Source organism: Oreochromis niloticus, linkage group LG3 (genome assembly GCF_001858045.2).
Source record: "Oreochromis niloticus isolate F11D_XX linkage group LG3, O_niloticus_UMD_NMBU, whole genome shotgun sequence".
NCBI classification, from domain to species: domain Eukaryota; kingdom Metazoa; phylum Chordata; class Actinopteri; order Cichliformes; family Cichlidae; genus Oreochromis; species Oreochromis niloticus.
In genome coordinates this window covers 38,047,164-38,148,702 of record NC_031967.2, presented here as the reverse complement: position 1 = coordinate 38,148,702, position 101,539 = coordinate 38,047,164, and the positions used below count along the sequence as shown (strand labels likewise).

Below are 101,539 nucleotides of genomic sequence, written 5' to 3'. Positions count from 1 at the left end.
GCACCAAAGCTAAGTCTACAAATTGGACATGTTGTCCTGCTCAAAGATGGACAAGAAAACTGGATTGACTGGCCACTAGGGCTACTCACAAACAGCTTTCCCAGCCAAGACTAAGAAAGATTAAAGCAGTCCGCAGTGGCGAATGTGGAGTGTACCTGAGACCCATCAGTGAAGTCGTACTGGTTATACAAAGTCTGAAAGACTCTTAATATTGTTTGGACCAGGGAAGCGCCATGTAAGAGCACAAGCAGGGATTTTTCTCACAGCGTTCGACAAGGAAGTTCCATTTCTCCATGTCTCTGACATTCCTCTTATTCTTGAAAAGGCTTATTCTGTAAGTGTGGTGAAATTGATTGATTGTTCTCACTTATCAGTACCCTGTTCAGTGACGGGATGAATTTCTTTAGCGTTTAGAGTTTGTTACATTAGTAGGGCTAGTGTAAGCTAACTGTTGGTGCTTTGTTAGGCTGCTAACATGAAACATACCATGATATGGTGGTAGCATTTCTTGACATGCTATGCGTGTGAATTGTCGATGTTGAAATTGTTTAGTGACTGTTTACTCATGGCAACAATATTGAATACACAGTATTCTGTTTCTGTTATTAGAGTTTTACAACAAAGGATCAGTAAAGCTCTGAAGAATGTGACATAGTCTCCCGAGTGTTCACTGAAGCCATTTAATGTTTAGCTCTCAGCATAAGAGACGTTCAGCTGAGGGCAGAAGAACTCTAAACCTGAGCTTGAGGCCACTTAGAATCAAACTCGTCCATGATTTTTAGCAAACACACCCATGGTATAAAATTTAAACCCTTGTGTTTCCTCATTCTCAAGTTATTACAAACTTGCATTTCCACGGAAAAGACGAAACCTGAAGGTGTGACTCAGACTTCCTAAGCGTGTTTAGTAGAATAAAGCTCACATTCATTAAGATCACAGTAACAACTTTCAGAAATGTAATCTCTATTTAGATATTTGATTTACATTTTTGTTCATTTTTTATCACTTTAGCAAATGACATCATCACTAGTGTCATTTACAGTGTTTTCAGAACAACAAATTATCAACAGCCAGTCAGATGAAGCAGAGGTAGTGTTGTGTTCATTTTCTTATGTTTAGGGTTTGGGATCATGACCCTTTATTTTTATTTTCCTTTTGATGGCATGAATTGTTAAATATAAAAACATCATTGCAAAGCAAGGATCAAAGACTTAAAGCCAGAGCAATTTTGCTACTAATGAATGACATTAGCAGGTTTACAATGTGGTAACATTTGCCTCAAGTTGGAGTCAGAGTATTTAAGGACCGTGAAACATGTGACAGTGCGCATCATGTGCATAGTTTGGATCATGAGGACATTTTCCTCTTCAGATGTCTCAGACTGAGAGAGAGAGTGATATTATACCCCTTATGTCAAAAATATTCATGAGCTTTTTGAGTGTTAGTTTCTATGAATTATTCATGAGCTCAGTAAGTAATTAAATTATGATAATTAAATTATGATAATTAAATTATGATATTAATAAAAATATGATATTCATAAAAATTATGATTTTCATAAAATATGCTAGTTCATTGCTTTTCTTCCCCCAAAAAATAAGAACTAATTGCTTATTTTAGAAAAGTTTTTATATCAAATAGCATTCTTTTATTTTTTTAATCCATTAAAAACTTTTTCCTTTTTCCCCTAAAGAAACGCCATCTGGTGGGGGGTCAGCGCATGACAGCGCATGAGTGCACAGGGCGCGCACGAGCGCGCCTGTGTGTCTAGGCGCGCTCGTGCGCGCGCCTGACTCGGGACCGTGCTTCTGTGGGGGGCTCCGTGTTTATGGGTGAAAATGTGTTAAACCAGTATAAATGTGCTTAGTTAAACTTGTGCTTTTGTAACGTTCAGAATGGCCAGACATACAGGGTGCATGCCTTGTGGGAAAAGTTTATTTCAATTTATATGCATTTGTTTAATCCGAACAAAGAAATTTAAAATCAAAGTCCGAGTCGCAAAAAACTCTCGCGACCATAAACGCCCCGCGGCTCCCAGCGGCTTACAGCAAAAAACAAAAAAACCTCTGCGGTTTCTCTCCAAAATACGCAAAACAAAAAACCCCTAGAAATAACCTGTAGGGAACCCCCGTATACCCAAAACCTTATACTCGATAACAGGGGCAAATCCTGAAACCAAATCCTTAGTCTTTTATTCTCAAACCCCGCTCCGTGTCTAAGTTCTTACTCGCGATCCTTAGGCACATAACCGGCAAATCCTCCTGAAAAACAAAACAAAACAAAAAAAAACCTCCGCGGTTTCTCTCCAAAAATACGCAAAACAAAAAACCCCTAGAAATAACCTGTAGTCAACCTCCTATCCCCAAGCCTTATATTCGATAACAGGGCAAAATCCTGAAACCAAATCCTTAGTCTTTTATTCTCAAATCCCGCTCAGAGTCTAAGTTCTCCCTTCGCTCCGAGCCGCACCGGCCCGCAACCAGAGCATTCTCTTTTTCCTTCTTGTTCGTTCCCCTGCTCACCCTCGAATGCTGCCTACCTCGTTTGAAATTTGCGCCGGAGATCCACTCCGCCTCCCAGGTGCCGCCACTCAGACCGAATACCCATTAATACCCCCTTCGCCAGACCGCTTAAAACAATTAGCGGTACTCAGACCGAATACCCATTAATACCCCCTTCGCCAGACCGCTTAAAACAATTAGCGGTACTCAGACCGAATACCCATTAATACCCCCTTCGCCAGACCGCTTAAAACAATTAGCGGTACTCAGACCGAATACCCATTAATACCCCTTCGCCAGACCGCTTAAAACAATTAGCGGTACTCAGACCGAATACCCATTAATACCCCTTCGCCAGACCGTTTAAACAATTAGCGGTACTTTTACCTGTGTGCATATCAATCATACCTGGTAAACCTTACTGCCCCGCTGACAATTACATAACAAACGGGTGGATCCGTTCACACCCCGCTCACCCAATCGGATACAGGGCCGATTTATCTTCTCAGCGATAGGTCTATTCTCTCACCTGCATCAGGATAAATAATCTCACATTTCAAGTTGAATTTAACAGTTTTTCCCTCTCAGAAAAACAAGTTTTCTCCTTTTTTCACAAAACAACATGGCCACCAGACCTACCAACCTCACTGTGGTCTCTCAGACCCCCGTAACCAGCTACAGAGCCTCTGCCAAGCCAGTGCAGCTCAAACGGCTGCATCTCTGTAGGGTCCAGCCTGCATCTGCTATCCCTTTGGAGGAGAGATTCCCTCTCAACACCGGGGGATTTTGGGGCTATGCTTTCAGCCTCCCGGAGAGCCAAATCTATTTCTACCAGCTAAAAGCAGGTGAAAGTTTTGGCCCGCTGACACCACGGATTGCTTTTAGCTCGTCTGACTGGGCTGTTTTGACCCTCATCGCGACCCCTGAAATCCAGAAGAGCCTGCAGGATACGAGCTCCCAGCAACCGCGAACAAGGGACCAAGAAACGCAGACGCCTCGTGTTTTCAAAGGGGTCCATGAGTTTCCACCATTCACCCAACAACACCGGCCTTTAAACGCGGTGAGAAAAACCGTGACATATGCGCAGTGGGAGACTAAGAGCACACCGTTTTGCAGGTGGGTCTGTAAGGCCAGTCGTCAGACAGCAGAAAATGCCGGCAAGGATGAGTTCGTGCTGGAGCTTACGAACACCCACTCAGGCGTTTTCAACACATTGCTTCGGATTCCCATTCAAGACTGGCTAAAGATGGTGGGGGAAAAGAACGGTAGAATTTTAGAGCTTTTTAAGCTAAGTACACGCACCTCTGAGTTGGTGCTGGTTGGAAATAACCCCCCGCAGTCAAAATAACCCTGCCCCCTCATCCGGTCCCCTTACCCCGCCTCCTCCTACCCAGTGCTTTTTAAAAGCCGTAACGACCCTCTCCTCCACATCTTCTGTAAAAACAGCCATGAGTCACCACAGCTCTGGAACTCACTCTGCTCTAACCCCAGCATCCTTTCGGCCAGCAGCTGCTTCTACTCCAGTCGGGAACCCCGTGATGGATCTTGCTACTCCACCCCAGAGTCCCCACCGGGGGTCATCATCTCCGGCCATTATGCGTGCAGATTCGCCGCTCCTGCCTCCATCACCTCAAGGTTGGAACTCGCCCCGCCACCCTGCTCTCGGCTGGCAATCACCCGAACAGACCCCGGTAAACAACCCAGTCTCCGGTGTCTCGCTCTGGGCTTTGGGGACCCTGTGTGCCGGGCTCTTTTCAGAGAGCCTGAAGACAATGCACCCCACCCTGGGGTGAGCAGTGGACAATCTTCATCCCTGGACATTGACGAGGCCGCTACTCTACTCCCCACAGCCGTTTTTGAACTTATAAAACTAACTCTCAAGTACCTTGTCATGTCGCTACTCCAGAAACACCGACAAGACGTGTGTCAAGGATGCGCAGTCTCCCACCCCTCACAGAGACGCCATTCTTGTCTTTTCCCGTTGGAAAAATATTACTTTTTCAAGTACTATGATGAACTCTGCAAAAGAGTATGGAACGGACATTTCACCAAGACATTATTACAAATTTTACGGTTAGAAGGCTTTTCACCACCACCCGAGCAAGTCAGAGGTGTGGCCCAGGCGTATCTCTTTGAACTCAGAGACGCCCGCGATATAGAGGGCACTCTGCAAGAAATCGATGCCAGTGTCACTGAAGTTACTCATACAATAATTGATCAAGTGTTAGATGACAATTACTCACTGTGGCTGTCCTAGTATTTGTTTTTCTTTCTTTCCTATTATTTTTCTTCCTGTTAAGTTTTTGTTTGTTTGTTTTTACTAGTTTCAGATGTAATGTTTTTTTTTTGTTTGTTTTTTCATTACATCAAATAAATTGTTTTTGGAAAAACGTTGTATCAAATAAAACTTTCTTGGAAAATCATTGCAAGAATCAAACTCGTTATTTTTGTTTTTACTAGAATCAAAGTGCAATGTTTTAATGACAACAAATAAAATATTTTCATAAAGTTGTTACATGAGATAAGTAACTGCTCGATCATGAAATAAAACCATAGTTAAGCATAACTTCAAAGAACACACATGGCAGAGCAGATTCTATTGAAACGGGCATATTACGACCCATCTCACCCCGGTAGTTTCTGTGGAGTGCAAAAATTGATTAAAAGCGTGCAGGATGAAACTGGTACAAAGATTAACGCGCAAACAGCCCAAAACTTCCTCGCCGGGCAGGATGCGTACACCTTACACCGAGCCGCACGCCTGCGCTTTCCGAGAAACCGTGTGTTTGTCCCCAGACCTCTATATCAATTTCAGGCAGACTTGTGCGACATGAAATCGTTATCAGAGCATAACGATGGCTATCAATATTTACTTACAGTTATAGATGTTTTCTCTAAAAAAGCCTATGCAAGAGTGTTGAAAAACAAAACAGGAGTTCAGGTCACTAAGGCTTTTGAGGCTGTCTTAAAAGACAGCCAAATTCCTCAAAAGCTACAGACAGATAGTGGTAAGGAATTTTTTAATTCCAGTTTTCAATCTTTAATGAAAAAGCATGGTATAAATCATTTTGCTACAGGGAGCGATCTAAAAGCCTCAGTCTGTGAAAGGTTTAATAGAACTCTTAAAAGTAAAATGTATAGATATTTCACTGCTCAAAATACCCGTAGATATATCGATGTGTTACAAGATTTATTACAAAGCTATAACACTAGTTATCATCGTTCCATAAAAATGGCCCCGAATCAAGTAAAATCAGACAATGTAGCATTAGTATTTCAAAACCTATATGGCACTTCGTCTCGTTGTAGAAAAAAGCCCATGAAATTTAAAAAGGGAGATCTTGTCAGGCTCTCTAAAGTTAGAGGTGTCTTTGATAAACGTTATGAGCAAACATTCACAAGCGAGGTATTTACGATTGATCAATGCATACCTAGAGACCCTCCTGTTTATAAAATCAAAGATTACGATGGGGAAGAAATTATAGGTAGTTTTTATGAGCATGAGTTGCAGAAAATCGCTCTTTGCAAGGATAAGCTTTATCACATAGACAAAATTCTCTCAAAACGTAAACAGAGGGGACAGCTTTATTTCCTGGTGAAATGGAGGAATTGGCCTGAAAAGTTTAATAGCTGGATTAAAGCCAGTGAGCTTAAAAACCTGACATAATGAACTCCGTACATCACTCTCACCCCGGCTAGCCTTTGTAACGGTTCAGCATGACTCTCAGGGCGCAGGGTTTCTACGTCACACTACCATCAAACGCAAGTCTGAATGTTTTTAAAAATAACACAAGTAGCTCCTTTCGTGTGGATTTGGCTCACCATCTCAATCTCGATGGGGCCTGGGAGGTGGCTCTCACTGAAATTTCATATCCCTATACATGGCTTAATATCCCGAATGATAAGGCTTATTTTGAATGGAGGAGGAAGGGCGATGCTGAGCAGCGGCCTGATGAGGTGGTTAAGACAAAAATACGCGCGGGGTTTTACGAGGATGCAAACACGCTGAGAGCAGAAATCGAAGCATGCCTTAGACGTATCGACTCGGATATATATCTAAAATACCACCCCATTGTTAAAAAGTTTGAATTCACCGCTGGGGGCATATATCATCTCAGGTTTTTTCCTCCTCTGGCATATATGCTTGGTGTACCGGCAGGTCTCTGGCAACGGTTTGAGCGCAAATTTGCCCCGTATCCTGCAGATATAAAAGCGGGATGTTATCATCTATTCTGTTATTCAGATATAGCAGCCTTGCAGCTGGTAGGTGATAGCTATTCGCCCCTGCTGCGTACTGTCAGAATAGAGGGTAATTACGGAGATATCGTTAACCTTTGCTTTAACAAACCAGACTACATTCCTGTTGCTCGGAAACACATAGAAAATATCCATATTGAAATCAAAACTGATCAGAACGAGCCTGTAAACTTTACCTACGGTAAAACGATAGTAAAGCTACATTTCCGCCCTGTCAAGGATCTCATCTAATAACAAAAATATGGATAATAATAGATTTATAAAGTATTACGAATCACAGGCTGGTAACGGACTGCCAGGCTTTTCAGGGGCGCCCGTAATTTACGGACGAGGAATAGCATCTATTTTCTCAAAATTGTTTAGATTTGTAACCCCATTCTTAAAGCGTGGGGTCAGCCTCGTTAAACCTCATTTGAAAACAGCTGTCAAAGGGATTGCTACAGATGTTGTGACCTCCTCGCTGTCTAACTTGAGTCGCTCAAACACACGAGAAGAGCAAGAGGGCGCTGGGTTAAGTTTAATTGCGCGCAGACCCCTAAACGGCCTCCGGGTCGCAGGCTGACCGAGTTTAAAAAGCGGAGGAAAACTGTCAAAAAGAAACAGAGCGCTAAAACCACCAAACGGGCAACACGCAGGGCGAAGCAGGATATTTTCTAAAAAACTAAGAAACAAGCAACAATGTCTTTACTCCACGAGCGATCAAGCGAATGCACCTTGAGTGAACTGGATCTGTTCACAGCCCCCCTGACCCAATTTTCAATCGAGGACAAATGTTATTCAGAAATATTACCAGTAACAGCGCTACTGATCGGGGACCTGTGGAATTTTACGTGCCTGGAAACGGGCTGCATTACCTGGATTTAAATGACACATTGCTGAGTTTAAGATTGAAGATAACAAACGCGGATGGGTCTGATATTGATCCAGATGCTAATGTTGCAATTATAAATTACCCTTTAAATACCATTTTCTCGCAATGTGACGTGACATTGGGCGATAGACTGATTTCACAAGCCAGCTCAACCCACCCCTACAGGGCTATAATAGAAACATATTTAAATTACTCAGAAGAAAGTTTGAAGACTCAGTTTAGCGCTGGGTTGTTTTACAAAGATACAGCGGGCTCACACGACTCGTATATTGTAACAATGGGCCTAACAGGGGATTAGTTCGGCGTGCAGCTTACAGTCAGCGGTCGCGAGAGTTCCACGTCATGGGACCGTTACATTCTGATATTTTTTCTGCGAACGATTATTGCTCAATAATGTGGATCTGAGGGTTAAGCTCATGAGAGCCAACGATGCTTTCAGCCTCATGGCCCTCAGAATGCTAATTACCACCTGAATATTCTAGGAGCTTCATTGTATGTGCGGAAAGTTACTGTGTCCCCAGCTGTACGTTAGGCCATGCTTCCGCTCTCATGCAAGCCAATGCACTTTATCCCATCTCCCGGATTAACGTAAAAACATTTTCAATACCTGAGAATTCACGGATATCACATCATGAGAATCTGTTTCTGGGTTCGCTCCCCCGTTATTTAGTCATCGGAATGGTCGATCATCAAGCATTTACAGGCCGTTATGATTTATGTCCTTTCAACTTTCAACATAACGATCTGGAGTTCTTGGCTTTATGTCATGAGAGTAAGCAGATTCCAGCCAAAGCGTTTCAACCCAATTTTGCTGAGAATCACTCCGTAAGAGAGTTTTACAGCCTTACACCGCTACCGGAAGAAACCTAAAGGATCTCTCCTTATGCATTGACAGACAGGAGTTTGAACAAGGATATACACTGTTTGTTTTCAATTTGAATCCATCAGATGACAGTCAGGCCTTATCACCTGTGATAAATGGAAATTTGAGACTAGAAATGCGCTTCAGAGTACCACTGCCTCATACAACACACTGATCGTTTATGCATGTTATGATTCCATTCTCGAGATCAACTCCAAAAGACAAGTGTTGGTCGATTATTACTGAGAGGCTCCACTCTTTGTATTGAATTATGAACAACCATCAATTGGAGAGTATAATGAGATTGCTAGTTGGGGACCGTTTCTTTGGAGTATATGCAGAAGATGAGTTATTATCATTACTCAAACGTTCATTTAAAAAACCTGCATATTTATATAAATACAGATCCACGGGATAAACCTGGAACTCATTGGCTTGCAATATCATTAGAGGAAAACGGAGGGGCCAACTTTTTTGACTCATTTGGTTTTCCCCCAGATTATGCTTTTTATCCTAAAAGCATTATAACGTTTCTGAAAAAGCATGCTAAACGAGTATCTTTCCATCAAAGACAGCTACAAGCAACACTATCCACGTATGTGGACAGCACTGTATATTTTTCTTGGCTCAGAAATCGCGTGGAAAGAGTTATGATGATGTAGTTTCTTTATATAGCTCTAATCAAAACAAAAATGATAGCATGGTGTCATGTTTTGTAAAACGATTTATCAGATGTGTATTAATATGTAAAGCTGGCAATTTTAATCAAACTTCATGTTCTTTGAAAGCTTTTAACGATTGTCATTTGTGCTCGAAATAATTTCAATAAACTGAGAATGTTTCTGTGAAAAAAGTGGTGTATTGTGCTTATTGTTAAATAACAACATGAGAGAAAATTAACTTTTAAAAACACAATCTTTTATTTATGGTTTGGATTACATCAGAAACTTAACCATGTGGGTGATAAGGCAATTCTCTTTCTTTTCTTCTTTTTCTTCACAATAACATCTTCATCAGAGATCTGTGGTATTCTCCTGTTTCTCTCGACTCTTTTATTGCTGCTATTTCCCTTCTAGCCGATAAGTTTGTAATAGTGGATAGGGGTATTTTTAGATCTGCCAAAGTTGTGCAAGCAACTCCAGCCTGTTGGTTTTACACTTGCCCGAGAGCTGCTAAAATTTCATCAATCGAGCATATGACTTCCGGTATTGGCTTCTGTCTATGCATCAATTCCCCGTCCTCGTCCATCCTCCGGCCTTTTGATGCTATATTCTATGCATTAGATATTCAGTGTTTCTCTTTGACGAGGGTTTATGTGATTAAACTCCTGTAAACTTTATTCACACTACCCATCTGCTCCCCCTCCTGGCTTCCTCTTCTTGTGGTAATCATGTGATCTCTCATCTCCACTACTTCACGCTCTGCAGGGAGTCTTAGGTTATTCTCTGCTTTCATCTGATTTTTGTCTTTCAAGTACAAGTACTTTTGTAAAAGCATGTTATACTTTTTTATCTTCTCATCGAGGGTAACCCTGAGTTTCCAATACACGTCTCATTTCACTATCGAGCTCATCTGCAGCCTTGTCTCTGATGGTTGGTCGATAAGCATTTGCGTGTGTTTCCTGTAAGCGTTGATCTGGTCAGGTGAGATCAAATACATTTTCTGCATTGTTATTTACGGATCGCGCTTATAGCTAAATCAGCTACCATGGGTAAAACTGTTGTGAGGAGCGGCCAGAAACCCCTTTTTGAGTCAGTAATTTTTCTTCTTCCTGACACCATCCCGTCTGCACGCCATTCTCTGATCTTCTCCTTATATCGTTTCAGCTTATATGCTGGCATTGTGTGATTGGAATATTTCCTTTTAAGAGATTCATACAAATCTCACAAATAGCCTGAATTAAATCAGGTGAGCATTCTTGTAAAATAACCTTACGAATTTTAGGTGAGCTTCTGGTTAGTGTTTTCAGCAAAGCAAAGTTTCTTCTCAATCTTACAGACATTGTTTCTGTTATTTTTCTTGGGTAAGAAAACACACAGCTGTTCTGAGGGCAGTACCCTGTTCTCAGTCTAGTTGCTCTGGACAGGTGGGGTTAAATCTATCAATAAATATCCGTGTGGCTCTCTCGTGGCTTCTTCAAAACTCTCCAAAAAGAAATGCACACGTCCTGGGATATTTGTCTAGCTAGTGTATTAACTTGTAATTTATCACGAGGGTTTTTAAATAACACCATATAAGTACTGTTCAGACTGATCGTCCTGCTGTGTTTGCCTTGTAAAAACACATTTTGTGTCAAAAACATTATGCTCATATTTTTATGATGCCTGTATTGCGTGAAAATTCGGACTACTTCTGGATGATTAGCTGCTTGAAAAATAACATCATCCAGTACAATGAGATGACTTTGGTGTGTGGGAAACAAGCTCTCATCTTCAAAAGATTCAGGCAGACCTTCAATGAATTTAATGCTTTTATTTTTCTCTTGAAGCTCAGAATACAGAGGCTGAAAGGATGTATAAACCCACACAACATTGTCAATAAGCTTGTTCAAAACATGTACACAGTTTTCCAATACAGATTTGACAAAAAACGTTTTTCCCGAACCACTTGGCCCAACAACCATACAGGAAAATGGCACATGAAGTCTGGGATCAAACTCGATTAAAGTAGGTTGAAACATTTAAAAAACAAACAAACAAACAAACAAACAAAAAAAAACAAAAAACAAAAAACAAAACAAAAAACAAAAGAATAATCAATAACCAAAGGGCAAAGTCAGACCTCCTGGCAGCAATCTACGCTTGTCATAAACAACCCGGAATTTTTTGGGGAATGATGAATTTTTCAGTGCAAACCCAGTTTTATTACGAAGGATAGTGTGCTGTGGTGCCTCAAGTGTAGACCCTCCTTCACTGTTATCAATGTAATTGTCAACCAGGTTTTTCACAGATTCAAAGTTGACCCTTTCGCAGACATCGTGTGTTTGTGTGATCCCTTTTGCTTTCAAGACAACTTTACCTTTTTTGGTCATATAGCCATAGCTTTTGGGTCCAGCTGCAACAAACTCTGTAATGAAATCATCCTGCTCTAGTTCATTGGTGAGGTCACCCAAATATCTACCTAATTCTAGTTCAGATTGATTTTGTTTGGTGAGATAAACAACACTGTCAGTATCGTAGTAAATTGCTCTCTCCTGCAACTGATCCAAATAACTGTAGAGTTTCATAAGCCCATATGAAGTAGTGAAGGCCGCAATGAAGATGTTATCTGTGGAGTTTGGCAATGGGGTACATAGATCGCCATAACACCATTGAATAAGCGCTACATCGTCACTGACAAAGAGAAATAGGTCACTTTGTATTTTGGAGAAAACATCAGATTAAAGAATTCCTCGGGGTCACTCACCAGTTTGCTCTGTGTGAGATTATTTTTCTGGCCAAATTTTCCCCAAAAAGAGTTTAAACACAGTTTGGCCATTTGTCTTTTAGCTGGGTTTAGTTTTATGTTTTCAGGGTCTAAAGTGATGCCTTGCTTAGCCTGGTAGTCTTTAATGTAAAGCTGTTTATCCTCCTCAGTTACAACATCTGATGGGTAGCCTGAAGCTTCTTGTTTTTGCGCAGGAAATGATGTACATAGTCTGTGAATATTGTGTTACTCTGTTTCTCAAAGTGCCACACCTCGGTGATTCTACTTATTTGATACCCCTTTTCTAATGCAAGATTAAATTCTACAGTGGTCCAAACCCCTTTGAGGGCTCTCTCCTCGTTGCTATGGTTACACGCCCCCTGTTGGTTGTTCATTTCGGCACAGGTGCGGCAGAGGGTAAAGAGAAGCTTTCCTGACTTAGTTTTATAGGGTAAAACTGGAAAATAGAGTGCTCTGGGGGGTATACAACCGCTTTGATAAACCCAAAGTAGTTTTTAGGGTGCTGAAAATTTCGAAAGATTATTTGAGGATGTCCTAAGGGGTAACTACAGGTGCTATTTACAAACGGATACAGCGAGGTAACATCCACATAACCGATTCTCTCCCCAGGGCCTGCACTGCAGCGCAGCTGTGCAGGGCTTGTACGCCCTCCAAAGAGGGCATCGCGGGGGTTCAAAGGTTCTGGCGGTTCGTAATGTTTGAGGAAGTTGATTACACTCACATCAGTACGTTTCAATTCGGTCCACTCATGCTCCCAGATTGTAACAAGACACACGTTATGTTCAGTTCTCAATTTAACCAGTTTTTCTTCAGTGCGGCTGTTTAGCTCTGCAAAAGTTAGGTCTAACAAGGGATTAATGTCAGCCTGATTTGAAAAACACTTAACACACCCATGAAAGTAACAACCCAAAAATTCCCAGACATATGGTTTATTATTAATTAGGGCATATCCATCTAAATAATAACTACCCAGCTTTTTTTCTCCTTGATTTAGCGCATGTCTGATAAAAACACCTTGCGTGTACGAGAGATATTCTAGCCATTGAATTGAGGCAGAGGAAAATGATTTGACCTGATTACGGTAATTTAAGGGACATGGTATTGCTTAAGAATTGGCTGGCATGAAGTTTGTTAAAAAAGTTTTCAGGCAGGCACTTGCAAGCGTGTTCCGGCTGAAAGGATCTACTCCTGTTTCTTCAATAAACCCGTTTCTAAACAATTTGCAGCCCTCAGCTAGAATCTCAACATCGTTTTCGCAGTATGACAGGGCCTCTTTCATGAAATTGAAGGTACCGGAGCTGACTGAATCATACCATTTGTAAAAATCATCCCTGCCTTTTGTTGTCATTCTCTCTATGCTGTAAGCTGAGGGTGGAGGGTAGGGGCCTACATATTTTAGAGTTTCTCTGGAACTGAAAGAGTGAGGAAAGAAACCCTTTACGCTGTCTGAAAATCCCATTGCTTTTGGGATACCTGACAGCGGCATAGGGAGAAAACAGCTTGAATCCATGTATCGTTGATTATAGTCTGGGTCTGTAAAGCTGATGAGTTTGGATCCTTGCATAATTAAATGTGGTTTTAAGCCTTGTTTAGCCATTCGGGATAAAATAAGGTACCCGTCAAAACCTTTTGCATTATGGGCGATAAAAATACAGCCCTTAAAGAGTGGACGTCTAAAATGAGCGAGAAACTTTTCTGCACAGTCCTCACCAACACAGTTCCAGGATTTACCGTCTAAAGTTCTCGTACAAACCAGAAAGGGAGTGTGCTCACCGGTTTGATTTACAAACGTTTCAAAATCGTAAAAAATCAACTTGTTGTTGTGTTTTGTCTCGCGTTCTAAAACCTGCATGTAGCACTGATGCGTTTGCTGATCAGTGGAGATTTCCTGGTGACAGATTGGGCATTTCCTGTTTTGACATTTGTGAGGTTTTTCGTTTACTGCTAAATAATAAAGTCTGGAACACTTGACACATTTTTTATAGAGCTGACAGTTGCTGGCGGATCTTTCACGCCTGTCAACGAGTTTTTTATGGCTCTTGAAACAATAGGGAGACCGACAGGTGCGATTACAATCATGACACACAATAGGAGAGATGGAATATTGGCTACAATCAGATTGCATACAGACTGAACAGCGAGCAGGACAAAAGTGTGATAACACATGGTTGTACCCTATATAACAATGATTACAGAGATAGGATGTACCCATAAACCCTTTTAGATTTTTGATAGCATAGTAATGATTCTCAAATAAAAATAAACAAAGGGTTTTTTCTGTATTGGGTGTACTAGTTTGAAATTTACAAAGGCTGCGATCGTTTTCGTTGCGGTAAAATACTATAATTTTACATCCGAGTAACCTTTCAAATGTAATAATCTGATTAAAGCCGACAGGCGTTTGATCATTTAAACCAGCTTTTTGCTGAATTTCTCTACCGAAAACCTCTGCTTGTTGATCGTTAAAATCAGGGTGCAGAAGGTGGGCAAGACTTATAGCAAAACATAACTTATTTGCGGGGTTATGAACAATATATAAAAAGCGCCTTTTCTTTCTGACAATTTCATTGTCGAGTATGTGTTTAAGCATCCTCTTTCCACTACCGGCTGGGGGTCTAACGATCTGAGCTACAAGCTCGAGCGAGCCCTCGCACATTACTGACCAGTTTGACTGTACCGCCCTGAGAAATAAATTTTCAAATTCACTCAAATCACGATTGTCCCTTAAAATGACTGAAACATTATTCTGCAACTGAGGTCCTATCAACTCTAATTGTATAAGATCATCTGGACGTGCATGGGAGAAAATCCTGTCTGAAATTTCACGGGCCCCGCCCATTACACCTTGATAATAGTGTGCATAATCAGGTATATCGTTTGGAGGAGGGAAATTCAAAATTTCTCTAATTTGAACGTTATTAAATTTATTTCTGACAACTATAGATGGTTGTGGTGAATTGCTGGCGCAGCTCTGGTCTGGATTACCCCCTTGTTGAAAGGGGTGATCGGGCGCATTATTCATGGGGTTAACAGAGACAATCTCAGACGATTGTTGTTGATTAGACTCATTGAAACCGTTTAACACCGGTGGGGGTGGACTGTGGTTAACAGACTCACCGCGTGGTGTAGAACTGAGCGAATGCTGGCTATCATTAAAAATATTTTGATTTAACCTATTTATTTGACTCAATAAATCTGGAGGTATTTGAACCTCGTGCTGTATTTGTGCTAAGGCTTCTAAAGCGCTATTAAGAGCGGCGAAAGGGTCAGAAGAGGCAATGTTTTGCTGAGAATGAGCCTCAACATGCTCGACTCCTAAATTCTCAGTGTTATTCTGGTGGGCACTTTCACTACGGGCTAGTTGTGCAAGAGCTAAATCAATCAGTTCTAGAGGATCGTTATTATTATTGATCACCTCAGGGTGTTCATGATTCTGCGGAGGTGTATTCTGTGAATGACGGGCGTTTTCATTTAACCGGGCTAACTCTATTTCTAAAGCAAGAAAGGGGTCTGGAATACCTTGTTCCTGGTTGTCCATTTTATTGTTTAACAAAGAATATATTTTAAAAAATAAAATAAAATAAAAATAAAAACAATTAAATTAAATAAAAACTTATTATAAGATGAGCTGAACTAATTCAGCGATCAGCGAAACTGATCGGAGAGCAATGGAAGCAAGTCTGTCTCGCCGTACACGTATCTGCCTTGTCCTCCTTGTGCTGGCAGGCCTGCGGGTCCTCCTAACGGTCCTCCTACTCCTGTTTCTGAGATGCCCTAAGAATTTAAGGGTAAGATACATATCAGTTAGTGATGTTTAATAGAAAAGGTGATAGTTTTTTTATAAAATGAAAAAAAGCGAGAGTGACTGACCTGGATTGGATCTCCGAGGCAAGGGCTGTGGATGTCTTGGCCCCGATGCAGGAGGAGAAGCTCCGAAGCCGGGACTGGGAGCGTGTGCCGCGAACAGTTGTTCCCTCTCCCGGGCGGTTAAATTCAGGTTTTTCCCCGAGGGACGCTGGGGGCTGAAGCTCCGAAGCCGGGACTGGGAGCGTGTGCCGCGAGCAGTTGTTCCCTCTTCCGGGCGGTTAAATTCAGGTTTTTCCCCGAGGGACGCTGGGGGCTGAAGCTCCGAAGCCGGGACTGGGAGCGTGTGCCGCGAACAGTTGTTCCCTCTCCCGGGCGGTTAAATTCAGGTTTTTCCCCGAGGGACGCTGGGGGGCTGAAGCTGGGCAAGCCCTTGCAGAAAGCAAGGCCTGTCTCTCGCGGGTTGAGAGACGGATGTTCTTGCCTGTAGCTCGCTCTAAAACCGGTGGTGGTGAAGAACTGGGCGAAGAACTAGGTGAACTCGAAAAAACATAGTTGTCCAAATCCGATATGTCTGAAAAAGTTTGATAAGTTAAAAAAAGAGGGTTACTGTTTTTGTTTTTCTTGTACAATTAACTGTTAAGAGGGAGAAGAAGAATGAGGCAGACCTACCGATTTGATCGAGATTATCCAAAAGAGAAGAATCAAACAGGCTTATTTCAGAGTCTAAGAAGAAATAACACGGAGTATTTAAACAACAGGAAATACAGTAAAATATAAGCATTAATCAAACAGGGTTATTTGAGAGTGTAAAAAGGAATAACTAGGAGTATTTAAACAGAAGGAAATACAGTAAAATATAAGCATTATATGAACAGGAGTAAGAAAAAAAAAGAGGTACCTGAATAGGACATGATCGCTGCTAGTGTACTCAAGCACTTTTCAACTCCGAGTGATAAACTGGAGCTTATATATATATATTTTTTTAAAGTGTATTACAGGTGTTAGACTAGCTATTTTGTGGATGGCTTTGAAAAGCTTATTGAGAGAAAAATGGTTAAAAAAAAGGAAAGCAAGAGTAACACTTACCGATTGATATGCACACAGGTAAAAGTGCCGTTAATTGTCGAAGTGGTCTGGCAAAGGGGGTATTAATGTGGATTCGGTCTGAATGGAGGCAGCTGTTTAAGTGGTGTGGAGACCGGGGTAATATTGTGGATTCAGTCTGAGTGGAGGTAGTTGTCCACGCGTCCGAAGTCAGACGGCTTGTGAGAGAGGACGCCAGTCTTAACCTGAGCGGGGGGATCGTGAAAATCAAAGCTGAGCGCGATTGGGTGAGTGGGGTGCGAATGGAGCCGCCCCTTTGTTATGTGATTGGCAGCGGGGCAGTAAGGTTTACCTGGGAGGCGGAGTGGATCTCCGGCGCAAATTTCAAACGAAGACCCAGAATCATTAAGCAGTAGATGGTGGAGCGAACAAGAAGGAAAAAGACACTGCTCTGGTTGCGGGCCGGTGCGGCTCGGAGCGAAGGGAGAACTTAGACTCTGAGCGGGATTTGAGAAAAAAAGACTAAGGATTTGGTTTCAGGATTTGCCCTGTTATCGAATATAAGGTTTTGGGTATACGGGGGTTCCCTACAGGTTATTTCTAGGGGTTTTTTGTTTTGCGTATTTTGGACAGAAACCGCGGAGGTTTTTGAGGAGTTTCTCCCTGCTTATTTTCCTAAGGATCGCGAGTAAGAACTTAGACACGGAACTAGTGATAGGGCTGTTTTTTGAGAAAAAAAGACTAAGGCTTTTGTTTCAGGATTTGCCCTGTTATCGAGTATAAGGCTTGGGGATAGGAGGTTGACTACAGGTTATTTCTAGGGGTTTTGCAGAAAAAACGCGGAGGGTTTTTTGTTTTGTTTTGTTTTTCAGGAGGTTTTTTTTGTTGTTTGTTTTTTGCTGTAAGCCGCTGGGAGCCGCGGTGCGTTTATGATCGCGAGAGTTTTTTGCGACTCGGACTTTGATTTTAAATTTCTTTGTTCGGATTAAACAAATGCATATAAATTGAAATAAACTTTTCCCACAAGGCATGCACCCTGTATGTCTGGCCATACTGAACGTTACACAAGCACAAGTTTAACTAAGCACATTTATACTGGTTTAACACATTTTCACCCATAAACACGGAGCCCCCACAGAAGCACGGTCCCGAGTCAGGCGCGCGCACGAGCGCGCCTAGACACACAGGCGCGCTCGTGCGCGCCCTGTGCACTCATGCGCTGTCATGCGCTGACCCACCACCAGATGGCGTTTCTTTAGGGAAAAAAGGAAAAAGTTTTTAATGGATTAAAAAAATAAAAGAATGCTATTTGATATAAAAACTTTTCTAAAATAAGCAATTAGTTCTTATTTTTGGGGGAAGAAAAGCAATGAACTAGCATATTTTGGATGAATATCATATTTTTATGAAAATCATAATTTTTATGAATATCATAATTTAATTATTATCATAATTTAATTATTATCATAATTTAATTACTTCCTGAGCTCATGAATAATTCATAGAACCTAACACTCAAAAAGCTCATGAATATTTTGACAGAAGGGGTCTATTATCACTCTCTCTGGATTCTTAAAGCCATTTAACTTTTCATAACATCTCTCTTTCCTCACCAAAACTGAATCAGTCTAGACTGATCAGCATGAGCTGTTATGTGCTGGATATTTTTTTAAATGCTTAAAGGGCAAATGCATTTTGGCACAAAGTGATTTATGAGCACCTCAAACCCAGGACCAAGAAAACAAGTTGAACGCTTGCTTTTGATCGCAGTGACTCACCTTGGTGGCATGATTCTAGGTGGGGAGGTATGCTATTAGTAAACCTGAATGTAACATAACTTCACAAACTGCATTCCAGTCATATGCAAATGGAAATATGACAAAGGTAAACTTTAGCTCCACCTGACAGTTTCTATTAATGACATGCTCAAGCGTTTACTCCCACAAATCCTGCTTTCACACAGAAAAGCCTAATGAAATATTACATGCTGACCAATTTTAAACGCTGTTTGCTTTGGTCTCTAAGAAGTTATTTTTTTAAATGTGTAAAATTATGTTCAGCATTGCTCACCATGTTAACAAGAGGCGAGCCTTGAAATAATAAGATGCAAGCTGTCAAAATTTAGAAATGGACTTTCAGATTAAGTCTTTGTAAACAAACTCACAGAGGGAAGGAGTTTGGACAAAAAATTTAATTTCTGATATTTTATCACCTGGAAAATTAATAAGAGTTGATAATAATATCTTTGACCTTAGTGGAATCAGGTATGTGATCTGATTAGTTGACTTAGTCGACTGCCAACGTAAACAGAGGGCGGGGCTTCACCGCCAAAGGCCCATTGGAGACCTGATACTACCTGAAGGAAGAAGAAACAACAGGAGTATGCAGTCTATCTTTTACTACACTTCTATGACTCCTTCTTTGTATATCTGAGAATGTAGCTCTGTCCTCAGGATCTCTTCACTGTGCTGGAGCGGAGGCATCAGCAGCACCTTGATCTCTGTGTGGCTCTAAGTCCAGGGTTGATTCTCCCGATAAGCTGTCCAGAGCAATTGTAAGTCAGACAGTATGCACTGTTACACATATTTTCTGTGACGTTTTCACTTGCAGTGTCTATTTGGACCTTTTCCTTCTGCTGTTAAGGCCGCTATCTTGGGTCTGAAATGGCTTTGTGATTTATGTTGACCATTAATTGTGCTCCATCTGTGATTGCTTGTTTCTCCAGCATTTTTGGTACTTTTACTCTATCTTATGATACTTTCTGTTTCTTCCCCATTAAATGTTTGTCTTTGCACTTCATACCATTTGTTTTCCAACTTAAACATCAGTCTGTGAAGTGTGTGACTGAAATCATGTCCAGTTGCAATAATAATGTGATGTATACTTTAATCAGTAATTTTCAAATTATGTAAAGTATATGATTCTGCATAATTGGTACTTTTACTGTAGGGACCTTTTTTAAAAAATTTTAATCAAGCATCTCAAACAACGAGAGGCAGCCTGGATTTATGCCCTTAGGGCCACCAATGACTCCAGTCTTAAAGAGGACTCAGACATCCCGTGTTTTTTATAGCCTGTACCTTTGTCCTAAATTGGGGTAACTAGTTCTTTAACTGACTAGAGTTCACCTACCTTGTTGTGTTGTATCTGATATTTGTCTTTCACGACACAAATGTTTGTCATCATAATATTGAAATGAATCATCCAAAAGTTAGCACTAGATTTTTCTGCGCACCACTTTTCTCTGTTCATAAGTCTCCTGATAATCCCCTAATAACCAATCCTTGAACAATATTCAATATCCTTGAACATTTTCCATCTGTGTCAAGTTAAACTGGTTGTGAAAGGGAGATAGGAGATAAGTTTTTACTATTCGAACATATCTCTTAACATCCCATCAGAAGGCTATACTTACTGGTTGATCCCCTCAAATGCCCTATGAAAGAGAACTTATGACGTTAATTTTTGCTTGCTTTATATCTCTGCACACTCGACAGGAATAAACTTGGAATGTGTTGGAGTATTTTTAATGTCTTTAGCTCAATAAATATAGCCCCTTCATTAATTTTCCAAACACACCGTGAGTACTCTAACTTAAATCAACTAACTTACATAGTTTATGCTATGTTTTTATTTTAGTTTTTGGGGTTTTGTTTTGTTTTTTATTTCTTGAGTACTTTGTTGTCAATGTTGATGCTAACCCATTTGATTACTTAAGCAGGGAACTGCTTAAGTAAAGCAACTAAATAGTTGTTCTAGTTTCCTAACAGGATAATGAACAGGATCAGATGTTGCAAACAGTGAATAAAATCAGACAGTCTCCTCTCACAGGGAGAAGATGATCTGCAGGATCCTGCTGCTCATCATCCTCACCTCATGTGTCTCTGGTTAGTTTACAGCTTCACTTTATGAACTCCAAAAAAAGCTCAACAACAGATTTGTTCCAGTTCTCAGTGTGTCTGCTCCTCTCTTTCCCTCTCTGTCTCCTCAACAGCATCACTTGCAGTGAATGTGACACAGACCTATCAGGCAGAGGAGAATGGGATTGTCAACCTGGAGTGGACGTTCATAATGGCAGCTAATAACCCCTCCAATTTGTTTTCCATTATCTGTGAAAAGGAAGAAAATGATAAAGCCTCAGTCTTGTATCATGTTCGTCATGGTGTTGAGGTGTCAGATATTCAGGATGAAAGGTTTTCAGGACGAGTCCAGAGTGACAAAGACGCCTTCAGAGAAGGACGAATCAGACTTCAACTGTCCAGACTCAGGACTGATGACTCGGGTCTGTACCTGTGTGAAGTGAGCACGGGTTATCGCTTTCAGGTTGAGAGCTGTCGACTCAATGTCACTGGTAGGTAAACAAAGGAGAATTCAATTAGAGAAACTAATTTAGTTGTGGCACTGTTTGGAAAAGTTTAAAATGTCTGTAAAAGAAGCTGCTCATGAATTCGAAGACTTTGTTTACATTTTTAATAATATAATTAGTCATCTGTCTGAACAAAATTCAAAGCTCAGCAAAAAGTGTTGTTTCTTTATGATGCTTTCAAGACAAGAACTGCTAACAGCTGCCATTGATGATAACAATATTCCTTTTGCAGCAGGAGCTGTTCATTCCCTACACAAAAGATCATTTTGGAGTCCTCAATCAGACAGATGGGAAAGGACCACCCTCTACCCTTTACTAGGAATGGCACCTGTACTGGTAATACTCTTCTCTGCCTTCAGACGCCATAAAAGACTCAGAAGGCATTGCATTTTTATGTAGGTGTTTAAAACGTTTTGTGGAGTGCATACTTTTCTCTGCACAACCAGCCAGACCTGTTTTGTCTTCTCCTACTATCTTTATGTACTGACACAAACTAAAATACCTTGAGAGGAGTGTTGTGATTCGGTAATAGATAAATAAAACTGAACTACACTGAGTTAAAACCAGGACTAAGAGGACTCTGTTGGAGCCATTTCTATCAGCCTCAGTTGTCAGAGCGTTAGTCTGAAACTCAAGTGAGAAAACCTGAAGACAATCCACCCGAGACTGTGTGAATGTTTGAAGTGTCAGGAAGTGTGAGTTTAAATTTTGTCATTGTGTCAGTATCATATTTAACACTTTGAATTTCAGTATAACTTGACAATAACTTAAATATGAGCAACTCTTTTCCTTCCTTAAAAATATTGGGTGAGTGTGTGAGCTGAGAAGAGCTGTCAGCAGGTCACACAGTAACCGTAACTGGATCACATGACCCAGTTTCTTTTTCTTTTTTGTCCTGTATTCCATTTAATGATATTTATTAAAGTCAGTATTGTGTATATTGTAAGATTCAGACTAATTAAAGACACTTCTGTGCTTTTTGAGTCTCATTAATTATTGCATTTTGACAGCCATTTCGATATCGTGTATCAACGATCGTGGAGAAGAGAAAAACTCCATAAAAAAAAAAGAAATATTGCAAATCTATCTTCTCACTTTTAAAAAGAAATATGTTGATTCCCTGTATGTGACTCCTCTGCAGGCTCAGGGGAGTAATAACTTTATCCATGGTCCATCCAAATTTTTTAATGCTCTGCACTACGGCATACCCTCATTTGTGTGTTAAAAACCTACAGTTTGGATTTGATAAACAGGCTCAGTGTCAGCTTTGCAACAGAAAGGTGTGGACACAACAGATATTTTGGTATTTGTAGAATGTTGGCTTTTGTAGGAATTTGTCTTTCACGACACAAAAGTTTATCATAAGAATATATTTAATGAATCATAAAAAAAATATTCATTTAGGCTTGCAAAACACGAGTTAATGCCCAATTTAATGTGTGTTATTTTGGTCGTGGGATGTGTAATTGTGTTAAAATTTACCACTCCTTTCCTTGGAATGAGAGGAGGAAATGTCATCAGAGTATACAAAGGTGATGGGTGAGTGATCCACCACAGTCCCTGTGACGCAGTGGTGAAACTGTCCTGTAACTCTTCACTCAGTCCTCAGTCTACTTGTTAAGAGCTTAGTCCCTTTCTGATCCAAGTGCTAATACAAGCATTTTAGTGATGTCAAGCAGAACTGAATTGTGTTTCAGGTTACTGCTGTCAGGCAATTGAAGAAGCAACAATATTTTATTGTATTTACAAGTTATCAGTGGTCTCCTCAGACGCTGATTCTGTTAATCTGGACGTAGCGTTTTCAGAGGGAGAAACATTTCGTCACTCATCCAAGTGGCTTCTTCAGTGTCAGCTGACTGCAGGTTTCCCCAATCTTATAAACAGTACATTTGCATAATGACTGAAACCAGCCCACTGGGGAACAATGGGCTGGGAGGTCAGTTCTTTTCGCCATCTTACAATGCTGTGATTGCAGCCATTCCCCAACTCTCTGTGAATGGTACTCATGGCCATTGATCAGTGGTCTTTGATCAATGAGCTTTGATCAGTAATTTTTGATCAATGGTCATGAGAATTTGCATATTAATGATCAAGGAACTGACCTCACAACCCATTGTTCCTTCAGTGGTACGCGCTACATAGCTAGCCTAAACAAACTACCATGCGTAAATCTTGCGTTTTGTTGACCTGGACATTTACAGTGTTGGGCCAGAGACCTTCTTCTTCTTGTAGTATTAATTTGTCACATTATTGTTGTGTTATAACAGTAAAACTGAGTATTTTTCAGTTTAAATGAGCGGCCACCGACAGCTGGGGTTGTTGTGGAGAAGCAGGGATTGGTGATTTGGGCTGTAATGCAGGGTTAGGAGAGGTGTGCTCACATGTTGGTGCCATACTCTACGCCAGGGGTAGGCAACCTTTTTGATGGCGAGTGCCATTTAAAATTTCCTCAGAAGTCAGTGTGCCATATGATTGCATTAGCAATAAATTTAATAACGCTCTATATGAACAGTTACACATTATATAGAACCACTTTATAGAAGTATATTTGTTTGCAGATGTTGGCAGCTATCAGCGAATAGTTATCAGCTATTTTGAAACAAAAAAAGACACTTTTTATTCATAACAATAACTCCATAACAGCAAATGAACTGTACAACAGAAAATACAAATGCTATTTATGGTCTCCTCACAACAATGATAAGAAAAATAAACTGGGCCAATATGGCATGTTTGTTAATACAGAGACACACATGTTAATGTGATCTCTGGTCTCCCACTCAGAGACACATGTCTCCGAGTGTCCAGCATTCAGACGGCTACCTGAGGACACTCATGTGAGAGAAAATCTGCTCACACAGATATGTAGAGCCAAATACTGTCAATAAGGCCTCTGCAATGTTCTGAAGACAGTTAAACTTGTCAGGTAGTGATGTCCAGCAGGTGACAATGCAGCTCCATGAACACGCACAGCTGTGGATTCCAGCTGCTTCAATGTTGCATTAACTGGCATTAACTCAGCCAGTTAATGCGAGACAAATCTAGCTGCTCATTAAAGATTTCTGGTTTGATCAGAAAATAAAACATTGGTCCATACACCTGAAAGTCCCAAAAATGCATTGTGTCTCGAGTCTATGGATACATTTTGACTAAAGACCGGCCCACCAGGTATTAAAGCCATAAAGCCTTTGAATGAAAACAAACGCTGTTGTGACAGTGATGTACACTGTCGTTGGTAAATGTATGATTTCTATTCATTTTACATCAGATAGAAACTTTGGTTGTAAGCTTCAGATAATTATTTAATAACAGCCAGACATTTTAAATGAGAATAAGAAAGTATTTCTTTGTGCCCCCCTTTCCCTGTTAATGCCCTACCTGCCCCCCTGGCAACACTTTGCTAGACCCGCCCCTGCACAGTTACCAGCTGTCAGCTACATAGAAAAGGATCCTGGTGTTATTTGTCTCTCAGAAACAGTTCATAACTTCCCTTCAACTCATTCATGTCACCTAAAAGGTAAACCTGTTTCTCCATCACCTGTTCAGCTCTGATGAGTCAGTAAGGACATCTCCTGGTTTCATCTTCATGTTTCCCTCTCACCACATATCCAAACCGATATCATGACCAGCAGCTTTTACAGCTGTGGCTCCAGCAAACATCAGCTGATACTAGAAATTAATATTAAATAAATTCTAACAACAGCTGACCAAGCTTAAACGTGCAGCTGTTGTTTAGTGCGACATCCGGCAGTTTCCTCTTTCTGGCGCAAAGTGGGCGATAAACAAACAAGAGAGAAAAGCTGATCAGCTGATCATTGATCAGTTTCATGATTGAAGTAGCAACAGGAGAGAGAGGGGGAGAGAATGAGAGGAGAAGAAGATGCAGCTGTGCAGCAAAGACACAATAACTCCAGCTTTGTGTCTTTTTCCATCCTGGCTGAAGTCCGGGACAAACTGTGTTCCTTCTCAGCTCAACACGAAACGCGTAATAATTTCTCTGAATGTGGGACGATTCCGTTTGTGCGGGACGGTTGGAAACTCTACTAACTAACCTTATGAATAAAATAAAGTTCACTATCAATAAAATCACAGCACCCCCCCAGCTGTATATAAACTCCGTCATGCTAGCTAGCACGCAGTACGAGTTATTGTAACTGACTGTAAAAAGTCAGCACAACGAAAATAAACTCCACCTAAACTTGGTTTATATCTGACCCAGATAGACTGCAGGTCATAACTTCTTACCTGAAGTTCAGTTCACCTGACGCTCCGACCGGCGGCTGCCTCGGGTCTCTCCTCCTCCTGCCTCCCCTTCCCTCATCCACCTGCTGGCCTCCACCACTTGTTAATTTTACTGAATCTGTGGAAGCTCCGCCATGGCCACCACCAAAAAACTGAGTTATTTTTACACACCGACCAGCGTCTGGCCAATCCACCACCAAAAAATAAATAAATAAATAATCGGGCCACCGAGCAAATGCCCTTATGCCCGATGGCCAGTCCAGCTATGGTCGTGTGTGCTATCAGTTAACCCTTCGCGTGCCACCGTTGGCATGCGTGCCTAGGGTTGCCGACCCCTGCTCTACGCGCTTCTGGCAGCTGTAAATAAACACTGATTAGTGCATCCAATAGGACAGCAACTATCAGGCATTTTGGCTAAGTTAAACTCAAAGACGTTCAAAGGATGGCGGGAGGGCAAAGGAATGTAGTACTGTTTTTGCTTGCTAAATGGGTCTGTCCCAGTAGCTGAAGTGTCATGTAAAACTATAGATATATAGATTATATCTATAGTTTTACAGGCAACATTACAAAACATCAATTTGTACAATAATAAATTATTTAGCTTAATGAAGTACATTGATTATACTCAAACCTATCTACCTCAGCAGTATAGCTCCCAAATAGGCTCCTTAAAAAACATACCACCATTCTGCTCAAATCGGCTTTACCTAAAAGTGCGTGATTAGCATACAAAATCAAATGGGTTTCATATTTCATCAGTTTAGTGCAACCATTAGATTTGTTCAGTTTACATGAATACTAATATTAATTTATTAATTTTGAATTGATAGATTGATTTAAAAGGGGGAGGAGTTTTGATGTAGTTCCTTTTTTCTTTTTTTTTCATTGGCTGTTCTAAGAAGTGCTTTTTATTTCAGGAAACAATACACCAATCTAATCGACAGATGACCATGTTCACTCTGTTGAGTGTTTAAGCATATAATGATATGCACTGGTGAGTTTTTGAACTATCAGTTAATAATTTGTCATAACAGGTATTTTAGTACTGATTAGTCTACACAATTTAACCTGACAAGTCACCTTTGTTTTTCCAGAGTAACGTTAGCCCCGCCTTTGTTTATAGTTTGGTTTGGTTTATTCACTCTGTCACTCATACTCTGTTGTGTGTCTCTACAAACCACTCTTTACAAACAGAACTCAGGCAGTTTTTGCATCCTTTTTATTTCCTTGAAATTTGCAGCTTGGTGGAAGCTAAATTCTTTAACTGCTCTTTACAGAGATCTTTAATGTCCTAAATGTGCTCAGTTTTATAAGACTCCATGACTGTTGTCTGTGGAAAATGACAATGAATACCATTTTAGTTGTCATCATTGTGCTTGTGACTTACAGTGTGAGGCAGTTTTAATGCTAAGCTGGTAGCCATTTTGACCAACAATAACAAGCCCATTTTTGGCAACAGATTTGTTTGGTCTAAATGTAAAGTAAACTAAACACAGATCTTTTCAACTAAACCCTTTGAAGCACTTGGCGACAGTGGAAAAGAAAAACTCCCTTTTAACAGGAAGGAACCTCCTGCAGAACCAGGCTCAGGGAGGGGCGGCCATCTGTCACAACTGGTTGGTTGACATCCATAACCAGTTAAAACCAGTTGAAAACCAGTTCAGTGAAACATTGTAGGTGGGTATCATGAGCCCTGATAGCCCGGTCAGCTGATAGATGGCAAGGTCTGCCAGCTGTTATACTACCAGCAACAGACATCTCTTAAAAAATCAGAGTCTTTTGCATATAGACCATCTTGAGAAAACTAGATATTTGAAGGGTTTGTTTGTTTGTTTGTTATTGTCCTTTGATAGACCCTGGACATGTGCCTGTTGGACAATTGTCCCAATATAACACAAGAACAAATGTGATAAAACAGAAAACTGTTATCTGTCTACTCATGTCAACAAATGCAGTGAACATGATGGGAGATTACATGTAGCTGTTAACACCATGCTGCAGTATTTTTCGTCAGAAATGTCACCACCATTGTTTGTGTTGTTGATCACAAAGATCGATTGTTTTATTTTATGAAAGCAGAGACAGAAGCTGACAGGAGACAAACTCAGCAGAATCAAAGTGTTTTCAGTGCTGAGAGTAAAACAGTCATTTCAACTCCAATTAAATATTATTTAACTAGAATAATGTTATGATTAAGAGTTGGCATGAACAACTCTGAATTATAATGAGTGTTGGTTTATATCTACACATTCAGTGTTTTATATATTTTAAATAATTATCAAACTCCTGCCCTTGCTGTTTTACACCTTGTGAACTAATAGTAGCAAACATGTTAGATTACACTTGGTAGATCTCTCAAAGATCTTCTGGCTCATTGATAAAATGATTTGGACACACGCATACACAGAAGAATCATAACTTCTTTCATATAAATAAGGATTTGTTTACAATATATACACATACACATTAACTTTAGGAAAAGTACATTCTAACTATGGCGATCCATAGTCAAATTATTAGGAGTTCATTGTAACACTTTGAATTCTTTTAACTTCTTGAGTTCAGGCACATTTTAAACAGTAATTGTTGATAACAGCTGATGGGAGAACAACAAGTGATTTCAATCGCTCTGCATACTTAATGGCCAAATAATAAAGATTCCTCAGACAATATCTGACAGAGACAAATGATAGAACCAAAAGAGGAAAGAAATGTTATTAATGATATGTGTGATACGAGCTTTAAATGTTTCCATCAGTGTTTGCGATGATGGCTGCAGACTGCAGACAGTGTTTCTCAGTTCAGACTGAGGTTGATGCTTCCACAAAGCTTCCACTGCAGACCCAGCTGTTAACATGACAATCTTTGGGGTTCAGGGAAGTCATGTCCACACTCAGATGAAGATGGTGGATGTGGCTTCTAATGAAGCAGCAAGATGAGTGGCATCTGAATTATTCAAGTTGACCACTGCTTCACTGCAGTCGCTGCCTAGGTGGTGACTGTTTAGATTTAGGTTATGTTTTCGTTTTATGATTTTATAACAGAGTTTGATCAGTAAAGCTGCTGCTGGCAGTATCAGTAAAGGATACAGGTTGAGCCATCCTCGACTCTCTGGTTGTGTGTTCACTGTTGGACTTTGACGTTTGGGGTCATCCGAACCTAACAAAAAGCACATAAAATAAATGTCTTTAATATAGATAGTTAGTCTACATACCAACCAAAGTATATTATCCCAAAGTTCAGGCCAAAAATTGATAATCATTCCACTAATAAACTTACCAGTGATGCTGAGTCGACATCTGGCAGAGCCAAAGCCATAATCTGTGTTCAGTTCACACAGGTACAGACCCGAGTCATCAGTCCTGAGTCTAAACAGTTGAAGTCTGATTCGTCCTTCTCTGAGGCTGTCTTTGTCACTCTCAACACGTCCTGAAAACTTTTCATCCTGAGACTCTGACACCTCAACACCTTCACGAACACGATACAGGACTGAATCTGTATGCTCAGTTATCAATTCACAGAGGATGTTGAGAGTTTTGGGGGATCTGTCAGGTTGGGTTGTGAACGTCCATTCCAGTGTGATGTTGTGGTTCTCCTCTGCCTGATAGGAGGTCTGTGTCACATTGACTACAAATGATCCTGTTGAGGAGACAGAGAGGGAAAGAGAGGAGCAGACACACTGAGAACTGGAACAAATCTGTTGTTGAGCTTTATTTGGAGTTCATAAAGTGAAGCTGTAAACTAACCAGAGACACATGAGGTGAGGATGACAAGCAGCAGGGTCCTGCAGATCATCTTCTCCCTGTGAGAGGAGACAGAGCAAGAGGGAAAATCTACAGTCTGACTTCGTTTACTTGTTGCAACATCTCATCCACTTCATGATCCTGATTATTACACCGACTGTCCGAAACCACACGACGACATCCACTGAAAGACAACTCAAAGAAGTTTATCACCTTTCTTTTGTTACCACCTTTGTTACAATTTTTTAATGAGGTCATACTTTTATACTACAATCAATGAACATACTGGGCCCACTACATACTACACTAGTTGTTATGCAATGAAAAAACCCATGTCATTGAGCACAGTTTAAGTGGAATTTCTAGGTGGCAAGAAGTTTCACTAACCAACTTATTGCAACAATGGGATCCTATTACAGAAGCTCTAATTCAGTGAGCTCTTTAGAACGAACCATTGTTTTACAAAGGTTTTTAAAGAATGACTGCATGGCTAGATGCTTGATTTCATATACATACGGCTAAAGGGTTGAAAAAAGTATGAATGGCCTCTTTCAGTCCCAAAACGATATGAGGGTTACTTCCCAAACCTGCCCCATATAAGCTCATCCAGTCCAAAGTTAGTGTCCTCCTTAGTAAGGGTTATGTGACTGCTGCAGAAACACTGAACTTTTGTTCACCAAATAAGTGATTTGGATTTTAGTTGGAATAACTCGAGCTATATCAGCATGTGGGTGTTCAACTTTTTTCATTGCTAAACCAGATTTAATTTAACATATAGTTATAGAAGGGTAAGATAAGGGTTTAGGTGAGGATCCACAGTGGCCTGGAGCCCCCAAAAACCCATCCATAATGCTAATGCTGCTGACTAACACCCCTGCCTTCATTCATCCAGTCACATGTGAAATTTTCAGGGTGACAGATTGAAAAACATATGAGTCACAAAGTCACTCTGTTTTGGATAAGCTACCGTGAATGGTGTTTAATATTTTGTCAACACAACAGCATCAAATTTTATTTTAAAAAAACCCATTAGGATGTGACCTTGATGCGTGAGTTTTATGTTTTTTTCTGTTTTATTTCAACAAATTGCCATTAGTCATCTTTATTTTGACTTTGAACTGATCATTCTATTATAACTATTGACAGCTACACATTTAATAACAATGGAAAGTTTACTTAAAACAATGGGCATTAATTATTTAGAATTAAAATGTTTAAATATAGTCTTTTGCTGAACACCTGACTGCAGTGCACCAGGTAAGTTGTTAACACTTTAACACTGAGCATATTTTGGAAATATAATACACATACAGTAAATACTTCGTCTTTCCTGGAAGTATGTCTGTTCTTTTTTTCACAAAGGGAAGGTGAGTTAAATCCGTCAGCCTCTTTGCACACGTTTCTGCAGGTAAGTCGTATTGTTGAACACAATGGATTTGCTGGAGATTCAATATTTAGACTGAAAAATGAAGAAAAAAAGATTTTCTGTCGCTCAGGAACAAATATTTTCCAGCTGTATTTTAGTAAAAATTGAAGGCTTAGTGGCAGATAACATTACACAGCGTCTCTCTTTCCTCTGTTGAAGGTTTGATGTGAAAATAACTAAGAGAATAAAAACATCCCATCGGGGGGTCACATCAAAAATGACCAGCAGATTTTGTCCATATCACCAGCAATTTTGCTAACGCACACCCGTGGTCTTACTAGGTTTTAAATGTATGTTAACCAGAAGAGGTAACCAAAAGAACAAAGACAAGCACATGTAAACGTGTGGCACCCAGTTACTGCGATGGAAAATGGGGGTGGGGGGTATAAAAGACAGGGCATAGTTGGCACATAAAGTATGTACATCATCCCTCCCCCAACAGTACATCAGTACAATATACCCTCCACCACCACCATACACACACACAAGTGCACAAATATCAGAATCAAAAACTTGAGCTCATCATTTGTTGAATATTTTCAAGAATAATAGTTATTAGCATTGAGTGCGGATGTGTCCAGAGTGATAGATTAGCTACTTTTGATAGTTACAGCAGAGGACAAGTGGTGACAAGTCTTTGGACACAACTACAACTTGTTGTTGGTTAGGTGATGCGGGCATACATAGGGGTATACACGTTTTGTTATCACTGGAGCATTCATGAAACAGTCCACAAGGCTCAGTGACTATTTAAGGCTAAATGCACTGAAGGCTGGGAACTGTTTTGTTTTGTCAAAATAAAACAGTTTGTTTTGGGAATTAAACACAAGTCAGCCTCCATTAATGAAAATACTTGCTCTCCCTGTGCTCAGTTTTAGCTAAAAACATGCTGGTGGTTGCTAATCAAGCTCTTAACACGACATGAGCCTCCACCCTCCATAGCAGGGTATATTTACCCGCAGCAAAAATGCACTTAGAAAGCGAACTAAAAAAGGCTCCTTCAAGGTTGATGCAAAGGCTAGTGTAAAGTTTTATAAGAGCTATGCCTCTGTGGCTGTGTACAAGTGTGTGTAATTTGATGATCTTTAAAGCCAAAATGAAGAGCCATCTTTAAAATTACTCTGTATATTCACAGGAACCAAAATGATAAAGGTCTGAGGTTGAGCAGAATAATTTCTTACTCATTGTACTTTGTAAAAACCACACAGAAAAAAGTCTCAGTGCTGAGCTGATTATATAAACATATAACCCAGATATGTGAAAAAGAACTGAAGGAGAACTGTGGAAGGAGAAACAGTAAATCTACCCAGTTGTCATGCTGTTGAGTTTACACAGTTTTTTTTCTTCTTCTGGTTGATTCCTGTCAGGCCAGTTTTCCAATCTGGCCACGATCTCTCTCAACATAATTATGTTTATAGATCCTCTCATCATCATCTGGGTATATATGTATACATAAATATGTAAATCTGTTCTTTTTGTAAGGGTACTGACAATCCAAGTGTTTTTTTCAGATATGTTCAGTTTGACCCTTAGATTTAAAATCAATGTCACAATGTTTTAATTCAAAGCAAATTAGTTATATGTCATGTGTATCATTAACGTTATTTCTTTCAATTTTTTCCTCACTGTTCTTCCTTTGTTCATTACACACAACATTGTCTAAAAAGGATGAAATCTAATGAAATAATAACATTAACATTATCATTCCTAAAATGACAATTATTTTGTACTTAAAACATTCCAGCTTTTCTTTATCATCTTCAACTTTCCAAAGAGGAAATTTTAAGATTGACTTCCAGAAGCTTCCAACCTTAATTAAAAGAATCTTCTAACTAAACAAACAATTTTTCTTCAATTAAATAGTTTGAAACTTACCAAATGTTCATCACCACCGTGCTTCAGTCTGCAGCTCACTTTCTTCTGTGCAATACTGAGCAGCCTCTGTTGATTTTTATGTTTTGGCTGCAGGTGCCGACACGCCTTCATGGTTTGTACTGCATTGGTTGAACAGAAAATGTGTTAGATTAGAGTCCAGCTCCTCATGACTTACTTTTAGCACTTAGCCCTGTGTTATTTTAAGTTTAAAACCTAAACATAGTTTGCTGAATTCCATACCCCTAATTATGCATTTTATCACTCTTATTATCAAATCAAATCTATGAACAGGAAATTTAGAAAGACTTGGACACATGTAGTCATTTGCTGTGTTTATTTTGTCATTCTGTGATTTATTTTTATTTTTACCAGATTTAAGTTTTACATCAGGTCATTTGATTGGACAGTAGTTGCTGTAAAGAACAAGTGTTATGTAACCCACAGTTAGCAGTTTCCTGTTTGTACTGTTTGAGTGTTCACTGATCTGTGTAAAAGAAGGATACTCATGTTACTCTGAGTATGTTTAAGGTACAGAGACAAGTAAATTAGCAGATTCTTTTTAATTGTCTTTCACCTTGTCTTCTGATTCTCTGAGATGTACCTCAATTTGCGCATAAAATGCAAGAGTTATAGTTAAGTTATAATACTGTTTATCAGTTTAAAATGGCACATGAAGAGTATTGTGATCTAGCTCACCTGTAGCTGCAGTTTTCTGTTAATGAAGGTATTAATTGGTGCATATGCACTGATTAGTTAACATTTTCCTTAATCTGTCATGATTTGTTGATAATAATAATTTAAATTTTATTTGCCTGTTTCTTTCCCGCAAGCTTAGCCCATTAGAGTCTAGGGAGTTTAGAGGATCTATTCACATTTCACTCTCTATTTTAAAGTGTGTCTCTTGATCTTGGCATCCAGTAGTGCAGTAGCATTGAGTCCCCTACCAGCCAGTAAAGACAAAGTGCTGGTCCCAAGCCCAGATAAATTGGTAGAGTTGAATCAAGAAGGGCATTCAGTGTAAAATGTTTGCCAGTTCAAACATGCAGATAATAAAAAATGACTCTGTACTGAATCGGTCAGAGCCCAGGTTAATAAAGACTGCCCCTGGTGCTGTTGGACCAACATGGTGCTGAAAAAAATGACTTTTATTCATTGGCTAGCCAGAAAGATCAAGCTGGAAAGTAACAAAGGGATTAAGGATAGAGACAGAAATGTACTAACAATGGACAGAGTGTGCGAAGCAGATCAACATAATACTTTGAGAAGCTGATGAATAAAAAATAAGTTAGGCTAAGAGAGGCGATGATCAGTAAGCAGCTGTGTGGCTTCATTCTGAGAAAAAAACACTACACATGGGAAGTTTGGTTTGAGAGGGTTGATAGAGAATAGGCTAAGATGATTCGGGTTTGGTGACAAAGTTAGAGAGGCAAGGCTGAAATGGTTTGGATATGTTGAGAGGAGGGATAGTAAATAGATTGGACAAAGGATTTTGAATATGGAGCTGCCATGAAAGAGGAAAACAGGACAACCACAGAGAAGTTCATTGATGTAGTGACGGAGAATATGTAGAAGGTTGTGCACGGAAACATATTCGATTATTTTAATCATTTTGCTATATATAAAATACATTTTCTCCAAACTGTGCATGTAAAATTTTGATCTAAATTTACATTTTACATTTCACAAATGTCTTTGGCTTTTGTCTCTATATGTCATGTTCCTGCATGTTCCTACTATAAAGGCCACTTCTTTGTACATCATCCAGATTCAGGATATTGTGTCATTGAGAGTCATTAAACTCTGTTTAGGTGTATTACTGCAGGTAATGTACTGCGTTTCAGTCCCCTGTACATCTATGACCGCACACCAACCCACCCAACCAATGTCATTGGCAAGTATGCCAATGACACCACCTTGGTTGGGCTCATCTCTGATGGCGATAGGACAGCATACAGGGCAGAGGTAGAGAACTTGTCCCACTGGTGATGCTCAGAAAATAACCTGAAGCTGAACTTCCTTAAAAAAAAACAAAAAAAAAACTCATAAAGGACTTCAGGAGGCACAAACATGTCCACTCCCCCCTCATTATAAATGGAAAAAAGATGTATTCTGTCTCCACCTTCAGGTTTCTGGGCACCCACATCTCTGCTGATCTCACCTGAACCCACAACACCAACACCCTAATAAAGAAGACCCAACTGCGGCTGCACTTCTTCCGCGTCCTAAGGAAGAATAACCTGGACCAGAAGCTGCTGCTGGTCTTCTACCACAGACCTCAGTGGAGAGTGTGCTGGGTGTTTGGTAAGCAGGGGCCACAACGGAAAACAAGAAGGCCGTGCACAGGGTAATTAACACCGCCAAAATAAAAAATCGTTGGGTGCCCTTTGCCACCCCTGGAGGCCAGATCCTCCCGTGTAAGGAAACAAGGGCCATCACAGGTGGTCCTTTGCAACCTGCTCACCTCTTGCTTGACCTCTTGCCCTTTGACAAGTCGGCGCCTCAGATCAATCAGGTCCCACATCTCCAGACTCACAAACAGCTTCTTCCCCTGGGCCATTCGGACTGTCAATAAACACCCCACACAAACATACTCACACCCCACCCCTGCCCACTTCACTAATCTGAGCTATGATCTGAGTAACCCCCCATCACTATGGCCACTCACACATGGGCTCTATTCAGAGCGAGTCTTTTCTTTGCACTACTTCCAAGCACTTTGCAATTATTTTGTTCTCTAATGTGTGCCTATTTCTTATTTTTGTATATATTTCCCTTATTTTGTATATATCCCGCTTATATATTTAATATATTTGCTATTTATTCCTGCTGTCTACTATTTATATTTTATTCCTGCACAGTTGGTGTGGAGCACCCACAATTTCGTTGTACATGTACAATAACAATGAAGGGCTATTCTATTCTACTAATGCTACTGAAAGGTAACCAGAATGCCAGCCAGATATTTACTCTACTGTTAACACATTCAGCCACAAGATAGTGTCATTGGATTGTATTTGCCTTGGTAAGCGCTATAACAGCAGAAGAGTTAGGAGCTAAGTGATTTAACACAGAAATAAATACATTAGTTTCAGTATTGTTGTATACACCTACACAATATGCAAATATTAATTGATTGATGATAATTCTTTTTTACATATAACATACAAAGTATGTGAAACCTGTAACATGCAGTTCACTCCTTTCCTGTGTGAATTCCTGGCCCGACTAAATAAATGACCAGACCAGATTGAAATTCCACCTCACAGAATAAGTTTTTATTCTTAAATCAATTTAATTTGAAATATTTTGCCTCATTAGATAGTGTAGCAGTAAAGAGTAGACACAAAAGCAGGGAGATAAAATCGGGGAAGACACACAAAAAGGGGCCTTGGAGTCAAACCTGGGCCACTGCATTCAGCCATTCGGCATATGGTCACATACTCACCACGTGAGCTAAACTGATACTTTGTTTTTTAACTAGCAAACTCTAATTCTACATGCAGGAGCTAGCAAACATAGAGACATACGTAAATCAGGATACCATAACATTTTATAGCATAATATGAGCCATTATATTGTGACACACCATTCTAATCTGTGTCTGTATTGTTGTGTTCTGCCTGGTGTTGCACTGTCTTTGTTTTGTTTTTTTGCAGTTTTTGCACGATGCACTTTATGTAGTCCTGTGTTGATTGTCTGTTATATGTCATATGTAGCACCATGGTCATGTTATCTCGTTTCATTGTGTACTGTTCCACTGCACATGGTTGGAAAGCCACTTGACTTGACTAATCTGACATTGTATTCTGTACTGTCACATTCTATTTGGTGCTCATTCTGGTTGTTAAGTGATGATGTATAAACCCTGCTTCTGGGTCCAAAATACACTGCATTTATTAAGGCTGTTGTCTTTTTAACATGTTTTAATGCTTTGTATCTTGTGTTGTTTAATCTGAACAAGCCCCTAAAAATAGTCAGTTTCCTCACTTTCTGGGTTTTTATTATTCATCTGCAGCATATTTTAAAACTCAGTTTTTAAAACCTTACGATGCAACTACAGCCTATTGGCTCACAGTTTGTCAGACAGCAAGTATTTTATACAGTCAGAAAAGAATCGCTTTGAGGCTAAAAATTTGAAGCTGAGGATCAGGAATTTTTCATGGCGAGTAATCCAAACCATGCAGCAGTATAAACCATGCTGGGGATGAATCATCTCAGGTGTTCTAATGACTGAAGTGTGGTCCATTTTCAGCATTTTTGTACTGCCATGCGATTGTATTTGTCACTGCCCATCATGAGCCCTCATGTTAAATTTTACTGAGGGGAAAAAAGTTAGCATCCATCCTACAGCTTCACTACGCTAATGTGTTTATATTATCGTAATGATAGCTCTGTGGCTAGCCACCACGTAGCACACCATTATGTGCTAGCTAGCTTAACTTCAGTAACCCTGAAAACGTCACTGGTACTTAGTTTTTGGTCTTCATTTATGTCTGAAGTGATAGCACAGCTGTACTTTTTAGTTTTTCAGAAATCCCTCAGAATGAATATGGTATATCATTTTTAGATGGAAACTAGCGAGCTAACTCCCTGCTAACTTCCGTTACACTTCATAAATCCTTTTTTTTATGGATGCCTGGATATTAAACTTGATTGTTTTTTTTGTTTTTTTTTTCTTCTTCTTTTTTCTTTTTTTTTGTTTTTTTTCTTTTCTCTTTCTTCTTTTTTTCCTCTTTTTTTCTTTTTTTTTCTTCTTGTTTTTTTTTTCTTTTTCTTACTAGCCCGGATAGATTTGAAAACGGCGTTTTCGTCTGAAAATGCCCCGAGTCCACACTATCGTTTTCAGTCGTTTTTACAGATTTGTGTGTCCACATTGAAACGGCCGAAAACACTTACCTTTCAGTACTGCGCATGTGTGAAACGCAAGATGATTCGACCTCCCTCATTTCTGTCTGCTGTTTATTTACTTTCCTGCTCTTTGAAACGTCACAGCAAAATGTCGAGGAAAAGCACAGAGTTTTTTAAATGGACTAACAATGAGATGGAGTTGTTGCTGCATGTACAAACTGATATTAATCTTTAATAGGGCTGTCAAAATTGAGAGCAAACAAAACAACTGCTGTATAATGCCCTCCACTATCTTAGTTTAATTGGTCACTTGACTGCATCACATGACTAAAATGTGTCGTCGTTTTCAAAAAGTCTGTTTTCGCTGCCCACACTGCGACGCGAAAGCACAGTTTTCAAATGTATGCGTTATGAAGAGCGTTTTCAAATGCTGCGTTTTCCTTGAGAGAAAACGCCGTCTCAGTGTGGACAGGAGGCCAAAACAGAGAAAAAACAATGCGTTTTCAAACGAAAACGCATTACTGTGGGCGTAGCCTCAGACAAGGGACTCGACGACATTAGTCCCAGAGTGCTGAAGGCCTGTGCTAGCCAGCTGTGTGGAGTACTCCATCATCTATACAACCTGAGCCTGCATCTCCAGAGAGTCCCAGTGCTATGAAAAACATCATGCCTGGTTCAGTGCCTAAGAAGAATCATCCAGCGGCACTGAATGACTACAGGCCTGTGACTTCTCATATTATGAAGGTTATGGAGAGCCTTATCCTGGAACACCTGAGACCCCTGGTGGGCAAGTCACAAGACCCTCTGCAGTTTGCATACCAGCCCCACTTGGGGGTGGACGATGCAGTGATACATCTACTGAAGAGAGCGTATTCTTCTCTCGACAGACCTAACACCACATTTCGGGTTTATGTTTTTCGACTTCTCTAGCTCCTTTAACGGGGTGGCTGTAGCTCAGAAGGTAGAGCAGGTCAGCTGCTGATCAGAAGGTTGGTGGTTCGATCCCTGGCTCCCCCAGTTTGCATGCCAAATATCCTTGGGCAAGATACTAACCCTGACTTGCTCTCCGATGCATCCATCGGAGTATGAATGTGTATGAATGATAGTTAGAAAGCACTCAACGTATAGATAATAGTGCTTGTGTGAATGTGTGTGAATGGGTGTGTATGGGGTGAATGCGGCGTGTTGTATAGAGTGCTTTGAGTACTCCAGGGGAGTAGAAAACCAGAACCAGTCCATTTAACATGATCTAGCCCAGGCTGCTCAGAGAGAAGTTGGAGGACATGCAGGTGGAGGCGCCACTGTTCCAGTGGATCAGCGACTGCCTGACGGTCAGACCGCAGTTTGTGAGACTGCAGAGCTGTGTGTCAGAGAGTCTGAACAGCAACATAGGAACACCCCAGGTAACTGTTCTGTCCCCTTTCCTCGTCACCATCTATACGACTTCAAGTACATCACAGAAACCTGTCTCCTCCAGAAATTCTCTGACGAAACAGCCATTATTGGAAGTGTGGAGATGGGATGGGAAGAGGAGTACAGAGGACTGATTGATTGCTTCATGAGGTGGTGGTGTGACGTCAATCACCTGCAGCTGAATGTGGCCAAAACAAACGAGCTCGTGGTGTACTTTGGCAGGAACAGATCCTGACCCTCCCCTGTCTGCATTGGTGGGACTGATGTCAAAATAGTCACATCCTACAAGTATCTGGGAGTTCAACTGGATCACAAGCTGGAGTGGTCTGCCAACATGGACGCTGCCTACAAAAAGGGTCCGAGCCAACTTTTCTTTCTACAAAGGCTCAGATCCTTCAATGTATGAAGCAGGCTGCTCTATATGTTTTATAACTCTGTTGTTGCAAGCACCATCTTCTTTGCTGTGGCATGCTTTTATGGTCACTGAAACTCAAGACAGTATTGTTCTACTTAAGAAGGCTCCCTGTGTTTTCCTGTTGGAAGCTGGTCATATGTTGATGTATAGTGTAGTCCATTTTGAAGCTACCACTGGCTAGTGTTACTCACTCTTGATGCTGGAAGGGGTAGACAGGTGTTGAGGCAAAGCTCTTAGGGCCGATCACAGTGGTGACAGCATCTCTGTGGGCTCTCTGCTCAGCACTGTAGAATTTTTTTTTTTTTTTTTTTTTTTTAACCTGTCCCGTTTGGCTCTTTTGCCATCAGAATTATTGTCTAAAGGCGAAGAAAGATGCCCAACGGATTTACTTTACCAAATTGACCATCCCAGCCTTGCCGTAATGGTCCATTTGATTCACCTTTTATTGTTTATTTTATTTTCACTTGCTGAATATGGGACAGACTTGACTGGGGGAAAGAAAGGGGAGAAAGAAAGAGGGCAAGAAAAACAGCTGAGAAGAGGGACGGGGAAAAAGGGCAAAAAACCAAAAACCAACAGAATAAGCAGACAAAAAATACATATATCGATCACCTGGATCACCTGTTGAGAAAGAAAAAAAGAAAGCAAGCAGAAGAAAACGAGAGTAATAAACAACATCACAATGATATATGGGAATATGACAGTAAATACTAAATATTAAACATTATTGTGCAGCACGTAAGATCGACAGCGCACAGTGTGCTTTGAGGTAGGAGCCAAAAAGGGTGTAGTTTGTGTGTGTGATCACCTGTGTGTACACCTGTGAGCATGGACGCGCTTGTTTTTTTTTTTAAAAAGGTTCCTTCATGTAATGATCTGCTAGAGGGTGTGGTGGGCCACTGCCCCGTCCTCCAGGGCATGACGCAGGTATGGAGGAGATCAAAACTCCAGACATCCAGAGGCCCCCAGAACACAAGAGACCAAGGAAGACCAACAGAGGGGCAGCTGCGTCACTATCCCAGAAAGAGCTGAGGAGAGTCCCAGATGAGGAGTCACTCAGCAGCTGCGGAGCAGAAGTCAGGGGGGGTTGCAGTGACGTGCCCGTGAGCTCCGCCGGCAGCCAGCTATGCCTGAGTGACCGAGCCCTGGGCCGAGAGGCCGAGGGCACCCCACCTCCGAAGTGGCCCGAGCGAGCCCCAGGCTCCAGGTCCCGATAAGCAGCCGCCAAGGAGTGAGCCAGTGTGTACCTGGGCGCCCATCCCCGGACACAAAGAACCACCAACGCACCGATGTCTGAGGGCGTCCGCCACCGGCAGGGGAAGTGGTGGGGGGAGATGGGCCTCCAAACCTTGGAGGGCCTGAGGTGTCCCCAGAGAGGTGGCGTCTGATACCCAACCTGACATATAGACACAGACATACAGGCACACACAGATACAAACATCCATTCCCACCCTCATGCTCTCATAAGCAATTACTCCACACTCAACCAACACGGAGACAGACATAAAGAGAAGCTGTACACACAATCACTCTCCCCAAGCGTACTTTAAGAACCGGGTCTAGGTACCCTTGCCCCTGGAAGGGGAAACAGCACCCAGACCCAGGTGGTGTTACCCTTTTCCCTGCGGTGGGGAGAAGCAGACCGCCCCAACTCCGCAGCAGCAGGGAGGCCCCACATTCCAGACCCCAGTCGGACGGCCAACTCCTCCTCCTAGCCCCCCCGCTCCAGCAGGCCGCAGAGAACGGGGGTGTGTGAAGACTCCAAATCTCCCTCCACCCGCTCATATGTAGTGTTGATGTATGTGTGTTCTAAGGTGCATTTAAAACCCAGGAGGGCATGGAGCCACCTGCCAGAGCAGCAGGTAAGCGCATAGCCCCTCCTGCTAGCCCTCAATGTCTACGTGTAGTTAAAATTGAGAGGTGGGCAACAACGCCAGGGGTGAGGTGTACACCCTGATGGTAATTTGGATTCTGTGTGGCGTGCCCACCCCCAAGATCCTATATGTATGTGTAATGAGAGTGTGAGTAATGTGAATGTCTAAGTTGTGGGATAAAATTGAGGCAGAGGCAGCCAGAAGGGGACAGAGGGGGGGGATGCCTCCTCTCCACCCTGGTGACACACCCCTACCCCAAGGCCTTGCATGTGTGGGTGATTGTGGTGGAGCGGGAAGAGGGAGGCAGCTGGAGATGGGGAGGGAAGGAAGGGAGGGGCAAGTGACCCCTCCCTGGGGCCAGCTCCCCCGCTGACCCCAGTAGGCACCCCCATACTCTGCAACCCGCCAGGGAAAGGGGGGCCCAGGCCCATCCGGACCGGGGCCCAGTGCAGCAGCGCCGCCCGGCCCCACAGAGCCCGGGACAGTCCACCTGACCCCACCACAGAGAAAACTGCACCCACCCCATCATCCACTCATCTTCCAGACTACACAAGACAATAGACGCCCATTCTGAGATCTTCCTCCACCTCTCCTGTATCTCCCCCTCCTGCAGAGAGAGTTCCTGAAGAGAGGAAAGCTCCTACAAGATGTGACAACCTCCCCCACCAGTTGAAGAGCCCCCCAGGTGGCTCGATGCACAGGCGGCACCCTGCGCCAGGACTGGGCCCCATACACCCACCCACCCACAACCCCGGCAACACACCAACCAGGACCCAAGCCCCTGAGGCTTGGCCAGGGCCCCAGCCTAGAGACGGAGTGCCCCCAGAACCTCACGCCCATCCCGGACCCACCCAGGGGCAGCCAGGCTACCAGGTCAGTAACCCACGTCCGTCAGCACAGACCCTCCCCTAGCCCTGCTGCACGCAGCCACGAGGAAACCGTCACCTAAGAGCCAACAGAGCCCCTAATTGGCCATGACCGCTACCCCGGGTTGAGCCCCCCAAGGAAGATGCTCCCGGGGAACCCCCCGATGCCCTAAGCCTGTCCCTACCCCCACACCAATCACAACAGCGAAGGTGGGGCCAAACTAAGACCCCCCACCCCCACTAGGTGATGGAGCTGATCAAAGGAGCCCAGAGCAATTGATCTGATGTGGTGGCAGAGGCTGTATCAAGACTAATGTAATCTAATAGATAATTTCTATATTGGTTAGAATTAAGATTATTTTTATTTTTCCAGTTCATGAGGACTGTTTTCTTGGCTATGCATAGGGCATAGCATAGGGCATATTCTTTTCCGGAGTGACATTATCTAAGCTGCCCAACAAACAGGGGAAGTTGGAATGTTACATTTCAGACACTTTGATAAGTCTTCACATATCTCGCGCCAAAACTTCTGAACTGGTGGACAGAACCAAAGAGCGTGGATATAATTGTCCGGTGAATTGGTTTGGCAGTGTGAGCAGTTGTTGGTAGACGTAAAGCCCATCTTGAACATCCGATGACCTGTATAGTGCACTCTATGTAGTATTTTATTAAATTATTAAACTTGATTGTTACACCTGGTAGAGCAGCCACACTGATAATTCTATTACAGATAAAAGATTTTAGACAGTGTTTAGCTTTCAGTGATGCCAAAGTGTTTGTTTGACTTTGGGAACTGAAAAGGAGTTTAGACCTGGAAACAGCTAATCAGACATTAGACTTAAGATGAGGCGGATTGAACTGTCAAGTGTACAGAAAAAAAAAGGAGTTTATCTTTTGCTAAATTTGCAAGTCTCCGTTAATTTATGTGTCAGGCTGTCACACTATTCTTTAATCCTGCACAGGATCTCTTCACTATGCTGGAGAGAAGGCCTCAACAGCATCTTGACCTTTGTGTGACTTGGTTGATTCTTTCAATATCCTTGCCAAAGCAAGGTTGAAGTAAGAGGTACTCACTCTCTCACAGGGATAGTCCTTTTTTTCACTATCACTATTTGGATCTTGCACCTCAGCTATTTCTGTCACCGTGTATCTAAATTGTTCTGTAAATTTTGTTGACCATGGACTGTCAGCTGTGATTATTCTTTTCCCCAAGGGTTGTTTCTTCACACTTATTTCTTTGAGCTCTTTCTCTCTCTGTCTGTGTGTGTTTAGCTGGACTGGGTAGTACCACCAGGGTCAGCAACATACCATAATGAAGTGGATGGGCAACCAACTTTTGACTCAACTGAGGTATACTATATCAGTAGAGTTCAGCTGAGGGGGCACACTGACTTTGTTGGGTGGGCCTAGACACCTGAGGCCCATAGATATCACCAACACTGAGAACCTAATCTCATCTAAATGTGGCTGGAAGGGTACAGTATTAGTACTTTGATTGAAAATATTTTACTATGTACATCATACTATTTCTTTTCTAGTTTTATTCAAATTTAAATCTTCACATGTATCATGCTGTATTACTATTATGACTAAAACCAACAGAGTAATAAAAAAATCATGTTTATCTTCAAATTAAGGTGATAAGAGACAATGATTTTTATTTATTTATTTTAAATGAAAAACCTCATACAAAGAGAGGGATACTCGATTTATGCCCTTATGGCAACCAGTTACCCTGGTCTTAGTGAGGACTTTATCAAAATACTAGTGTGAATGAGGAGAAGAATTATATAGGGTATCTCTGAATACACTGGATGAGTACTGATCATTTATGTCCATATGTTCATTTTATATAATGAAGATATGTTAGTGTGTCCTTATCAAAAAGTAAGAACATGCTGACGTGAAAAAAGAAATGCTGTTCATAGTCCATCTTTCAACTTTAACTCTTTATTGCCATTGCACAGTCACACTTTCCACAATAGTACAATTAAATTGTAGTAATGTCTCACATTGGTACTAAAGAAATGCCTTATATACATTATACACAATAAAATATATACAATATGGTAGAGTTAAGAAAATATATGTGACTATCTTTGAGTTTTCCAGACACTGAATTTGATTCTCTGCACACAGAGTTTCTCTTTTCATAGGTCCTTATGAATTCTCCTACCCACCATTACTTGACTTAATCACATTTTCAATCCAGGTCAAGAAAAAATGTTTTTTTTTTACTATTCAAACATACACTTTAACAGCCTATAGAAGGCTATGTACTTCCTGGGTCAAGCTGATAAAGCCTAATGAAATGTATTGTTTCACCTTTGCTCCTAGAGGTTAAATAATATTATGCTGTTTCTGCGGCATAACTTAAGAGCACAGGCTGCAGACTGCATGCAGACTGTCCTGTCATCAACAGAAAGTGTCAGTCATATTTTTCTCTCTTCAGTTTGTAAGGCCTTTAAAACAACACGTTTTAACCTGTAAGTATGCTGTTCTATTTCCATGACCCTTTTGTTGAGTTTTTTTTTTTCATTATTATTATTATTATTATCATCAGGCACCTAGAGCCTTAATAGTATATGATTAGTAAATGGTGCTTTACAACATTTGATGAACTTTACAATAACATGATGAACTTGTATCAGTGTTTGTTAATGCTCTTCTCATCTCATTCTTCACAGGTCCAGTACAGTCTGATTCAAAGTGTGGATTTCTACAGCAGAGTCCCTAATCTCAACGAATCTCATGTCTGTTCCCAAAGTTTCACTTTATGTCACGTTTTGAATCCAGTCTGAACTTTGACTTATGACTATATGACTACACAAGCCTGACCTGGGAACTGGAATACATCATGAGACATGACTTGCTAACTCTTTGTCTCTCTCTTTTATTTTTGTATTTTTTCACTAACAACTAAATACCCCTCTTTTGGCCAGATGGTGGTGCTACAGGTTTACAATGCAAAAGGCTCTGAACCATGCAATTGGATTGCAAACATATTACAACCATCAGTTCACTGGATCAAACATTTAGCCTTTTTTAAAATTCTTTCCTCAGTTTTCCTTTTAAATATCATAGATCACACTTCTATAAAAATACTATATATACTCTATTCCCCTACTACTGCATAATCTAGAAGTTAAGAAGGTGGCACTAGGACTTTTGGTGTAATTTCAAACACATTTGAAACATTTATCACATTCAAATTTATAATGTTGTGCATTTTGAGATATGTATGGATGACAGTTATGCTATTATAGTTCAGTCACTTTGCTATACTGCTACTTTATGAGCTCAGGTTCAGTTTTCTGAGTCAGCACAGATATAGATATGAGAGTTGCGTAACCTAACTCTAAACCCAGGGTATACAGGTTCAGTGAATGTGGTGTTGAAGGTGTGGAGGTGGACCAGTGTGCCAGAGATTATGTTATAGAAGGACACGGTGCCCATAGGACAGTCCACATACACTGCTACTTTGTGACAGGCAGAGGAGGAGACAGGGATGGCTCTTGATTTGTAATTGTGAGTTGCAAAGTATTCGCCCTCATCACAGTACAAACACCAGGACTGATCAGTTTTGCCAAACCTGCTGTCATCACCGTTTCCTTTCCGTTTGATTCCTTTGTAAGCCACTGCAATATGAACCTCTCCACTCCACTCAACCTCCCAGTAACAGCGACCCGTCAGAGTGTTGGTACACAGCAGCTGAGGCCAATGATCAAATCTGTCATCATTATCAACATACTGCTGGTCCTCTTCTACATGCACCACCTTCCTGTTGTTGGCAGACAGTTTGAGTTTTCTGTGTATTGTGTTTGGATCCAGGTTTAGTTCACAGAAATCTAATGGAAAAAATATGAGGAGAAGATATGCAATAAGTTTTTAGAACACTAATCATTCAGTCATTCAAACTACAAGAGTTACTGTGCTATATAGGCTGAAGACATTTTGGAATTAAAGGAATGCAATCATGAATAGAGAGCAAGAAAATTTAGACATCTACAGTACCGAACTGCAGCATGCAGTGATTGTTTAACTACAAGCCTGAAATCTTCACATCTCAGGGTCTACTACAAAAATTACTTACCACCTCACAGGATGGTTCGTCATGGGATTGTGTTGTTTGTCTTATACTTGATGATGAATATCACCTTTAGCAATCAATGAAGTCAAGTTCACATCCAAGAATCCACTTTTTAATGTCACATCTGAAGTTTGCTGTTATTCCCCTTAGGGTGGTCTTGAAAACTCTACTACTTAAGAACTTCCACTCTATAGAATTGTGGTTTCATAGAGTATCCACTGAAAACTGAATTCCCAGATAATGAGGCCATATAGAGCTATGGCCATGTGTCAACAGTAGATTTTTATGAGTGTCCGTCAATGTTGAAGTTACGACTGTTACATTACTGGTTTCCAAAACGGGTTGTAGACATCGAATGTCACTTCTCCAAGGTGAAGATTCCCAAAGTAACATGTGAGATAAGACACTTTAACTAATCTCCTGTAAAGTAACTAACCTCTTGAAAAGGAGCAGGATGTTAACTCTGGACTGAACATCCCTATCTTGTTAGTATCCTCTACGCTGTTTTTGCCCCAAGTGGATCCTCAGATGGGTTTAATTGGGATGGACATTTCTCTCAAGCTAGTGTTCTGTTATTGGACTAATGGGCTATTAATAGTTTGACCACAACAAACAGCTCTGGTGAAGAGAAGGGCTGAGCTGTCAGATGATCACCACCTGATGGTGAGTTTGATCAAATGGTTGGATACCAAACAGGCTTGGCACAGTGAAGAGGTCTAAGCACCGCTGTCTAAGAGAACCTCAACTTCCATTTGGAACTCTACATTAGACTTTACCCGGGCTGTCCTTTTCATGGAGTCTATTCATGAAAATAGAATCCATGAAATCCATGGCAAAAGATTTGTAGATTGGTTTATAGATTATGTCTGCATTTAGTGGATGACATGGTCATGTTGGCTTCATTATGTGGTTACTTCCAATTTGTAGAGGATCAGTTTGCAGTCAAGTGTGACGATAAGTGGAGTGAGGATGTGTGAACCTCCAAGTCTGAGGCCGTGGCTCTAAGATGCAAATCATTTAGACACTTTCAGTGCCAAATGAAAAGTTTAAGTATCTCTGGAACTTGTTGGGAAGATTGGAGGACACTCTTAGCCAGTTCTCTGTGTATCTTCTTCAGTGATGTAGACACTCTACTGGCCCTGGTTTTCACGTCAGTCCATGAAGAACAATATCCAGCTGGTAAAGTGACTTTTTATGTTTGTACAGTAGTGACATTTTACCTATGTAAAGCTTTCTTGGAACTGATTGCTTGTATACCTTTGCTGTGGCTGTATTTTTTAAAAACTGATCATTTCAAATATACATATATAAAGAGGATATATAAAGTGTACTACAGTTATACTACACAATACAACTGGGTTTAAATGCAAGCTGTCAGTGATTTATTGCCTGGATTTAAAAACACACTTACATTTTCTTAAACCTGGTTTCAGCCATTGTACTCCACAAGGCTCCATCCTGAAATTAAAAAAAGGGACGGTGTCAGAGTAGCCCATTCTTATCCAGCAAACAAAGAAAATAGTTCCTGTTTCCATCCCTCACTTGCACAAAGTGTCATTCTTTTGTTTTATTCTGTACCTGTTTTGTTATAAGCATATAAAACAAAATGTACATTTATTAATTACATTTACATTGTCTTGCCTTTACAACTTTGCATTGTATTGCCTACTAATAACACTATGGTGTAGGCTTACAGTATGATAGAGGTAATGTTTGTAGCCCTACCTCGACTTCTTCTTACCTGAGGGTTTCCAGTTTCCACTGCGGATCCTGCAGTCGAGTCAACAGCAGCTTCATTCCCGAGTCTCCTAGATGATTGTAGCTCAGGTCCAGCTGTCTCAGATGGGAGGGGTTAGAGCTCAGAGCTGAATTGAGGAAAGCACAGCCTTTCTCTGTGATCAGACAGCCTGAAAGCCTGCAAATATAATACAACACATGGCACACAGTCTGAGTGAACTACATTTAATTTATTTGTTTGTCATTTAAAACAAAGATTATTTCAATTAATGAAATGTCAAAATCTTAAACAAAGAGTAAGTTGATCTAACCTGAGGATTTGAAGTGTGCAGTTTGGACTTTCAAGGCCAGCACACAACAACTCCACTCCTGAGTCCTGAATGTTGTTGTTACTCATGTCCAGCTCTCTCAGTCTAGAGGATTGGGATCTGAGAACTGATGATAGAGCTTCACAGCTTTTCTTTGTGAGGTTACATCCACTGAGCCTGAAAATATATCAGTGGAAAACTTAGAAAACATCTGTGATGTTACCAAATTCCTGGAAGAGCACAGATGTGAAGCATGCCCCAACCTGTTTCACACTGGTTACACACTTACAGAACTTTCTTGGAGGCTTTGACCACTGGCAGCAGCCTCAAAAAAGCCTCCTCTGAAGCTGAGTATTCCTTCAGATCAAACTCATCCAACTCTTCTTCTGATGACAGCAGGACGAAGACCAGAGCTGACCACTGAGCAGGAGAAAGATGAACTATGGACAGGCTTCCTGAACTCAGATGGCGTTGGATCTCCTTCACTAGAGAGTCATCATTCAGTTCATTCAGACAGTGGAACAGATTGATGGTTTTTTCAGGAGAGAGATTCTCATTCAGTTTATTTTTCATGTACTGAACTGTTTCATGATTGGTCTGTGAGCTGCTTCTTTTCAGTGTCAGGAGGCCTTGTAGGAGCGTCTGATTGGTCTGCAGTGAAAGACCAAGGAGGAAGCGAAGAAACAAGTCCAAGTGTCCATTTGGACTTTGTAAGGCCTTGTCCACAGCACTCTGATAGAACTGTCTTACTGAAGACTCGTCAGTCTGCGCTGAGGCTGTTTCTTCTTCTTCCAGCAGGTTGATACCAGAGTTGGTGAATGTCAGATGGAAATGAAGAGCTGCCAGAAACTCTTGAATGCTCAAATGGACAAAACAGAACATCTTATCTTGATAGAGCCCCTTTTCTTCTTTAAAGATCTGCGTGAACACTCCTGAGTACATTGAAGCCATTTGGACATTAATGCCACACTCTGTCAGGTCTGATTCATAGAAGATCAGGTTGCCCTTCTGCAGCTGCTCAAAAGCCAGTTTCCCCAGTGCTTCAATCATCTTTTTGTTCTCTGGGCTCCAGAGAGGATCTGTCTCAACTCTCCCATCGTATTTAATGTTCTTCACTTTGGTCTGAACAACTAGGAAGTGGATGTACATTTCAGTAAGGGCCTTTGGCAGTTCTGGTTTTCTGGTTTTTAACACACTCTCCAGAACTGTGGCGGTGATCCAACAGAAGACTGGGATGTGACACATGATGTGAAGGCTTCTTGATGTGATGATGTGGGAGATTATGCTGTTGGCTTGCTTCTCATCTGTGAACTTCTTCCTGAAGTATTCTTCTTTCTTTGGGTTAGTGAACCCTCTGACCTCTGTTACCATGTCCACACATTCAGTAGGTATCTGATTTGCTGCTGCAGGTCGTGTGGTTATCCAGATGTGAGCAGAAGGAAGGAGATTCCCCCTGATAAGGTTTGTCAACAGCACATCCACTGATGTGGACTCTGTAACATCAGTCAAGTTGTCAGTGACATGGAAGTTCAGAGGAAGTCGACACTCATCCAGACCATCGAAAATAAACACAACTTTGAACTTTTCAAAGCTGCAGATTCCTGCTTCTTTGGTTTCAGTAAAGAAGTGATGAACAAGTCCCACTAAGCTGAACTTTATATCCTTCAGGAGATTCAGCTCTCTGAATGTGAATGGAAACATGAACTGGGTGCCCTGGTTGATTTTACCTTCAGCCCAATCAAGAGTGTACTTCTGTGTTAGGAATGTTTTCCCGATGCCAGCCACTCCCTTCGTTAGCACTATTCTGATCGGTTTATCTCTTTCCTCAGGTGAGGGTTTAAAGATGTCTTCACATCTGATTGTTGTTTCTGGTTTTCTGGAAAAAGTTTCAATCTGTCTGACTTCATGGTCATTATTGACCTCTCCAGTTCCTCCCTCTATGATGTAGAGATCTGTGTAGATCTGATTCAGAATGGCTGGGTTTCCTGGTTTAGCAATCCCCTCAAACACACACTGGAACTTCTTTTTCAGGCTCGATTTAAATTTTAATTGACAATCTGGACCAGGGTATTCTTAAGGAAAGCACAATAAACAAAAGTATTAGAATTTCAATAAAATAATAATAATAACTAAAAATTAATAGTTTTCGAAAAGAAATTCTCTTACTGCTCAGCAGACGGGCAGCCAGCTGTTCCTGTTTCATTTTCTGCAAGAAGTTAACTGTGATCTTCAGAAATGCCTCTCTACTGCTTCTCCTCTGCTCCTTATCCCCACTGTCCAACATCTCCTCATCCCCTGTCTGACTCTCTGATGATTGTGTGTAATCTGGATTCAGTTCATTCTGTGCTTTCTTTAGCTCATTTTTCACAAAAATTATTATTTTGTCCTCCAGCAGCTGTTATAAAATGAACAGAAAAGTGCAAAAATAATAGAAAATCAATGTTGCAAGACAAACACATAATCAAATGGTCTAAAAAGCACAGAGAGATAAATTAAGGGAAATGAAGGGATTTTCTTATTTGCTGTGTATTTGCAGACCTTAAATATGGAATTCAATTCAGTTTGATGTTGCTGGGCAGGCAGAGAATTGGAAACATCTGAGCTGTCCTGTTCGTCTCTGTGTGGGCAGCATAAACGAGCATCACCAAGCATTTATTTTAAACACAAATACTTTACAAACAGTAGTCAATTATATATTTTGTTCTGTTGTGATATTCCTTCCATCCATCCATCCATCCATCCATCCATCCATCCATCCATCCATCCATCCATCCATCTTCAGCTTATCTCGGGCCGGGTCACGGGGGCAGCAGCCCAAGCAGAGAAGCCCAGATCTTCCTCTCCCCTCCATCTGTCGATCTCCCGCTCCCTTCTCCCATCACTCATGAACAAGACCCCAAGATACTTAAACTCTTCCACTTGGGGCAAGAACTCGTCCCTGACCTGGAGTTGGCATTCCACCCTTTTCTGGCTGAGGACCATGGCCTCAGACTTGCAGGTGCTGATTCTCATTCCCGAGGCTTCATACTTGGTTGTTCCAAAATCTGTTCCAAAGCGAGCTGGAGGCCATAACCCGATAAAGCCAAATGAGATATCTCTGCTTATCTCTGCGAAAAGCAGAGATAAGATTCTAACACCACTCAAGTGAAAGCCTTCTGTCACTTGATGCCTACTATGCCTAGAAATTCTGTCCATAAAAATTACGAAAAGACTAGGTGACAAAGGGCAGCCCTGGCAGAGCCCATCACCCACCAGGAATAAGTCTCACTTATTGCAGGCTATGTGGACCAAGCTCTTGCAACAGTTGTAGGCCTCCTTTTTTAGTTTGGTGGCTCCCCTCACCTCTGGTGTCCACCATTTGGTTTGGGGGTTACCACCATGACAGGCATCAATCACCTAGTGGCCACAGCTCAGTGCAGTTTCTTCGGCAATGGAGATGCTGAACATGGTCCATTCGGACTCAATGTCCCCAGTCTTCCTCAGAATGCTGTTGAAGTTCTGCTGGACTTGTTCGTTGAAGATCTCGTGGACCAGGGCCTCTGCTAGGCATTCCCAGCACACCCTCACTATACGTTTAGGCGCGCAGGGTCTGTCCAGCGTCCCCCCCACCACCACCACCACCACCACCTGATCCAACTCACCACCAGGTGGTGATCAGTTGACAGTTCAGCCCCTCTCTTTACCCGAGTGTCCAGAACATATGGCCTTAGGTCTGGTGATATGACTACAAAATCGATCATCGACCTGTGGCCTAGAGTGCCCTGGTGCCACATGCACTTATGGACATTCTTATGTTCCAACATGGTGTTCGTTATGGCCAAACTGTAGTTTGCACAGAAGTCCAACAACAAAACACCGCTCAGGTTCAGATCCGGGAGGCCATTCCTCCCAATTATGCCCCCCCAGGTCTTGCTGTCTTTGCCCACATGAGCACTGATGTGTCCCAGTAGGGTCCCCAGCATCCTCCAGTACCCCACCCAGGGACTCCAAGAAGCCTGAGCACTCTGAACCGCCACTCGGCGCATAAACGGAGATGATGGTCAGGATACGTTCCCCGACCTGGAGGCACAGGGAACAAACTCTCTCGTCCACTGGGAAAAACCCCAACATACAGGCAGCAAGCCGAGGGGATACCAGGATACCCACCCCAGCCCGACACCAGGGGCAAACACTAAACCAAAATATCATAAATAAGCAACTGCATTAATTTTTCACAGGAAACTAAAAACATAAAGATACTTAAGAAAAGTCCATTAACGTTAACTTTTAGATCATAGTGATAAATTTTTCTCACATTTTTTTCATACCTGTATAAAAAATCTATTTGGGGGTTACAACATGGTTTTAGAGTTTATGTGAACATTCGCATTGCATTAGTATATAAGCAGACAGAACATTTAAAAAAGGGGAGACCAGAGGAGAATCCAGTAGCTGTTCAATTGTAATGGACAATTGTAAGGTACACTTAAAATTGATCTGTATCTTACTTTCTAACAGCAGAGGGCTTTTGTCGTTTAAAGTTAATGGGGTCATTCATAGACCAGTCACTTGTCATGGACACACAGCTGGATTCACCTTCTATGTGAGGTACAGATGTAGGTTCAGGGCCAGATTTCTGATGGATTCTGTTGGAAACAGAGAGAAAGACCATCAGAAACGGAAACAAAGCTCATAGCTTTCACCTATGAAAATGGCAGGACAAACTAATAACATAAAGGAATATAGCAATCATATAAATGAAACTCTTCACACTTAATGATTGTTTTTCTTTTCTGTTAATACTATACACTAATAATGCTAAATATGATGGTAATGTATAAGAAAAACGTAAGTTTCAAACCCACAACACTATATTAATGTTTCTTTAAATATTATTAAATAAAAGAGTCTTAATAATTTGTAGGTATTTTTGTGTTACTATGGTACACTCCTCTGCTTTCCTTACTGGCCTTGAAGTGGCAGTCCATATTTTGATGTTGTTCACCTTAACTGCTACTTTTCTACGGCCAACAATGTGTAGCCAGGAGTGTAGTCCTCATGCCCTTCTACCTGGTACTTTTACATGTTGCCTCAAGATTTTGAATGAGAATATATAGTAATAATAAACCTTTTTATAAAATCTTGAGTCAGTCTTCAGTTCCTGCTCTGTCTTAAATGATTGGTAATAACACAAAAGTCTATAATGTATAAATAAAACACTGACAGCAGTGCTGAACAGCATATTGTAGGATTAAGATTGACGATTAGTATCAATAAGAACTGTGATGTGAGCTGAATGTGATACCTTTTCATGTTGGTAAAACCAGTGGCTACCTGATCAAAGAGAGAAGGCAAAAATCATTTTTAATATTACAGCTGCAGTATCTCACCTTTAATGTTTCAGTGTACTGTCAAAAATAGATGTGAGAAATCACAGAGGGAATGATGGGCCTTTTCTTGACATATCAACATGCCAGCAGACAACAAATTTAATTATGATGAAGATGAAATATTAGAGGTTTTCATTAAAGTTCAAACCAAGTCAAAGGTCTACTTACTCAACATCTTTCCATAAATGCTGTAGAAAATGTTGGTACTCAGTGATCAAAAATTTGAGTGACATATAGATGTGTATGTGAAGAGACATGTTGATTCTCTTACAATCTACTAGATATTAGTGATATGTTGTACAACTTAAAAACACTTTGGATTTAAGCAAGAAAATTACCATGATTATTCTGCATCAGCCATTTTATTAGAGAGAGAAGACCAACAATATCTATAACCAATTTTATTATTCTATTCAATTTACATTGCACATAAAGAAAGGAGTATATGGGTCCAGTAGCCATTTAAAATGTATAAAATGCAGGACTTACAGTAGGGATTCCCCTAGCCTAAATCTGATTCTTCCATATAAATTAGTGTCCATGTTCTTTCTAGTGCTCTTACATAGTGCAGCACTCTAATATAATTTGTTTGTGGTTCTAGGTTTATGTTACTCAAACCACAGGTTCACCAGTAATGTGAGGTACTTCAAGTACATTTAAAATGACATATATTTAGCTAAAGCCACCAACCCCACTGAAAATAGTTCCATCATTCAGAGATTCTTGAACACACATGTAAACAATTTCTTTAGTAAAAATAATTTATAGTTACCCGATGTTCACCACTGTATCCTTCACCCTGCAGCTCACTTCCTTTTTTGCATAAACACCAAACCAAAGAAAGAAGTGAGCTTCCTTGTTTGTCCAGTCTGACTGGTTGAACAGTGATAGGCGTATCAGGTTACAGGTGAGTTCTGGTAGTGTTGTTTTTATGTTTTAAACCTGAGCACAGTGAGCTGAATTTCATCCTCTCCCCACCTGCTTTATATTAGAATGTAACTCATTTGCCACAAACAGAAACAAGAAGAGGCGAAGCAGAAAAAAATGCTGACAGACATCAATTTCAAATTTTCTAGACCAGACACCCATTGATAATAATAATTATTAATAATTATTATTAAGAATAATAATAATAATTATTAATATTAATAATAATAATTATTATTATTAATATTGCTAGCTCCTTCAAATACTTCGACACAATTTGCAGCTTTTTAACTGATACCGGTGTGTGCAAAAGATTATACAATAATGAAACTGTTTCACACAGTCAAATGTGACATGAGAATAGTCCAAAAGAAACTAGTTTTAAGAAACGATACCAAAGTTGGTGTGTTTCTGAGAGACAATCAGAGTAGACAAGGGCCAGAGACCTATATTGTGAAGCCAGATTTTAGCTTATCCAAGTAACTTCAGCGTAAACCCTGGGTTAACTTAATGAATTGATAACTAGCTTTGTGTTACCATTTAACCTGATCACCACTATTAGGGTAAATGAATCTAGATAAGGGGAAGATATCCTGAGTATGCTAACTAACTTCATAGTATAGGGCCCTGATCAAATCAATGAGTCAGTTCAATGAAATGGAGACTCATCTACCTATCCTTTAACATCATTTCTCAACAAAGTCATGTGACTGATCCCAGCAGGCTTTGAACAGCACCAATATAAACACCCAGGTAAAGACCCCTCCCCTTTTTTGTTAGCTTGCGTCTTTTCTGCAACCTATGAAGAAGCTGTTTGTTTTTACTTCCTAAAGGAATTGTTGCATTATTTGTGTATTCATTTCTTTCAAGTGCTTAGTTTTTTTGTATCTGCTGTTGGCCGAGCCCGTAAGTAAGTACTGTCAAAAATGTCCATAAATTAAAGTGAGCATGTGATTGATTACTATTTGCAGACATATTGTTTTTTAGCAGTCTTTCTTTAATTACCCCCCCTTGATACATTTATGCTCACTCAATTCTGTTTGTTTGCACTGATTAACTAATTGCTAGCAATTGAATGCAACAGTTGGGCATGATTTGCTTTTTTCCTGTGCACATGAAATGCAATGGAAAATAAAGTTCTTCAACACTGATTGTTAAGACAGCAGTTCCTGTTGTGCAGCTGGGGGGATTGTTTAGCCTAAATCAGGTGTGGCTAATTAAATTTCCCAGTGAGCCGCATGAGAAACTGGCACTGTTGTGGAGGGCTGTGTATTGTGTATAATTGTTTTGTTTGATTTTATTTTTGTTGCTTGAAATTCTGTGAAACACTTTGAATGGTACCAGTTAAATGTAGATTGCATTGCTATTAGATACCCGATTAGCCAGTGTATATGCTATAGTAGTAATACTGAAGGTGTAACAAGACAAACTGAAGGGCTTTAGTTTGACGGCTTGCACTAAAGTGGCTATAGGAAGTTGTATAAGGATGATTTTATTCTGCTAGCTGTACTGACTGAACTTTGTGTTCATGACTCTTCACCTCTGTCTTTTCACAGGCAGAAGATGACCTGCTGGACCGTGCTTCTCTTCTTTCTGGCTTTTTTAATCTGTGGTTGGTTTATGCCTTCATTTGAAATTAAAACACACTGAACATTACAGGATTATCATTGAAAATAAATTATAGATTGTGATTTTGTGATTGATTTGGCATTGTTTTATATTGCATTATCTGTGAAATAACTCATAAATAATTCCAGCAACAATTCCATAACAATATGCATGAACAATTGCAGTAATGCTCAGTGGGTTTGATCGAATTTCTGTCTCCTCAACAGATTACAGCTTGGTAAGATGTCAATTAAACAGCACTGGTAGGTTGAGTAGAAGCTTCCCTTATTTATTTTAGACAGATGGCCACCATAGTTGCATGGCCAGTTGTTGAGCTAGATTTGTAATTTTGTCCTAAAAGTGTCAACATGTTTGTCCTTACAGAAGCAGCTGAACAACCTGAAAAGCCAGCTGAGAGTTCACAGACAGACAGTTGGGATGCAAAGAGCCCTTATGGTGTGATAATAGTTGGAACCATCTTACTGGCCATCTGTGCTTTGTTTTATGCACCTTTATTTAAGAGGGAATGGAGAAATAAGCTGTTACAGAACTGCGCAGAGCCAGAACCTGTGCCTAATGATAGAGGACGTGATTTTTATCAGCTGGACGCGTATGAGCTTCAAGGCTTGGTGCAACAGCCACTAATCTTACAATTCCCCGTCTTTCACTTTAAAGTGTCAATGGAGACCTTTTTTTTTTGTATTTGTTTTTTGTTAGGTTATGCCTCACAATAATTTAAATTTTATCCATCAATTGGATTCTTTGGACAATACTTCTGGCCTTTTAAATGCACAGCCTTCCTGAATGTACACTTCCAATATGTGGATTTTAAATAAACTTTTTAATACTGCTGGTAAATACAGAAGTGTATTACAAAAATTCAGCACAAGTGGACAAGTGTCAAAAAACTCCACATACGCGAATTAAATGGCTCTCGCAGAGTCTCACCACAAATATGTGTATTTTACCAGGTTTTAACAGAAACCTGGTAAACAACCCGGTCTGTAATGTGTGTTTCTAAAGTCGCAGGGCTGGTGATACAGGGATGCATTTTCAGACCACATGAACAAAAATGGGAACTCAACCATGAATCTGTGTGGAACAGGAACTCTGTAAAGCATGGGTAGAGCATGTCATCTAACAATGGGAAGGTTGGTGGTTCAATCCCTGGCTGCAGTGTGCAAGAGATGTAACTCAAAGTTGCTCTCTGATGCATTAGAGCTTGACTGTTAATCTATGCTTACGGGAAAAAAAGTGCTTTTGTGAATTAGGCAAGTTGGATAAAACTCTTTGAGTACTGAGAAAAGCACTATATAAGAACCAGTCCATTGTTGTGGAAGTTTTCCATTAAAATAAAGCCTGCAGATGAGTGGAGAGTGGTAGCTAACATTCTTTAATCAAAACACACAGAACAGAAAACCAAGCTTGGTGGAGAGCCTGCATGACCATGGGGCAGGTCAGCAGAGTCTCACTGAGCCTAGTGTGGCTCTCAGTTAAATACCTTCTCCAGGAACAAAAGGCAGTACACAGCTGTTTCACACCTTAAGGTTCACACTCCCTTGCTACCTCCCAGAGTCCTCGAAGAGACAAAAGATTCCTTCCTGTGGAGTGGTCTGCTTCCCCCAACTTCCTAAGTAGACCCCCACCATTTGTCTTACAGTATGGGTGTCAGACATGTTAAAATCCAATGGCACCAAGGCATTACAATAATGTGATTAGTACATAAATAAAAGAAATTCCTTTACAATCCCACCCTTTGATTCTTAAATCAAGAATCACATTAATACCAGAATTTCTTTCCCGACATTCTGTATATCACATCAACATTATTGTACACTTAAAGGAGTTTCACACTGTGTATCCTCACTTCACTGTTCTCTCACCACCCTTTGTTCATCTTTAATCCTCCCCACAATCTAAGCTCTCACATGCAAATGGCTACAACAATGATAGAGAGGAAAGGTCTTCTCCAGAGTGTCAAAGTACTTTGCATGGCAAAGTGAAACAGCATTGGATGGTCATTCCCAGTCCCAGTCATGGCTCCTGGTGTCTGTGCCATTTACAGAGTCATAATTCCAACACTGATCTCCCTCTGCGCTGTCACTTTTGGAGCTTGGCACGCTCTCTCCATCCCTTGATTTCTGTTCCAACGCAGCTGTAGATTTAAGGCAGAGCACGTCGTACACCTTAGTTGTCTTCCTCAACGTCAACGGCGAAACTCTTTCATTTTATTTTAAGATTTTGCTGTTCAAAATCTCCTCGTGACAATCCTTTGGAAGCCCAGTGGTGCAGCCCACTGTCGTTTGTCTGCTGTCCTGCAGATGGTCCCTGCTTCTCACTGGTCCTGTTGAAGCGTTCTCTCCCAGTCGTGGTCTGGATCTGCACTTCAGTCTCTTCTTCCATATCTCTCATGTCACGGTCTCTGCAATTTAAAAATGAAAGCTTCCCTGGAAAACCCTCTTTTGCCCTATGTCAGCTTAGCACAATTAGACATGCACAATGAAGTTGTACATTGTCTCTTAAAAATTCACAGGGCTTCTCCCCTGGAGTAGCTTCACTCCAGGCCCTGTCATAAGAAAAATTAGCCAGTGGTGTGTCCTGCTGTAAATCATGTGATTAGATCCCAAGATTAACCCTCTTTTGTGGAAAAAATAGATGTTAGCGCAGCGCATCTGTATGCACACTTTCTCACAGTGACCTCTGCACTGTAAACAATACAAGGTCATGAATAACACACCGCTGGTAAATTCACAAAGACACAGAAAGTGGCAAATAAAAGGTTAAGTCAGCATGGCCCAAAAGCCCATGCAACCTGTTGCTGTCACCTTTCTGCTCCTGTAAAAGAAACATACATACATACATCCACCCTTTTGTCACTGTCTGGGTGGAGGTGCAATCTTGCATACTGGTGTCAAGTCAGTAAAAGCTTTCGTCAGTCCAGTCAGTCCCCATTTTTATTTGCTGACAGTAGAACCTCGTGACGCAATAAGTTTCTACTGCCAGCAATGACGTCATTTCAAAAAAAGAAAAATAATTCAGACTGGATTACCTCGCTGAATCCTTTTTGACAGGGACTTGTTTTCTGATTGTCCCAAATAAGTGGCTTTCTCCCGAGCCCATTCTAATTTTTGGAGAAACTCACTTGCGATTGTTCAACATGTTGTGTAGCGCTTTCGATCCCGATATTGCAGGCCTGCTTCAAAAGAGAAAATTGCCAAACAAATATCTCAGTGCACTGTTAAAAATCAAAAAATATGAAGGCCTCTTTTTAGAAGTTGTCTAAGCATACTCTCTTAGAATTATAGATCAAAACAAAACTAACTGGCAGTTTCAAAGTGGTACCAAAGGAAAATGCAAAATCCCCAAAACTTCATCCACCAGTCACACACCTCACACAACAATATTCTATTAGATAATGAGTTTTGTTTTCCCCCATGTACCCAGATGTGTGTCATGATAAGACCTCCCCCACACATCAGAAACAAGAAACTCATTAATCTATTAGTCTCCACTCATCTGACCCCCATGCAGCATTCTGTTCACCCCTGCAATAATTCAATCATCCTTCCCCAAAATAATACTAGTTCACTAGTCTATGTATCACTTCTTAACCCACTAAGTGAACCGGACAAGATGATGGTAACAGAAACGCCTGCTTAAAATGCTATTTGGTCTTCATGAGCTTCATTGCATGTGTGTTTGTGTTAGTAGGATTAATGCATTTTTCTGTTTGTGTAATTTTTGTGTACCTCTCCTCTTTGCGGTGCTCCAGACACTTTTCAATTCTCCACGCAAGGCAGTCATTTTTCTTCCCAGTTTCCTAAACCCAAATTTAAGAACCAGTCCATTGTTGTGGAAGTTTTCCATTAAAATAAAGCCTGCAGATGAGCGGTGAGCGGTAGCCAACATTCTTTAATCAAAACACACAGAACAGAAAACCAAGCTTGGTGGAGAGCCTGCATGACCACGGGGCAGGTCAGCAGAGTCTCACTGAGCCTAGCATGGCTCTCAGTTAAATACCTTCTCCAGGAACAAAAGGCAGTACACAGCTGTTTCACACCTTAAGGTTCACACTCCCTTGCTACCTCCCAGAGTCCTCGAAGAGACAAAAGATTCCTTCCTGTGGAGTGGTCTGCTTCCCCCAACTTCCTAAGTAGACCCCCACCATTTGTCTTACAGTATGAGTGTCAGACATGTTAAAATCCAATGGCACCAAGGCATTACAATAATGTGATTAGTACATAAGTGAAAGAAATTCCATTACACCATTTACCAAACACCTTGCTTTTAGAGCAATGACCTATCAAAACATTAGGCACATGGCTTAACTTGCCCCAATCTTGGGGTAAAATGGACCCTACAAGAGTAAATAAAATTACACATTCAGGCTTGATAATTTCAAACTTTATTGAGCCTTCAGTTCAATAAAGCTAAAAATACATACTTTTAACTAAAACCAGACATTTGTTTCCTGTTTATACTATGGAAACATTTTCAGTAAATATTAAATTGTGATTTTAGTGTGTTAGCTACAGATGAACAGGAGGACTCAGAACACAACTCCCCCCAAAAGGCCATGGGTAGTGTAGTAGGCTGTCATACTGAAAAAAATAACACGTGTTGTACAGCTCTCTCCATGTTCTTTCGTATGATATTTCATACTATATCAAATGACATTATGGTTAAAGTTTTTTTTTTTTTCATGGTAGACTGCTAACAAGGGTCCAGGTCAAATGTTCAGGCGTCCTAGGTACTCATGTCCCCAGAAGCATATTATATTGTGAAGTTTGAAGACGATTCATAAAACATTGTGGGTAACATAAGCTTTTTACAAATTTTCACATTTGGCATGATCTTTATGTTGACCTCATTTTCACTAAAATTAAAACCCCTCAAACTGTTATTGGTATCTACCATCACAAAATGATGTGATATAATCAGGGGTGCACATAAGTGGTCCGCAGGTGCGCATTCGCTGTCAAAATAAAAGACGCGCACCAGATAAGAAGTTGCAACGCGCGTTTGCTTACATAAGACTTTCTGGAGGAGGACAGACATTTGTTTAGAACTCTTAAAGATGTCGAAGAAGCAAGCTCCTTTAAGCAATTACTTTGGTGTTCCTCCACCTCCAAAGAAATGTCAGAAGGAGTCCAAACCGCAAAAGAAACGCGTATTCTCGGAAAAGTGGTTGCAGGAGGTGAGCTGGCTTCAAACAAATGATGAACGCACAGAGATGTGGTGAAGAATATGCCGTGAAAATCCCACTCTAGCGGACAAAAACAGTGCCTTTTATATGTACGCAAACAAGCGTTGCAACTTCTTATCTGGTGCGCGTCTTTTATTTTGACAGCAAATGCGCATCTGCGGACCACTTATGTGGTCTGGATATAATATAATACTGACTGCGGAAGCTAGACTGCTGACAAACAGACAAACAGAACCAACTACGTATTTCCTCCCTTGGGAAGACTAATATATGTATGGAGCTCAGGCTCATTACCATTAAAAATGTGATGAGCATTTGCTAGTCTGGCATAACTTGGTCTTGGGATTTCTCCTGTCTTATGGTACTGTGCCACAGACCAACTCGACCTCTAATCTGACACTTGCATTGCTGCTCTGCTTAGATCATCTAGGAATGCAGAGCCTTTATTTGTCTTTTGTACTGTCTGGCCATCTTTAGCTTTTCTGTAGAATACTGGAAATGAACACTTAAACGCACACGTTTCTAGGCACATAGTCTACATAAACTCTTTGGGGTTATATTTCAGCCACTGACTCAAATTGCCTTAAGAGCACTGTCACATTTTACCCTAAAACCTCATTTTGACCTCATTGGTTCAGACAATGACTCAGATCCACTATTATGTTAAGATTGTGATCTAGTTTTGTAGCTTAACCTGACTTAAGTTAACATGTAAAATGAGGTAAACTATTTCTTTAACAATGATGACTTGGAATGACAAAAATGATTGCTGATCAATCTTTCCATGTGTTTGACTCTAAGAAAGGTTGATGAGTATTGTGAGCTATTCCTCATTTGTGTTTGTGTGGTCACATGATTACATTTGTTTGTGGTTACCTAGATACAGGAAGTGGTTTAATTGCTGGCATGACTCCCCTACATGATTTCTCCATTTTATTGTTCAAGATGGAAGATCAAACTTATTTTCCACCTTGTCAAATGCAGGACTAAGATCCAGTAATAAAAGTACAGCAGAGTCACTATTAACAATATATAAAAGGTCATTAAAAACTCTTAGTCTCTTATTTTAGTAAATATAGATGTTACTCTTTTTATAATTCACATTTCAGCTGTAACACTAATAAGGTAGAAAACGGTGAGAATCCAGAGACTTCTGTGATTTATGTCCAACCTTTTTCAAAAGGTGAGAAGGACCTGCTCAGTGCCCATCACTGAGCTGCTGGATTTGCTGGATTTCGCTTCAGACAGCAGCGGGAAGCAGAAGCACATGCATGTTCCTCATTCCACTTTCTTGAGCTTGCACTTTGCTTCCATTCTTTGTTTCCACTTAATCCTTGAGACTGAAGTGTTACTGCAGTTTTTCTAAGTAATCATCTTCATCCTGGTGAGATCGGTCTCTCCCAGGAGGACAATGACCCATATCCAGTGAGCTCACTGACTTAGAAAATACTTTGGCCTTCACAGTGATCAGACGATCTCTATCCAAGTTCCAGAGCCCTGCAGAGTCACTAACAAGGAATACAGAAGCTATTGTATGACTGAGTGTACTACAGTCATACAATTGTCCCCTGTCTGTATAGAGTAAAGAGGTAAATGATTGGTATGATAAAGGCAGCCAGACATCCTGCCAATCCTGCACCCAGTGCCAAGTTGGCAAAACAGCTTCTTTCTTCTCTCTCAGGTTTTCGGTTTGGTTCTTGCGTTGCTGTCACTGGCTTGGGTTTCACCGTGGCTGCTGTGAAGAACAAATATTGGTTACACAACTGATTAGAATACTGATTAGAATTACTGAAAGAATATACCAAATAAATGTATTTTCAAATTCAGTTCATTTTTAAGACTTTTAAAAACAAGTAGAGTTGACCAAACATGTCCATTGCTGGAGAGGCAAACTCAGCTTGAAAGCAGTTGCATAATACATAAAAGCAGTATGACATCAAAGTGTTGTGTAGCATGAAGTAGAGACAGACTGAAGTTCCCCTGGCTGCCCCTTACCATGACAGCTGAAGGGATAAAAGGATTGGACAGCCAGCCTCATGTATTAAAAATGGGGTACAAATGGTTAGTGTGCTAGAGTGTAAAATGTCTTGATGTATGCTCAATCATCAGGGTAAGTAAATCCAGGTAAGTAAATCCCAAAAGGTTGATCCTGTTCATCTGGACATGCTGTTTCCAGTGGGAGAAACGTTTCAGGTGTTGATCGATGGTCATGACAATTTGCATATTAATGATCAAGGAACTGACCTCACAGCCCATTGTTCATTCAGTGGGCTGGTTTCAGTTATTGTCCAATGTACTGTTTATAAGGTTGCAGTCAGCTAAGAATGAAGAAGTCACTTATAATGAGTGATGACCAGAATCAACCTTTTGGGATAGAGTGTAAAACAGCTTTTCCCTATCTGCTAGTAAGTAGGATCATTGTTATTCTTAATCAAAGATATGTCAAAAATAGAAGTCCGATCAATATGTTAGCAGACAGATCTAGTCTGAGTAGTGAAAATGTCTATTCTAATGTCCCGATTTTGTGTGTGCAGACTTTTTATTCATGTCTTAGTTGGAAAAGATAAGATCTGTGTCACCAAACCATCATTATACTTTTGAACAAGAAAAATAGTGGTAAATGGTGTAAGGGTTAAACACAGAATAATTATTCATATATGAATTTGATGAAAGTTAATTATGCTCAATGCTGATCAGAACATAAATAGTAAATAAAAAGATGTTTGAGTTTGGCTAAGATACAGATGTAACTCAGGTCTAGAAGACAGCCTGTGTAGAAACAGCCTTGAAAGAATGACCACATAGAGTTCACGCTGATCTCTGAATACCTGACGTTCAAAGTGTATGTTTAGTGAAAAAGGGGATTGTATTGAGATTATTGTAATTGATACACAGTTTTAAAGAGAAAAGTATCTGGATTAAAGGGGATTAGGGTTTGGATTTGTCTCCATTTCCCTCATCATCATCATCTTGATCATTATCAATGCCATGTTAGATTATAACTCTGAGAAGGATTTGGAGTTCCATCGTTTTCCAAGTGGACTGCAGGTTCAGCAGACTTCCAAGGTGTTCCCTGTGGATTATAACTTTGAGAAGATGTGGGATCCATCAAGGAATCCTGCTTTCCTGATTATTTCCATTAACACAAAAAATCCTCTCTCACCCTGAAGCCTGGTTATTATATTTACATTATTTTAACTGTAAATATGTATTTGTGTATTCTAAAGTTTTGTGTTTTCAGTATGAATTTGTGTTTTCGGCTCTTTGTAGCTTTGTAAAGGTGATATGTAAATCAATTTCATTACTGCAGTAGCAGAAATAAGAATAGTAGTCGTACACAGACAAACACACACACAAAAAAACTTGTTGAGCCTGAACTCTTTAACTTTCTTTCCAAACTGAGTGGCCATCCTGCAGAGGTAGCGGCCCGAGTCGTTACTCTTGACTCTGGACAGCTGAAGTCTGACTCGTCCTGTGGTCAGAGCGTCTTTGTCACACTGAACACGTCCAGCAAACTGCTCATGCTGAGGCTCATCAGAACTACTGTCCATGTTGAAGAAAACCTTCAGCTCAGGTAACTGCAGGCAGTGGATCTTAAGCGATGAAATGGTGATGCTAACTTTGGTTGTAAACGTCCATTCTACTGTGATGTCACGATTTTCTTCAGCCTGATAGTACAGATCCTTGTTATGATTATCCGACATTTCTGAGGGGAAGAGGAGGAGCGAGGACAAATTCAGCCACAAAAAGGGAACAACCCCACTTGCATGAGCAATCCAGTTCCTCCACTCAGACTAGAGTAAAGCCTAGCAGGCAGCTAATAGCTTTAGCTTGTTCTGTTTCCATGCAGCTGTTGGTCAAGTGGCCACTATCCCAATTTGCTAGTAAGACAAAGTTTGTTTTTTGTACTATGTAGCTTATTTTTGACGCAAAGTAGGAAATTCAAATCTGGGCTATTCTATGCTCACTTAATTTTTTAGCCACTGCATGGCATTAGCAAGGTCACAGACAAAAAAGTTTCACGAGTTCATCTAAATTTATCACAATTTTTTCTCTGGGAATGATGATGATTATGGCTAAACTATTAAAAACAACTGTGCTAGCCATTACTAAATGTTTGTATAAAATATAAATTCACAAAGGTACTAAATCAGCATCCTTGTGAAGGTTCAACTAACCGCAGACACATGAAGTCAGAATTATGAAGAGAAAGCTCCTACACATGATCTTCTCCCTGTGAATGAACACACATGATGGTAGTACACAGAATAATAATGACAGGACTATAAAACACTGAAAATACTGTTAACAATCCACAAAGAAAGTTCAAATTCTGTTGTCTAATTATAAATACACAGTCACTGCTTTTTAATTTTGCTGTTATACAGTACTTCAACAAGCAATGACTTGTTTCCGCAGACATCCACACATAGTCGCAGCTTGACTTTCATATTACACATGGCATATCACATAGCTCTTACCAAATGTTCTCCTGTTCAACAGAATTTCTCAAGTCCCTCTGAAACCTTCAACCAGCTAATAAGTTCCACGATAAACTCTTGCTTTGCTTACATGCTTTGTTACAGCAGCAAGTGAGTCTTCCTCAGCTCCTTTCTTTTTCTGCAAACTGTTTTCCTTATCTGACATCAACCGGTCACATTTAGTTTGACACTCCCTCTCAAACACCTAAAAGAGAAACCAGTTTAATAGTTTGAAAATTTCCTACGCAAAAGTACATACAGTGGTTTTCCATTGTCAGCACATTCAAACAATATTTTTCAGAGTACTAAGAAAGGCTAGCACATTACTCAGACGATGACTCATCTGAGACTGCTTATCTTTGAGGTTTCCATTCAAAGTGTTTCAGTAAGATCTGATATAATAAGAATCATCATAATAGCATTATATTGGCTATATTACTACAGAGCTCTCAAAACCGGAATCATTATTTTGTATATTCTGAGCTATGAGGTATGTTAGGTTGTTGTTGTCGTCATACTTTGAATATTTTGATATGGAAATAACATATGATCAGAGTTAACATTAGTTGTTATCAGGGAAAATGTATTTTCTACTCTATAGTACCATAGCTAATAACACATACCGATATTACTAGAATGCACAAACATAAAACATCGAGCATAGCTATAAAGCACCTAATTCAAATGTAAGTGTAGCAGTTTTGTGTAAGTCCACTCCTTTCAGACATCAGCATTTCCGCAGAGCAAAATGTGCAGGAAAACAGAAACAGGAAGTTGGTCAATGACAACAAGAGAGCCCAGACTAAGAGTGAAAGAAACATGGCCAAAAAAGGTCATTCTTTATAAGATGTAAAGTTTCCAATTCATGCTGTATGTTTACTGAACTCTGTATTTGTCACATACCTGTTGTCTTTTCTTTTTCTTTTTCTTAACTGAAGTATATTAAGCAAACATAACTAAAATGTCTAGTAGCTGAACTCCAGGAATGTGGATTTTATCTCCTTTTTGATTTTTTATAATCCACCCCTTCAAGGCTAAAACATCTGTAGATCAAGCCTAATGACTGACAGTGTGACAGTGGGAGTGCAAAAGAGGGTACTCCGGGTGATTAGAAAGTGAGTAAAAATTAAGCCACTGTAAAACTGTCACAAACAATTACACAAACGTCCACATTTACATAGCTTCAATAGCTGCTTTTATTGACAGGTGGAAGCCTTGCCCCACCCAATTCAAAATCACTGAAATCAATCTCCCAACAGTGTTCTTGGTATTACATAATATCTGTATAGCTTACCAGATGCTACAGAACATCCAAAAGGTGTGCGTTTTATCTTTTTTGAGTGAAACTGTAGTATGATCTAGTATGGGCTAAGTATGTTACCTGTGCCTGATGAACTCATGGAGTTCATGGGTGCTGCATGCTAACCCAGTATTGCTAATGTTAGCTGGTAGCTTGCTACTCCATCCTCTAATCCAAATAAGATTACTTCTGACTCCAAAAATAAGTCACCATCATGGCGGCATGTATGCTAATATTGAAGTTTCAGAATGTGGAGCTGCAGTGTTTACAGCAAAATGTGCACCCGCTGGCTTTGTCTGTGTGTGTCTTGCCTTTGAATTATACAAATACATGGCATCTCACTGAGACTTGGACTTGATAAAGAGAGTCTTTATTTTCTCCTGATTGTCAAAACACTGGTTTGGTTTTTGAACAATTTTGTGCTGTTTGGAAATGAATGAAAAAGGACCAGAGGCCCTGCCAGTGATGTATAGTGTTTATTCCACTCTTACTGTGATCACATAATTCAGCATTAACAGATTATATCCATCATCTGGACAGGCAGGATCTGACAGAAGGATTCACATCGGGATGATGAATACATTGGACAATAACTGTGTGTTAGTCACAAGGAAAACCACAAACTTCCCACCACATTTATCACTCCCTCAGAGGAGCAGATCTAACTAATGCATGTCGTTAGGGAAACTTAACATAGACATACAAAATTAAAGTCACCAGAGATTTTTGTCTTAAAAAATATCACAGCACAAAACAAGTCAAACAGTTTTTCTCAGCAGATTTAAATCAAAAGTGAAACCTTACTTTTAATACGTTGCAGCAAAAACTAATGTTGTCACCCGTTTTGAGTAGAAGTAGGTGAAGAAGTTCCAGTGCCCTAGATAAGCAGCTGTTATATTCTTTTTTGCTTATGTAGGATTAGAGTAAGACTGCATTTCCTCATTGCCCTGCCTTCTATTCAAAGTGCGGTGTTTTCCATTCAGTAAAAACGGGCTTTCCAAAAACTCTGACATGTCAATCTCTGGTTTTGAAAGGGGCAGTTTTGTGTCGAATCATCACCATCCTATGACATTGTGTTGCTTAATATACATTTTTATCTTCAAATGCCTGCAGGTGATTTGAACTCTAAAAAGCTGGCACCTTCAACAGACCAGGTTTTGCATTCCAAGAATATTTGCTTTTTCTAAGGGTTTCTACGCTGTCACCGAAAATGATCTTAGAGAACAGGGTCATGTCCTTTATTTCTGCACATGTAACTTTGCTTTTCTGGGAATTTGGAGGGTTTAATAACCAAGGAAAAATTTCCATTTTATAGTTATGTAAAATAACCATAAAATGTGGTAGTGTGGTGTGATTTTGTAGTGTGGAGAGGAAACAAAAAAAGGAACTGTTACTATAAACTACTCTACATTGTACATAATAACTTAGTTAAACTATCTGATATTCATGTCTTTTGTGTATTTAAAGCCTGATGGGTAGTGTGCATCTGATGTTACAAACAAAACATGTCAAAGAAAAAAAGAGAGAAATTGTGTCTAATTTAATGCCCTCCTTTAGTCAAAATGTTTTAAATATTTTCTTTCTGGTCCCAAAGAAGACAAGTACGCTATGCATTAGCATTTTGAAAGAAATACCAATTTAAAAAAAAACATTTTATCTAAGACGCCCCTTACTCAGAAAGCTTTTGCCCCTCCCGTATTCCTCTTGGATATAATCTCCTTATTTTATTGTCCAAATGTATTAAAAACACTTTAGAAAGCCAGATTGTGGTAACATTTTCACAGTTCAACATGATGTACACCATCCTGATACCATAAACATGTATCAAAAATCTATTAACCTATAGTTTACAATTTGTCCCCAATGAAAGGGCCACTTTAACTTAATTTAAAATAAAAATTTAAAAAAATTGCGTCTATCAGCAGTGACCCACAGCAGAAATCAAAACAGGTATCGTTCACCTCAGATTTTATATTGATTATCACAGAGAGAGCATGAAAGGAGGAGCTGGGTTTCTAGCTGTGCTGCAACTTAGATATGAGCCCTGTAAGATATTTACCAGTGGGATGTATATCAGCTGATATACTGGGTTGTAGATGGTTCCTGCATGCCCCAAGCTTATTTTAACAGATCCGTCAAACAGTCTGAGGATGTAAATACTTTGCTAAGTAGATACTTAATATTAAACAACGTAATAATTCTAAGATTATAACATAGTCCGTCAGTCACTTTGTCCAGTTATATTTATTCTTTTCCTGGATAAGAAGCCTGTTTTGAACTGTGAGACCGTTTCAGTGTGTGTTTGTGCCTTTTTCATAATTTATTCTTCTCCGTAGACATCCTCCCAGCATGCCGTGCTTCTCGCGTGCTCCTCAGGGCCTTGGTCCTTTTGGGGTCCACCACTGCATAGTCCACACGTGTACGCTGGCCTCGTGCTTGATCCTCGCCGTCTCCGGCGTGCTCACTGCCCCCGGTTAGACCTTCTCCAGTGCAGCGTTTCTGGTTGCACAGACACACATTGAGAAAGATTTATATGATTTTTGGGAGTTTTTTTTTTTTAATGATTTACTGAGAAGAAAGAAAAAGAGAGTAGTCTGTCAGTGCCCTCTGGTGGTCAGACGAAATGATCACAGTCAAAATGTATTATTTATATCTCTGATGACAAATTATGAATTAAATAATGCATATACTATAGAGTATATGCATTATAACAGTAAAAGAAATAAAAGCACATTTAATTGAATGTTATGACTCGTGTGGAATGACAGAGTGAAACAGCGAGAGATGGTTTACCTGTCTGCTTGTTGTTGATTGTCCAGTGTGGAGATCAAGGTCCAGGTACTCCACCTGCTTGTCACCTCTGGTTCGTGGTAACAAAGGGCTGCTGACTCCGCCCTCTGAAGCCCGGTGCATCATGAGTCTCAGAGACTGTAAACGGTAACGCAGAGAGTTTAGTAAAAGAGGTATGACATCTGGAAGAAAGAAAAAAATCTTAAGAAAAGATAGAGAGATGGAAGGTACTTAGATTATATTTCAAAAACAGAAGGAAAACAAAGCCCCAAATAACAAAACATGAGCCAAATGTTTTCAATATAGGAAGAATAACAGATGAAGAAGGAGTAAACAGGGAAAAAGAAAGCAAGGATACTTGAAACGTTGTGAAAAAATTGAACAAAACAGGGGAGATGTGTGTGTTTTACCTGCTCGCCAGCGCTGAAACTGAGGCTAGAGGTCATCATTGCGACGTAGCTGTCGTCGGGGTCATCGGAATCAGAGGACGGTGAAGAGCTGTGAGCAGAGCTCGGCGTGACCGTCTGACGACTGGAGGGTCTGTCACACAAACACACAAATATAAAATGACTCTTACATGATGATTTGTTATTAAGTAGTTTAGCTTTTAAACAAAACTCCATCTCAATTTTGCTGATTTATAGATTGTTGGTCAGACAAACCAATCAATATTTATTCTATTGATGACTGAGTAAAGAAAACTTTTACTTTGTAGTTTTTACTACAGAGTAACTACTTACTGTTAATTAGTATTCATATTTACTGATTCTACTCCATTCTTCTTTTATTAACTTAAATTACGATATCTTGCTGTTGTAAGATTATTTAAAAGTCTGTGTAGTAACCGTTATGCACCACAGGGTGGCAGTAGATTGCTGCTCAGATATTAACACATCCTTCCTCTGTCTTACTCTGAAAGCGTTCCAGGCAGTAAATTTTTTGTGTTCTGCAGTTTTTTGTTGACCTTGCAGTAAAATTGATCATGTCACGCAAACAAACATACCCACGGGTGAAGGTCCGTGTTACAGGCGAGCGCACTGGAGGGGGGACTTCCTGCCAGTCCTGCTGCACTGAAGAGATGTCCAGAGGAGCCGGTTTTACTGGGTGACAAAAGATGGGGAAAAAAGGGAATAATGTAGGGTTTAGTTCAAAGAGGGGCTGCTTGTATTCAGGATATGAGAAAAAGGAAACTATTTCCATTTGTCCTTGTTTTATATCTGTGATTAGACCTGTTTAGTCAGCAGTAAAAAAAAAAGAGCATTGCATTGTTTGCTTTAAGCCTTGAAATTTTTTTTTTCAAACTTTAGTTTAACCTAAAAAAGTAAGACCTGAGGTCTGATTTTCTAAATATATTCATATTCTTCCTCAGTTCCCCTTTTTTCAGTTCAGCTGTTGAATTTGGGTGATTTAAGTGAAAACGTGTACTTCATTGTTTCATTGCTGTATTGAAAGCAGGCTGACGTAGACCTGCAGGCTGAGGAAAAAAACAAAGACAGATTGCCATCTAATGTGTGACCCAGCCAGCAGTCACATATATGAAGTTGACAGAAATTTTGCTTGTCTTTAAAAACAACTAAAAACTGTAAATGGTGCCAAAGCATCCTTATAATACTTTTAATGTTGGCTTTTAATGTTTATTATTGTAATTAAAAACAGAAGAAAGTTTTTATAGGAAGTAAAATCAGGTGGGGAATTTTTCCTTGCGTGCCCAGAAACGGTTTCCTGACTGTGAAGATTTTAATATTTAATGTGAACGTTTCTATAAGCAGCAGCTGGTTCGTGTCGCTATGTGTGAGCGTGGCTGTCGTGCTCTTGTAGTGCAGGCCTGTTGAGCAAAGTGGGAGCAGGTAAATAATTAAAACAAAATGAAATGACAGATATAGGGGGTGAGAAAGAGTCACCACAGAGGAGAAACACCCAACTGTTTCAGGAACAGAAAGTTTAGGGTCAACGATTGAAAACTGTTTCATTTTATAAGTGAGTGTATTGTCTTCAAACCACAATTTAAAAGAAAAAAATCTGTTGTCAGCATAAACAACAAAATGTGTTTTTACAGAACAAGACAAGCTGAGTAAAAGCAAAAAGAGGAATCATGAAGTGAGAAGTAATTACAAGAAGCCCTGATGGAAAGCCCCTTTCACCAGTGTTTTTCATGGCTTCTAAGGTTCAGACATTTTACTGCGTTTACTTGCTTCAGTGGATGCATCAGCTTCTGCTGGTGTGGTTACACTCGTACACTTTGAATCATTTTTTAAAGCTTCTTTTACGTCTTCCAACTCTGCTGGACTGTTCGCCGATCAAAAGAAATGTTGATGATTAGCAAATATTTTAGATCTAGAATTTTAAATATTTGGCAAAATTATGATTTTTAAATTTGTTTTCAATATTATTCAGCCATATCATGTTAATATTGTCTTAAATATCAGTAGAGAAAACTGTAAGTGTTGATGTAAATGTGTGTTATAGTTTGTACCTCTTGTTTTATTTGTCAGCTCCTCAGGGGTCTGGCTGTCATTTCTGTCCACCGGCTGATTGGCACAAACCCCTGCAGAGACACACAACCCCGCAAAACAGATGGCATTTACCAGTCAGTGCTGCAACAGCGACTCAGCTGATGCTACACTAATGCTTACTATGAACAGACAGAATCTGGTTTTTAAATCCTAGTTCAGTTCCTTAGAAATATGCTTGTGGTTATTTAGGTAAATTTTACAAATCACTAAAATGCTTGAAAATACAAAATATTTTAAAGGCAACATTATTTAATTCAATGCAAAGAGTTTTTCTTTCTTTCTTTCTTTCTTTTCTTTTTTTTTTTTTTACATCAAGGCTCTGTTACAGCTTCCAGCTCTCACTTTAGGATGATTCTAAATTTAACACAAAACTTAATTTCCCACTAAGTTCCCGCTAACCTCTCCGTTGTGGTTTCAGGTTGCGGTGGATCGGAGGGGGCATGGCTTCTTGTTCGCCTCCAGCGGAAGTGTTCATGGTATTTCTCCTGAGCGGCGGAGTGAGAGGAGCAACGGGAGTCAGCGGGGATTTACGGAAACCCATGTGCGCAGGGGGAGGCACCTGCCTCCCGAGAGATGCCATGTCAGTCATGGCAGTGGTGGAGTGTGTAGGCAATGAAGATGTCAGAGGGGTCATAGGGACGTAGTTGCCTTCTTGGAGCTGGGCAGAGGGGTCTGAGGGTGGAGGCACTCTGGAAGAAGAATAAAATTAATCAGAAATTAATGTTACTGAATTGTAAATTCCCTTCAGAGGATTTCAAATGTCCCAAATGTTCTGTTTACTGATTGATCTTAATGGAAGTCTTAACAAAAAAACATCACGGCATTGGCTGTAATTAGGTTTCTAAGTAGTTACTTACATGTGTGGTAACTTAGCTTGTGGTTTAGTCCAAAGATTAAAGGTGCCTTTTGTAACAACTCTCTGAAAATTTTGACTAAACTCAAGCCGCTGATAAACCCCACACCTGCGTTTTATCAGCAGGTGTGGGTTTTTTTTTTTTTCAGATGTGTGCTGCTGTTTAACCTTTGACATTTCTTTTTAGCCCTCAACCCTCAATTTGCTTTGAGGCTTTTATTAGTTTTTAGAAATATGAATGCACTCATTATGTTTATGAGTTAAGTTAAATAAAGGTTACATCGTCTCCTTGAACCATCTTGGGGCATGAATTGGTATTACGTGAACTTAAAGCCTGAACCGTGTTCATCTTCATTTGATAGCTCTTCAACACAATACAAAAATGTTTTTGAAATATTGTCATACCAGTATTTTTTTTTCTCACATTAAGTTGTTTGTGTGTGTCTGTGTGTGTTCAAGTGGTAGCCTACTAAGGGATCATGAACTATGTGAATGTGCCAGATTTGGACAATTCATCAATTGAGTTCTACAAAGCAAGTAAGCGGCAGCCTATTAGAAGAAAGTGGGATTTCACGGAGGGGGTCTTAAAGAGACGGGAGCTAAAACAGCTACATCATGCAGATGACAATTTGAGATGCTGATTTTAAGAAAGAAATCTTTATTTTACGGGTCGTAATTCTTACAGACCTGGGTGCAACCGGTGGATCAGAGGTGGCAGCGCTCATGGGAACGTAATTTTCATCCACATCATCGTCTTCAGAACAGACACTACCCAGAGGGACCATGCCTTTGTTAAACTGAGAGAGAACGGATCAAGAATGCAAGTGATTTTCATTGTAAAATGATACATTCATGATAAAACAGAAAGAGATAAAAGATAGAATAGTCAAAGGAGTTTGCAAAGAAAAGCGTCTGGACTTCTTTGAGTTGCTTGAAGACGTTTCACCTCTCATCCGAGAAGCTTCTTCAGTTCTAAGGTCAAATGGCCGAGAGTCCCAGATTTAAACCCAGTGGGAGTATCCCCCCAAGGAGGGACAAAGGACCCCCTGGTGATCCTCTAATCACATGCGCCAAGGTGTGAAAGCGGGTGTGGGACCTAATCAGCCAGGGTTTCGGGTGAGCTCATTGTGAAACCTGGCCCCACCCTATCATGTGATTTCCTGAGGTCAGATGGCCCAGGATGTGAGTGGGCGTTAAGGCGTCTGGGGAGGGAACTCAAAACTGGATTATAGATGGCAGACAGTTGGTGTCGTAAACCACCGCCTCTGTTCAAAGATGGTCGCTCACAGTGGACATAGATGGCCTCTTTCACTCCTCTTTCAAACCATCTGTCCTCTCTGTCCAATATGTGAACATTGGCATCCTCGAAAGAGTGACCTTTATCCTTAAGATGCAGGTGGACTGCTGAGTCTTGTCCTGTGGAGGTGGCTCTTCTATGTTGTGCCATGCGCTTGTGAAGTGGCTGTTTGGTCTCTCCAATGTAGAGGTCTGGGCATTCCTCACTGCACTGTACAGCATACACCACGTTGTTCAGTCTGTGTTTTGGAGTTTTGTCTTTCGGGTGAACCAGTTTGTGTCTGAGTGTGTTGCTGGGTCTGAAGTACACTGGGATGTCGTGCTTGGAGAAAACTTTGTCCCTCCTTGGGGGGATACTCCCACTGGGTTTAAATCTGGGACTCTCGGCCATTTGACCTTAGAACTGAAGAAGCTTCTCGGATGAGAGGTGAAACGTCTTCAAGCAACTCACAGAAGTCCAGACGCTTTTCTTTGCAAACTCCTTTGACTACGATGACCTGGATGACTGAGAACCTTCACAGACAAAAGATAGAATAGTTGTTCAAAGTTAACATTTATTTTATTTTGGAGGTTTCAACTTACGAAATAACTGTTGAAGCTCTCACTGAACTCAAAGATACTTGCTCTGTCAGACAAAGACCGATGGATGTAAAAAGAGTCGCTACCTGAAACAGAAAGTATAGAGACAAAATCCATGAGTGGCTCAATCCTCTGTTCCGTGATAACAGCCAAACTTGTTTGCTTTCTTGCTTTCTATTTATTTATTGCTGGGTTGGGTTTTTTTTTTTGTTTGTTTTACAGATGTGAAAGTGAAAGTGATTTTTTCTCCAGCTCTTCCAGTAAACTGCCAAGTACTTGTATATACTTTTGCAGATCTTAGACTTCTGCTGACACGCATTTACAGAAACCTTATTTGTACAGTGGGTTTGACCAAATCTGAAACTGAATAGGCAGGGAGGGTAATCTAAGAAGGTGGCACAGCCAAAAGGCACGAGATAACAAGTCTGAACTTGCATGAATCTATCTTAGATATACTTGAAAGCAGCTGTTTCTTTATGTTGGAAACTTCATAGAACTGGATACTGGAAAGACAAATACGGCTAAAAAAAAAACCAAAAGAAAAGAAATCTCCTTGTGCTGTTGTTGGGCAAAGTTCACGTCTGATTAATGAATCAAATTATGGCACAATCACGGACAAACAGTTTCAGCTGTGACGATATAATCCCTCAGAACTGCTAGCTCTGCACAACAAAGCTTCTTAGGTCTGCATAATCTCCCTCAGGTACGAGGTTTAAAAATCTGATGGCAAACAGTGATCGCAGCCTCCTAAAAAGATTTAGCATTGAACTGAATACAACATTAATGTGAATGAACTTGCTCTGAATATTACTGAGCAGGCACAGCTGGTACCAGAATGTGTTCTCATGTGAACCAGTTTGCATTAGTTTGCACCTTTTGTGTGATTATTACTCCAAATCTGACACTTCGGTGATTAAATTAATGAGAAATATAAAATGGTAAAAATATTATTGGTGGTTTTTTTAGAAGAGTAGAAAAAAAATGCTATCTGAATAAAATTCATGAAGAACATGAACATTGTCTTCTGGTTTGAAAAATGAATCCAGTGACGTGCCTTAAAGCTGTGTTATTTTAAAACAGTCTGACTTGTCTCTTAAACTGAAGAATGTCTCAATCTCTCTGAATACAGCATTATATTTATTTTCAACTGATAGAAAAAAAGCTTGAGATCACAAACGTGCAGTCTTCCATAGGGTTTCAGTCATATCTACATCTCACTCCTCAAGAGCCATCAAAGTGACATCACAGTAGCTTTGTACGTCTTTCTTTAGAGCAACACATTTTAAAACTGTTTAGTTTTAAAAGACAGCTACATAGAGACCACAATAAAACATAATGAAACCTGGATCCTTACAAGTTTGCATAATGGCAATTAATTTGATAACTAACTATACTAAAACAAAAAGATCTGAAGAACCAACTGAGGATTATCATCCAATGCTGTCAGCCTCCAGATTCATAAAGTCTCTTTTACGTCAACGGTTTCCTGCAGCAGTAATAAAACCTTAATGAACCTGCTGTGTAAAAGCTACTCTGCTTCAAATTGCAGCCTAAGTTACATACAACTGATTAATAGCCACTAAACATGGTACACATGGTAAAGCCTTTTTGCAGCTAAATCAATGCCTTACACTGGGACATAATTTGTTTCTGTACATTGAACTTATAGATTGGCTTAGCACAGGGACTATGAAATGTCAAAAACAGCTAGCCTGGTTGTATCCAAATGCAGCTTGGAACAAACCAGACAGAAGGTTGACTTGTTTTGACAACAGCCACATTTTTAGAGCTATTGTTATAGCCAAACATGTGGATACCAGATAAGAGATAACTAGATCAAGACTTCTGCTGGTCACTGTATAAGACTGAAGAAAAGAAATGTTCACATGAAAGCTACCAGGTTCATTTTGTCTGTCTTTGGCTCTCTACAAAGACTAGGTACCCATGTATATGCTCAAACTGACAGCTCAGTGGGACTCAGACTACAGACAGACAGAAACATCTTCTTGTCTGTTATTTACACATTATCCTTATTCATATTCAGGCGTACTGTGTATTGATATTATTCAAGAGTAAATAAAATGCATCAACTGGCATCTCAAAGGCTCCTTAGAGAACTTCCTAAATCTGATTTGTTGAACGTGTGAAAAATAAAAAATCAAATGAATGAAATGTTGGTTTTGGCATTGAAATCTGAAGGGTTATTTGTTTAAATTATCAATGTCAGGACAGTATTGTCTCCTTACTTGTATGCATGCGTCCTGGTGTAGTGACAGTGTTGCTCCTTGGCAGATATCCTCCTCCATCCACACTCTCATCCCTCCTCTCTGGCTCTGAGGCAGTTCGGGGGAGTGTGGCAAGCTTTGAGCTTTCTCCTTGGGCTGCAATGCCAGGAGGTTTTGGTGGGCGCGGAGGAGGAGTTGGGGTGGAGGCATGAAGCTCTGCTTGGGTTAGGGAGTCCACACTAGGGGTAGAAGACGGGCGGCGAGGGGGTGGCGGTTGTGAAGTGCATACTGGACGTGGGATCTGGTAACCACTAGTGGTGGATGTGTGTGTGCTTGGATACACATTGGAGTGCACGTTATCACTGAGAGGTATTGCTACAGGACGAAGGTGAAAATCCAGGGAGTGCTTTCTGGGATGCGGAGAGGGGTGACAGCGGGGTCTGCCAGCTCGATTCTGGGAGTCAGGGGTCGTGCTGGCATCTAAAGACTGGCTGAGAGGGCTCGACGTTGCAGTGACTGTCCAAGGGACCACTCTAAAGCCAGAAGAAGAGGAGGAAGAGGAGTAGGATGGATTTGGAAAGCTGCCGGGGAGGAGGGAAGGAGAGGAAGAAGAAGAAGAAGAGGAGGAAGTTGCAGAGGGAGGCGGGTAGAGGTTGTCATTGTAGTCGGTTTCAAGAGATGTGGATGACCCTAAAGGAGCCCTATAAAAAGAAAGAGAGAGATATCAACAAAAAGAAATAAAATAAAAAGAGTTTGTTTTTTTCTCCTTTTTTCCTTATGAAGTTGTATAGTTTATCTGTTTATTTTGGTCAAAAATAAAGATGAATGAAATAGAAAGGTCTTCTTTTCATTAATTTAGAAAAAAAACAAAAATTACTGTTGAATTTTCCCATCATAGTCCACTCAAGGCTTTGGGTTCAAACCTCAACAACTAAACGTTTATGGAGAGATCAAAAATTTCCAAATGAGGAGGAAAATAGGTTTTATTGTGCTGTTCTGAGGAACTCTCCCATGAAGTTTCATGAAGTCAACCTTTTCCGTGGGTGTGATCCAAGATAAATCTCAAATCCCCTTTCTTAGAGTCAACACGTCTGAACCTGTAACTCTGGTAGTTTAGCTGATTTCTCTTCAGCTGGTTCTCTTTAGTCTGAACTGGAGTGGAACTGGAGTCGGAGTGGAAACGTTTTTTGCATTTTTAGGGTTTTGTTTTTATTAGTTTTGATAGAGTTTAAGTATAAATTCTGGACTCATTTTGGCATTTTAACTCAGTTTTTACAGAAACCAGAAATGTTTCTGTGAGGTTAAAACTTTAGCGAAACTCTAAAGGCTTCAGAAGACTTCTAAAGTTAATTCTCTGCTCTGGTACCTTAAATGATATTGGTAAGAACATGCCTTAATAACACATTAGGAAGTCTGAGTATGCCTTCAAAGTTAAATAAATTTATGCAAAAAGACTTCTGGGTGCATAGAAATCTCAGTAGTTTCCTGATGAGTTTAGTATCTCGATCTTGAGTTTCTGAATGGAAGATCAACTTGTAGATAATGGTCCTAATGCACTGAAGTAGAAAAGGCTGATGAAACTGGGTGCTTTTCATTCAGTTATTGACAAGTCATTTAGTGAGCAATGGCCCTCAATAGCACAATCATGTCCCCTCATACATTTTCGATGTCTAGTTAGAAAACCCTAACAATATTGTATACATACAATATACTATGTATACAATATCTATCAGATTTGTTTCAAGTGTTCTGTATCTCAGTTTTTCCATCCACTACATGTTGGACATATTCCATCTATGACATGTTTGCTTATTTAATTAAAGTTAAATCTTCAGAAAAATACCTTCCGACGATATTTTTAAACTATCCTTGAAAAGAGAATTAAACTGTTTACAATCTAGATGTAGACTTTGCCAGGCATGGATTAAGCCTGAGCCTCATAGAAAAAATGTTTGGTCTAAGACTAAGCTGGGAAAATGAGCTCTAATACATTAATGACTTGGCTTTTTGTGTCTTATTGTATCTTTGTGTACATTTATTTACCTGACGTGACTCTGGCATTGTGATAACCACAGGTAATCCTCCTCTGAATTCCCATCAGGCTCCATGTGCCGCACACTCACCGGGTCATATGGTGGTGGGACTAACCCTGTCATCGTAGAGATGGTGGTGGTGTGACTGGTTGGGGTCATAGATGTTGCAGAGGTGGAGGAGGAGACAAGAGGTCTTTCTGGAACTGTTTAATGAAAGAAAATAAATCAGCCAATTCAGGAATTAAAAACCTTAGAGACAATCTGTTCCAAGGTCCCAAAGCTCAGCCAATATTTGTCATGTCAGTTTATTAGGCACGCCACTTCAATGCCTTTAATGCATATTTTACCAGCAGTTTGTTATTCTTCCTGTTGTATTGAAGTGCATTGTATTGAAATGTTACCAATATATTGATTATTTATAGGTTATATATTAACATAAATTTTGTTGATTATCTGAAAAAAACATTTGAAAACCTTAATAAACTGCAGTGTGGTGCAGTATTGATGATGCAAAAACTATATTGGCATTACTGTGTTTGATTGAATTACAATAGGTGTTTAGTAAAGTGGTGACTTACTTTATGTGTGAATTTACAGAAGCTCTTTTCCATGTTTTTTTTCTATAACTTTAATCCTAAAGAGATCTACGTTAATTACAAAAAAACTTTGGCTTTACAGTAAACATATGGACAAAAATATCTGATTTGTTGCATTGTGTTGGTTATATCAAATTTATTCAGAATATGAAACCTCTGATGAAACATCCACCTATTATAAAATTGATAACAGTGTTTAACTCAAAGGATCCATTTCAGGTGTGAACACAAAGTTCAAATGTACAAGGGAAAGCTGCTACACATAACAATATCATAATATTTATATTGTTTAAATGTATTGCTGTACAGGTCTGAGTCAATGGCAGCCACAATCCTGAAGGCATACTTGTCTATTTTTCTTTATGCATGTTCTCTCCTCCTCCTACTTTTCACACTGACTCAACCACAGCCCACACAGGCAAACATCCACTTCAAATGCAAAACAAGAAAGGTACATGGAGCATTTTTCACTTGTCTAATAATTGGATATCTCGCATACCATCATCAGTCGGGTTGAAGCCACAGAGCAGGCAGATGGATGTCACCCAGCGGTTCATGTCCTCTTCAGACTCGGCCACCAAGTACCAGATCCTCTCTTCTGTCCTGAGGTCAAAAACAAAGCTGCTCTCTAGCTCCTTTTTTGTGAAAGAAAGGCCAGCATCCACCTGACGGAGAGGCAGAAATGGAGCAGACTTGTTACTGTGAAACAGTCAAGCAATCCTTAGGATTTATTAAGTATAAGTGTTTACATAGTTGAGTATCTATGTACATAATATACACACATTCAGTTGTCATTTAACAAACGAAAAGAATCGCAAAGACAAAAACAATTATGAGATGTGATCATAAAGTTCCCCGTGTCTTTCAAAAAGTGAAAAATCGTACCTAATTTAAATTTGGACAACCTTCCCCTATGGGCCGTCGAGTCCCAACACACATGCTATGTTTGGATTGCATCTTAGAAGACACTCAGGCATGCGGATTTGTGATTTCAAACTTTCCCAGAAAGAAAATATCACAGTCCGTGTCAAAATAATTGAACCATTATGCTAATGATCACTGGCCCAACAGCAATTTTTAATGAAAGTGTCCCCAATGTCCAGACCTGAATTGATTGCACCAGGTCAGGAACACGACTATGATCTGTTTTCTGACAATCCCAAGGTTGTGCGCCAAGAATTCGTCCCCTGTGGACAGACTATCAAAGTTCGACTTTACTGCAATGTTCCGATGTCTCAAAGGAAGGTCATTCAGCAGAAACCACCTTAAATAAATCACATTTTATGCTGCACACATGACATGTGTCGCCATGCCAACACAATCTTCAGTCAGTTGAACTCTACACATGCTGTATCACTTTTTTTTATTATTACCAAACCAATGTCAGTGTTGCAACACTCACAGTGTGTAAGTGATTCACTATATGCCTAATAGGACATTCAGATAATTAGTACTTCTGTGCTACAAGTGTTGCGCTGCTCAAAGAAAGAAACTTGAAAAGAAGATCAGAAGTTGAAATAAGAGTTATTTTCTCTTTTCTCATGAAGAAAATCCGGGAACTGATTTTATTACCAAAATCTGTGTTGCCACACTCTCTCTTCATTTTGCAAATAAGATCATATTTACAAAAAATAAAATAAAAAATGTTTAAAAACATAGATCCAACATTAGGGGAGATAGTGATATATCTGTCAGCTCACCTGTTCGCACAGATTTAGATTGATGCTCCTGATTGGCCGACGGGAATGCGGGTTCTTGTAGTATTGCAGAACGTCCGGCTCTCCGCTCAGTCGACCGCTCCGCAGCACAAACCAGCGCCTCTTCCAGGCCTAGAGAGAGTAAAAGAGTTATTACTAAAAAAAAGGTTAAAAACTTTGGACTTTGAACTTCAGTCTTCTTCCTGAGCGGGTTATTGATTATATGAAGTTTTTATTTTTTTTTCCGTCCTTCTTCTGTTACACAAACTCTTTAAACGCAATACTGTTGTCTTCCTCCATGTCCTAAGTTTTACACTTCAGTGAATTTGAATGTTAACTAAACATCACACACACGCCTAAGTCTACTTAACAGCTAAATGTTTGACAGTTGTCTCCGGTTGTTCAGCATCAGGTGTTGGGCATTACAGGTAGGGTCTGTCTTCAACAAGCGATCCACAGGAAGACATCTCATACTTCAGACATGACTCACACCCGGTGCGTATGTGTTTGTACCATTAGCGTGTAGGCAGAGTGTGAAATAGAAGTCCTGATATTTTTTTAAAGGTGTGAAGCAGAGCATAAATAAGGACTTCAATTTCATAACAGTACGTGGACACGTGCATGCAGTTTCACATTCAGAGCTCAGGTTGTCAGTTTAAAGAAACCTGAGATTTTTCTTACAAAGGTTGAACAAATACCATTTAAAACAGAACAATTTAGAACAAGTTTTATGCTTCTGTTTACAAGGCTGAATACAGTATGTGTGTGTGTGTGTGTGTGTGTGTGTGTGTGTGTGTGTGTGTGTGTGTTTGTGTTGGTCCGACAAGCTAAATCCATCCTTTCTGATCCTCATGAACTATTTCTCAACAAAATAAAATGGACTCCTTGGGCCTGAGCCTCAGCGGGTGAGTTTATGTGTTTGTGTGCTTGTCTGATCAAAGCGCACAGTAATGAAAGGCAAAACACATTTCACCCTTTTTTTTCCTTCAAATCCAGACAGGAAAAGGAAATAGCTGAACAGGAAATGCCGGTGGGAGATGGCAGCATGAGCATGTGTTTATTCACTGTCTCCCTCGATCTGTTTGATGATCTGCTGGGTGCTGGTGAGATAAAAGCAGCAGCGTGGCAGAACTAGTATAAAAATACTTTTTGATTCTTTCTAATTAAAGTAACAGGAACAAGCTGCAGCGGACTGGGTCACTAACCAGCATGGCCTGCAAAATCTTTTTAAGTGCCTGGTAACACAGGCTATTACTAGAATAAGTCATGATGGAGCAACCGGATTAAGCAATGCTATAGTTTTAAAAGGATGAAAAGGTAGTCAAATTTTAATGTTGTTAGTAATGCACTAAGTACTTCTTTTATAACCTGGCATGCAAACCCGATTCAGTTCAACATTTTAAGAAAACGTTTGCTTGTCAAACTAAATTGGTGTTCAGTTCTGACTTGATTTCATCTACTGATTCATTGGGTTTCTTTAGGTTTTTAATTTAAAATAATTAATATATTAAATAGAAGCAAGCAGCAAGGGCTAACCTTAAATCTGCATTGCTTTTAATGACCATGAGGGGGCATCTCTTGTTGTAAGAAGACTTTTGGTGGTATAAAAATCTTTAGTAAAATTCTGTGATTTATGACCCTTAATAAACCCTTTATCACTAGTTTCATGTGATTCTGGAAAAAAAAAAAGATGTTCGGCTTGTAAATTATGATCACCATTGGCCTTCAGTTTCATTGTCAGGTGGTCCTAAGGTGGTCCTGAAGACTTGTTAGAAAACCCTTTTTTATGTACAGTGTATGGTTTTGTTATACAAATTCTTTACTTGTTTTGCCTACTGAGTTATTGTGTTTCTTTAGCATTTTTATTTAAAACAATATGTTAATTAGAAGAAAAAACTCACTTCATCAATATCTTCATATTCATGTTTTTTTTCAGTGACCACAAAAGTGTGTTTGGTTGTTTTGTTTTATTTTAAAGATATAACTCTCAATAATAAGATACCTAAGTATCAGAAATAATATTCTTATTCCAGTTTGTGAAATACTGTTTTTTGTTTTATTTTGCTTTGGTTTTTTTCAGTCTCCTGACATCACAGAGACGAATAAAATTTTTCCTTTGGTATTACTGCCTTGACTCACTGACAATTCGATGTCCTGTAGTAATGGTCCTTTTTTGAAGGTTGGAGAAGTCAGCAGGTTGTTTATCAACATGCATTTCTACTTACATGTTGCTCTAGTGCTCCAGTATATCCTTGTACTTGTGTATGCCTACAAACACCCTTTTTTTCTTGCATCCATTGGGTCAGCTGGACTTTGATTTACCCCACATCATGCCTGCCATGCAGTGACAAGTCTAGGGCATCATTCATTTTGTTTTCTGCTGTTCCACAGTACAAGAGATAAGATTGTCTCCATGTCTTTGTAAGGTTTTACAAATATGAGATTTGTTTCTTCTTAGTAAAAGACATTTATCATGCTCATTTCTAAATTATTATTATTAATTTTTTTATTCTTGTACTCTACAAGAGTAGGTTTGCATGGTTCCAAGCTCAAAACAATTCTTATTTATCCTTTTATCTTTAAGTCAACTTTCTTCAGATTGGCTGCCAAGCCGAAACAAAAAGTTTGAATGGCGGTGGGTGGGGCTTTTTGCTCATAGTCCCAGCTGTGTGGCTAAGATGATCATATTGGGGATGCATGCTACTATGCTAAGGCTACTATACTAAGGCCAACAGTAGGAAAAATAACATGTCTAAGACCAACATTTGTTCTTGACTCACATAGATTACTTTCCACATTTGCTGATTTCACAATTTGGACTGTCCATTCATCGTCCTTTTAGTTGCTGATCTGATGAAAAAGATCAAATTTTAAGCACAGTGGTAACCGTTTATATATTTCATCACATATTTTATTTATTTGGAACTGTACTTCTACTACACTATCATCACCAAGACAGTGGTCAGAACAGTTTAGACAGCAAACAATTACTGATGTTCTTTGTGCCAGTTTATACTTTTGTTATATTTAAGATCCCAAGTGTAACCTCTGGACAGCATTTATTCTGAAACATTTATAGCATTACCTTTGATCTGTTGTTTGCTGCCTATGTCCACTGTGCACTGTGCTCCCATGCAGTGGCCTTAAATCCACCTAAAGTAATGAAGATAACCTCTTTTCCTTTAACAGTTTCTTTCCTCCTCTCCTTTCATTTGGTTTCTTTCTTTGACCTTTGACCTCAGCAGGAAAAGGGCACAATGGATCTAAAATAACACTTCCTCCATCCTGTCTCCAAGCCAAAATTAACACCAGACCTGAATAACAATATTCCTGCTGTTCAGTTCCTCCTCTTCTCATCTGTAATCCCTAATCTTCTCATTCCATTTAGTGCTGAGCTCTCATAACTGCAGACATGTGACTTTAAAACACCTTCAGTTTGTTTGCTGTCACTTGCAGACAGTTTCATTTATGAGAAACTGAAAAAAACCTAAATTATTCTAAATGCTTTATTGCAACATAAACAAAAATTAGATGAATAATATTTTGAACATAGCTGTAAGTGAATATGGCTAAGAAGCTGGACTCCTCAGTTTGCTTCATAGATTTTAGAGGCTTTAAATGGAATGAAATTAGCATCCTTTTTAAAATCTATCTAGCTTGGTGCCATTTGCCCAGTTTTGGAGATGTCTGCTTTCTTTTAAATATAATAGAACTAAATTACATGTAGAACATCAGCAGCAGCACTTCTTACCACAAATCAGACCCAGTTCCCCAAAAATATATTTTACAAAACTTGTAGTGAACAGTTTCATGTAGGAACTGTTTTCTTTCTACTGAACTGCACCTTTTAACTGTATGACTGACTGTGCAGAAGGAAGTGTACATCTACAACCCACTATTAGAGGTCCTGGCTTACGATTCGTGTAACAGGATGTAAACACTTTCATGCCCTGTCCCTTTCTAAGATGCAATGTTAGTTAGCTTCAAGTTTCTTTTGATTGGCAGATTTAGACAAATTGTTTCTGAAAGTGTTTGAATGTGATGTTTGGGGTAAACAGTTCATTTCAAGATATGATGAAATAAGATTATTTTGTGTTATGGAAGTGAAACAGCAGGTACCAGGATGGATCAATGACTTTGACCAATAGCAACTTTATTCTATTAGTTGTTCAGAATTTCCTCAGATGCTCTTTGGAGCGTCAAGAAGAAGTTAAAGCTTAGATTGCAAAGGAAAATATTACAAGAGATAAAAGTTTAACCCTGATAATTTGGTGGTAATTTTCCTGTTTATGTTTGCTTTCTAATCCAGATAAATATGCCTAAACTGTTTTTCAGTGTGGTCTTTTCTTCGCTCACTGGCTTCGTTTTTTAGTGGTGCTTGTCAGCCATGTCATTCCCAGATCTCAATATTAGAGCAGAACCAACAAGCAGAAAAGAAAGAAATTAGAATTGCCCCAGAGAGCATGTCCTCAGCCAAGGTCAACGCCCCATCTCACAGCTGTAAACACAGTGATTCAGATCTGCTTCCAAATAAAACAGTTCCTGCTTTGCCCATGTTCAGCCTAAAGTTTCATACACAGACAAATGTAAGGTATAGGACCCAAATTAGAGTGAAACAGGATTAGCTTTGCTGTATTTCATTTAAATCATAGGTTAGGAATTTTTCAACTTGAAAAACTGAAATCATGAATAACTCTCTCGAGGTGAAATGTAACATTTCAGGTGTACCGTGGCTGACTGAAACTTATCTTGTAGCATCCTGCTACGCATTAATCGGATGCAACCGCATAATGGAATGGAATAAATGTCAAATATAAGAGCCATTCACACCAGCAATTTAGACAGATCATTGTATCCCATTATCCTATCGAGTGCCATAAATGCTACATACTTTACAGGCCGTGGCTAAGTAACGTTCAACTCTGTGGGTGCTGCTGAGTGGTGTTTGAGCATCTGTGGTGCTGGGATGCATAAAATCAGAGCTCTTTATTCAAACCTTTCCAAGGCTAGGTTTTGAACTTGTCTGTAGAGCACCACTGCACCATTACATTGATGGAGAGCAGGACTTTTGGAGGTATCCAAACTGTGATATATATCCAAGAGAGGGCCTTTGCAGAGCCAACTCTTTCTTCAACTGTGTTTGACCTTCTGGGTGTGTGTGTGTGTGTAAAACATGTGTTATTGTACTCAAGGTTTCAAAATTTACCTCATCATTATCCCTGGTTTGCTTCCAGAGAATGTGTGTGTGTGTGTGTGTGTGTTTTCAAATCTTCTAAATCTTCAGGGAGGCCCTCATCTTCTAACCAGGCATAGCTGAGTGTGATTAGTTTATTACATAACGCACACACAGCTTTCAACAGTACAGGGAGTGTGTGACGAAGTACACTCCATGAACTTTACCCACTATACATGAACAAGCACACACAAACTGTCTGCTTCTGCCATTGTAGGGGACTGTGCATGTTTGTGTGTTTAAGTGTGAGTGTGTTGATATTGGAGACACAGCTGGCCAAGCAGTGTATGCACACATTTCATTGTATATACCATCATGACTGAATATATACACAGACTCAACAATGGTCTCTCTGTTTGGAGCAATTTTCTTTTTCTTGCCGTCTCGCCTCTCTGCGTTTTCGTCTCTTGTCTTCTTCTCCCTTTTCCTCCAGCTCTTCTTCTTTGATTCCAGTGGATGTGCACGGTCTCCTTAATTTTTAACCAAGCAGTAAGAAAGTGCAACTCCAGCACTCCACTTTCTTTGAAATCTGATTGTTCCCTCCTAAAAACGTTCCCTGCGATGGGTCTACTGATGTCAGCTAAGAAGAATTAAATTGAAGTCTGCCTAATTAATGCTGGCACAGTTTCTCTGTGCTTTTCGCCGGCCTTTTAGTGATGCTTTGTTTCAGCTATTTCATCAAAGAGCCGTCTTCTCACGTAAAAGCTTGCTGGTTCAAATCTGGAAATTGTTCAGCTTTCCCTGAGCAGATTCTGGTATTGAAGGCAGCTTCACTTCCTATCACTTTTTCTTCTAGACTATTTTTTATCCTTCACTTTCCCTGCACACACACACACACACACACACACACACACACACACACACACACACACAAAGACAGACAGAGAGAGAGTGGGGGCAGGAGGAAAGGAAAGCATGTGATCATAGGAGAGGAAGAGAGAGCACAAGAATGAAAGAGAAACACAGAGAGAGGTACACCAAACATTTGTTTAGAAATGGAAAGAATAAAACATCAAGGGAAAATATGGAAGGAGAGATGAGATTAGCTCAACTCACTGGTAAGGTATGCCAAATATGCGGTGCATGCATGTGATCCTAACTGCCTAAGCTGCTTCTTTACTGGAATAAAGCAGCCAGTGGTGCCACTGGACACACCAACTTGCATGAATTCATTAATCCATCCTTCCACTTATTCTACATAGTGAAGGAGAATTCAGGAAAAAACAAAACTGGTCCAAGTCTCTGGTATTCATTACAGGCACAGAGCCAGGTTGTCAGGTTTGGGATTTGAAAAATGCTAAATAACATTTTTGTGGCTTACATGTAACTGGAAACAGTTGTTCCTTTTGACAGCAGCTAGAACTGTCCACTTTGTTCATTTTACATGTTTATCAGATCACAAGTTACATTGTAGCAATGTTGTAGCTCATCTTTAAGTCAGTTATGTTTCTAATGACAAGTTGTATAACAGTTAGTTTGTAGGACTAATATATCAGCTAAAGATCAGCGTATTTATCTGTGTCACATCTTTGTTTTTGTTTTTTCAAAGATAATGGGATTAAGGCTTAACATTTTTGGCTAAGATGTATGCATTTTACATAAATTCATAGAGAAAGGACTCACAAATAAATTCACCTACAATACGATACAAATACAAGACAGCTACAGATGTCACTTTAAGGATATTGACTGCTGTGCTAGCTGTAATTAAAAGTCTGCTTCCTGACTGAAGTAAACAAACAGCTAGCTTGCACGCTAATATGCTAACTGTAGTAGAAATATTGTAGCTGTGCTAAAGATATAGCATACAATCGAGCTGTTTTTCTTTTTCTCTAGATTTAGCTTGTGTATTAGCTGTATTCTGAATAGGGCCAAATAAATAATGTGTGAATTCTCATTTTTTAGAAATAAAAATCTATCCATTTGTTTACGAATCCACTGCAAATCCAGTTCACGGTCATGGTGGTGATGGAGCCTATCTCAGCTGTCTTAATGTGAAGGATGGGGTAAACCATAGACTTGACTTTGTCCTTCCACAAATATTCTCTTTATTTTATAATGTGGTAGTACAAAGTCAAGTAACATTACAGTGTTGCTTCCTGTCTAGTTGACAGGTGTGTTAGGATGGATAGTTTTTATTGTTTTATAATCAAGAGTGTGTAACTGTAGGAAATGACTCACTGTGTAAACACTGATGAAACTGAGACGAATCTTCAAACTTAATTAAATGCTACAGAGACAAACCTCCATGAACAGTTAGTAATACTTCTGTAGTTGTACTCCTGATTAAAAATCTTTGTACAGCTTTAGGATACTTCATATACCCACACTGGACATCACAAAGATACAGAACATATGCACAGTTTTTTGTATGTTTCATTTTTTCAAAATGTTTCAAATTCAAATAAAATACTCACATAGCGCCTCAGCTTTTTCTCTGGGGGAGACTTTCGCAGCCACCCTTCACACACCACCTCCCCTGCTCCGCTCATCCCGATGCCAACAAAAATGGCTCCAGCAGCGCTTCTTTAATTATCAATCAACCAATCAGATGGACCTCAGTTGATCAGGATGCCAATAATGTGTCAAAGCAGGCAACCATTCAGTTGATCACCATGAATTTCCAACAGTCAGGTACATTTAACCAATCAAATGTCACATGGGTTAATTAAACGTTTCAGTAAGTCTTCTGTTTTGTTAAAAATGATCAATTCCAACCAGATTCGAGATCAGCTGATTTGCCTTTAAATTGGTAAACAAGGCATCCAAGCTTCGCACCAGTCTGAGGTCCAGTCAGTTGATCTGTACATGTGTAGGTCAGGCTTCCACTTGTCAATCAGACTTTTAATAAGTTAAGGTTCCCAGTCTGTTTTTAAGTAAAATCCTGCTGTAATGAATCAGTTGAGCAGTTTCTATCCACACATGGAAGAGCCTCTGTTCACCCGTCGACGCCTGAGTCACACCTCCTTTTGAGAAAGCTTCAACTTCCCAGCAGTCACTCTTCCCTCCCTCCTCCCTCCTTTCTCTCACTCTCTCGCATTTTGTGGTTGTGTGATAACTGAACACAATGCCTCAGCTCGGACATTCCTGCTCTCCTCTCCACCCACTTTTCCCTCCTCCTCCTCCTCACTCCTCCCATTCTCCTCCTGTTCCGTGTAACAGGAAACTCCCCCTGTGGATATGGATGCAGCTTTTTTTTGGAAAATGTGCGAGGGAAAAGAAAGATGTCTACTTTAAAATAAAGTGAACATGGCATGGACATAAGTTGAATAAACTGATGGATAAATTAGATTTCTAAATATAATAAGCATGAGTATGGGTCTACTATGACAGACTAGACTTTTGATATCAACAAAAGAAAACATATGTTCAACAAAACAAGAAAAAAAAAACTTCTTTCCTTCAACAGCATCTATTTGGTTTGTTTTTTTTAATTTCTACTTAAAAAAAGATGCATACATTCAGTAACAGCTCAACAGCCATTATGAACAACCTTGGGGTCTATTGATGATTATATCTTAATCCATGTACCTTGGTATCTCCAGGTATCTTGTGTGAAAGAGCACTGAAAGTTGTTTAAGGTTTAGGCTTAACCCTAAGTTGATCAGTTTCCAGAGTTCCAAGTACACTTGAAATTAAAGACTTCTTTAAAATATATTATATTGGTAAAAGGGAGGCTACAGCACCCTCCAGTGCTGAAAGTCTCAAACTAAATAGTAGATGAAGTCCACTTTCTTCAGTTTCTTCTCTTGTAATAACTTCAGTTTACATGGCTTGACTATTTCTTGTATTATACCTTATATTTTATTTTTTTAATTCTTAAGTTATTTTTTTTTATAATTGAACTGTTTTCAAATCAAAACCTACACATAAATTGATTTATTGTCAATATTATCTTTATATGATGCTCATTTATTTATTCCTTTCTTATATTGCAGTTGAAGTACATGTATTATTTCTGTTAATAGTAATTTGCTTGACATAAAAAACAAACAAACAGAAGCTTTATATTTAAAAAAAAAATGGCACAGATAATTTTCCAAAAGTTGATTCTGTTCATCTGGACGTAGCGTTTTCAGTGGGAGAAACATTTCGTCACTCATCCAAGTGAGTTCTTCAGTCTCAGCTGACTGCAGGTCTTTTAAACATGTAGTAATTCCCACCATGATGACCTCATGGTGGGAATTACTACATGTTTGATGTGGCAGACTTTTGCCTCAAATGCCTTTTTAGGACAAAACCCCAAATGGGATTTGTATCTCCAACTATAACTGAACCAGGGACCTTTCATTGCCAAGCAAATGTGTAAACTACAACAGCTCAATAGTGTACTAGAGCAGCTGAAAGTTGATTCTTAAGTTATTACTCCTTTACTAAATATAGTATTAATATCTTATAGTATCATTTTTCTTTAAAACTGGCAATTGTTCCCTCAAACACCTAGGAAAAACTCAGGTTGTATGAGTTGTACTTCTGTTTTGTGTGACTAGGTGGGAGAATTAGAACTTGCTGTACTTTTGTCAAAGAAAATCATGCATTATTAGAAGTATAAGGTACAACAAAAGGCATTAACACACCCCTGAACAGTTTCAGGCTTTTGAACTAAGCACTTGTAACCAGCTGGATGGTCCCTCTTATCTTTAGTTCAGAGGTCATCCAAGTTTTCCAAAAGTAATTTCAAATTTCAATTTCTCTGACCTCAGAACAATTTTACATGAGTGATTATATCCATTATTATATCACTTTATTTTAAATATTTAAGTCTGTATAATTTTATGTTAAGGAACACTGTTCTTAAATTCTTCCTCCGTTTGTAGACTTTCTTTTTTGTTGTGTTTTTTTGTGACCTCCTGGGTGAGTCATCAGTGCAGTCTTGGAGTAATTTTTGTACGCTAGCTGCTTCTGGGAAAGTTCGCCACTCTTCAAAGTTTTCTTCTTTTGTGGATAATGACTCTCATTTAGTTTGGTGTGGAGTCCTAAAACTGTAAAAACTGCTTTGTAACCTTTTCCAGGCTTACATTTTCACATAGGTTTGGATATCATTTTTTTAAAAATCGTGATTAAAATGAAATAATGATTTAAATGATATAAAAACAGTTTTTTTCTAATATACTTAGCTTTAAGTGTGAAAAATATCCAAAAAAAAAGGGTAAGCGGCAAAGACTTGTTCACAACTGTATATGTATTTGTGACAAAAATAAGTGGACTTACCTGCTGTGGGGACCTCTTGTGAATAAGGAAGTGGCCAAAAGTAGGTTCGTTTTGTCATTTCTTAAATACAAGAGGAGAAAGAATTTGTAGGAATGAAAAATAGTACAGGGAGAGAAACAACAATGTTTCTGTCAGACAATGTAAAAATACACTGACATTATGTGGCCATCTGTTTAGCTAGTTATCAGTTTGTGTTTGATACAGAGTGACATATGGCTATTTACTGCCATCTGGTGTTAGTTATACAGAACTGCAATTAAAGTCACTGTTGTGTTCTTGTTGTTGTTTTTCTGTTGACAAGAAAAACAGCTGTTGATATTTGTCTTTTTCATAGCCATTTTAGGATTTTCTTGTTAAAGAAGGTCTCTCAAAGATTTAGACACCAAAGTGTCAAACTGACACTGACTGTCTCTTGGATTATTAACTGAACATACTTGAACTGATTGGCGCCGTAGGCAAAACACAGGGGGACCATCCAACCAGTGTTCAGCACCAACTCTGCAGATATTGAAAATGAAAAATCCTCCAACGCTTAGAGATAGGGTGAGAAGTTCGGCCATCCGGGAGGGGCTCAGAGTAGAGTCGCTGCTCCTCCACATCGAAAGGAGCCAGTTGAGGTGGTTTGGGCATCTGACAAGGATGCCTCCTGGGCGCCTCCTGGGTGAGGTGTTCCGGGCATGTCCCACCGGGAGGAGGCCCCGGGGCAGACCCAGGACACGCTGGAGAGATTATATCTCTCGGCTGGCCTGGGAACGCCTTGGTGTTCCCCCGGATAAGCTGGAGGAGGTGGCTGGGGAGAGGGAGGTCTGGGCTTCTCTGCTTAGGCTGCTGCCCCCGTGACCCGGCCTCGGATAAAGCGGATGAAGATGGATGGATGGATGGATGGATGGATGGATGGCTCACCCAACAATATTACATTTCCTATGATTTTTCATCTGATATGTACTGCTTCATTTCCACGGATATAAAATGAATATTGTTGCACATTTAAAAAACAAAAAAAACCCTGCAAGTAAAGGGTGGACTGGTGGGGCGTGGTGCATTACTTCAATGTGACTCTTATGGCAGAGTCACAGTTTTTTGCATATCAATTTTAAATATATTATTAACTAAAAATACACCTGTGAGAAATAATAATAGGTCATTTGGTCGAAAGCAGTGATTCGATTCTTCTTGATATACACATATTCACTTTGTGTTATTTTCATGATTAAACACCCCTGCGAGAATCAAAACAAGAAAGCTCATATTTGAATAAAACACGAGGGCAGCTGTGATGACCTAAAGTGCATTACTTGATTTGTATACACATGGATCGTTGTTTGTTTCAAAGTTATTTGAATTATGAAAATGTTCTGAAAAAATGAGTATCATTTGCATGGCTTCATTCTAGCTGCATGATTAGCTGGTGGTGATCATTTACAAAGTCCTTCTAAGAGCACATTTCAGCCATCTAGAAGCAAATCTTTGTGGTTGAGTTAAATTTCTACTATACGTGTATTTTCATAACATTGCAGCTTTTCTAATCTCTCAATCCAGAGTGCCGTCATGGACACACCTTGGCTCGTGTAACTGACAACACTGAATAAACGTCATGCTAATTGTTCTCTGGCCTTGTGGGAAAAGGGGAAAACAAAGAAAATATAAAGGCCAACGTATTTTAACCGTGTAAAAAGATTCAAAGAACGAACTTGAATTATAGCATGTGTACTCCTGTACTCCTCCCTTCACCTATTACAAAAACACTCATTTTCTAAAAGAGGTGGACATTCGAATCAGACATTTACAAGAGTGTCTCACAATAGGAGGAAGATCAGACTACTGACAAAGAGAGTCTTCTTCTTCTTTTTCTTCTTTTAGCTGCTCACTTTAGTCACCACAGAGCATCCTCCTCAATCCTCCATCACTTCACACTACTTACAAGGGAAAAGTTCTTTAAACATAAAAAAATAAAATAAACAATATTGTCACAACTAAACAATTATAGAATATTTCTCTGTTTTTACATCTTTAGTTTTTCATTCAAGACATAATTAAATCACAATGTTCTGTATGGTTTCAATGTAGTTTTATTCTATCTTTGAATATAATTTTCATATCTTGAAATGAAGCGGTGGAAAAGAGATACATTTTGCTGCAAGTGCAGGGGATTGGTTAACAAAGTAGGACAGATGAAAATTGAGTGATGTCATGAAACCGCAATTTCAAAAAGACTGAGTACAAAAAAACAAAAAACAAACATATTTTATCCACAAAAGAGCCAGAAACCATAAGAAAAGTTTAAAGTGAGACAATTTGTAATTTCATGAAAAATATTAAACGTTAAATGGTAATAAAAATAATATAACAAGACCATCTTAGACGGGCATATTTTCACCAATCTGGAAAGAACTGCATATACAATTTGTTGAACAATCTAAGAATACTGTTTCTCAATATGAAATTGCAAAGACTTTGAATATCTTGTATGATGTACATAATATCATTAAAGAAACTGTGAAATTTTGAATTAATGGATCAAGGTCAAAAATCTATATTGGAAAATTAGGACAAGGCCATGTGTTCCTGCCATCAAATTCAAAATCAGCTTATTTTGTTTTTACAGTGGTACATTTTCTCAGTTTGACATTTGATATGATTTTATGTTTTATATGTGATTGTTATTTTATATTTTCTTCCAGATGTCAGTAATCTCATCCACCTCCAATGACTCTCTTTCCTTGATCAGCTATTCTCTTCCTTTGAAAATACAGTGTCTTGTCTACAGACCAAGTTCCTTCCGTTTCATCTCCTTCAGCATCACCAATATCCTCCTCCTCCTCTGCACACTTATCCTCTACTATGGTCTGCAACAAAGGTGGAGAGGGCACTCTGTCTCCTCAGCATCAACAGCAAGTCATTCAGACAGTTTCACATACCACATAGTCACTATGGAACTAATTTATAGTTTTGGATGTATCCTCATTTGTTTCGCTAACTACAACCAAGATTTAAATATACTTTTAGTGGGGGCCCTTATGCATTTGTCCAACTGGTTTGGCGAGACTTCACGTCTTGACCTGTGTGGAGCGCTACCTGGCTGTTGGTCATCCCATCACCTTCTTGGGACTGAGAAATGAAAGAGGAATCGGAATGAGAAATATATCTAGTGGCTGTGCTTGGCTGCTTTCTATGTTTGGGACAGGTTTGGCAATAAAAGAAGACATCTTTTTCATTGTGTACTTCTGGCTCCATATAATATCCATAATAACTATATCTTTCTGCAGTCTTTGTGTCATGACCCTGGGTCATGTTGACCCAGCATTCTTAGTTTTCGTGTGATTTCCCCTCGTGACTTTACCCTCTGTGTGCCCCTCTGTGTATCTGTGAGTCCTTGTTTCCCCTCCTTGTGTTTTATTCCATGTTTTCCCCAGCCCGTTATGACTGTGCTCTCCCCGTGCTCTCTCTCTCCCCCTGGTCTGCCTCCCTGTGCGCTTCCTGTTTTACTTTGATAGTCTCCCGTCAGTGTGGTTCAGTGTGCTGTTTGCTCCTGCCGTGTCTCATTATGATTATCAGTGTCACCTGTGTTCCCCATGTGCTTCTACTTCCCTGGTTAACCCTCTGTGTATTTATGTCCATGTCTCCCTCAGTTCTGTGTTGCGTTGTCAATGTCTCTTCCCTGAACCTGTGTGCCTTTCTGTGTTCCCTTGGTCCTCAGTTTAGCATTCCTAGTTTAGTTCTGTTTCTTTGTGAAGCCTACAATAAAGCAGTGATTTTGAGTTCAGCTTTTGTCTCCGTGAGTTTTGCATTTGGGTCCTCATCTGCCTCCACACAGCCAGTTCGTGACAGTACGACGTGACCAGTCATGGACCCAGCAAACTCCCTATGGAATCGGCAGCGTGCAGACTCCACCTTTCCTAACGAGAGGAGCAGGCAGGAGTCTCGGCATGCCTGGGAGCGCGAGTCCACCTTTTATGACTCGGTTGGCTCTAGGTGGGTCGCTCAGCCTTCAAACTGCAAATGCTGCTGCCTTTTCTTCACCTCGTTCCCCGGTGATAAGAGTTGGAGGATTTAGTCTGTGGCCTGCCACAATTCCTCCAGCCTCCTCAACCTCCAGCTCACCTCCACAATTGCCACCCACGTCCCGCGCAAAGAAGGGGGGTACTCGGCGGCCGAGGAGAGATTTTGTGCCTCCAACGAGCAGCCCATCTCCGCTGCAGTCCTTTGTGCTTTTCCTGGGACTTCCACGCTCGGAGCTGCACAAGCTCCCTGACTGTTCGACGCAGCCCGGCCCGTCTTCGGCTCAGTCAGCCGACGTCTCAGAGGTGCCTACGTCTACGGCCCCAGCAACTCACGGCACAGTTCCCAGGAAAAAAACGATGCTCACGCCATTGTCACCCTAAAGTTACTGAGCAAACTCTGGTGGTGAGTGAATCTGTTTCTTTCATGCTCCTTCCGAGCCGGACCGAATTGGACAATATTCTGTTCCTGAGTCCACCGTTTTTCGTGTCTGTAACTCATCGAAGAGGAATAGTAAGTTTAAAGTTGACTGTTTGCAAGCCACACAATGTTTCTAAGTTCACCTCTGCACCTACTAAGCATGAGACTGAGTTCATCGTCCCCCTAGAGACTGCTGTTCCAGTTGAATTAAACAATTCTGAAACTGTAAACTCTGTGTGCGTCATCCCAGAGAGCATTAACTCAGTGTCTGGTAATTCTGGGTCAGTTAATTCAGAGCCTGCATTACCTACTCTCACGCCCATGTTTGAGAATGACTGTTTTTCCTTTGCTCCTCCCATGTCAGCAGTAATTAATACACAGACGGATAATTTCATCTTAGAAAAGCGAAAGACTATTTTTGAGTCGCATGCCTATGAACTAAATATTAAAACAAACAGTCCTGAGGTTCCTGCTGAAACCGGAAGGGACCCCCTGGAAAATGAACAGTCTTCCAACCTTCAAAGGCTGCGCTTTCTGTTCTTCAGGTTTGATTTGAACCTCTGTCACGTTTAGATTTTACTGCCTCGTCTGTTAGCTCTGAAACTGCGTCTCTAGGGATAAAGAATGTTCCTCCTCCCAAGTTAACAAGAGCAGATGCGAAGTCTGTTAACTCGGGGTTTAAAAACACTAAAACTGTGTATTCAGTCACGGTTGTTAAGGTTAAGGGCAACAAGTTACCGTCCGTCATGAGTAAACTGCTAGGGGAGCTCAGATGGAATATTCCAGAGTTAGTTGCACACCCAGTTAATTCACACTACTAGTGTTAACATCCCTACTCCTGTGCCTGCTAAGCATGAGACCGTGGTTGGTGTTTCTTCACTCCTGGACTGTGCTGCTCACCAGCCAGCGTATTTAGAAGCAGTCTATGAGAATGCTCCTATTTCTATAACGGCTCCTTCTGAGCCAAGAATTGCGGCTGAGGTCCAGTTTGTCCCTGTTTCTGTCCCCAGGCTGGCGGACGCTCTGTTCATCTCTGCACCCGTACCTGCTCCTCGGGCGGGGTTGACGGACACCCAGCCGTTGCCTGCGCCTGTTCTGGTTCCCCGGGTGAGGGCAACTGTGACCCTGCCGACTCCTGCACCTGTTTCAGTTAATCGGGTGGGAGCAGCACTGGTTCAGCCAGCTCCTGCACCTACACCGGCTCCCAGGGTAAGGGCAGCCAGAGCCCAGCTCGTCCCTGCACCCGTATCTGTTCCTCGGGTGGGGATTGCTGGTGTTCGGCCAGGCCCAGTACCCGTTCTTGTTCCCCGGAGGAGAACAGCCAAGAATCAGACCACCTGCTCAGTCACAAGTTCAGCTACCTGCTCATCCACCATCTCTACAACCATCATCACAACCACCACTACAACTTGTACTTTTGTCCATAGCTCAGTTTCCTGTTTTGTCACCAGCTCAGTCTCTAGCTCAGTTGTCAGCTCTATTACCTGCTCAGTCATCCATTCTGTTACCACCTCAGTTTCTTGCTTCGTTGCCTGTTCAGTTATCAGCTCAGTCATTAACTCTGTCACCAGCTCAGTTAGTAGCTCAGCAACCTTTTCAGTTACTGCCATCCTCTGCTGGAGGCTCTAGTGAGCTAACTCAGCCAGCTGAGGATAGCGTTGTGCTGACAAAGCCTGGACAGACTGTTTGCACGGCACAGCCCAAGCTGTTGCATCCCAAGCTGGCTGCGTGCCCTGTGCAGCTAGTTACGTCCCCTCAGCCAGGGGTGCCCACACCTGCTGGCCCTGCCTCTGTTCCCGCTGGCGGCTCGGGTTCCTACGTTGTTCTATTAAGATGTTGCTTATTTGATTTCCCCTTGTGACTTTACCCTCTGTGTGCCCCTCTGTGTATCTGTGAGTCCTTGTTTCCCCTCCTTGTGTTTTATTCCATGTTTTCCCCAGCCTGTTATGTCTGTGCTCTCCCATGCGCTCTCTCTCTCTCTCCCCCTGATCAGCCTCCCTGTGTGCTTCCTGTTTTACTTTGATAGTCTCACGTCAGTGTGGTGTTTGCTCCTGCCGTGTCTCGTTATGATTATCAGTGTCACCTGTGTTCCCCATGTGCTTCTACTTCCCTCGTTAACCCACTGTATTTATGTCCATGTCTCCCTCAGTGTTGTGTTGCATTGTCAATGTCTCTTTCCTGAACCTGTGTGCCTTTCTGTGTTCCCTTGGTCCTCAGCAGAAGCCTGCAATAAAGCAGTGATTTTGAGTTCAGCTTTTGTCTCTGTGAGTTTTGCATTTGGGTCCTCATCTGCCTCCACACAGCCAGTTCGTGACACTTTGTGTACTCTGTATTTTGATTCGTCCTGGCCCAGGGGAACAGGATGGGGACAGGGTTGACCAGTCAAAGCAGAGGGCTTCTGCACTATTTTGGTCATACTGGTTGTTCTGGTATTGAGGTTTGCCAGTACTGTGATTTGGGGTGTGCTCAATAATTCAGAGGGAAATTATTGTCTGATTATGGTGTGTGGTGTGTGTGGTTTTTTTTTTTTTTTTTTTTTTTTTTTTTTTTGTTTTGTTTTGTTTTTTTGTTTTTTCCTCCCCCTTCTCTCTTCTGGGTACATTTTCCCAGCAGTCTGGTGTTATGTTTGCTTTGTCTACACAGAACAGGAAAATTAACATCTTGTTCAAACAAAACAGCGACAAAAAATAAAGTCAGTGAGGGTAAACGCTATTTAATCATTCAAGCTAAAGCTGCAATGTTACAATTAGATTACAAGGTGAGGGTCAACTCAAATTATTGGTGCCTCATTTGTTATATTTTATTTTGACACTGAGAGTGGAAAGGTATAAATGTTTGGCTGTATAAGATCTATTTTTGTGTTAACATTTGCATTCTTAATTTAAACACAAATGACGTCTAATGAGAAAATTGCAAGGTGCAGATATGTGGTTGGAAGTCAAATTATGTGGTAATTAAATTGGATCCTGATATAAAATTATGATGGCACTAAATTTAAAATACCACTGATGTAATTAGATGATATTGACGGAGACAATATTGTGCTAGCAAATTATGCTGTTCAGTTATTTCCTTCTGGTAGGTATTATTTATTTTGTCTAATTATTTGGCATGCTATATAGCTTTCATAATATCGGTTTGATACAGACAGTACAACAAACTGTTCTATTTCTTCCACTGAATGACCATGAATAAATACGTCGTTAGTCCACCTGCCTATCGATCCCGCTTATCGGTTCTTGGACTCTGATATTTGATTTGATTTGATTTGATATACCTTTATTAGTCCCACAAGGGGAAATTTCATAAGGCTGCCGACCTATTGCACGCAACGGCGGGGCCATCTTACCCTTCGACCATACATACATTACACAAAAACATCACATGGGGAAGACAGGTCAGAGAGGTATAACATGGAAAAGCACAACATGAGGAAAGATAAGGAGAAAAAAGTAACTCCCCCCAGACTGAGCTTCAACAGGGAGATCAGTTTGAGAACAGAAAAAAAACACCTCTGCACATAGCACATGAAAAAACTCTTAATACACCAAAGAAACACATGACAAGCAACAGGGGTGGGTAAAGGGTGAGAGACAGCCGATGTAGACAGTACATCCGGGCCTGCAGCCTATGTGCTGGTCTCCATGATCCACCGTCAGCATCGGAAGGGAATAAGCGTCGAAGGCGTTTGGAGGGGGAGGGGGGATGAGTGTATGTCTGCATGTGTATATATGTCTGTGTGCGTGTGTGTGTGTCCAGAGTTCAGCTGAGACAGTGTCCTTCGCCCTGCCAGGCTAAGTAAACAGTCTTCCAGCCAACCCAGGTGGCCTTGCATGGAATGGGAAGAACAGTCTCAACACAGTCGTTATCAGGGTGTTGTTGTTCAGCCCCAGCCTTGCAACCGCAGCTGGCGCCGAAGGGGTATCCACATGAGTGATGGTGCTTTTTACTTTAGTGCGAACAACTCATATGAATTTCCAAGCAGTTCTACAGTCCAACACTGGTCTCTCAATCTCCCGTTGGAGAGCCGCGAGCTTCGCCATACTTGCGCTCTGTGATGTTGTCATTCTTGTGCCCAAGAATGACTCACGACAGTGTGCCTCCCCGAGATGTCATCCAATTTACGCTCAGAGATGTTATGTCGAGCCAGCCCTTCCGAGATGTAATCCAGTCTGCACTCAGTCTTATTCTGAGTATTCACAGCAGCCGTAAGCCTTTCTAAGATCTTATCCGTGCTGCATTCAATGAGCCCATTTTGAGAAACTCACACCTCTTCCCATCGTTTCAATCCCAGCGGGCAGCCTTGTGGGGGTTTGAACAGCCGGTTCCGCTTCCTTAGTTCTCCGGTAAGTCAGGGCCAAGCCAGCTCCTATCAGCCAGAACCCTGTTACCATGGTTCCGAATAGGTAGATATCTTCAGCACTCAGGCTCACCCGAGCCCAAACTTCTCGTTGAGAAAGGGGTGTCAATTGCATTCAGAGACCAGTTGATCAAATCCATAATTCTCTTTTAGGTTTTAGAGAACAGACTGTGAGAGAGTGTTCCAGGGAAAAGTAATACAAAAAAACACGAGACTAGACAAGGACACAAGAGGCTAAGCAGGGAAGCTAAGGGAGAGGAGAGGAGGAGAGGAGAAAAAGTGCGACCGCCTTCGTCAAGAGCAAGAGCAGAAAATATGCTGCTTAGAGATGGTGGTGAGCCAATGAGAACCAATAAGAATCAATAAGGGAATCATAAAGCTATCCGATATAGGATATATGATCTAATATAACCTTCTTCGATTGTGAAATCTTAAAGTTTATTTTTTTTCCCCAGTTAAAGAAAGTAACATTCTGAGGGTTCTCAGGAAGTACAAACTGGACTCTAACCTGTTGCTGACTTTCTAACGCTCATCCATTGAGAGTCTGCTGACATACTGCATCACAGTATGGTATGGCAGCTGCACTAAGGCGCATAGACTGAGGCTATGTCCACACTAATACATTTTTGTTTGAAAACGTGTCTTTTTCTCTCCGTTATGGCCTTCTGTCCACACTGAGATGGCGTTTTTGTTCAAGGAAAATGGAGCTTTTTGAAAAAGCTCTCCAAAGTGGATAAATTTGAAAATGCCATTTTCACGTTGCAGTGTCGACTGCAAAAACAGAGGCTTTCGAAAATGATGATGCATTTTAGTCACATGATGCAGTCATGTGACTAATGCATTGAGTTTTTCCCTTCCAGTCACCTTTCTCA

At 40.3% G+C, this 101,539-nt stretch overlaps 2 protein-coding genes and 2 long non-coding RNA genes across 4 annotated transcripts; 1 reads left to right on the top strand and 3 right to left on the bottom strand.

Moving 5' to 3' along the window:
• Window positions 1–27,791: 27,791 nt before the first annotated feature.
• On the bottom strand, window positions 27,792–54,162 carry LOC109197115 (NACHT, LRR and PYD domains-containing protein 12-like). Its single transcript, XM_019352285.2, has 13 exons — window positions 54,113–54,162; window positions 53,256–53,284; window positions 52,459–52,596; window positions 50,510–50,588; window positions 50,138–50,366; window positions 48,261–50,043; window positions 47,975–48,148; window positions 47,668–47,841; window positions 47,338–47,384; window positions 45,429–45,684; window positions 29,123–29,178; window positions 28,656–29,015; window positions 27,792–28,535 (listed from the first exon to the last, which is right to left on the bottom strand). Exons 2-13 carry the CDS (start codon window positions 53,261–53,263, stop codon window positions 28,270–28,272), a joined length of 3,570 nt encoding a protein of 1,189 aa, XP_019207830.2. The 5' UTR covers window positions 53,264–53,284; window positions 54,113–54,162; the 3' UTR covers window positions 27,792–28,269.
• Window positions 54,163–55,022: 860 nt separating this feature from the next.
• LOC102079167 (uncharacterized) lies at window positions 55,023–56,733 on the top strand. The gene is made up of 4 exons (XR_267139.3): window positions 55,023–55,177; window positions 55,824–55,879; window positions 56,103–56,138; window positions 56,260–56,733. It is a non-coding gene; the product is annotated as an uncharacterized LOC102079167 (long non-coding RNA).
• Window positions 56,734–64,665: 7,932 nt separating this feature from the next.
• On the bottom strand, window positions 64,666–65,818 carry LOC109197049 (uncharacterized). Its single transcript, XR_002058359.2, has 3 exons — window positions 65,563–65,818; window positions 65,260–65,315; window positions 64,666–64,787 (listed from the first exon to the last, which is right to left on the bottom strand). It is a non-coding gene; the product is annotated as an uncharacterized LOC109197049 (long non-coding RNA).
• Window positions 65,819–67,319: 1,501 nt separating this feature from the next.
• On the bottom strand, window positions 67,320–89,721 carry gab1 (GRB2-associated binding protein 1). The gene is made up of 13 exons (XM_003455012.5): window positions 89,095–89,721; window positions 81,448–81,576; window positions 80,247–80,412; window positions 79,162–79,354; window positions 77,140–77,819; window positions 74,897–74,979; window positions 73,706–73,815; window positions 72,565–72,854; window positions 72,126–72,197; window positions 70,656–70,752; window positions 70,063–70,192; window positions 69,656–69,790; window positions 67,320–69,361 (listed from the first exon to the last, which is right to left on the bottom strand). The coding sequence occupies exons 1-13, from the start codon at window positions 89,167–89,169 to the stop codon at window positions 69,176–69,178; spliced, it is 2,346 nt and encodes a 781-aa protein (XP_003455060.2). The 5' UTR covers window positions 89,170–89,721; the 3' UTR covers window positions 67,320–69,175.
• Window positions 89,722–101,539: the final 11,818 nt, after the last annotated feature.

What these genes read in the sequence shown, in the direction of transcription:
- LOC109197115 (XM_019352285.2), bottom strand. An exon ending in AAGCCCTCTGCTGTTAGAAA is followed by an intron (nt 50,589 to 52,458) that starts GTAAGATACAGA and finishes CTGCCCACACAG; the next exon opens with AGACGAACAGGACAGCTCAG. An exon ending in TGCACACTTCAAATCCTCAG is followed by an intron (nt 47,842 to 47,974) that starts GTTAGATCAACT and finishes TTATATTTGCAG; the next exon opens with GCTTTCAGGCTGTCTGATCA.
- gab1 (XM_003455012.5), bottom strand. Translation starts at nt 89,169, where the DNA reads ATGAGCGGAGCAGGGGAGGTGGTGTGTGAAGGGTGGCTGCGAAAGTCT. An exon ending in AGAAAAAGCTGAGGCGCTAT is followed by an intron (nt 81,577 to 89,094) that starts GTGAGTATTTTA and finishes TACTCTCTCTAG; the next exon opens with GCCTGGAAGAGGCGCTGGTT. An exon ending in CAATGCCAGAGTCACGTCAG is followed by an intron (nt 77,820 to 79,161) that starts GTAAATAAATGT and finishes TTCTTTTTATAG; the next exon opens with GGCTCCTTTAGGGTCATCCA.